Source organism: Carettochelys insculpta, chromosome 5 (assembly GCF_033958435.1).
Source record: "Carettochelys insculpta isolate YL-2023 chromosome 5, ASM3395843v1, whole genome shotgun sequence".
In the NCBI taxonomy this organism is placed as follows: domain Eukaryota; kingdom Metazoa; phylum Chordata; order Testudines; family Carettochelyidae; genus Carettochelys; species Carettochelys insculpta.
The window spans coordinates 129,028,333-129,162,068 of record NC_134141.1 but is presented as its reverse complement, the minus strand read 5'-3'; the positions used below and the strand labels follow the sequence as shown (position 1 = coordinate 129,162,068).

General features: G+C 57.4%; 3 protein-coding genes across 5 annotated transcripts; 1 reads left to right on the top strand and 2 right to left on the bottom strand.

Annotated features, from left to right (window-relative positions):
• Positions 1-13,943: 13,943 nt before the first annotated feature.
• On the bottom strand, positions 13,944-88,247 carry GBA2 (glucosylceramidase beta 2). Of its 2 annotated transcripts, XM_074995920.1 has the most exons (18): positions 87,907-88,247; positions 58,244-58,335; positions 52,513-52,628; positions 50,959-51,177; positions 47,470-47,709; positions 46,708-46,810; positions 30,652-30,805; positions 29,809-29,919; positions 28,394-28,519; positions 25,115-25,299; positions 24,677-24,781; positions 24,064-24,171; positions 21,455-21,606; positions 19,666-19,772; positions 17,173-17,315; positions 16,480-16,595; positions 15,344-15,535; positions 13,944-15,265 (listed from the first exon to the last, which is right to left on the bottom strand). In XM_074995920.1, exons 1-18 carry the CDS (start codon positions 88,080-88,082, stop codon positions 14,963-14,965), a joined length of 2,748 nt encoding a protein of 915 aa, XP_074852021.1. In that variant the 5' UTR covers positions 88,083-88,247; the 3' UTR covers positions 13,944-14,962. The 2 variants fall into 2 exon arrangements, with proteins under 2 accessions (XP_074852021.1, XP_074852022.1); XM_074995921.1 differs by lacking the exon at positions 29,809-29,919 and having other exon boundaries at positions 87,907-88,244.
• Positions 88,248-89,333: 1,086 nt separating this feature from the next.
• On the top strand, positions 89,334-123,110 carry RGP1 (RGP1 homolog, RAB6A GEF complex partner 1). Of its 2 annotated transcripts, none has more exons than XM_074994454.1 (10): positions 89,334-89,391; positions 90,468-90,608; positions 111,566-111,702; positions 112,162-112,245; positions 112,627-112,776; positions 112,859-113,005; positions 113,385-113,512; positions 113,770-113,947; positions 114,434-114,674; positions 122,665-123,110. In XM_074994454.1, exons 2-9 carry the CDS (start codon positions 90,493-90,495, stop codon positions 114,655-114,657), a joined length of 1,164 nt encoding a protein of 387 aa, XP_074850555.1. In that variant the 5' UTR covers positions 89,334-89,391; positions 90,468-90,492; the 3' UTR covers positions 114,658-114,674; positions 122,665-123,110. The 2 variants fall into 2 exon arrangements, with proteins under 2 accessions (XP_074850555.1, XP_074850556.1); XM_074994455.1 differs by lacking the exon at positions 89,334-89,391 and adding an exon at positions 110,255-110,751 and having other exon boundaries at positions 90,520-90,608.
• Positions 118,158-120,723, bottom strand: MSMP (microseminoprotein, prostate associated). The gene is made up of 3 exons (XM_074994453.1): positions 120,612-120,723; positions 118,867-118,975; positions 118,158-118,347 (listed from the first exon to the last, which is right to left on the bottom strand). Exons 1-3 carry the CDS (start codon positions 120,721-120,723, stop codon positions 118,158-118,160), a joined length of 411 nt encoding a protein of 136 aa, XP_074850554.1.
• Positions 123,111-133,736: the final 10,626 nt, after the last annotated feature.

Sequence of the window (133,736 nt, the reverse complement as noted above, 5' to 3'; positions counted from 1 at the left end):
CTGGGGTGTTGCACAATCTCTGACAGCCTCCACTTTAGCTGGCTCTGGCTTTAACCTACCTAGGTTTCCTCTGGCCTCTTCCGCGCCTCCTGGAACTTCTTCCCGTACGTCTCAGGAGTCAGCCCAAACTTTGCAGCAGGGCCTGTTTGACCCATTCATAGTCCCCAGGTTGCAGCCCCTCCAGCTGGCTGAGCACCACTGAGGCCTTCTGGTCCAGCAAGGGGGTGAGCTGTCAGAGCCATTTGGCTGGGGGAACCTCGTACAACTCACAGGCTCACTCAGAGGAGGTAAGGAACTCGTCCATGTCCCCTGGGTCCTGACACTGGGCCAGCACACGCGTCTCCAAGTGACTGGCCACCCCGAGCCGCCTGGCCCTCTCCCTGCTTACCGCAGCTGGGGCCTTTCCGTGTCTCGTCTCTGCTATGGTCTGCTCGTTTTCCCACTCTCGCTCTTTCTCCTCCCACTCTCTCTCTCTCTCCCCCCGCTGTCTGTCCTGTTCCTGGCGCTCGTGCTCTCTCCCCCATTCCTGGTGCTCCCGTTCTCGGCACTCGTGCTCGCGCTCCCTCTCCTGTTCCTGGCCCTCGTGCTCTCTCTCCCGTTCCTGGCGCTCGTGCTCACGCTTTCTCTCCCGTTTCTGGCGCTCGTGCTCACGCTCTCTCTCCCGTTTCTGGCGCTCACGCTCTGTCTTCCGTTCCTGGTGCTCACGCTCACGTTCTCTCTCTCGTTCCTGGCGCTCGTGCTCACGTTCTCTCTCCCATTCCTGGCGCTCGTGCTCACGCTCTCTCTCCCGTTCCTGGCGCTCGTGCTCACGCTCTCTCCCGTTCCTGGCGCTCACGCTCTCTCTCCTGTTCCTGGCGTTCGTGCTCACGCTCTCTCTCCTGTTCCTGGCGCTCGTGCTCACGCTCTCTCTCCCGTTCCCGGCGCTCACGCTCTCTCTCCCGTTCCTGGCGCTCGTGCTCACGCTCTCTCTCCTGTTCCTGGCCCTCGTGCTCTCTCTCCCGTTCCTGGCGCTCACGCTCTCTCTCCCGTTCCTGGCGCTCGTGCTCACGCTCTCTCTCCTGTTCCTGGCCCTCGTGCTCTCTCTCCCGTTCCTGGCGCTCACGCTCTCTCTCCCGTTCCTGGTGCTCATGCTCTCTCTCCCGTTCCTGGCCCTCACGCTCACGCTCTCTCTCCTGTTCCTGGCCCTCGTGCTCTCTCTCCCATTCCTGGCGCTCCCGTTCTCTCTCCCATTCCTGGCGCTTGTGCTCACGCTCTCTCTCCCGTTTCTGGGCTTCTAGTTCCTTTAGTCGCACCTCGAGCTCCAGCCATCGCAGCTCTACCGTGGGGGACTCCACCTGCGATGGACCACTGCTAGTTGAGCGTGACCAGGTGGACACCGTGTCTGTTTGATGGTGTCCAGCCCCCACTCCTGTCTGAGAATCCAAATCACTCCCAGGGGGTGACCAGCCACTTCCTGCCAGTACAAGCTCTGGCCCCCTGGATCGATCATTCTCTTCCAGCTTGGCAATCAGCTGGGCCTTGGTCGCCTTCCCCACGGTCAGGCCCCTCTGTCTGCACAGGACCTGCAAGGTCTGCGTTCAGCAGTCAGGTATAATCCATCTCCCTGACATCTCCGGGGGTATCCACTCACCTGCAGCAGCTGCAGGAATCGCTCTGTTCCACCTCCGGCCCCTCCGGCTCTTGTGAGGCTCCTTCCTTCTCCTGCGCTCAGTCAGCCACTGCTGGGAGCTCATCCGCAGGTGCAGTGCATCCCACTTCTGACACCAGTGTGATGGGGTTCAGGGGTCCCCAAACTCTGCCCCCCATCCACAGGCAGGGGTGACTCACCACAGCAGGTAGAACAGGAAGTTTATTGAGCAACAGAGGCCCAGCTCAGCACAGAGGTGTCAGTGCAGCAGTCAGAGAGAGTCATTCCGACACATCCTGGGGAGAGGAGCCCGAGGGGGGCCCCTCTGGGGTGCGGCTTCTCCCCTCACCAGGCTGGCTGCCTTCCAGCTCCCTCTCCCTCCTGCTTCTAACTGCTGCCCCGATTCAAACCCCACTCGGCTCCTCTCTGCTCTTTGTTCAGGGCAGAGGTGTTACCTGACAGCCTAGGTTATAGCCCCAGGGTCATCCTTAGCTGCCGGGAGCTGCTGTGCCTGTCACACACACACATCTAGCCTGACTCTCTCACACGCACGCCCCCACTCCATCACAGACTCGCATGGGGAGTGCAACAGGGGCTGACTCTAGGGGCAGGCCAAGGGCACATCCCAACAACATGCCCTTGGAGGTCTCTGCAAGGCTGTGCTTGGCATGCTGCATCTGGTGGGGGGCTGGCGCACAGATGGGCTGATACAGCAAGTGCAGCAGATCCAGGCTGGGAGGCTGTGCAGAGACCAAAGCATTCCAGCAGCAATCTGCCCCATGGGCCTGTCCTTTCCCAAGTATCTGGGGTGTGGGTGAGCTGCCTGCTCAGGCCTCCCACACGACTTTCACTGAAAGGATATCACTGCTCAGGTGAGCCCACGGCTGTGCCAGGTATCAGAGGGGGAGCTATGTTAGTCTGGATCTGCAAAAGCAACGAGGGGTCCTGTGGTACCTTATAGACTAAAAGAAATGTATGAGCATAAGTTTTCATGGGCAAAGACCCACTTCGTCAGATGCAGGAAGTGGAAATTTGCAGAGGCAGGTATAAATAGGCAGGCCAGAGCAAGGCTGGAGATGACGAGGTTAACTCAGCCATGGAGGGTGAGGCCTACTATTGGCAGTTGATCTGGAGGTGTGAACACCAAGAGAGGAGAAACTGCCTTTGTATTTAGCCAGCCATTCACAGTCTTTGTTTAATCCCGGGCTGAGATATCAGTTTAATCCCAAATTTGCAGATGAAATGCAGCTCAGCAGTTTCTCTTTGGAGTCTGGTCCTGAAATTTCTTTGCTGCAGGATAGCTACTTTTAAATCTGCTACTGTGCGGCCTGGGAGATTGAAGTGCTCTCCTACGGGTTTTTGTATATTGCCATTTCTGATATCTGATTTGTGTGCGTTTATTCTTTTACGTAGAGACTGTCCGGTTTGTCCGATGTATACAGCAGAGGGGCATTGCTGGCACATGCTGGCATAAATTATATTGGTAGATGTGCAGCTGAGTGAACCCATGATGGTGTGGCTGATCTGGTTAGGTCCTGTAATGGTGTTGCTGGTGTAGGTACGTGGGCAGAGCTGGCAACGAGGTTTGTTGCATGGATGGGTCCCTGAGTTAGAGTGACTGTGGTGCAGTGTACAGTTGCTGGTTAGGATGTGCTTCAGGTTGGCAGGTGGGCTGTGGGCAGGGACTGGTCTGCCTCCCAAGGCCTGTGAAAGTGGGGGATCATTGTCCGGGATGGGCTGTAAATCCCTGATGATGCGCTGGAGGGGTTTTAACTGAGGACTGTAGGCGATAGCACGCAGTGTGTCACCTTCCCAGCTCCACCAGCCCAGGGAGCAAAGAGCCCAGATGCAGCTCTCTGTGTATCCCAGACCTGCTTGGTGAGACCCCTCTGTTCGGCACTGGTGAGGCCACGTTGGAGTACTGCGTCCAGTTCTGGGCCCTCCAGCATAAAAAAGATGTGGATGTGCTGGAGCAGGTTCAGCGGAGGGCAATGAAAATGATTATGGGGCTGGAGCACAAGACCTACGAGGAGATACAGAGGGATTCGGGCTTGTTTCGTTTGCAGAAGAGAAGACTTAGAGGTGATTTAATAGCAGCCTTCAGCTTCCTGAAGGGCAGCTCTAAAGAGGAGGGTGAGAAACTGTTCTCAGTGGTGTCAGATGGCAGAACAAGAAGCAATGGTCTGAAATTGAAGAGGGAGAGGAGTAGGTTGGATATTAGGAAAAACTATTTCACCAGGCGGGTGGTGAAGCACTGGAATGCGTTACCTAGAGAGGTGGTGGATTCTCCATCCCTTGAGGTTTTTAAGTCCCGGCTTGACAAGGTCCTGGCTGGGATGATTTAGTTGGGGTTGCTCCTGCTTGTGGGAGGGGACTGGATTAGACGACCTCCTGAGGTCCTTTCCAGCCCGAGGATTCTATGATTCTATGATGGCCAGTGGTGTTCTGTTGGTTTCTTTCTTGGGCTTGTCTTGTAGTAGGAGTCTTCTGGGTACACGTCTGGCTCTGTTAATCTGTTTCCTTTCTTCCTCGGGTGGGTATTGTAGTTTCAAGAATGCTTGGTAAAGATCCTGTAGGTGTTTGTCCCTGTCAGAGGGGTTGGAGCAAATGCGGTTGTATCTTACTGCTTGGCTGTAGACGATGGATTGTGTGGCGTGTTTGGGATGGAAGCTGGAGGCATGAAGGTAGGCGTAGACTCTGGAGGAATTCCACTAGGATTTTAACAACTTCCACCCCACCATCAACCTCAGCCTGGACCAGTCTACACAGGAGATCCACTTCCTGGACACCATGGTGCAAATATGCAACAGCCACATAAACACCACCCTATACCGTAAACCCACTGACCGCTACGCCTACCTTCATGCCTCTGCAAATTTCCACTACCTGCACCTGATGAAGTGGGTCTTTGCCCACAAAAAGAAAGGTTACTCACCGTAGTAACGGTGGTTCTTCGAGATGTGTCCCCGTGGGTGCTCCACATTAGGTGTCGGGCTCGCCCGGCGCCGCAGATCGGATCTTCCAAGCAGTTTCTGCCGGACCGCGCATGCGCCGGTGCGCGCCGCTCCCCCGCGCGCTCCCGGCCATGTGCGCGATCCGGTCCCCGCCAGTTCCTTGACCAACCGCCTCGGATGCTCCTGCAAAACACTAAACAGAGATCCGGAGCGGGGAGGATGGGCGGGTAGTGGAGCACCCACGGGGACACATCTCGAAGAACCACCGTTACTACGGTGAGTAACCTTTCTTTCTTCTTCGAGTGTCCCCGTGGGTGCTCCACATTAGGTGACTACCCAGCAGTAACCCAAGATAGGAGGTGGGTAATCGGATTATGTGCAGCTTGTCCCCGAGAGGACCGCTGCCAAGAGACGGGTATCCTCTTGGAATACCCTGTGAGGGGCGTAATGTTTGGCGAAGGTGTCACAGGATGACCAGGTCGCCACTCTGCAAATGTCTTTTAGCGCAACGCCCTTGAAAAAAGACTGTTGATGCTGCCACCGCCCTAGTGGAATGAGCCCTGGGCGTGGCCAGTAAAGGAGTCTTTTTGAGTTTGTAGCACATTTTTATGCAAGATACGATGTGCTTAGAGATTCTCTGCGAAGAGAGACATTCTCCTTTTGATTTGGGAGCGATAGAGACTAGGAGCCTATCCGTTCTCCGGAAGGACTTGGTCCTGTCCATATAGAAAGCTAGCGCCTGCTCACGTCCAGGAGGTGTAGGCGCACCTCTTTGTTAGAGTTATGAGGCTTTGGATAAACAAGGGTAAACAATAGGTTCGTTAGTATGAAACTCAGAAAGAAACTTTAGGAACAAAGGCTGGATGCAGCCGTATGGTTACCGCCTCCTTGGAAAAACAGCGCAGGGCGGCGTTGCCATAACTGCCTCAAGCTCGCTCACCCTGCGAGCTGACGTGATTGCGAGAAGAAAGGTCGTCTTCATCATAAGGAGGCGGAGGGAAACCGTGGCCAAAGGCTCAAACGGTGGTCCCCTTTTCGCATTAAGCACCAGGTCCGAGTTCCACAGAGGTGGAAGCGGTTTCTGAGGGGGGTATAGGCTTACCAGCCCTTTGAAGAACCTGGTAACCATGGGATGGGCGAACACCGTGTGCCCTTCCTCTTCGTGTCTGAACACCAAAATGGCGGCCAGGTGGACCTGAAACGAGGATAGCGAGAGTCCTCCTCTCTTGAGGTCCAGTAAATACTCTAATATCACAGCCATAGGCACCGAAAGGGGGCTAGCTGTTTGGTAGAACACCATGCCGTAAAGCGAGTCCATTTCTGCTTGAAGGTCTTCCTGGTGGAAGTCCTCCTGCTACTTTCTAGGACTTGCTGCACTTCCTCCGTACATGTGCTCTCTAGGGAGCTGAGCCATGGATTAACCACGTTTGTAGTCGCAGGCTTTGGGGGTGCGGATGCACTATGGACCCCTGGGCTTGCGTGAGCAGATCCCGCGCCACCGGAGGGGACCTCAGTGGCCGGTCCGACATGCGCAGGAGTAGGGGGAACCATTGCTGTCGATCCCACGTTGGGACTATCGGGATCATTCAGGTTCCTTCCCTCCTGGCTTTCTGCAACACTTTGTGGATGAGCGCTGTGGGAGGGAAAGCGTAAAGCAGGGGGCCCCTCCATGAGATCGCGAAGGCATCCCTCAGGGACCCCCGTCCCAGTCCTGCCCTGGAGCAGAATTGTGGGCACTTCTTGTTGTGCTGAGTAGCAAACAGGGTCTATCTGGGGAAAAACCCCATGCGTGGAAAAATCGGTTGCAGCAGATCGGGACGGATCTGCCACTCGTGCGTGAGTGCGAAACGCCTGCTCAGCTGGTCTGCCTTCACATTGCGAGCGCCTGGTAAGTACGAGGCTTTCAAGGTTACATTGTTGGCGATGCAGCAGTTCCACAACCGGACTGCTTCTACACATAAGGCACGGGACCGAGCTCCTCCTTGCCGATTTATATAAAACATGGTGGAGGTATCGTCTGTACTGATCCCGACTACCTTGCCTTTCAGTTGGTCTCGAAAGTGTCTGCAGGCGTTGAACACTGCTTTGAGCTCCAGTATATTTGTGTGCAGTGACTGCTCCATAGAGGACCACAGCCCTTGCGTCACCTCTTCGCCCATGTGCGCTCCCCACCCTATGAGGGGGGCATCTGTAGTAAGAAAAACCAATACGTGTGGTTGGTGGAAGGGTACCCGTTAGCAGGTTCTCTGGGTTTACCCACCATTGCAGGGATTTGCGCACCTCCGTTGTGGGCGACGCCATCCTGTGAACAGTGTGTGCTGCCGGTTTGTATACGCTCGCCAGCCAATGCTGCATGCTGCGCATGTGTAACCTGGCGTTCTGTTGTACGAAACGTCGCTGCTGCCATGTGGCCCAGCGGCTGTAAGCACGTCAGAACCGGCACCATAGGGCTGAAGGTGAAGCCTTGCGCGAGGGAGCCGATGGCCCGAAAGCGAGTCTCTGGTAGATACGCCCTCGCTGTAATAGAATTTATGCGTGCCCCTACGAACTCTATGTCCTGTGTGGGGTCTGTCTTTGATTTTGTCAGATTGATAAGCAGGCCGAGCGAAGAGAACGTGCCTGCTGTGACACATATTATGCGTAGTACCTCCTCCTTTGAGGCCCCTTTGAGTAGGCAGTCATTCAGATACTGGAATATAAATACCCCCTGTCTGTGCAGGTAGGCTGACACCACTGCCAAGGTCTTGGTGAAGACTCTGGGGGCTGAGGAGAGCCCAAACGGTAGGACCTTGTAAGTCGAGGGCTGCGAACCAATCTCCATCGTCTAGTGCCGTAAGGATGGAGGCGTTTGTGATCATCCGAAAACGTTGCTTGCGCAGGTACCGGTGAGGCCTCGAAAATCTAAGATGGACCTCCCCGTGAGGAAGTACCTCGAGTAGAACCCTCTCCCTTGCAGTTGCTCCGGCACTCTTTCCACTGCCCCTACGAGCATGAGATGGTCTACCTCCTGCTTGAGCCTCGCTACATGGGAGGTCTCCTGGAGGTGGGGCCCCGGGTGGAGGTCATGGCGGTGGGAGCAACTGGGAGGGGATGGCGTACCCCGTGGCTATGATCTCCAGCACCCATGTGTCTGTGGTGATCCTTTGCCACTGGTTATAAAATGGTCGGATGATGGCCTTGAGCACTGGTTTCGTGCCCTCTGGAAGCGAGTCCATGAGGGAGGTCAACCTAATGTGGTTGTTGAAATTATGGTTCGCTAGATGCGCTGCGTAATTTGCCATTGGCAACAGTAGCGTGGAGGAGGAGTAGACCTTTCTGCCCAACAGCTCTAGCTTTTTGGCATGTTTGTTTATTCCCCCACGTTGCGACGACTCCGCCACCAAAGAATTTGGTTGTGGGTGGCTGAACAGGAACTCCATGCCCTTCGTGGGCACGAAGTATTTTTTTTTTTTTTTTTTTTTTTTTTTTTTTTCCGCTCTTTTGTGGACAGGCGGAATAGTCGCAGGAGTCTGCCATATCATAGTGGCAGGCTCCAAGATTGCGTCATCAGCGGTATTGCTATTTTGGAGGAGGCCGGAGGTCTCAGATTTTTGAGGAGCTTATGGTGTTGCTCTTGCACCTTTGCTGTCTGGAAGCCTTGCGTGAAGGCCACCCTCGTAAAACAGCTCTTGGAACTGTTTGAGATCGTCCGGAGGATGGACGCCCCCCGGGGCCGTAGCCTCATCCGGGGAGGAAAGCGAGGAACCGCTGGGGTACGTCTTTCTGGACCCTTCCGGTTCCTGCTGATGATGGTACACCCTCTCACTAGAGGTGTGCGAGGAAAAATCTCGGGGTTCCATAACCAGTCCCCCCTGAGATGCTTAAGTCTCTGTCCCCGGTCACAATTGCCCTTGGGGGTACGAGATCGTTCGTAGGGATCTTTCCCTAGTAGATTGCCGATGGTGTCTATGCCCTGCGTGGTAGGGGCGACCACGGCAGTATAAGCACTGGTCTTGGGAAGGTGACCTAGACCACTCCCTTGGTGCATACCCTTTGCGTCTGGGGGAGGGAGACCGTCGAGACCCTGGAGAGAGCGACTTTGCCTAATAGTCCAGCGGTTCAAATCCCAGGAAGGGTGGAGGTGGTCCCAGCCAGGGTGAGGCTGGTTGCAGAAATGGAGAAGGGGGCTCTGGGTAGGCCAAGGAGGGGGGGGACCCCTGCCTTCTAGTTGGAGTCTGCAACATAGCGGAGGGCTGTGAGAAAGCAACTACACAGCCCTGTGCGGAGAGGGGCTGCAATGCCTCCTCTTGTGTGCAGTCTTCCCCCTCCCTTGAGGAGGTAACTCCGCCCCTGACATACAGGGGATCCCGGCCACGTCCGCACCGAGCTCGGCACACTCGAAGTCGGTGCCGTATGTGCGGTGTCCTTCGGTGCCGGCAGGCTGTGTGCCTGCGCGCTCTGCACCGCCGGTTTTCCAGGGGTCGGTGGTACCGGCGCTTGTTTAGCCGCCGCCCTGCCTGCGGTGCGGGGCGGCTGGCTGATTATCGAAGGGTGAGCCGCTTGCACGTGGCTCTCCGTGCCGCCGCCGATCAGCTGTTGCTGCGGCTGGGGGCTGCTCGCTCCTCCCGTCCCGCTCGTTGTTGCTGCCGGCAGGGATCGGGCTGGGGGGCATACAGGGCATTCCGGCGTCCGCACCGAGCTCGGCACGCTCAAGGGCGGTGCCGCACGTGCGGTGTCCTCCAGTGCCGGCAGGCTACGTGCCTGCGCGCTCTGCACCGCCGGTTCCCCAGGGGTCGGTGCCGCTGCCTGCGGTGCCGCTGGTACCAGCGCTTGTTTAGCCGCCGCCCTGCCTGCGGTGCAGGGCGGCTGGCTGATTATCGGAGGCTGAGCTGCTTCCACGTGGCTCTCCGTGCCGCCGCCGATCAGCTGTTGCTGCGGCTGGGGGCTGCTCGCTCCTCCCGTCCCGCTCGTTGTTGCTGCCGGCAGGGATCGGGCTGGGGGGCATACAGGGCATTCCGGCGTCCGCACCGAGCTCGGCACGCTCAAGGGCGGTGCCGCACGTGCGGTGTCCTCCAGTGCCGGCAGGCTACGTGCCTGCGCGCTCTGCACCGCCGGTTCCCCAGGGGTCGGTGCCGCTGCCTGCGGTGCCGCTGGTACCAGCGCTTGTTTAGCCGCCGCCCTGCCTGCGGTGCAGGGCGGCTGGCTGATTATCGGAGGCTGAGCTGCTTCCACGTGGCTCTCCGTGCCGCCGCTGATCAGCTGTTGCTGCGGCTGGGGGCTGCTCGCTCCTCCCGTCCCGCTCGCTGTTGCTGCCGGCAGGGATCGGGCTGGGGAGCATACAGGGGATTCCGGCCCCGTCTGCACCGAGCTCGGCACGCTCGAGGGCGATGCCGCATGTGCGGTGTCCTCCGGTGCCGGCAGGCTGCGTGCCTGCGCGCTCTGCACCGCCGGTTCCCCGGGGGTCGGTGCCGCTGCCTGCGGTGCCGCCAGTACCGGCGTTTGCTTAGCCGCCGCCCTGCCTGCGGTGCGGGGCGGCTGGCTGAGTATTGGAGGCTGAGCCGCTTCCACGTGGCTCTCCGTGCCGCCGCCGATCAGCTGTTGCTGCGGCTGGGGGCTGCTTGCTCCTCCCGTCCCGCTCGCTGTTGCTGCCGGCAGGGATCGGGCTGGAGATACTTTCCTCCGTTTCTGCGCTGATGGGGTGAGGGAGGCAGCTTTCCTTTTAAGGGCCCCGGAGGGTCCCTCCTGCTGCGGCCGCTCCGGCGCTTCTGGCTGGAGGGCCTTGTCAAGAAGCAGCATTTTTTTTTTTTTTTTTTTTTTAAAAGCCTGAAGAGGACATTGTTGATGAGTCTTTGAGTTTTTAAGTGGGTACTTAGCACCTTCTTTGTGCCGTTTTCCCCGTCCGATGGTCTGCCTTAGCCGGAGGGCTGATAGCCCTAGCTCCTGGCCTCCGGCGCTTGTTACTGGGACTGGCTGAGCTGTCCCTCTCCTAGCTTGTTCGTTGTTGTTTTTTTTTTTTTTTTTTTTTTTTACAAAATAACAACCGGCTAGCTTATAGTAGCCTAAGTGCCTGAAAAAACTTTAAGAAAAAACAGATAAAGTCGTTGAATACACTACTTGGCCTTAGCCTAGTTGGATTCCGTCTGCAGCCGACGGCGGTTAAGAGGAACTGGCGGGGACCGGATCGCGCACATGGCCGGGAGCGCGCGGGGGAGCGGCGCGCACCGGCGCATGCGCGGTCCGGCAGAAACTGCTTGGAAGATCCGATCTGCGGCGCCGGGCGAGCCCGACACCTAATGTGGAGCACCCACGGGGACACTCGAAGAAGAAGCTCATGCTCATACATTCCTGTTAGTCTATAAGGTGCCACAGGACCCCTGGCTGTTCCAGGGCCTCACTGATGCTCATCTCTCTGTGACAGCTGGTGCCAGGGGGTGGGGGTGTGTGTGGATGGGGATGGGGGTCTGAGGGAGCCTGGCTTGGTGGAGGGCAGGGGAGGGAGATGGGGTAAGAGTGGGGGGGCCGGTGGTGCCTGGCTTTGGGTGGGGAGGGGCTTGGGTGGGTGGCTTGGGCGGCTGGCCCAGGCTTGGGCTGGTGGGCGGGCAGCTGGCTGGTCCCAGCAGAGTGGGGTGCAGGCGGCTGACCTGCTGTTTGGGTGGGCAACTCAGGCAACTGGCAGGTGGGTTGCTGGCCCCAGCAGCTGGTGGGCAAGCAGGCAACTGGCCCCAGTGGGTTGTGGGTGGGCAGGTAGGAGGGTCTGGCAGCACAGGGATCAGGTGGGTGGGTGGTGGTGTGGGCAGCTCTGGCGGCTGGCACAGGGCTCAGGCAGCTGGACAGCTGGGGCTGCACCAGGCATCTGCAAGGTGGGGGCTGTGCTGTTAGCTGGCCGGTCAAAAGTTGGCCTCTGGGCTGGGATGGGGCTGGAACAGTGGCCGGCACCCCGGGCAGGGCTGCAGCTGGTCTCTGCAGGGCACTGTCTGCACCTGCAGCTCTGGGGCCATGCCAGCAGCCCAGTGAGGCCGGAGCTGGTGCCCATGGGGCACAGGCCATGTCCAGCATGGGGCTGAAACCAGCTGTCACAGCCTGTGGCTGGGCTGATGGTCAAGGTCCAGCAGGGGGTAAGGGGACCCTGGGGCTAGGAGGGCACTAAAGCTGCGGCATTTGGTGCGCAGCTCAGGGCAGGTCAGCACAGTTCCATTGAGCCTACTGGCTCCTATTTTCCAGACAACTTTTCTGGCAACCCCATTCGTAAATCAGAAAGCAATCTGCTCCGTGCTGGGGCTGCTGCACTGCCAGAAGTATTGCAAGGACAAGCACTTGAGATACAATCACTGAAGTGCCAAAGAATTTCACATACTCAAGCTTACAGGAATTTTGGATAAAATATTTCCCCATGTATGTGAAAGTTGGGTAAGAAGTGTTACGCATTATTCTTCCATTCGGTCAACGCACCCCTGTGAAGAAAGCTTGTCAAGTTTACTCACATTAAAAATGAAACAAAGAAATCAACTGGATGTCAAAACCAATTTGTGTTGCACTTTCATCTTTCAAACTTAGGATTGCCCAACTTGTCCATAATATGCAGTGTCATCCTTCACATGAAATTAGTTTCTGCTCTTTCCAATGTTAAATTACATTTTTATTGAATTTTTGGGCCAAGAACATTTATTCCTGCCTATGTTTAATTTTAAACAACATTTTTATATCAAGTTTTTGTGTTTATTTTAAATTGTGAATTGAAGTTTTGGTTAGAAGGGGGGTTGGATGATGGCAAGGAAGAGATCGGGGGATGTGAAGGTCTCTCAAAAATCAAAAGGGGGTGTGATGCTGAAAAGTTTGGGAACCACTGCAGTAGAAGAGCCACCTGTAAGATAACCTGCACCTATTAAAAATCCTGCACCAGGCTGAGGCCTGTGAGACTTCAGCTCGGCTACTTTAGACCCGAGAAACAAGAACTGACCCAAGTGGCCGAGAAATGACCCGATGCCCTACACTGATGGGAAAGGAGAAGAGGAACTGACTGGTAACATTGTGCAAAATTGCCCAGAAGATTAGAAAGGCCCAAGGCACGTCAGCCTGTAAGGTGCTGCAAGAGCAGGGCAGGGAGTGCACCTCGCTGAGAGCAAAGGGCACGAAGCCAGGCCCTTAAGCACCCAGGGCCCATAAAAGACAGGCGACCTGGACTCCCGCAGGAACCCCCACCCCGGACTGATGACCCAGCCTGGGGAGACCCCTCAGCCCCGACATTGGTGCTGAGGTCTGGTGGTCCATGGCATGCACCTGGCGCAGGGCTCAGCGTACAAGCTGACCTCTAACTGTGCAGCAGACTGAGACCCGGTACGCGGGAGGGTCTGTGCGGTATCTAGCTCGCTCTGTCCACGGCCCTGGAGACTCAGACTACGCAGCAAGAGGCAGAGGTGACTCGCATGCAGTTGGGCTCCGCAGAGCCCCAGCGTCGAAATCAGGCTGGCGGACCACCACCTTGCAAAGCCCCTGTAAATGTCTACACGCAGCTGAGCCCGTCGCCAAGCACAGAGCCTTCCCGTGTCCCGCAGGGGCCACAGGCTGCACAAGGGCTGATGGCAAATTTTCCCCAGCACAGCACCCCTGCACCCCCAGGGAGTCAGCCCCGAGGCCAGGCTGCAGGCAGCCCGGGGGGAGGCGTGGACCAGGCCAGACCTCTGCTCAGCGTGGGGCTGCAGGCTGCAGAGCACACACCCAGTCAGGCTTTGCTGGACAGCCCGTGCTCTGGTGTAATGCTCTGCCTGCCCAGGCTCCCCGCTGTCGTGCCCACAGCTGCCGGGGAGCTCACCCAGGGTCACGCCAATTCCGTGGTGCAGAGCCTGGCACTGCTGAGGCCCAGGCCCTGCGCCCGGCCTGGCCGACCTGCAGGGCAGGGAGGGGAACAGCTGTAGATGGGGACTCTGAGACTGGGGGCATGTGGCAGCCACACTGGGCGTTGCAGGGTAGACACAGATGGGCTCAGCCTTCCAAGCTGCACAGGAACGTGTCTGTCTGTCTGTCGGCTGAAGTCCGACAAGCCTGCAGGCCCTCGTGGCTGCCTTTCAGAGGAGCTCCTGGGAGCATGGGTAGAATGCGGCACGGCTGGGCAGGAGCTAGGCTCAGTATTACACCACCCGATCCGGCTGGGGCTGCCTCCCAGGCACAGCAACAGGCTCCCGTGCAGGGCTGGAGGGGACCACAGCCCCAGGCACAGGGCCCAGCCCCCAGTGCAGCCCCAGGCAGAGGGCCCGGCGCCCAGTGCAGCCCCAGGCAGAGGGCCCGTCCCCCAATGCAGCCCCAGGCAGAGTGCCTGGCCTCCAATGCAGCCCCAGGCAGAGGGCCTGGTGCCCCACAGGGCCAAAAGAGGGGGCCACAGCCACAGGCAGAGGGCCCGGCTCACAGCAAAAGATTTTATTGTGATGATTTTAAATTACAATTACTCAGAATTTAAAAACAGCCCCTGGAGCCCCTGGCCCAGCGCCAGCTGGGATCGTGCGCAGTGGCCACGCGGGGTGGGGGATTGCAGTCCCAGGGACAGACCCCACCTGTCCAGATGTGCTTGTTTGAGATGAGGATTGTCGGAGGCCAGGCTGCTGGCCCCAGCATGGGATGGGTCATGTGGGGCCACTGTCCTTGCTCCGGGTACCACAGCAGCCTCTGCCCCAACAAGGCACCCTGAGGGGACCCAGCCCAGCTGGACAGCCCATCAGCTGGTGCGGAGGGACAATGACACCCTTATTCACAGCAGTGCCGAAATCTTCAGCCCCTGCCTCGCCTCGCCCGTGGGCTGTGCTGCTGCCAGGGGGAGCAGCTGGGGGTGGGCTCGACTGCTGCCCAAGCGCTGCCCGGAAGTTCTCCCTCCAGCGAGGGATCGGAACAGACAGGGTCCTGCCTGCAGGCTGTGCCGTGCTGCCGGCCAGGCAGACGGCAGAGTGAGAGCGGGGCCCCGGGGAGCCCGACTCTGGATTGCAGCAATCACAGGTGGCGATGCATGCATCGTGCAGCGAGCAGCAAAGGCAGGCGAGTGCTACGCCCTGAGCCTGGGCACATCCCTTCCGCCGCAGCACCCCTCCTCTCTGCACGCCCTCTGCCCTGCCCTGCCGGAGATGGGGGGACGCCCCACCGCCCAAGGGACTGGCCTGTGCACTGCAGAGCCCCAGAGCCACGGAGGACGGAAAGGCCCTCGGCACAGCCTGGCCCCCAGGCTTTCTGGGCTGCTCTCCCGCTCAGACAGTGGGCCTAGGGAGCTCCCTCTGCTGGGGCTGAGAGGGCCCACGGCCAAGGCGAGATGCCCGGGGACCTGCCAGGCTGGCGTGTGGAGACTGGGACGTGTTGCTGCCCAGGGGCAGAGGACTGGTCTTTGTGCATGCGGGGGAGGGGGCATAGCAATTCAAATGAGGTCTTAAAAGGGGCGAGCAGCCCCCACACAGTCCCTGCTCCAGCGGCCTGGCAGCTCCCTCTGGCTCTCGCTCGCGCCCCCATCTCTCACGGCTGGAGAGAGCTCTCCGGCGCTGGCAGGTGCCTGACAGGCTCTGCTCTCCAGGGCCAGCTGCATGCTCCAGATGCTCAGGGGGCGCATGTAGGCCAGCGAGCGGAAGAGCTTCCTTTGGCAATAGGCCTCTGGCGTCTGGAAGGCCAAGCCCAGCCGCTCCCAGACAGTGCGGTAGCAGCCCTCGGCTGCGTGGAAGCCCTCCTCCACCAGGCCCTGCAGCGAGGGAGAGCAGAGTTAGGCACACGGCCTGGCACCGCCTGCTTGTGCTGGGGCGCCAGCTACCACACCCACCTCCTGGATCATGGTGGCCGCCAGCGCGTACACAACCCCGACCCAGACCTCGCTGGACTGCACGCTGGAGCTGTCGGGGGTCCCGTCGGGCCGCATGCCGTTCACGGCTCCCATCGTCCCATTGGCAAAGCCCATGACGTTCAGCTCAAAGATGGTCTTCAGCGCGCTGAGAACATGGCTCTGGGGGAACACCTGCCAAGGGAGCCGCCATCAGCCCTCGCGCCCAGGACCCAGGGCTGGCCCTGCCCTGCCCCACACACCGGCCCACGGAGACAGCAGCTGGGTCAAGAGCCTAGACAGCGCTGTACTGCGCAGGGGAGACGGGGCCCAGGCCCGACTCACAGGCCTGGACGGAGCCCACCATGCACCTGCCAGAAAGGCACCAGGCTGCGTCTGAAGACGCAGCAATGCTGAGTGCACCCTGCCATTGCCAGTCACAGCTCCCCAGTCCAAGGCTTGGGCTACAGATGGGGAAACTGAGGCACAGGTTGCTTTGCATCAGCAACAATTTTCTTGTCCCTGCCTGGCAGCGGGCCCATTCCAGTGCCAGGATTTCTTTGTTCCTGTGCCCTGGGGCTCTTGCCTACTCCCCTCGCCTGCCAGACAAGGGTCTTCCCTGGTACTTCTCTTCAGACCTTCGCCCATCCACGCTGGGCATAAGGCATGTCCCTTTCCTGGCTCATTAGCCAGGCGCATTAACTTCCAGCTGGGGCTTGCCTGGCCCCTCTGCACCAGGTGGGGCTTTTCCCTGGGCCTCCCTTGGCATGCTGGGAAATCGTGGCTTTGGGCCACCAAACTCACTCTTCTTCAGCACCTTCCCACACTCAGACGTCCAACCAGCCACGTGTCCCTCCCAAGCCCTGAGACTCGCGTCCCTCCACGAGCACCGACCGGCGCCGGGCTGCGAGCGGCTCCCTGCACACAGCCTGCGAGACTCTGCTCGGGTCACAGGGGTTCTGTAACCCGGCGCTCCGGGAGCCTTTCACCCTCCTGAGGCCCTGAGCCTGGGTGCGGCCGCTGCCCTGGAGGGAGCAGGGCTCGAGAGAGAGCTGGGCAAAGGAACACGAGCTCCCGGGCCCACTCCCCAGCAGCAGCTGCAACCCCCCTCCACAGCCGGCTGCGCCAACCCTTCGCACCTCAAAGCCGCCCTGGCCCAGGCCGCTGGCCCGGAGGAACCACTGCCCGGCGCACTGGTCAGACATGACGGTGCTGGAGAAGGGGCCCCCGCTGCTGTCGTAGCTGTAGTATCTCCCTGCGGTGAGGATGAGAGTCACCCAGTCAGACACCCGTCAGCCCTGCCCAGCCGCCACCAGGAGGGAGTCCCCCGCTGCCCCGGGCCGGTCCTGCAGCTCCCGGGGGGGTCCGGCTGGCGCCAGGAGGGAGTCCCCCGCTGCCCCGGGGACCTGGGCGAGGGCCGGTCCTGCAGCTCCCGGGGGGGTCCAGCTGGCGCCAGGAGGGAGTCCCCCGCTGCCCCGGGGACCTGGGCGAGGGCCGGTCCTGCAGCTCCCGGGGGGGTCTGGCCAGTGCCAGGAGGGAGTCCCCCGCTGCCCCAGGGACCTGGGCGAGGGCGGGTCACTGCAGCTCCTGGGGGCACCAGCTGGCGCCAGGAGGGTGTCCCCCACTGCCCCAGGGCCCCGGGCAGGTCCTGCAGCTCCCGGCGGCGGGGGCCGGCTGGCACCAGGAGGGAGTCCCTCACTGTCCTGGGGCCCTGGGTGGGTCCTGCAGCTCCTGGGGGGCCGGCTGGTGCCAGGAGGGAGCCCCCCACTGCCCTGGGGCCCCAGGGAGGTCCTGCAGTTCCTGGGGGGGGGCCGGCCAGCACCGTTACGCACCGTTCCAGAGCAGCCGCTCAAAGGCCTCGCTGCCCTTCCGCAGGATGGCGCTGTACTTCCGCAGCACCTCGCCGTCGCCCACGAGCCTGGCCACCCTGCACATCACGCACACAGCAGCCAGCCACAGCCCCCCGCAGTAGGCGCTGCAGAGCCAAGGGCACAGGTCAGGGCACCGGCCTCGGCCTCGGCCCCGGCACCAGCGCCACGGGCAGGACGAGAGCTCCATGGGGCTGCACCTCCTGCCCCCCCCAGCCTGCAGCCTCACAGCGCCCCCCCGCCCCACACTGCACCCCAACCCCAGACCTCACAGCGCCCCCCCGACCCACGCTGCACCCCAACCCCAGACCTCACAGCGCCCCCCCGACCCACGCTGCACCCCAACCCCAGACCTCACAGAGCCCCCCCGACCCACGCTGCACCCCAACCCCAGACCTCACAGCGCCCCCCCGCCCCACGCTGCACCCCAACCCCAGACCTCACAGCGCCCCCCTGACCCACGCTGCACCCCAACCCCAGACCTCACAGCGCCCCCCCGCCCCACGCTGCACCCCAACCCCAGACCTCACAGAGCCCCCCCGACCCACGCTGCACCCCAACCCCAGACCTCACAGCGCCCCCCCGCCCCACGCTGCACCCCAACCCCAGACCTCACAGCGCCCCCCTCCCCACGCTGCACCCCAACCCCAGACCTCACAGCGCCCCCCTCCCCACGCTGCACCCCAACCCCAGACCTCACAGCGCCCCCTCCCCACGCTGCACCCCAACCCCAGACCTCACAGAGCCCCCCCGACCCACGCTGCACCCCAACCCCAGACCTCACAGCGCCCCCCCGCCCCACGCTGCACCCCAACCCCAGACCTCACAGCGCCCCCCCGCCCCACGCTGCACCCCAACCCCAGACCTCACAGCGGCCCCGCCCCACGCTGCACCCCAACCCCAGACCTCACAGCGCCCCCCTCCCCACGCTGCACCCCAACCCCAGACCTCACAGCGCCCCCTCCCCATGCTGCACCCCAACCCCAGACCTCACAGCGCCCCCCTCCCCACGCTGCACCCCAACCCCAGACCTCACAGCGCCCCCCCGCCCCACGCTGCACCCCAACCCCAGACCTCACAGAGCCCCCCTCCCCACGCTGCACCCCAACCCCAGACCTCACAGCGCCCCCCCGCCCCACGCTGCACCCCAACCCCAGACCTCACAGCGCCCCCTCCCCACGCTGCACCCCAACCCCAGACCTCACAGCGCCCCCCTGACCCATGCTGCACCCCAACCCCAGACCTCACAGCGCCCCCCTGACCCATGCTGCACCCCAACCCCAGACCTCACAGCGCCCCCCCGCCCCACGCTGCACCCCAACCCCAGACCTCACAGCGCCCCCCCGACCCACGCTGCACCCCAACCCCAGACCTCACAGAGCCCCCCTCCCCACGCTGCACCCCAACCCCAGACCTCACAGCGCCCCCCCGCCCCACGCTGCACCCCTACCCCAGACCTCACAGCGCCCCCCTCCCCACGCTGCACCCCAACCCCAGACCTCACAGCGCCCCCCCGCCCCACGCTGCACCCCAACCCCAGACCTCACAGCGGCCCCCGCCCCACGCTGCACCCCAACCCCAGACCTCACAGCGCCCCCCCGCCCCACGCTGCACCCCAACCCCAGACCTCACAGCGCCCCCCTGCCCCACGCTGCACCCCAACCCCAGACCTCACAGCGCCCCCCCGCCCCACGCTGCACCCCAACCCCAGACCTCACAGCGGCCCCCGCCCCACGCTGCACCCCAACCCCAGACCTCACAGCGCCCCCCTGCCTCACGCTGCACCCCCCAGCCCCAGACCTCACAGCGCCCCCCTGCCCCACGCTGCACCCCAACCCCAGACCTCACAGCGCCCCCCCGCCCCACGCTGCACCCCAACCCCAGACCTCACAGCGCCCCCCTGCCTCACGCTGCACCCCCCAGCCCCAGACCTAACAGCGCCCCCCTGCCCCCAGGCTGCACCCCTCGAATCCCTGATCTCACCCCTGCCCCCAGGCTGCACCTCCCACAGCCCCTCAGTTCTCATTCCCCTTCCTCCAAGGGTGCACCCCAGCCCTGGAGCTCCCCAGCCCACACTCTGCACTCCCAGGCTGCAGGACTCGCACAGGGAGCAGTTGGGAGCCTGACAGGACGGTCCTGGCCCTCGGTGCCAACTCCGCCTTTGATGGGCCGCGTCACCAAGTGCCACTCACGCAGACAGCCCGCGCCGACTCGCTGCTCCGGGTGCCCCAGAAACGAGGGCCCGGACACCCCGGCTGAGTGACGCCACGTGCCCTCGCCCATCAGGCTGGCCTGGGCGGTGGCTCTGCAGGCGCTGCCCTGTGACCCAGGCGGAGCCAGAGGCAACGGGGCTGCACACCCACTGCGCCAGTGCTGACAATTCCCTAAGGCCGCCAACGCCCGGCTGCCTCATGGCCCCCTCCCAGCCCTGTGCCCCCGCCTGCCCCAGCCCCTCACCTGGCCCCGGTCGCCACCCAGTCGTCATACGTCTGGTCAGCAAAGCCCGAGTTCTCAATCAGCCCGTCACCATCTGTGTCAAACTTCAGCTCTGAGTCCATCACGGCCTGGGGGAGAGCCCGAGACCTGCACCTGGCTGCACTCCCTGTGGGGCACCCACCGCTCCCCCTGCCCCCGTCAGCCTGGGGTCCCCCCCGGGGAGAGCCCGAGACCTGCACCCGGCTGCACGCCCTGTGGGGCACCCACCGCTCCCCCTGCCCCCGTCAGCCTGGGGTCCCCCCCGGGGAGAGCCCGAGACCTGCACCCGGCCGCACACACTGTGGGGCACCCACCGCTCCCCCTGCCCCCGTCAGCCTGGGGTCCCCCCCGGGGAGAGCCCGAGACCTGCACCCGGCTGCACGCCCTGTGGGGCACCCACCGCTCCCCCTGCCCCCGTCAGCCTGGGGTCCCCCCCGGGGAGAGCCCGAGACCTGCACCCGGCCGCACACACTGTGGGGCACCCACCGCTCCCCCTGCCCCCGTCAGCCTGGGGTCCCCCCCGGGGAGAGCCCGAGACCTGCACCTGGCTGCACTCCCTGTGGGGCACCCACCGCTCCCCCTGCCCCCGTCAGCCTGGGGTCCCCCCCGGGGAGAGCCCGAGACCTGCACCCGGCCGCACACACTGTGGGGCACCCACCGCTCCCCCTGCCCCCGTCAGCCTGGGGTCCCCCCCGGGGAGAGCCCGAGACCTGCACCTGGCTGCACTCCCTGTGGGGCACCCACCGCTCCCCCTGCCCCCGTCAGCCTGGGGTCCCCCCCGGGGAGAGCCCGAGACCTGCACCCGGCCGCACGCCCTGTGGGGCACCCACCGCTCCCCCTGCCTCTGTCAGCCTGGGGTCCCCCCGGGGAGAGCCCGAGACCTGCACCCGGCCGCACGCACTGTGGGGCACCCACCGCTCCCCCTGCCCCCGTCAGCTTGGGGTCCCCCCGGGGAGAGCCCGAGACCTGCACCCGGCCGCATGCCCTGTGGGGCACCCACCGCTCCCCCTGCCCCCGTCAGCCTGGGGTCCCCCCCGGGGAGAGCCCGAGACCTGCACCCGGCCGCACGCACTGTGGGGCACCCACCGCTCCCCCTGCCCCCATCAGCCTGGGGTCCCCCCCGGGGAGAGCCCGAGACCTGCACCCGGCCGCACGCACTGTGGGGCACCCACCGCTCCCCCTGCCCCCGTCAGCCTGGGGTCCCCCCCGGGGAGAGCCCAAGACCTGCACCCGGCCGCATGCCCTGTGGGGCACCCACCGCTCCCCCTGCCCCCGTCAGCCTGGGGTCCCCCCAGGGAGAGCCCGAGACCTGCACCCGGCCGCATGCCCTGTGGGGCACCCACCGCTCCCCCTGCCCCTGTCAGCCTGGGGTCCCCCCCGGGGAGAGCCCAAGACCTGCACCCGGCCGCACGCACTGTGGGGCACCCACCGCTCCCCCTGCCCCCGTCAGCCTGGGGTCCCCCCGGGGAGAGCCCGAGACCTGCACCCGGCTGCACACACTGTGGGGTACCCACCGCTCCCCCTGCCCCCGTCAGCCTGGGGTCCCCCCCGGGGAGAGCCCGAGACCTGCACCCGGCCGCACGCACTGTGGGGTACCCACCGCTCCCCCTGCCCCCGTCAGCCTGGGGCCCCCTGGGGAGAGCCTGAGACCTGCACCCGGCCGCACTCCCCGCACAGACATACACCGGTCAGGCCGGGGTCCCCCGGGGTCTGCTCCCCCCAGACAACCTGTGGGCTGAGCTCAGTGCCCAGCAGGGGGCTCTCACTGTACCTGGCAGACAGGCCACATGTCCTGCAGGTAGGCGGTGTCCTGGGTCAGGTAATAGTCACGGTACACCTGCAGCACAAACTTCAGGTTCAGGTCCTTCCAGCCGGCCGTGTCATGGATCAGGTAAGCATTGACGCGCTGCCACGGCTCGTCCTCTGAGCAGGAAGACAGCCTGTCACTGCCCGTGCTGGTCCCCCCCATGGCAACTGCACTGCGCCCCCACCCAGCGAGCCCTCCTGTCCCTGCACTGCGCCCCCACCTGTCCCTGCACTGAGCCCCCACCCAGCGAGCCCTCCTGTCCCTGCACTGAGCCCCCACCTGTCCCTGCACTGAGCCCCCACCCAGCGAGCCCTCCTGTCCCTGCACTGAGCCCCCACCCAGCGAGCCCTCCTGTCCCTGCACTGCGCCCCCACCCAGCGAGCCCTCCTGTCCCTGCACTGCGCCCCCACCTGTCCCTGCACTGAGCCCCCACCCAGCGAGCCCTCCTGTCCCTGCACTGCGCCCCCACCTGTCCCTGCACTGAGCCCCCACCCAGCGAGCCCTCCTGTCCCTGCACTGAGCCCCCACCCAGCGAGCCCTCCTGTCCCTGCACTGCGCCCCCACCTGTCCCTGCACTGAGCCCCCACCCAGCGAGCCCTCCTGTCCCTGCACTGCGCCCCCACCTGTCCCTGCACTGAGCCCCCACCCAGCGAGCCCTCCTGTCCCTGCACTGAGCCCCCACCCAGCGAGCCCTCCTGTCCCTGCACTGCGCCCCCATGTAGCGAGCTCTTCTGTCCCCGCACTGTGCCCCCACACAGTGAGCCCTCCTGTCCGTGCACTGCACCTCCACGCAGGGAACCTTCCTGTCCCCGTACTGCGCCCCCACTCAGCGAGCTACCCGTCACTACGCTGCGCCCCCACCCAGCGAACCCTCCTGTCCCCGTACTGCGCCCCGACCCAGTGAGCCCTCCTGTCCCTGCACTGCACCCCCACGAAGCAAGCCCTCCGTCACCGCACTGCGTCCCCATCCAGTGAGCCCTCCTGTCCCTGCACTGCGCCCCCACCCAGCGAGTCCCCCATCACTGCACTGCACCCCCACCCAGCGAGCCCTCCTGTCCCTGCACTGCGTCCCCACCCAGCGAGCCCTCCTGTCCCTGCACTGCGCCCTACCCAGCAAGCCCGCTTGTCCGTGCACTGCGCCCCCACCCAGCGAGCCCTCCTGTCCCTGCACTGCATCCCCACCCATAGAGCCCTCCTGTCCATGCACTGCACCCCCACCCAGCGAGCCCTCCTGTCCCTGCACTGCGTCCCCACCCAGCGAGCTCCCCGTCACTACACTGCGCCCCCACCCAGTGAGCCCTCCTGTCCCCGCACTGCATCCCCACTCAGCAAGCCCCCCGTCATTGCACTGTGCCCCCACCCATAGAGCCCTCCTGTCCATGCACTGCACCCCCACCCAGCGAGCCCTCCTGTCACTGCACCCCCATGTAGCGAGTCCTCCTGTCCCTCCACTGTGTCCCCACCCAGCGAGCCCTCCTCTCCCTGCATTGCACTCCCACGTAGCGAGCTCTCCTGTCCCTGCACTGAGCCCCCACCCAGTGAGCCCTCCTGTCACTGCAGTGTGCCCCCCATGTAGCAAGCCCTCCTGTCACTACACTGTGCCCCCATGCACAGAGCCCTCCTGTCACTGCCCTGGTCCCATGCAGCGAACCCTGTCACTACACTGCACCCCCAAGCACAGAGCCCTCCTTTCACTGGACTGTGCCCACATACAAGTCCTCCTGTCACTGCACCCCCATGCAGCGATCCCTCCTATCACTGCATTGCACCCCCACACAGCGAGCCCTCCTGTCATTGCACTGCGCTCACACTGCGAGCCCTCCTGTCACTGCACTGCTCCCATACAGCGAGCCCTCCTGTCACTGCCCTGTGCCCACATACAACAAGTCCTCCTGTCACTGCACTGTGCCCCCATGCACAGAGCTCTCCTGTCATTGCACCCCCATGCAGCAAGTCCTCGTGTCACTGCACTGCACTCCCACGCAGCGAGCCCTCCTGTCGCTGCACTGCACCCCCACGCAGCAATCCCTCCTGTCGCTGCACTGCACCCCCACGCAGCGAGCCCTCCTGTCGCTGCACTGCACCCCCACGCAGCAATCCCTCCTGTAGCTGCACTGCACCCCCACGCAGCGAGCCCTCCTGTCACTGCACTGTGCCACACCCACATGCAGCAAGCCCTCCTGTCAGTGCACCCCCATGCAACCTCTATTGTCACTGCACCACTGTCCCATGCAGCGAGACCTGCTGCAAACACACTATTCCACTCCCTGCAGTGAGCCCTCCTGTCACTGAAGTGTCCCCCATGCAATGAGCCCATCTGGGACATGTCATCCTAGCCCCATAACTGCACAGCACACTCACCTCCTCAGCCTCCCATTCCCTAACCTAGTGGCAGCGGTGGGGTCCTCTTAGCAGAGCCCTCCCTGCCGCAGCACACGCAGGGCCGGAGGGTCAGTTCGTCTGCCTCTGAGGCACATTCCCAACCAGGGCATTTAGAACGGAGCTGGGGAAGCGGGTGGCAGGCACAGCCCAGCCCAGCCACAGCCCCAGCCACACGACAGGGCAGACCTTACCTGGCTCCCCAATGTCGTGGGGCACCACGTTCCTCAGCTTCACCTGGGCTGTCTGCCCGTCCATGAGGTACAGCCGGGGCTGCGTGTCCTCGTTCAGCACCGCCGCAGCTGGGGGACACAGACCCTCAGCACGGCAGCGGGCCCCAGCCCTGCCACGGACACCTCTCACCCCGCCACCCCCACCTCTGCCTGGTGCCAGGCGAGAAGCGCCAGTGGCAGGGCCGCCCCTCAGCTGTTCCCCGTCATGGTCAGAGGGGTGAAGGCACCTGACCTTAGCAGCAGCAATGAGCTCTGGCCTCCGCTGCAGAGGGTCCCAGAACCCAACAACCCCTGTCCTCCTCCCAGGGCCCTGCTCGGGTGCAGGAACCACCCCAGATGGTATCTCCTAGCCCATGCAGCCTGGAGGTGGCTCTGCAGGTTTGCTGGTGTGCCCCCAAAGGCCTGGCCTAGCCTGGGTGGGGGCTATGCAGGGCCTGACGAGGGGTCTGGTACACCCACCAGGGGGTCACAGAGCCCACTTGAGGGATCCAGGCTGGGCAGGGGGGAGCCACGAGCCCACTGAGGGGTCCAGGCAGGTGGGGCCAGGGGCTGGGCAGGGCCCACAGGGGCTCACCAATGTCGTACTGCAGGCTGATCTCCAGCTTGGGCCACAGCATGGCGAGGGCGAAGGAGGCATAGAAGTGCACGTCGTAGGTATTGTACATCCGGTACTCCTGGCCTGCAGGCCCAGCACACAGTGAGGGGCACAGATCCTGCTGAGAGCTGCAGGGTCTCCAGAGTTTCTCACCCTCCCCCACAGCCTGGGGGGCAGGAGAGCAGGGGGGTGGGCCCTGTCCCCATGCCCAGCAAGTAACCTGCCCTTCCGAGGGCTGTGAGCAGCAAGCAGGGCCCCCGGCCTGGGCAAGGGGGCACAGCCCCATAGACTGAGGGGCAGGCTGCTCTCTCCCCCACCCGAGGGCAGGGGGTCAGCAAAGCTGCCAGAGGGGCTCCTGGGGTTGTCGGGAGGGGGAAGCCGGCACCCAGCCCAGCAGCTCTCGGCCCTGCACTTTACCTTCCAAGTAAGCAAACCTTCCGTACTCCCGCAGGACAGGGAACAGCTGGGCCAGCCCGGCCCCCGCAGTGCCCAGCAGGTCCTCAGCACAGGCCTCTGGGGGCAGCTCCAGCCAGACGGTCCCGCCGTCCGCCAGGAAGTAGAGCTCATTGAAGAGAGCTGACTTGTACCAGGGCGGCAGGTGGCTGGGGGGAGAGGGATGCTCAGCCGGGGTGGCCAGGGGTCCCCTTCTCAGAGCCGTGGGCCGGGGCACTACACGCCCCACCCCACCTCCGAGCTGGCAGGGCCCCCACCTGCCCTCCTGCCCACAGTGCAGAGGGACCGATGGCCCTGGGGGGATGCAGGCTCCAGGCTGCTCCAGAAGCTGCCCTCTGGAAGCTGCTGCAGCCCAGGAGTGACTGTCCCTCAGCACAGCCAGCGGCTCCAGCTCAACGCCAGCCTAGGCCGGCTCAGCCAGCTCCGCACTCCAGAACGCACCTGCCAGCTCCTGGTGCCCGGAGCAGGGCCATCCTCCACCTCCCCCCGCCCGCCCCCGTGCACAGCCATCCTCCACCTCCCCCCGCCCCCGTGCACAGCCATCCTCCCCACCCCCCGCCCCCGTGCACAGTCATCCTCCCCACCCCCCGCCCCCGTGCACAGCCATCCTCCACCTCCCCCCGCCCCCGTGCACAGCCATCCTCCCCACCCCCCGCCCCCGTGCACAGCCATCCTCCCCACCCCCCGCCCCTGTGCACAGTCATCCTCCCCACCCCCCGCCCCCGTGCACAGCCATCCTCCACCTCCCCCAACCACTGTGCACAGCCATCCTCCCCACCCCCCGCCCGCCCCTGTGCACAGCCATCTTCCACCTCCCTCTACCCCGTGCACAGCCATCTTCCACCTCCCCCCGCCCGCCCCTGTGCACAGCCATTCTCCCCTCCCCCCGCCCGCCCCTGTGCACAGCCATCTTCCACCTCCCTCTGCCCCCGTGCACAGCCATCCTCCACCTCCCCCCGCCCCCGTGCACAGCCATCCTCCACCTCCCCCCACCCCCGTGCACAGCCATCTTCCCCTCCCCCCACCCCCGTGCACAGCCATCCTCCTCCTCCCTCTACCCGTGCACAGCCATCCTCCTCCTCCCTCTACCCCCGTGCACAGCCATCCTCCTCCTCCCTCTACCCCCGTGCACAGCCATCCTCCACCTCCCCCCGCCCCCGTGCACAGCCATCCTCCTCCTCCCCCCACCCCTGTGCACAGCCATCCTCCTCCTCCCTCTACCCCCGTGCACAGCCATCCTCCTCCTCCCTCTACCCCCGTGCACAGCCATCCTCCACCACCCCCCACCACCATACACAGCCATCCTCCCCACCCCCCGCCCGCCCCTGTGCACAGCCATCCTCCACCTCCCTCTACCCCCGTGCACAGCCATCTTCCACCTCCCTCTGCCCCTGTGCACAGCCATCTTCCACCTCCCTCTGCCCCTGTGCACAGCCATCCTCCTCCTCCCTCTACCCCCGTGCAGAGCCATCTTCCACCTCCCTCTGCCCCCGTGCACAGCCATCCTCCACCTCCCCCCGCCCGCCCCTGTGCACAGCCATCCTCCGCCTACCCCCGCCTGCCCCCGTGCACAGCCATCCTCCGCCTCCCTCTGCCCCCATGCACATCCATCCTCCACCTCCCTCCGTCCCGTCCCCGTGCACAGCCATCCTCCACCTCTCTCTGCCCCCAGGCACAGCCATCCTCCACCTCTCTCTGCCCCCATGCACATCCATCCTCCACCTCCCTCCAGCCCGTCCCCGTGCACAGCCATCCTCCACCTCCCTCCAGCCCGTCCCCGTGCACAGCCATCCTCCACCTCCCCCTGCCCCCGTGCACATCCATCCTCCACCTCCCCCTGCCCCCGTGCACATCCATCCTCCACCTCCCTCCGGCCCGTCCCCGTGCACAGCCACCCTCTACCTCCCCCAGTGCACAGCCGCCCTCTACCCCCCGCCCCTGATGCACAGCAGCCCTCTACCTCCCCTGGTGCACAGCCTCCCTCTACCTCCCCCGGTGCACAGCAGCCCTCTACTTCCCCTCGTGCACAGCCGCCCTCTACCTCCCCCGGTGCACAGCAGCCCTCTACTTCCCCTGGTGCACAGCCCCCCTCTACCTCCCCCGGTGCACAGCAGCCCTCTACTTCCCCTCGTGCACAGCCGCCCTCTACCTCCCCCGGTGCACAGCAGCCCTCTACTTCCCCTGGTGCACAGCCACCCTCTACCTCCCCTGGTGCACAGCCGCCCTCTACCTCCCTGATGCACAGCCCCCCTCTACCTCCCCCAGTGCACAGCCGCCCTCTACCCCCCGCCCCTGATGCACAGCAGCCCTCTACCTCCCCTGATGCACAGCCCCCCTCTACCTCCCCCGGTGCACAGCAGCCCTCTACTTCCCCTGGTGCACAGACACCCTCTACCTCCCCCGGTGCACAGCAGCCCTCTACTTCCCCTGGTGCACAGACACCCTCTACCTCCCCTGGTGCACAGCAGCCCTCTACCTCCCCTGGTGCACAGCCTCCCTCTACCTCCCCCGGTGCACAGCAGCCCTCTACTTCCCCTCGTGCACAGCCGCCCTCTACCTCCCCCGGTGCACAGCAGCCCTCTACTTCCCCTGGTGCACAGCCACCCTCTACCTCCCCTGGTGCACAGCCGCCCTCTACCTCCCTGATGCACAGCCCCCCTCTACCTCCCCCGGTGCACAGCAGCCCTCTACTTCCCCTGGTGCACAGCCACCCTCTACTTCCCCTGGTGCACAGCCACCCTCTACTTCCCCTGGTGCACAGCCGCCCTCTACCTCCCTGATGCACAGCCCCCCTCTACCTCCCTGATGCACAGCCCCCCTCTACCTCCCCCGGTGCACAGCAGCCCTCTACTTCCCCTGGTGCACAGACACCCTCTACCTCCCCTGGTGCACAGCCTCCCTGTACCCCAGTGGAGAGACAGCGAGGCAAAGAGTGAAGGAGACACCCTGCATGGAGCTCTGCACCAGCCCCGGTGCCCAGTACTGGCCTTGTCCTGAGCCCCAGGCTCTGAATGGAGCCTGTGCCAGCCTCCCTGCACAAGACAGCACCCTGAATGCTGCCCGTCCTGCGCACACAGGAGTGGCACGCTCCCCATCCCGGGCTCCAGGAGCAGCAGGACATCGGGGGAGATGCAGCAGTTCTCTGCTAACCACCCGCCCCAGGCCAACCCCACTGATCCCAAGAATCAGCAGGGGCTCCCCTGGGTCCCAGTAACCCAGAGCCCAGCCAGGCGCCCACTCTACCTGTTCTCTAGTACGGGCCTCTGCCAGCTCTCGATCTTCTCCTCCCACTCCCTGTAGTGTGTAAGTGCGTAGTGCGAGAGGGCAGGACACGCGTCCCCTCCGCTGCCAAAATAGCGCGTGTACCGCCTGCAGAGAGAGACGCTGTGGTAGGAAAGGCTGCTAGGCACTGGCCGGCCGGCTGTCTGCCCAGGGAACCCCTGGCCCAACCAGCCTGCCTGGAGCTGGTCACGCTACTGGATTTTTAAATTGAATACAGAAGCCATTTGTGATGGAGTGGGGGATACCTGTGTGTGTGTGAGTGGCTCACAGAGGGTGTGGGGCTCCTGCTGAGGGTAACCCTGACAACCAGGTAACACCTTTGTACTGCAGACAAAGGAGGAGGTGGAGCCTGAGGGGTTTGAATTGGAACTGGGAGCTGGGAAGCATGGAGTCTGGGCTGGGAGAGAGAGACAAAGGAGGGGGCTAGCCCCCGCTCTGGGGGCCCCTCGGGGCCTCCTCTCCCCAACATGGATTGGACTGGCTGTCTCTGCCTGCTGTACTGACTCCTCTGTACGATGCTGTGTCCTGTCGGCTAATAAACCTGCTGTTTTCCTGCTGAGTGAGAGACTCTCCTGCCTGCGGACAGGGTGCAGAGCTTGGGGGACCCCAGAACCCCATCACACCATTTCTGTTGCCCTTGTACATAGCGACACCAAATCTTGGGCCAGGTGGGCCAAGGGAGGTGTCTGCTGAAAGCTGGTGATACCCTGAACCTGTCTGTGTTACTTGTGTGTCTGGGCTGTGTTCCTAGGTAAAGTTATAGATATTGGTTCTGTAGCTGTATTAGAAATGTTCACAGCCAGGAGTATGCAATGGGAGGCGGGGTGGCCTCTCCAGCCAGGAGGCTGGGATAAGACACAGGGACAGATGCCCAGATGACCAATACACATCTCTGAAAGGTGGGACTTTCCTTCTGGGCTGCAGCGAATGGCCGTGTGCCACAGGGACCCACCTGGTCAGGTGGTGGGCCAAGACCTATGGGAGAAAAACAAATTTTCCCACTGAATAGAAAAAACTGTCAGATGGGCCCTGGCAGGGACTCTCTGTGTTTTCAGTCCTCATGAGTGAAGCCTGCCCGGACTGGGGGGACCCTCGGAAGGATGCTTACAAAGACTTTCACGAATCAGCACAGGACATTGCTGGCTGCATCAATAGCTGCAGATGATGTTTGTCAAGTGTCACTTTAACAGCTTCTCTCACACCCTGTTCTTTCTCTCTCTGTTAAGAAACCTGCAGATTTCAGATTCTAAAGGATTGGCCCAGCGTGTGGTTTTGGGTAAGATCCCAGGGTATGTTCACCTGGGACTGTGGCTAGATGTCTGGGGACTGGAGGAATCTGTGCGGAGTTGGTGCAATAGGTTTTAAGAACCTCTCACCTGAGTAGGTCTGGGCTTTTGTAGCAGCTGGGCAGTCTGTGGGTTTGCTTGTGTGGCTTGTGCCTGGCCAGTGGGGCTGGCAGAGGTGCTATGGTGGCTGGTTGGATTCGCCTTAGGGAGAAGGAAGTCACAGCCCAGGGCTGTAAGTGACCCAGTTTTAAGCAGACATACCCTGAGCTGATTCCCTTAGCTGTGCCCAGAAATCCCATCATATAACAGTGTTTCAGGCCAGGAGCCGCTGGGGCCCATTGTCAGCACTGCCCAGGCACTGCCCAGGCACTGCCGGATGGGCTCTCCCGATGCAGGCCACCCAGTGGGCAGTGGGCCACCAAAAGCAGCCGGGAGGCCAGAAGGGACTTGCGTCCCCATCCAGCCTGAGCTTCTGCAGCAGCCCAGTGCGGGGCTCGACCAGAGCAGAGCCAGCCCTTTGTCCTGGCGCAGCAGGACTCTGGGCAGTTAACAACAGGCCACACAGGCCCAGGTGCCCTGAAGGACAGCAGTCTGCTGGGCCAGCTCTCCCAAGGCACACGTACCACCCAGGAGTCTGCTCTGGCATGGGGGCCCACGCAGACCACACGCACGGGTCTCCCGGATGCGACCAGCAGGACCGGTGTGAGCCTTGTCCCCAGGTCCCAGGGCGGGCTGGGCAGGGGCCATGCTGGGGTGAGGAAAGCTGGGCAGCATTCGGGGACCGGTGCCCGTGGAGGACGCACACGCCGCAGGAGGTGATGGGGCCATGCTGTGTGATGCAGAGGGACGGCTGGGCAGGGCAGGCAGCACACCCAGCTCCGTCTGGTGGGTGGGAGCTGTGCCTGGAAGCACGCGGGGGATCTGGGCACCTACCTGAGATGCAGCCTCTCCTTTGCACCGAAGTGGATGTGCGGCATGTCCCAGGCCAGGCCCAGCTCCAGTGTCCTGTGTCCCCAGGCCGGCACGGTGCAGCTGGCACACACAGCTGCTGCTGTCACTTGCCCCTTCTCCGTGGGGCTGCTCTCTCCTGCCAGGTAGGAAAACCAGAGGGTGAGCACGCTGGGACTCCGAGCGCCCCAGGACAGGCTGCCGGCCCCACGCCGTCGGCAGGCTTGTGCTGACTCAGCACCCACTCCCGACAGCCGGGGCACAGGCACCAAGCGCTGAGAAACAACTTCCAAACACTCTCAGCCACTGCTTCTTGGACAGCCAGCTCTAGTGCCTACGAGGTGGCGCTGGCAGCAACCCGCCAGCGAGCCTCACCTCAGCGCGACCCACGTAGGTGAAACTACAGCAAAGGAGATGGGTCAGACAGAGGTGAACACAGTGTGTTGGGGAAGAGCGAGCGCAGCTTTCGCAAAGAGGAATGGCGCCTCACTGAGTTATTACAACTCCCTGAGGGGGCCAACAAGCACATGGGCTGGGGGATCGAGGGGATACCGTGTAGCTGGATGCTCAGAAAGCCTTTAGCAAAGTCCCTCACCAAAGTGAGCTGTCATGGGATAAGGGGAAGTGCTCTCAGAACAGGAAGGGGCCTCAAGAAGTCAGCAAGTCCAGTCCCCTGCTCTCACAGGACGACCACGCACATCTAGACCATCCCTGACAGGTGTGTGTCTAACCTGCTCTTAAATATCTCCGAAGGTGGAGATTCCACAGCCTCTCCAGGCAATTTATTCCAGTGCTTGACCACCCTGACAGTTAGGAACTTTTTCCTAATGTCCAACCTAAACCTCCCTTGCTGCAGTTTAAATCCATCACTTCTTGTCCTAACCTCAGAGGTCAAGGAGCACAAGTTTTCTCCCTCCTCCTTGTAACCCTCTTTTAGGTACTTGAAAGCCACTAGCATGTCCCCTCTCAGTCTTCTCTTTTCTAAACTAAACAAGCCCCGTTCTTTCACTCTTCCCTCCGTTTGATTTTGAGCAGTCTGGGGACTTGGAAGTTGCCCAGCACTGCGAAGTACCAGCGGGTGAGCTGCAGCTACACGTGAGCCAGCACTTTGAAGATTAAAACTTCAAAGTTGTCGCGGGGGAGAATTAGTTTAATGAAGTGCTGCCCATGCAGCGCAGCAATACATTAATAATCTCCCAACCCGTTACTTCCCACGCTCCTTTCCAAGTAGGGAGCTAGTGTAGACAAGCCCGAAGTGATCTCTAACTTGTTCTTTCTCTATTTTAACTTCTAACCCTACCCCATTTCCACTGGCCTTCTCTGTGTTAGGCAAGCAGTCAGAACTAACCTTCTTGGTGAAAACTGAAGCAGAGATGTCATTAAGCACCTCTTCCATCTCCATGTTTTCTGTTATTGCTTCTTGCTCTTCACTGAGCAATGGGACGACTCTGGTCTTCCTTTTGCTTCTACTGTATTTCTAAAATGTTTTCCTGTTTCCCTTTACGTCACTGGCTCAACTGAGCTCGTTTTGAGCTTTTGCCTTTCTAATCTTGCCCCTACACATTTGTGTTATTTGACTAAATTCACCTTTTGCACTTTGACCTAGTTTCCACTTTTTGTACGATTCCTTTTTGATTTTTAAATAATTTAAGATTTCCTAATTACACCAAGGTAGTCTCTGGCCACACTTCCTATCTTTCCTATGCAGTGGAATAGTTTGACCTTGGACCCTTATTAATGTCCCTTTGGAAAATGGCCAATTCTCTTCAATTGTTTTTCCTCTTAATCTTGTTTCCCGTAGGACTTTACCTACCAGCTCTCTGAGTTTACTACATTCTGCCTTCCTGAAGTCCATTGTCTTCATTTTGCTTTATTAAGCTTTTACCCTTCCTTAGAATCAGGAACTCTGTCATTCCATGGTCACTGTCTCCCAGGCTGATTTCCACTTTCAAATTCTCAACCAGTTCCTCCAGATTTGTTAAATCAAATTTAGAACAGCTTCCCCCACCCTCCACAGGAGCTTTCTCAACCTTCTGAAAAAACTTGTTGGATAATCTGTGCCCTGCCGGGTTATTTTCTCAACAGACGTTAGGACAGTTGAAGTTCCCCATCACTACCAAGTTCTGAGCTTTGGAAGATTTTGTTAGTTGTTTAAAACAAGGCTGCGTCCACCTCTCCTGTCTGGGTAGGTGGCCTGTAGCAGACCCCGAACATGACATCACCCTTATTTTTTTATCCCTTTTAACCTAACCCAGAGACTCTCAACAATTCTGGATCTTACACCCATCTGAACCTCAGTCCAGGAATGCACATTTTTAATATAAAGCCTGTTGACCCTGCCTGTCCTTCCTGAGTAAATTGTACCCTTCTATACCAATATTCCAGACATGAGTATTACCCCACCATCTCTGTGATACCAACTATGTCATACTTATGTTTATTTACTAGCATTTCAAGTTCTTCATGCTTGTGCCCCATACTTCTCCCAGTTGGATGCACACACCTCAGATACTGATTTGATTTTTCACCTCCCCCCAGTTCTGCCTTGTCCCTTCTTTGTCTCTGCTATTATAGACCATGGTCCCCCCCCGCATTTCTGAGCCACCTTCCAGGTCTCGCGGGTCAGTAACTAGGTAAAAGATGGGAAACAAAGGGAAGGGAAAACAGTCAAGTTTTCAGAATAGAGAGAGACAAGAAACCCTGCCAAACTCACAACTCTGCCCCTAGCGTGGGAGTTATGGGGGCAGTGCCTGAGCTCCAAGCGGAGTTCGCCTACCAGCCCCAGGTAACACCTCACTGTTGTGCTGTCTGTAATGGCACTGATTGCCTTGTCTCACGGACAGCTGGGGGCAAGGGCCTTAAGGACGAACAGACTGCTCAGCATTGCAGCAGACGTAGAGATGAGGCTCCCCTCTGTCCCTCCCCCAACTCCCTTTGGAGCCCCCCACCCTGCCATGGGTGCACTGGCTGTAAACGTCACCACTGGCTTGGGGCACCCAGAGCTGCCCCTCGGCCTGAGCCCCCTGTAGCACAGAGCTCAGCACCCCCATTGAATACAAGTTCTCTGAACAAGCAATGGAACCAGCAACTTCAGCTGAAAAACCCGCTTGCGGATGGGGTTCTGGCCCTGTCCTGCTACTGCAGTCAGAACGTTTGAAGGTGGCTGTGGGGAAGGGCAGCTCTGCTCTCTGGATCCCACCCACGAGCGGAAAGCTCTACGGGGGCAGCACAGACTTGCTGCCCCGTGACTGGATCTTCGTATTGGGTCTGGAAGCCACTTTGTGCGCCCCGTGTCTCTACTGGCCCCCATATTGTGCCGGGGGACGCGAGGTGTCTACTGAAAGCTGGCGATGCCCTGAACTTGTGTGTGTGACTGGTGTGTCTGTGCCGTGTGTGTGGGTGAAGTTACAGGTGTTCGCTCGGTCGCTGTGTAAGGAATATTCAGAGTCAGAAGTACACAATGGGAGGTGTGACACTCGGCCAGCCCAGCCGGGGGACTTGTCTGAGACAAAGGACAACACACATCTAAAAATTTGAGACTGTTCCCTGGGATTCATCCAATGGCCGTTTGCCACAATGGTCCACCTGGGTCAGGTGGGGCAGACCTGCAAGAGCCTATGGGAAGAAGAAAGGGTTTTGTGCCTGTACAGGAGGGAACCATGAGGTGAACCTAGCAGCATCCATCCTGGGGAGAGAAGCTGTTTTCACGTTCCAGGGATCCATGCACCAGTGTGCTGACCCCAGCTGGCCAGGTCTACATTTCTCCAGTTACTAAAATGATGTAACCTGAAATGGACTTTCAGAGACTTTCAAGAATCAGCAGATAACATTGCTGGCTGCACCAGTAGCTGTCAATGATGTGTGTAAAGTGTTGTGATGGAGTGGGGGGAGTGCATGTGAGAGTCAGGCTGGATGTCTGAGGCAAGCAGCAGCTCCCAGTGGCTAAGGATGACCCTGGGGCTACAACTGGCAGGTAACACCTCTGCCCTGAACACAGAGGAGGAAGGAGCTGAGCTGAGTTTTGAATCGGGGGCGGCAGTTAGGAAGCTGGGGAAAGAGGAGCTGGAGGGCAGCCATCCAGAGGAGGGGGAAAGCTACACCCCAGAGGGGCACCCCTCGGGGTCTTCTCCCCAGGACGGGTTGGAAGGACTGTCTCTGGCTGCTGTGCTGTCGCTTCTGTGAGAAACTGGGCATCTGCTGCCTAATAAACCTTCTGTTGTACCTGCTGAGTGAGAGTCAATCCTGCCAGCAAACGGGGTGCAGTGCAGGGGAACCACTAAACCTCATCACATTGGTGTCAGGAGTGGGATGCACTGCACCCACGGATGAGCTCCCAGCAGTGGCTGTCTGAGCACAAGAGAAAGAAGGAGCCTCACAAGAGCCAGAGGGGGAACAAAGCAATTCCTGCAGCTGCTGCTGGTGAGTGGATACCCCGGGAGGCAGCGGGGAGATGGATTATACCCGACTCCTGAAGGCAGAGCTAGCGGGGCTGTGCAGAGAGAGGGGCCTGACCGTGGGGAAGGCGACCAAGGCCCAGCTGATTGCCCAGCTGGAAGAGAATGACCGATCTGGGGGGGCAGAGCCTGTCCCGGCAAAAAGTGGCTGGTCACCCTCGGGAAGCGTTTCGGATTCTCCGACAGGAGCAGGGGCTCGACGCCGTCAGACAGACGCGGTGCCCGCCAGGTCGCGCTCAGCTAGCGGTGGTCCATCGCGGTCACAGTCCCCCGCCGCAGAGCTGCGATGGCTGGAACTCGAGGTGAAATTAAAGGAACTGGAGCACCAGGAACGGGAAAGAGAGCGTGAGCGCCAAGAACGAGAAAGATAGCGTGAGCACGAGTGCCAGCTACAAGAGAGACAGCGGGAGAAAAGAGAGCGAGAGCGGGAGCATGAGCGGGCCATGGCAGAGGCGAGACGCCAAGAGGCCCCAGCTGCGGTAAGCGGGGAGAGGGCCAGACGGCTTGGGGTGGCCAGTCACTTGGAGACGCGTGTACTGGCCCAGTGTCAGGACCCAGGGGACATGGACAAGTTCCTTACCGCCTTCGAGTGAGCCTGTGAGTTGCACGAGGTTCCCCCAGCCGAGTGGCTCTGGCACCTCACCCCCTTGCTGGGCCAGAAGGCCGCAGCGGTGCTCAGCCAGCTGGAGGGGTTGCAGCCTGGGGACTATGAACGGTTCAAACAGGCCCTGCTGCATAAGTTCGGGCTAACTCCGGAGATGTACAAAAAGAAGTTCCAGGAGGCGCAGAAGAGGCCAGAGGAAACCCACGTAGATACAACCGCCCGCCTGAAGCAATACTACCAGAAGTGGGCGTTCGGGATGGCAGTCCAGTCCGTAGAGGACCTGGTCAAGCTGGCGGTCGTGGAGCGATTCTACGAGATGTGCTCACCTGACCTGAGGGTGTGGCTCGTGGACCGGAAGCCTGGGGATTCACACAATGCAGGGAAACTGGCAGATGACTTCACAACCAGCCGGGCCAGGTTTGAAAGTGAGCCCCATAACGAAAGTGAGCCCCGGGGAGAGAGGGAGTCCCGGAGAGACCGAGAATCTCAGAGAGACCGGTCCCTGACCGTACGACAGAGGGGACCACCTCTTGGGCGAGCCCAGGAAAGAGGGGCCAGCCACCTACCCCCCAGAGAGCCAAACAGAACCCGGACAGAGCAGCCGGCCCGAGGGACACAACAAGACCCAGGCTGTTATCGCTGTGGGCGAAAGGGGCATAGAGCAGCCCAGTGCCCCAGGCTCCCAGACAGGTTGAGCAGGCCGGGGGGTCGTGGACTCAACTGGGTGGGGTCCCAGAAGCCAAAGAGGCTGGCGGCCAAGGCGGGTGGTGCTGACAATGGGCACTCGGATTGGGCCAAGTCCGCCCCACAGACCAGCTCCTCAGGGGGACCAAATGCTCAGAGGTCAGTTTACAGAGTGGGGGCGGCACTACCTCTGTGGAGCAAGTGTCTCAAACACCTCGAGGTAGACGGGAAAAAGGTCACGGGGTTCTGGGACACAGGCGCCGACGTGACGCTGGCCCGACCCGGGGTGGTGGCACCGGGCTGCATGATACCCAGTTCCCACCTGACGATAACAGGAATTCATGGAACCCCTTTCAAGGAGCCCATGGCGAGGGTGCACCTAAAATGGGGAAAAAAGGAAGGCCCCAAGGAGGTGGGCGTGCACAGCCATTTGCCGGCGGATGTACTGATGGGGGCTGACCTGGAGAACTGGCAAGGTGAACGCCCTCGTGCCCTGGTCCTGACCTGTAGCCAAAGAAAACGAGGGGTGCGCTCCCCAGATTCAGGGGTACAAGCCCAGCCAAAGTCACAGGAGACACAGGGGCCAACCCTGAGAAAAAGGGGGCCCCCAAAAACCAGATCTCACAGGCCAGGGGTGCTGGAGCCAGGCAGGGATGGGGAGGTAGCATCCGCCCCTGCCCCAGCTGAAAAATTTCAGGCAGAGCAGCAGAGAGACCCCTCCTTGCAGAAGCTGAGGGAACTGGCCAGTCTCAGCCCAGCTCCACAGCTGGGGGAGGGCTGCAGGGAGAGATTCCTGTGGGAAAAGGGATTCCTGTACCGGGAATGGGCTCCCAAACGCAAAGCGGAGCCATGGAAGGTCCAAAGGCAACTGGTGGTTCCCCAAAAGTACCGGCGCAGGTTGCTGTACCTAGCCCATGATATCCCGCTCGCAGAACACCAGGGGATCCACCGCACCAGAAGAAGGTTGTTACAAAACTTTTTTTGGCCTGGGATCTTTGCAGCTGTCCGTCTGTATTGCCTGTCCTGTGATCCCTGCCAGAGGGTGGGAAAGACCCAGGACAAAGGAAAAGCTCCCCTGAGGTCACTGCCCATCATAGAGGAGCCTTTCCAGAAAGTGGCTATAGACATAGTGGGACCCTTCAGCAAGGCAACGCGTTTGGGGAAGAAATATATTTTGGTGGTGGTAGATTTTGCCACGCGATACCCAGAAGCTGTGGCCTTGACCTCTATCGACGCTGACACCGTGGCGGATGCACTGCTGTCCATTTTCAGCAGAGTGAGGTTTCTCAAAGAGGTCCTCACAGATCAGGGGTCCAACTTCATGTCGGCCCTGCTGCAAAGCTTGTGGGACAAGTGTGGGGTCCGGCACACCTGGGCCACAGCCTACCACCCGCAAACCAATGGACTGGTGGAGAGGTTCAATGGGACTCTGAAGCAGATGCTGAGAACCTTCATGAATCAATACCCCCATGACTGGGACAAGTACTTACCCCACCTGCTATTTGCATACAGGGAGGTGCCCCAGGAATCCACGGGGTTCTCCCCGTTCGAGCTGCTGTATGGAAGGAGGGTACGGGGACCCCTGGACTTGCTCAGAGAAGAGTAGCGGGGGACGGCCTCTCCTGAAAGGGAGTCAGTGGTACAGTATGTACTGACCTTCCGGGAAAAACTCACCGAGCTCATGGGCCTGGCCAGGGAGAACCTCTCCATGGCCCAAAGGAAGCAAAAGGTCTGGTATGACCGTAACGCCAGGGCCCGAGCCTATGCCACCGGGGATCAAGTGATGGTCCTTGTACCTGTGTGGCGGAACAAGCTGCAAGTGGCCTGGGATGGGCCCTTCAAGGTCGTCAAACAGCTAAATGATGTAAATTATGTGGTGAAACTGTCAAACCGGGCCCACAGCCACCGGGTCTATCATGTGAACATGATGAAACCTTACTGGGACAGAGAGAACTTGGTGCTGGCCGTGTGCAGACACTGGGAGGGGCAGGGGGATGATCCCTTGGTGGATTTACTCACAAGGGCTGGAGCCGGCTCCTTGCTGGAGTCTATTCCCCTCTCAGACCAGCTGACCCCTGCCCAGCAGACGGAGATCAAGGAGGTGCTGCATTTGCATCAACAGCTGTTCTCGGACAGACCCGGACGCACTGACCTGGCTGTCCACCGAATAGAGACAGGCACCCACGCCCCTATCAAGTGTGTGCCATTCAGAGCCACAGGGAGGACAGCTCAGGACTTAGAGCGGGAGGTTGAAGACATGCTGGCTCTGGGAGTGATCCAACCCTCGTCCAGCCCCTGGGCCTCTCCCGTGGTGTTAGTCCCTAAAAAAGATGGGTCTGTTCGGTTTTGTGTGGACTATCGCAAGCTTAACGCCATCACTGTATCGGACGCCTACCCCATGCCCAGGCCTGATGACCTTTTAGACAAGCTGGGGGGAGCCCGTTACCTCACCACCATAGACCTCACCAAGGGGTACTGGCAAGTGCCATTAGACGATGATGCCCAGCTCAAGTCGGCTTTCATCACCCCTGTGGGTCTCTACGAGTTCCTGGTCCTGCCCTTTGGCCTCAAGGGGGCACCCGCTACCTTCCAGCGTCTGGTGGACCAGCTACTGAAAGGGATGGAGAGCTTTGCCCTGGCTTACATGGACGACATTTGCATCTTCAGCCAGACGTGGGAGGACCATGTGTCCCAGGTCAAGCGGGTGCCGGACCGACTCCAGAAGGCCGGTCTGACTATCAAGGCAGGGACGTGCAAGGTGGGAATGGCTGAGGTGACCTACCTGGGCCACAAGGTGGGCAGCGGCTGCTTAAAGCCAGAGCCAGCTAAAGTGGAGGCTGTCAGAGATTGGCCCACACCCCAAACTAAAAAACAGGTCCAGGCCTTCATTGGGATGGCGGGGTACTACCGGAGGTTTGTGCCCCACTTTAGCTCCATCGCAGCCCCCCTCACGAAGCTATGTAAAAAGGGAAAGCCTGACAAGGTGGTCTGGACCGAGCAGTGCCAAGAGGCCCTCTGCGCGCTGAAGGAGGCTCTGGTCAGGCCCCAGTGCTGGCAAATCCAGACTTCAACAAGCCCTTCCTGGTGTTCACTGATGCCTCAAACGTGGGGCTGGGGGCGGTGCTAATGCAAGTGAATGACAAAGGGGAGAAACACCCCATCATGTACCTGAGTAAGAAGCTGCTGCCCCGGGAGCAAAACTACGCAGCCATAGAGAAGGAATGTCTGGCCATGGTGTGGGCGCTGGGGAAGCTGCAGCCATACCTGTTTGGACGGCGTTTCACCGTGTACACCGATCACTCACCCCTAACCTGGTTACATCACATAAAAGGGGCCAACGCCAAGCTCCTGCGGTGGAGTCTGCTCCTGCAGCACTACAACATGGAGGTGGTCCATGTAAAGGGGAACAACAACACCACAGCCGATGCCCTGTCACGCAGGGAGGGCCCCGAACTTCCCCAGGTCACTGGCTAAGTGACCCCGCTCAGTTCGGTCTGGAAGTGGGGAGAGATGTGATGGAGTGGGGGGAGTGCGTGTGTGAGTCAGGCTGGATGTCTGAGGCAAGCAGCAGCTCCCAGTGGCTAAGGATGACCCTGGGGCTACAACTGGCAGGTAACACCTCTGCCCTAAACAAAGAGGAGGGAGGAGCCGAGCTGGTTTTGAATCGGGGGTGGCAGTTAGAGGCTGGGGAAAGAGGAGCTGAAAGGCAGCCAGCCAAAGGAGGGGCAAAGCTACACCCCAGAGGGGCACCCCTCGGGGTCTTCTCCCCAGGACGGGTTGGAAGGACTGTCTCTGGCTGCTGTGCTGTCGCTTCTGTAAGAAACTGGGCATCAGTTGCCTAATAAACCTTCTGTTGTACCTGCTAAGTAAGAGTCAATCCTGCCAGCAAATGGGGTGCAGTGCAGGGGAACCACTAAACCCCATCACAAGTGTCACTTTGACAATTCTTCTCTCTAGCCCTGGTCTTTCTTTCTGTTAATAAATCTTTAGATCTGAAGGCTTGGAGAGCGTGGTGACTGGGTGAAATCCAAGTATATATTGACTGGGGACTGTGGCTGGACCCTTTGAGGTCCGGAAGAATCCATGTGGAGTTGGTGAAATAGGTTTAATAACATCTGACCTGAATTTGGGGGTTGTTGGTCTGGGCAGGTGCAGCAGCTGGGAGGTCTATGGTTTTGCTTGTGTAACTTCTGGCTGGCCAGTGGGGCCAGCAGAGGTACCCTTGCAGCTGGTTGGATTTGCCTTATTGAGAAGGAAATCCCAGCCTGGGGCTGTAAGTGGCTCGGATTTTAGGTAAAGATACCCGAGGTTGAGTTCTCTAGGTGTGCCCAGAAACCACGTCCTATTACACTTGCTCAGTTATTAACAGACTTACACTGTGAAACAAGCCTAATGCAGACATTTCTTATCTTACCTTGGCCACTGTTTTCACCCAAAAGCCAATAAACTAAAACTCTTGGATGTCTTGGGAAAACTGCTATGATGGAGGCATTTGGTTGAGACTCTGGGCACCACTGAAAGCCCACGGGGTAGATGCTTGTTCTGGAAGTGACCCTAGACAGTAGCATGCTGCAGATGTTTGTAACACTTTGGGCTCCTCACCCTACCAAAATGCACCTCCTTTAAGCAAGGGTTGCAACCTAACCGTGACCCCACGGTGAGGGGATTAGAGACAACAGGATGACCATATGAAAGGGACTTGGTGATGTAAGCATGGCCCTTTCTCAGGTCCCACATCTGACAGCAGCTCCCTCCCTTCTTTCTAATGAAGCATCCTGAATAAACCCCAGATTCTCGTGCTCCTGGCAAACCTCCTGCATGACGCCAACTTTAAGAAGGGACTTGTTCTCACGGGAGGAGTCCCTGAAGAGACACAGGTGGGGAGACAGAGGGTCATGAACTGACTAGCCAAACCTTTTTCTGGAATTTCTAGAGTTCACTGGAGGATGGGAGAGAGTGACGCTCACAAAGAGCATGCACGGTATTGCATCAGTGAATGGTTTACACATCTCTTCTCTCACTTCTGAGATATGCTAAAGAGGAAATTGCAGAATGACAATGTCATAAATTGTTTAAAGACTTCCTCTGCCGCTGCTGAGAAGTGTCAGGTGGTGGCTGTTGATGGCATGCTTGTCACCTTGGGAGTAAGCCAGCCAGCACAGCCTGGGAGGTGGGTAAACTGGTTATGATGTGTCTAGATGTTCGTTCAGACATCTTTTTGCTCGAGGACTAAAAAAGCCCAAATGACCTCACTCGTATCTTGCACCCTTTACCTTCCCTGACACGCTGCTCGTTTTGCTGCGAACAAGTCCCTCTCCATCACGGGAGGCTTTTCTCTCCCAGGTTCCCCCTCTGGCAGACGGGCAAGACTATCCCTGCTCTGCATGTCTGCAAAAGACAAACTGCAGATGCAGCGCCTCTTGCCACTGGGTCACAGAGCTCCAGTGAAGCTCTTCGTCCACGCTGTGCTACATGCTCCCTCTGGTATTAACCCACCCACCTGTCTTTGTCCATCCTCAGGCAAAGCCCTGGCCAAGACTGGCTTTCCCTTAAAAGGAAATGGTAATGAAACGTAACCAGTGGTCTCTGTAAGCTGAGCACTGGGGTGGCCACCCAGCAGAGTTTGAAATGCCACCCGGCTGATTAGCAGAGCACCCACAGCTGGCAGCGTGTGTTTCTACTGGTGGAGCTCAGCCACGTGCCCCAGGGCACGTAAGAAAACGTATCCCACACAGGGACGGAACAAGCTAAAGGGAACACTGGCCATGACTGCTTGGTAATTTGCCCCTCTCACACTCAATGAGGCTGAAAAACTTCCTTCCCAATGCACCCGTTCTCCTCCTGCCCGTGCACGAATGACTCTTGTTCCATGTATTGCTGATGCTGTTTCCATCAACTTAGGAGGAGCATGAGTGGGAAACCCTAACCAATCCTCACAGGGAAACCAACATCAGGCACCAGCTTTCTTGGAGAGTAGAGAAAGGGGTCTGGGCCCACACACACAGCTTTCATCCAGAATGGGAAGATTTTTTTTACCCTTGAACTTGAACCCAGAATGTCAAAGGCTGATGGGAAGTTTCACTGAGAGAAACAGATGGAAGCTGTAAATTGGCAGCATCCTATCTACGTGGGCTTGAAATGGCAATGCCTCCTCCGATGAAGAAGCAGCTGCCGCGTATCATAGAACACTAGGACTGGAAAGGACCTTGAGAGGCCATCGAGTCCAGCCCCCTACCCCAGTGGCAGGACCAAGTACTGTCTAAACCATCCCTGATAGACATCTATCTAACCTGTTCTTAAATATCTCCAGCGATGGAGATTCCACAACCTCCCTTGGAATTTATTCCACTGTTTGACCACCCTGACAGTTAGGAACTTTTTCCTAATGTCCAACCTAAACCTCCCTTGCTGCAGTTTAATCCCACTGCCTCTTGTTCTATCCTCAGGGGCCAACAAGAACAGGTTTTCTCCCTCCTCCTTATGACACCCTTTTAGGTACCTGAAAACAACTATCATGTCCCCCCTCAATCTTCTCTTTTCCAAACTAAACAAGCCAAATTCTTTCAGCCTTTCTTCATAGGTCACATTCTTTAGACCTTTAATCATTCTTGTTGCTCTTTTCTGGACCCTCTCTAATTTCTCCACATCTTTCTTGAACTGCGGTGCCCAGAACTGGACACAATACTCCAGCTGAGGCCTAACCAGAGCAGAGTAGAGTGGGAGAATGACTCCTCGTGTCTTGTTCACAACACACCTGTTAATGCATCCCAGAATCATGTTTGCTTTTTTTGCAACAGCATCACACTGTTGACTCATATTTAGCTTGTGGTCCACTATAACCCCTAGATCCCTTTCTGCTGTAGTCATTCCTAGACGCTCTCTCCCCATTCTGCATGTGTGAAACTGATTGTTCCTTCCCAAGTGGCGCACTTTGCATTTGTTCTTATTAAATTTCATCCTGTTTACCTCAGACCATTTCTCTAATTTATCCAAATCATTTTGAATTATGACCCTATCCTCCAAAGCAGTCGCAACCCCTCCCAGCTTGGTATCATCTGCAAACTCAGTAAGTGTACTTTCTATGCCAATATCTAAATCGTTGATGAAGATATTGAACAGAACCAGTCCTAACACAGACCCCACTTGTAATGCTTTTCCAGAAGGATTAAGAACCATTAAGAACTACTCTCTGAGTATGGTTATCAGCCAGTTATGCACCCACCTTATAGTAGCCTCATCTAAATTGTGTTTGCTTAGATTTTATAAGAATATCATGTGAGACCGTATCAAATGCTTTACTAAAGCCTAGGTATACCACATCTACCGCTTCTCCCCTATCCACAAGGCTCATTATCCTATCAAAGAAAGCTAATACATTGGTTTGACATGATTTGTTCTTTACAAATCCATGCTGGCTGTTCCCTATCACCTAGGCAGTGCCAGAAGCAGTGTGCAGTCTAGACGTACCCTATACACAACTAGTGTCTCTTGCTTTGCTCCAAGCCCTAAATGATACGAAATGCTGATATGCAGCTGAAAACAGCAGAAGGACTGTACCAAAGCAGCGTGGCTGCCCTCAGAGGTTGACAATGAGGGACGGCCGCGCATACTGGAAGACAAGGGACTTTGTTGGTTGTCATTGTAAAGAACTGTGGCATTCCAGATGAAATAGGAATTGTATGACAAAGATAAAGGAATACTGACAGATATAAGGCAGGCTGTAATTGTGAAAGGAGGGCATTGCAGCTAACTATGTGGGTCAATGTTAAAAGGTAATCCTTGAAATGAACCAGACATACAAAGTACTGATAAGAAAAGCCATGACGAGATGCGCTATTCACCCACGCCATCTTCTGGCTACAAACTGCACCTGCGGAGCAGCAGCTGAAATCGAATGGCAAGTGCCCATAAGAAACGCAAGGTGCCTCGGTAACAGACCCCAGAATCCGGTTACAGCGAGGGGACCCCGACAGCTCAGGGAGCCCCAGGGACAGCCTTTTGCCTCATCCAGGGTCACAGAACCAAGAGGTGAGCAAACTCGCGAACAGCCACAGATTGGACTCCCAGCCCAGCCAGGCAGAGTTGTTCCAGGGTTTGCTCCAACGTTCCCCGCAGGCTGAGTGCAGGGGCGGCCGCCCTGGAGAGATTCAGGTGCTGCCCGGCTGATCAGCCAAGCGCCCACAGCCGGCAGCCTGTGTTTCTACTGGTGGTGCACATCCGCAACTGCCTTGGTGCACAGAACAAAACTTATTCTGTCTACGGATGGAAGAAATGACAGGGGCCCCAGCCAGTGGTGTGACAGCCTTTAGCCCAGGGGAGTGCTCTGCATGCCCATATTCGTCCCCTGCCGAGAGCTGACACCGCACACACAGCATGGCGTGCCAGGGCATCCTCGGAGAGGTGATGGGTGAGCTACTCAAACTCACCGTCCACCTCTCGGTGACCCACGCTCTGTAGCGAGACCTCGTGTGGCCTTAGTTAGGTGCTGACGAGTGCTGAGGCTCCTTCCTACGCCAGTCCGAGGAAGCAGAGCTCTGAACTGTATCCTTAGGCGATTACTTTTGGAACTGTACGCTGGCTCCCCCGGCAGCAAACCGTGCCAACGGCAAGGACCACGCTCTTAGACGCCCCTTCATGACAATGGCATCTCTACTCCACGGAGTAAGGCTGGATGAGGGAAGGTGCATTTGGTGCCACAGGCCTGACCGTGGATGATCACAAGTAAACACCAAAGCAGCATCAATGACTTCCACTGCTCTTTGCTGCAGGAACTGAACTCAACCCAAGTCTGTGACAATTTTTTGCAAGGCTGGATTGGTGCAGTCACAGAGCCAGAAGGGTCCACTTGATCTCTGATTTGACTTCCAGTATCTCCCAGGTCACAACCCACCCAGCAACGCCCACTAAACACAACAATGGAAATGAGAGCAGAGTCCTGCAGCCACAGGAGACCAGGCTGTGCCATGTCACAGGCAGAGACCTGGATGCACCGAGAGGCACCAAGCCCCAGGCCCCCGCAGAGCAGGAGCTGATGAAGAGAGAGCTTCCCAGGTGATGCTGGCCAGTGACCCGACCCGCACCCACGCACTGCAGAGAAAAGAGACACCCCCTCTCCAGGGTCCCTGCCAGGCTGACCTGCGGGAAATGCCTCCACACCTCCGAGTTTGGGAGCAGGAACCAGCCAGCCGAGCCCCCGAGAGAGACGGCTTGATGCCAGTTCTGAGCCCTGCCCCCCTGTCCAGGGTCCTGCCTCCAGCCACGACCATCTGTGAGGCTTCAGAGGAAGAGCAGGGAAAATGCACAAACCCCAAACCCCTCCACCTGACTACACAGCACATGACACACAGCAGCCCAGAAGCACGAACACTGGAACATAAAGCAAACTAGAAACGACTCCCAGGGACGTAAAGCTCTGCCCGTCATCCCAACATCGCTTTCGCTCATGGCTCAGTTCAGACAATAGGGAGCATGGAGACGAAGGCTGATGGGACTGCGTGTACAACGTGCTCTGACTGGGATGCCAGGTAACTTCCATCCCCAAAGACTGAAAGAGGTGGTTTATGAGACTGCTCATTCACTGAACCGGTCTAGCTGGCATTAGTGCTGCACGACTGAAGACGAGCTAACGCTGTGTCTATATTTAAGGAAAAAATGTGACTTTGGAAACCACAGATCTGTGAGTCTGACCTCAGTGCTAGACAGGAGCCTGGAACAAATTGTGCAGGAAAGAATAATGATATTCAGTTCCTGGAGGTAAGCAGAAGAGGGATGTCATGTACCAGGGTTTACTAAAGGTAGCTCATGCCGGACTAATCTGATTTACCTCTTGCAGGAAATTCAGTAGATACCCAGAATGTTGCTTATGTCTTCCCTTGACTGGCAAACTGCTGATCACATTCTGATGTGATCCTGGCTGAACTGTTGCCTGGTTGAGAATAACCAAGTGTCCTGATTTAACACTAGTTGTGCCAAAAGTTGACCTGAAAAGAACCGGCCAACAAAGGAAATGAACGTTCACACAATGCCCGACTACCCTGGGAACTCTCTGCTGCAGGAAGTCATTGAGGTGAAGAACTTTGCAGGAGACAAAGAGAGAAGTCGGACATTTCCCTGGCTGACAAGACAACTCCACGCAGTCCTATCATGGATATTGAATCTCCTGCCACTCTCTGCCACCCGACAGCAGGTGTGGCCCTCATGGAAGGCCATGGGTCTGCCCCCACCTGGCAGCGCCATGCCTCACTGCCAGCACAGCTGTGCATGCCCTGTGCTCAGTCACTCAGCCATGCATCGCTTCACCTGCAGGGGAGCCCAGCCTGCCATCCTGAAGGAGATCTCGCCACACCTCCTGGCCTGTGCCGACCGGGTTGAACGCTGTGAAGTGAGTCACTCCGGTGCCAGCCTAGCAGAGGAAGAGGAGGACACAGTAAGTCTGAGGGAGCCGTTTGTTTCTAGTGGCAGGATAGTGCCTGCTGTCTGACTGGGCCCAGGCTCCCAGCAGGGCTCACCACCAGATCTTAGGGAAAACCATCCCTGTCCCCACCCCACATCTGTACCTACCAGCTCCGCTGCACCCCAGAGACCTGCAGGCCCAGGTCTTACCTGTGCCCAGCCTGCAGAGGAGACACCTGGGAGCAAGAGCCCTTAGAGCATCTGACCTGCCTTCCTGCACCTCCCATCAACTGGAGCCAACACTAGGACCCTAAGCCCAGGGCTTCCCAATGGCCACAGCCCCAGCAGGTGCAAAGGTCCCATCCATGCTTCACTGGCTCCCCCATGGCTGCAGAGCAGAGTTTAGCGCCTGGTTCCTAAGCTCTGGGGGGAAAAACGGGCCATGGGGCCTGCAGCAGCTGCCCCTCCACCATGCCACAGACATCACTCCAGCTGGACAGAGAGCCAGATGCTGGGGTCTGTAACCAGGGCTCAGGCAGGGGCAGACTGAAGGCCACAAGAGGCTCCCCAGAACCCAAATCCTGCACGTCCGGAGCCCCTGCCACAGGTACAGAAGCAGGAGTCCACCCGCCGTCCCTCCCAGTAGCGAGGCCTCAGCCTGCCCCGTACCTGCTCCCTGGCAGAGATTGCCAGGGTGTAGGGGTTGACGGGGCTGCAGTGATGCAGCAGGACTCCCGAGACCCGCACACCCTCCTTCTCCACACTGAAGGGATCATTCCAATGGCCCCCTCTCTTGTCCTCCTTGGTGCCCAGGCCATTCCGCAAGGAGAACATGATGGAGACATCCACGGCCTCGCCACTGCGGTTCTCCAGCTCCCAGATGAACACTCCCACGGGCAGGCTGGTGTCCTGGCGAAAGAGGCACCACACACAGGCAGCTCAGAGCCTGCCAGGCCCAAGGCACCGCCAGGGGCATCCTGGGATCTCCTTTGCCCTGTGAGCGAGGGCAGGCTCTGGACTAGGCTCAGGGCTCCGGTGCAGGAGGATGGCTCTGCACCCCGCAGCACTGTGGAAGCTCACCCACAGTGCTGGCACAAAGGGGACTGATGTGCCGGGAGACGCTGAAGCACAGCGCTCTCTGGAGCAGCGCAGGATGGGCACAGCAGCAGGACTTCCTCACGCCCACGCACGGAGCTGATCTGGAGAGAACAGGCGGCCCTCAGCGGCATTACACCCGAGCCTGAGCATGGCTTGTCAGGGAGCTGGGATTGCATTCTTGCAGCAGCAGCCCCTGCCTGGGGAGCAGCTGGCCCGGTGCCGTTTGAGCTAATAACCAGCGCGGCTGCGGAAGCCTCCTGGGGAACAGTTAGCTGGGCTGAGGCCCAGCAGATAGACTGGCCCTGGGGAGGGGAGGTCAGGGCAGCCAAAAGCCTGGGAGCAACCCGGGAACAGAGGACAGCCAAACACCTCCATGGGCTCCAACAACAGTGGCACCTGGCGGGGCAGCCCTAGAGACAATTCCCTGGAGTCTCCTGCCACTCTGGGCATCTCAGCTCCGGATGCGGGCAGCTGGGCAGCAAGGCTGGGCCTCAGCCCACTGGGCAGGGCTGTACCCAGGGCAGGGTCAAACCCCAGGAACAGGTACCAAAGGGGGAGCTGGAAGGGACAGATACGGGATGTGTGGGAGAGAACTGCCAGAAAGGAAACCATGGGGTGAGCCCTCACAGGGCCTGCCGGTCCACCCCAGGCTGCCTTGGGCGGGAGGGGCAGGCCAGAGGGGAGTAGAACAGGAGACAGAAATGAGGAAGAAAGCTCCCCCCGCCCCCCAGCTATGAGTGAGGCAGCCCTCGCCCCAGTCTGTCCATCCTGCCCTGCTGGGGTAGCCCCAGGACTGGCTGTGGCAGGTCACCAGCTGACCACTCTGCTGAGCTGCTTCTCCCCGTCTTTGTCAACAGGCCAGAAAGACTGAATTCCTTGGGGCAGGGACTGCGCCCAGCTCCGCAGGCCTGTAACACCCCTGCCTGGGGGGAGTGCGCTGGGCTGGGCTGGGCTGGGCAAGGCACGCAGGAACACAGGAGCGGCCAGAAGGGGCCCAGCCTGTATGACCTTGGCCCAAGAGTGGATGGATGGTCCTATGCCATGCAGCGGCCCTGGAGGGCACAGGAGTCACTACTGCCTGAGCTCGGAGAACCAGTCCCAACAGCCCCAGGCTGCTGCAGACTCACCCCCCACCCCCGGGGCAGCATGGTTGGGTCAGGCTCTGAGGATCTGCTGGGGGAAGCCACCCCTAGGGGCCAGGCTCTGTCCTGGAACAGGGGCATGTAGAGAACTGGAGCGCCCCATCCCTCTGTGGCTCTGCCACGCTCCTGGCCCCAGTGCTAGCTGGAGGCAGAGTCCCAGGGGATAACTACACAAGGAGTGTGAGAGCGCTGCCGTGGCTCTTTTACCAAGGCGCCCTCATTTCCGTGCTGAGACGCCACCCAGCCCTCCTCCTTCCCCTGCCATTGCCTCGCACCCACCCTCAGCCAAGGCGAGGGCCCTGGCCCCTCAGTCACTGTGCTGGAGACCATCCCTTGGTCACCCAGGACCATGCTTGGTGCTCACCTTCACCTCTCCCCATTCTGGCTATAGAGCAACAAGAGCCCTGTACCTGCCACAGACTGCCCATCACCCCAGCCTTGGGAGGCCAACACCCAGCCAGCCGGAGCCCGCTGGCACAGCTCGCCCCAGGCAGGTTTCCAGGCGACAGCTCTCACCCAGCATCCGGAGGGACCCCCCAACCCTCTCGGCCATATCGGCTAGCTGGGAGTACCAGGCCAAAGACCCAGCAGGCTCTTCTCTGCCTCTGTGGCCTGACTGGCAGCCCTGGGGTGAGGCAATGAAGGAAAAGCCGCTGGTGACAGGACGGGAGGGATCTGGCCATGGCAGAGTAAAGGTATCTCCTGTGCTTGACTTCTAGGTGCCAGGCCGGCTGCCCAGGCTGTCTAAGGGGCGGAGACCATCCCCCAGGTGCCAGGCCGGCTGCCCAGGCTGTCTAAGGGGCGGAGACCATCCCCCAGGTGCCAGGCCGGCTGCCCAGGCTGTCTAAGGGGTGGAGACCATCCCCCAGGTGCCAGGCTGGCTGCCCAGGCTGTCTAAGGGGCGGAGACCATCCCCCAGGTGCCAGGCTGGCTGCCCAGGCTGTCTGCGCTGTCTAAGGGGTGGAGACCATCCCCCAGGTGCCAGGCCGGCTGCCCAGGCTGTCTAAGGGGCGGAGACCATCCCCCAGGTGCCAGGCCGGCTGCCCAGGCTGTCTAAGGGGCGGAGACCATCCCCCAGGTGCCAGGCCGGCTGCCCAGGCTGTCTAAGGGGCGGAGACCATCCCCCAGGTGCCAGGCCGGCTGCCCAGGCTGTCTAAGGGGCGGAGACCATCCCCCAGGTGCCAGGCCGGCTGCCCAGGCTGTCTAAGGGGTGGAGACCATCCCCCAGGTGCCAGGCTGGCTGCCCAGGCTGTCTGCGCTGTCTAAGGGGTGGAGACCATCCCCCAGGTGCCAGGCCGGCTGCCCAGGCTGTCTAAGGGGTGGAGACCATCCCCCAGGTGCCAGGCCGGCTGCCCAGGCTGTCTAAGGGGTGGAGACCATCCCCCAGGTGCCAGGCCGGCTGCCCAGGCTATCTGCGCTGTCTAAGGGGTGGAGACCATCCCCCAGGTGCCAACCTGGTCAGAGGCAATTGGTCAGGAGGAGCTCAGGGGGCCACCAGCCATGTGAAACCCCCATCCCAGGAAAGGGCAGGGCAGGGACACCCCCGTTTGCAAGACCCCATTTCTCCCGGTCCCATCGCCTCCCCTCCCCTCCCCTCCCCTCCCCTGTGACATCTTGCCTCTTCTTCCGCCGCTGCCAATCAGTGTGGCGGGCTGGGCCCTGGCTACAGGCACCAGACCCCGTTCCTGCTAGCGCCCCTGCCAGCTGCTGGCCAGCCCCTCCTGCCTGCAGCATCGGGGGTGTTTGACCCCATGGGCCAGGTGCTGTGAACCCAGGCGCCATTTGTCGTGTCGCTCACATAGAGCCCTGCAGCTCTTGTGTGGGAGGAGTGGGGCTGGGACGCCAGCGTGGGGCAGCGAAGGGTTCGAGCAGCGCCTGGCGGGGGCCACACGAAGGCTGCAGAAGGGGGGAGCCTCACCTGGTAGTCGTGTGGGATGATGGGGCTGACCTGCCGGCAGGTGAGCACCACGTCCTGCCCAGGGAGCTGGTAGACTGTCCAGGCCCGAGGGTACAGGGCATGGTAGAAGGCATAGTGGCCGCAGTACCCCCAGTTCCAGCCCTGCAGCTTGCTGGGCCGCTCCACAGAGAGGACCTGCTGGTAAATGGTCTGTCCCCTCTGGCGCAAGCAGACAGTGAACTGGGAGAGAGGAGAGTGCAGAGATGGGAATGCCAGCCTGAGCAACAGCCCCCCAGCACCAGCTGCCCAAGCAGCTCTCCGAGCAGGACCTGCGCTATGGGCACTAAATGGCCCCAGTCCTGGCTGCCCAACAGACCAAGTATCTCCCAGGGCTGCGCCTGGGCGCTCAGGGCGCTAGGCAGGCACTCCCAGTCAGGGGAGCTGGGCTCAGGGGGTGGCTGGTCATGTTGGCACTCACTTTTTGTCCCAGCTGAGGGACAGGGATGAAGGGACCAGGCACGCTCACTGGGAGGCTGCCCCGGAGATCTGGGCAGAACAGCCAAGCAGGCCTCAAACGGATTCCTGCGCCACGGGGCAAAGTCATGCTGGAGGGAGCAGTTCACAGACAATGGGAGCGCTGGGAACCTGCATCCAGCTGCTCTGCAGCTGCTCAGCCTGCTGGGGCCTGGGCTGCCTAGAACACAGCCCTGCAGAGAGCCCCCTGCCCTGCCCTGCCCCGTCCTGCCCTCGCGCCCTCCAGGCAGTGGCTGCACAGGTGAGGCTCAGTGCCAAGCTGGTGCTTCAGGCCTGCGTGCAGGTGGCTGCTCGTGGCTTTGATCGGCTGCGTCAGCTGTGCTGAGCAGCCGTAAGGCTGAGCTCCTGCCAAGGCATGCTCCACCCACAGCCCTGGGCACCCTTCCCTAGTACCAGGGCCCCAACCCCAGGTTCCAGGTGCAGTCCAGTCGCGGCTGAGTCCCCCCACCCCTCCAGCCAACCCAGCAGTCTCAAGGCACCGGGCAGAGATGCCCAGCACTGACCTGGATCCTGCTGGGACTCCCCTGCCAGCCCCAAGGGAGAGTAGGGCAGGACGGAAAGGAACCGACAGTTCCAGGTTGGGCTGCAACACGCCCCTGTGCTGGCTCCATGCTCACATGCAGCCCAGACCACCCAGAATCCCAGGGCCTCCTGGCCCCTGCCACTGCTGTGCTGCTCTGTCGCTTGCTTGCTGCCCGCATCACCCCAGCGGAACAGCCGTGTGAGGAGCAAAGCATGGCTGGGCTCATGCATCTGACCCAGGGGTTATGTCGCCTTGCTGGTATGGCTGCTGGCAGCCGCTCTGCAGCCCACACTGCCAGGGCCTCGCCTCTAACTGCTGTTTAACAGCTGCTGCCTTCTGCCTGAGAGATGGCTGCAAGGGGTGGGGTGGAACTATGCCCCTGGGTCCCTTCCTCAGCCCTGGGATTGGGCCCTCGGGCAGCAGGTCCTATAGCTGGGAATGGGCCCAGCTCACGGAGGAACGTGCTGCTGGTCCCCAGCAGCAGTTTGTCATTGGCTGCAACACAAACATACACCCACCTGGTCAGCTATGACTGTCTTATAGTGGTACACGCCAGGATTCAACTGCCAGCGACAGAATTCTCCCCGCCAGCCTCGAGTGATGGTACCGCCCCCAAGCCCACCGAGTGGGCACCCTGCCAGAGAGAGAACACAGCAGTCACGCCGCCGGCCAGAGAGGGGCCAACAGGGCACAGAGTGTGTGCGTGGGGCGGGCACGGGGTGTGGGGTGGGCACGGGGCACAGGGCGTGGGCACATGGCATGGGCCTGGGGCACGGGGTGTGGGCACATGGCATGGGCCTGGGGCACGGGGTGTGGGCATGGGCCTGGGGCACGGGGTGTGGGCACACGGCATGGGCCTGGGGTGTGGGCACACGGCATGGGCCTGGGGCACGGGGTGGGGGCACATGGCATGGGCCTGGGGCACAGGGTGTGGGCATGGGCCTGGGGCACGGGGTGTGGGCACACGGCATGGGCCTGGGGCATATGGCATGGGCCTGGGGCACGGGGTGTGGGCACATAGGATGGGCCTGGGGCATACGGCATGGGCCTGGGGCACGGGGTATGGGCCTGGGGCACGGACAGGCTGAGCACCACTCAGTTAGCAGAGCACAGCTCAGCACCCACGTGCCCTGGGGATGAGCCCCTGAAGCACCCTCCCCCTCAGATAACAGACCCCCCCAGTTCCTGCGGTAATGCCCTACAGAACCCGCTCCCTTACATAACAGCCCCTGCTCCTGGGGTAACCCCTTACAGCACCCACCCCTCAGATAATACCCCCCCCGGATCACGGGGTAACCCCTTACAGCACCCAGCCCCACAAATAGCACCCCCAACTACCAGGTTTACCCCCCACAGCACCTGCGCCCTCAGATACAACCATAGATTCCTAAGGCTGGAAGGGATCTCAGGTCATCTAGTCCAGCCCCCTGCCTAAAGAAGGACCAACCCCAACTAAGTCATCCCAGCCAGGGCTTTGTCAAGCCAGGACTTAAAAACCTCTAGGGATGGAGATTCCACCACCTCTCTAGGCAACGCATTCCAGTGCTTCACCGCCCGCCTGGTGCAGTAGGTTTTCCTAATATCTAACCTACTCCTCTCCCTTGTTTCTGCTGTCTGACACCAGTGAGAACAGTTTCTCTCCATCCTCTTTAGAGCTCCCCTTCAAATCACCCCTCAGTCTCTTCTGCAAACTAAAGCAGCCCAAATCCCTCAGCCTCTCCTCATAGGTCCTGTGCTCCAGACCCTTAATCATTTTCACTGCCCTCTATTGAACCTGCTCCAGAAAATCCACATCCTTTTTATACTGGGGGGCGCAAAACTGGACACAATATTCCAGATGTGGCCTCACCAGTGCTGAATAGCAGGGAACAACCACTTCTCTAGATCTGCTCGAAATGCTCCTCCTAATGCACCCCAGTATGCCGTTAGCTTTCTTGGCTACAAGCGCACGCTGTTTACTCATATCCAGCCTTTCATCCACCATAACCCCTAGGTCCCTTTCCATCGTACTGCTGCTGAGCCAGTCGGTCCCCAGCCTGTAACAATGTTTGGGATTCTTTCGCCCCAGGTGCAGGACTCTGCACTTCTCCCTATTGAACCGCATCAGATTTCTTTTGGCCCAGGCCTCCAATTTATCCAGGTCCCTCTGGATTCTCTCTCTACCCTCCAACATATCTACCTCTCCCCCTAGTTGTGTGTTATCCGCAAAGTCGCTGAGGGTGCAACCCAGTCCCTCATCCAGGTCATTAATAAAGATGTTGAAGAGAATCAGCCCTCAAACTGAGCTTTGGGGCGCTCAAGGATAACGCCCCTCTCCCTCTCCTGGGGTAACCCCCTACACCACCTGCCCCATCAGATAACACCCTACTGCATATCCCCTCCCCACAACCAGCGTTCCCTGCATGCTGAGCACATGGGCAGCTGCCCAGAAGAGATTCAGGTGCCTCCCACTGATCAGCAGAGTTCTCACAGCCGGCAGCTTGTTCCTGTGGGAGGTGCTCATCCGCACATACTTCAGTGCACACAACTAAATTTATTCTGACTCCGGATGGAAAAAATTAGAGGGAACCCTGGTCATGCCCCCGACCCACGGGTGAACCCCCGCGGCACCTGCTTCCCCACGGCGCCTGCCCACGGGTGAACCTCCGCGGCGCCTGCCTTCCCCACAGCCCCCGACCCACGGGTGAACCCCCGCGGCACCTGCTTCCCCACGGCGCCTGCCCACGGGTGAACCCCCGCGGCACCTGCTTCCCCACGGCGCCTGCCCACGGGTGAACCCCCGCGGCGCCTGCCTTCCCCACAGCACCCGCCCACGGGTGAACCCTAGCAGCGCCTGCCTTCCCCACAGCGCCCGCCCACGGGTGAACCCCCGCGGCGCCTGCCTTCCCCACAGCGCCCGCCCACGGGTGAACCCCCGCGGCGCCTGCCTTCCCCACAGCGCCCGCCCACAGGTGAACCCTCGCGGCGCCTGCCTTCCCCACAGCGCCCGCCCACAGGTGAACCCTCGCGGCGCCTGCCTTCCCCACAGCGCCCGCCCACAGGTGAACCCTCGCGGCGCCTGCCTTCCCCACGGCGCCCGCCCACGGGTGAACCCCCGCGGCACCTGCTTCCCCACGGCGCCCGCCCACGGGTGAACCCCCGCGGCACCTGCTTCCCCACGGCACCCGCCCACGGGTGAACCCCCACGGCACCTGCTTCCCCACGGCGCCTGCCCACGGGTGAACCCCCGCGGCGCCTGCCTTCCCCACAGCACCCGCCCATGGGTGAACCCTAGCAGCGCCTGCCTTCCCCACAGCACCCGCCCATGGGTGAACCCTAGCAGCGCCTGCCTTCCCCACAGCGCCCGCCCACAGGTGAACCCTCGCGGCGCCTGCCTTCCCCACAGCGCCCGCCCACGGGTGAACCCCCGCGGCGCCTGCCTTCCCCACAGCGCCCGCCCACGGGTGAACCCCCGCAGCGCCTGCCTTCCCCACAGCGCCCGCCCACAGGTGAACCCTCGCGGCGCCTGCCTTCCCCACAGCGCCCGCCCACGGGTGAACCCCCGCGGCGCCTGCCTTCCCCACAGCGCCCGCCCACGGGTGAACCCCCGCGGCGCCTGCCTTCCCCACAGCGCCCGCCCACGGGTGAACCCTCGCGGCGCCTGCCTTCCCCACAGCGCCCGCCCGCCCACGGGTGAACCCCCGCGGCGCCTGCCTTCCCCACAGCACCCGCCCACGGGTGAACCCCCGCGGCGCCTGCCTTCCCCACAGCGCCCGCCCACGGGTGAACCCCCGCGGCACCTGCTTCCCCACGGCGCCCGCCCACGGGTGAACCCCCGCGGCGCCTGCCTTCCCCACGGCGCCTGCCCACGGGTGAACCCCCGCGGCACCTGCTTCCCCACGGCGCCTGCCCACGGGTGAACCCTCGCGGCGCCTACCTTCCCCACAGCGCCCGCCCACGGGTGAACCCCCGCGGCACCTGCTTCCCCACAGCGCCTGCCCACGGGTGAACCCCCGCGGCGCCTGCCTTCCCCACGGCGCCTGCCCACGGGTGAACCCCCGCGGCACCTGCTTCCCCACGGCGCCTGCCCACGGGTGAACCCCCGCGGCACCTGCTTCCCCACGGCGCCTGCCCACGGGTGAACCCTCGCGGCGCCTACCTTCCCCACGGCGCCCGCCCACGGGTGAACCCTCGCGGCGCCTACCTTCCCCACGGCGCCCGCCCACGGGTGAACCCCCGCGGCGCCTGCCTTCCCCGCGGCGCCCGCCCACGGGTGAACCCTCACGGCGCCCGCCTTCCCCACAGCGCCCGCCCACGGGTGAACCCTCGCGGCGCCTGCCTTCCCCACAGCGCCCGCCCACGGGTGAACCCCCGCGGCGCCTGCCTTCCCCGCGGCGCCCGCCCACGGGTGAACCCCCGCGGCACCCGCCTTCCCCACAGCGCCCGCCCACGGGTGAACCCCCGCGGCGCCTGCCTTCCCCACAGCACCCGCCCACGGGTGAACCCTCGCGGCGCCTGCCTTCCCCACAGCGCCCGCCCACGGGTGAACCCCCGCGGCGCCTGCCTTCCCCACGGCGCCCGCCCACGGGTGAACCCCCGCGGCGCCTGCCTTCCCCACGGCGCCCGCCCACGGGTGAACCCTCGCGGCGCCTGCCTTCCCCACGGCGCCCGCCCACGGGTGAACCCTCGCGGCGCCTACCTTCCCCACGGCGCCCGCCCACGGGTGAACCCTCGCGGCGCCTACCTTCCCCACGGCGCCCGCCCACGGGTGAACCCTCGCGGCGCCTACCTTCCCCACGGCGCCCGCCCACGGGTGAACCCTCGCGGCGCCTACCTTCCCCACGGCGCCCGCCCACGGGTGAACCCCCGCGGCGCCCGCCTTCCCCGCGGCGCCCGCCCACGGGTGAACCCTCACGGCGCCCGCCTTCCCCACAGCGCCCGCCCACGGGTGAACCCTCGCGGCGCCTGCCTTCCCCACGGCGCCCGCCCACGGGTGAACCCCCGCGGCGCCTGCCTTCCCCGCGGCGCCCGCCCACGGGTGAACCCCCGCGGCACCCGCCTTCCCCACAGCGCCTGCCCACGGGTGAACCCCCGCGGCGCCTGCCTTCCCCACAGCACCCGCCCACGGGTGAACCCTCGCGGCGCCTGCCTTCCCCACAGCGCCCGCCCACGGGTGAACCCTCGCGGCGCCTGCCTTCCCCACAGCGCCCGCCCATGGGTGAACCCCTGCGGCGCCTGCCTTCCCCACAGTGCCCGCCCACGGGTGAACCCTCGCGGCGCCTGCCTTCCCCACAGCGCCCGCCCACGGGTGAACCCTCACCGCGCCTGCCTTCCCCACAGCGCCCGCCCACGGGTGAACCCTCGCGGCGCCTGCCTTCCCCACAGCGCCCGCCCACGGGTGAACCCTCACAGCGCCTGCCTTCCCCATGGCGCCTGCCCACAGGTGAACCCCTACGGCACCCGCCTTCCCCGCGGCACCCGCCCAAAGGTGAACCCCCGTGGCACCTGCCTTCCCCATGGCACCTGCGCACAGGTGGGCGCCCGCCCACGGGTGAAGCACCGTGGCACCTGCCTTCCCTGCGGCGCCCACCCACGGGTGAACCCCCACGGCACCCGCCTTCCCCGCGGCGCCCGCCCACAGGTGAACCCCATGGCGCCCGCCTTCCCCGTGGCACCTGCCCACAGGCGAACCCCCAGGGTACCCGCCTTCCCCATGGCGCCCGCCCACTGGTGAATCCCCATGGCACCTGCCTTCTCCGTGGTGCCCACTGGCGAAATCCAAGAGCACCCCCCTGCTCCCCTGGGGATAACTGTCTGTCACCATCTGCCCCCAGGGGAACCCGATACAGCACTATTCCTGCTCACGGCACCCACCTCTCAGTGCCCCGTCACAGCACCTGCCCCTGGAGTAACCTCCCCAGCATCTGTCCTCCTCCAGGGTAAACCCCACAGCAACTCCCCTGGAGTAAGCCTCACACCATCGTCATCCTGGGTACTGGCAGCACCCGCCACCCCACACTCCTGCCCCCGATGGAAAACCCCCTGCAGCACTCACCTGTACCCAGGGTTACCTACAGAACTCACCTGCCCTGCCATTGCCCCACCACTGCAGCAGCCTGGGGGTGTCTCCTGCCCTGCCCTACACCAACGTTCTCTCCTCCGCAACCTCCTGCCCTCAGCCCTTGGGTAACGAACCTTGGGCCAGGGGACCCCACCCAGCTGCAGTGCCCAAAGCGCCTCTGTTCCCTGCAGGGCAGGCAGGAAGCTCACCATAGATCTGGCGCAGGGGGAGCGGGTTGAACAGGTCGATGACGGGACATTTCTTCTCCACGTGTGTCTTCCTGTACCACCACCGCAAATAGCTGCCAGGGGAAGGGAGAGTGAGAGGGCCACAGTGGGCAACTCCCTCCCTACCTGCAGGGGCCAGGAGTGCAAGGGGCCCTGGAGCAAACCCACCAGGCCCACGCCACCATGCACCATGGGGCCGAGTTGCCTGGGTCCCCTGGAGGCCTGAGGCAGCAAGTGGCAGAGTGACAGTCTCACTCTGAAGGTGCAGTCTGCCTGGGCGAGCACACCCAGCCGCAGAGAGCAAAGCACCCCTGGTGCCACCACCAGAATGGGGCTGGGAGGGGGCAGAGCCAGGGGCCAGACGGAAGGCAAAGGAAAGCAGGGAGGGCGCCGGCGAGCAGGGGGCCTGGGCACGGAGCCCAGGTACGAGCCCAGTGAGCGCCAAGTCAGCTATCGCCCTTCTCCTCCTGGCCCAGAGAGCACCTTGAGTCCTGCTGTCCCCCCCCACAGGCTCTTTGCGCCCAGCGCTGGGGGGAGGCCACCTGAGGCAGCCAGGACTTGCTCAGATGGAGATGCCAGGTCTGTGCACCAAGGCACAGTTTGTGGCAGGGCACGTCAGTAGCACACGGGGCCTGGCCAGCTCTGGAGAGACGAGGAGCCAAATTCCACGTGGCAGCTGGACCCGCGGCACGACGGGTTTCTCCCACAGTCAGTGCTGCAGCAGGCCGTGACCACGGAGGCCAGCGGGAGGCGGGATGGAATTCTCTCCCTGGAACTCCTTTTAGAAGGGGCACAAGGTCTGAGCTCGTCAGAACACACTTCAATCACTCTCCACAGCACTTACTCCAGCGGGAGCCGTGGGGACAGCACCTGCAGGCAACAGGGCCGCAGCTCCCCGTGGCCGGACAGAGAACCGTGGCCATGAGGAGCTGCAGGGGCTGTGCCTGCGAATGGCCAACGTCAGCAAACCGCTTCCTGGCCCACAATCAGACCCCAGCAGGCGGCAGTTGTGCAGAGGCAGACGAGAGCCAGAGCCCTCCAGAGGAGGCTTTGCCAACGGACACACCGAGGAGGGTCAGAAAGAAAGGGGAACCGAGAGAAACAGGGTGCAAAGCCAGAGGAGGGCACAGGAAGAGGACCGTGGTGGATGGTGTCAAAGAGGAGGGCGGGAGGGAGACTGGACAGCAGCTGGTGCTTTCACAGTCACATCAACAGAGATTCTGAGGCCAACAGAGACGACTGTGATCACCTGGCTGAGACCCTGCTTAGCCTGGGCGCCAGCACAGAGCCAGGCAGCCCACAGCCCACGTCCAGCCTCTCAGCTGTTTTGATCCCACTCTGGGGCTACGTCTACACGTGAAGGCTACATCGAAGTAGCCTATTTCGATGTTGCGACATCGAAATAGGCTATTTCGATGAATAACGTCTACACGTCCTCCAGGGCTGGCAACGTCGATGTTCAACTTCGACGTTGCTCAGCCCAACATCGAAATAGGCGCAGCGAGGGAACGTCTACACGCCAAAGTAGCACACATCGAAATAGGCGCAGCGAGGGAACGTCTACACGCCAAAGTAGCACACATCGAAATAAGGGAGCCAGGCACAGCTGCAGACAGGGTCACGGGGCGGACTCAACAGCAAGTCGCTCCCTTAAAGGGCCCCTCCCAGACACACTTTCATTAAACAGTGCAAGATACACAGAGCCAACAACGAGTTGCAGACCCTGTATATGCAGCACGGACCCCCAGCTGCAGCAGCAGCAGCCAGAAGCCCTGGGCTAAGGGCTGCTGCCCACGGTGACCACAGAGCCCCGCAAGGGCTGGAGAGAGAGTATCTCTCAACCCCCCAGCTGATGGCCGCCATGGAGGACCCCGCTATTTCGATGTTGCGGGACGCGGATCGTCTACACGTCCCTACTTCGATGTTGAACGTCGAAGTAGGGCGCTATTCCCATCCCCTCATGGGGTTAGCGACTTCGACGTCTCGCCGCCTAACGTCGATTTCAACTTCGAAATAGCGCCCGACGCGTGTAGCCGTGACGGGCGCTATTTCGAAGTTACTGCCGCTACTTCGAAGCAGGGTGCACGTGTAGACGCAGCCTGGAGCTCCTGCTGTGGAGCAGGCCCCTGGCTTGCCCTGCTCCATGCATGCCATGGCTCTGCTCTCCTCAGCTCCTGGAAGCAGCAGCAGCATCTCCTCAGAACCTCCATGCAGCTCTGGGGGGCAGTGTAATAGGATTCAGGGGTCCCCCAGCTCTGCACCCCATCTGCAGCCAGAAGTGACTCCCACTCAGCAGGTGGAGGAGAAGGTTTATTCGGTGACAGAGATGGTACAGACAGGGTGGTACAGACTTGTCAGCACAGCAACCAGAGGCGTTCTGTCTGATCCATGTTGTGGGGGAGGAGATTCCCCCCAAGGGAACCCCAGGCCTGGAGCCCCAGGCTCAGGTGCTGGCCTGCCTTTGTTACTCCCCAGCCTTCAGCCCCCTCCCCGCCCCCACTGCCCGCCTCTAATTCAAACCCAGCCGGGTTCCTCCCCGCTCTTGGTTCAGGACAGAGAGCTCAGGTTACAGCCAGCAAGGGGTCCTTTGCAGCCTGTGTGAGCTGCTCAGCCTGTCGCCCACACATGCAGCCCCCACTACATCCCAGCCTGCCACTGCTGCTGTTCCTGAGCTGGTGACAAGCATCAGAGGGGTAGCTGAGTTAGTCTGTGTCTTCATAAACAACAAGAAGTCCTGTGGCACCTTATAGATTAACGGCTATTTTGGAGCATGAGCTTTTGTGGGCAAAGGCCGCTTTGTCAGATGCAGCTGATGAAGCGGGTCTTTGCCCACAAAACCTGATGCTCCAAAATATCTGTTAGTCTATTAGGTGCCACAGGACTGCTTGTTGTTCCTGAGCTGTGCCCATTCCCTCACATGTCAAACCTCGGTCCCAGCCCCCAGCCCCCTCCCACCCTCCGAACCCCTCAGCCCTTCCTGTACCCCAAATCCCTCATCCTTGGCCCACACTTCCAGCTGGAACCCTCACATTCCCCCCACACTGCAACCCCTTGCACCAGCCCAGAACCCTCTCCTGGCCTTTAAACCCATCGCTCCCAGCCCAGAATCCTCTACCACACTGAACTCCTCATTTCTGGTCTCACCTAGAGACCTGAGCCCCTAGCTGGGGCCCTCTCCCCCCTCCCGCACCCAACCCCAGTTTCATGATCATTCATGACCCTCCATTCAAATTCCGTAGCCTCATGTGGCCCTCAAAGCAAAGAGTTTGCTCACCCTTGCCCTAGGACTGCTCTGACCCCTGTACAGCACAGGCCCTAGGACTGCTCCGACCTCCTGATACAGGATGGGGGCTAATTTAGCTACAACTAATCAGGAAAGAGATCTTGGGGATAGTTCTCTGAAAACATCCACACAGTGCGCAGCGGCAGTCAAAAAAACAAGCAGGATGTTAGGAATTATTTTAAAAGGGATAGAGAATAAGACACAGAATATTTTACTGCCCCTTTATAAAACGATGGTACGGCCACATCTTGAGTACTGTGTGCAGATGTGGTCTCCTCACCTCACACAAGATATTTTGGCATTAGAAAAGGTTTCGAAAAGGGCAACTAAAACGATTCGGGGTTTGGAACGGGTCCCATGTCAGGAGAGGTTAAAGAGGCTGGGACTTTTCAGTTTAGAAAAGAGGAGACGGAGGGGATAGGATGGAGGTGAATGAAATCCTGAGCCGTGTGGAGAGGGTGGGCAAAGAGAAGTTATTTACTTGTTCCCATAACTGGAGGACGCCCAGTGCAATTAATGGGCAGCAGGATTAAAACTAATAACAGAAAGTTCTTTCTCACGCAGCGCACAGTCAGCCTGTGGAACTGCTCGCCAGAGGAGGCTGTTGAAGGCCAGGACTGTAAGGCTACGTCTACACGTGAAGCCAACATCGAAATAGCTTATTTCGATGTAGCAACAACGTCTACACGTCCTCCAGGGCTGGCAACGTCGACGTTCAACTTCGACGTTGCGCGGCACCACATCGAAATAGGTGCTGCGAGGGTACGTCTACACGCCAAAGTAGCACACATCGAAATAAGGGTGCCAGGCACAGCTGCAGACAGGGTCACAGGGCGGACTCAACAGCCAGCCGCTCCCTTAAAGGGCCCCTCCCAGACACAGTTGCACTAAACAACACAAGATACACAGAGCCGACAACTGGTTGCAGACCCTGTGCCTGCAGCATGGATCCCCAGCTGCCGCAGCAGCAGCCAGAAGCCCTGGGCTAAGGGCTGCTGCCCACGGTGACCATAGAGCCCCGCAGGGGCTGGAGAGAGAGCATCTCTCAACCCCCCAGCTGATGGCCGCCATGGAGGACCCAGCAATTTCGACGTTGCGGGACGCGGATCGTCTACACGGTCCCTACTTCGACGTTGAACGTCGAAGTAGGGCGCTATTCCGATCCCCTCATGAGGTTAGCGACTTCGACGTCTCGCCGCCTAACATCGAAGTTAACTTCGAAATAGCGCCCGACGCGTGTAGCCGCGACGGGCGCTATTTCGAAGTTAGTGCCGCTACTTCGAAGTAGCGTGCACGTGTAGACACAGCTTAAGAGAGTTGAAAGAAGAGCTGGATACATTCATGGAGGTTCGGTCCATCAGAGACTACTAGCCAGGAGTTAGGAACAGTGTCCCTGACCTCTGTTTGATCATTGTCTTCAGTCCACCCACTCTGGGGTACCTGCACTGGCCACTGTCAGCAGATGGGATGCTGGGCTAGATGGACCTTATAAGAAGGCAGACACAGCGAACGCTGTGAGCAGCTAACAGGGACTTTGCCTAGGAGTTAGCCTTAGGGGGCAGCCCATATCAGTTTTCCCTTTCTTATAGGTTTGTTTCTCTTGTGGCCTTCAAGGTGGCACTGGAAACATCTGAGGGAACTCTCTGAAAAAGGAGAAAATGGACAATGACACGGCTACTGAGAAATCTGCTGTTGTGACCTGCATGGCACATGCCATTTTTGCCTTCCTCCTGGACGATAAAAAGAATTTTATATGTACCAAGTGCAAGCTGGTAGCCATTTTGGAAGAGAAAGTTAGAGGACTTGAGGCCCAAATATCAACCCTCAGGTCCATCAGAGAAGGTGAAGAATTTCTGGATAGAAGGCAGCAGATAATACCGCAGGAACAGCAGGCTGCCCAGAACAAGGAGAACTGGAAGCGTCTGTTACCTCCAGGAGGAGAAAACTCTCCAATTCCAGCGGAGTTAAACGCTTTCAGTCTCTCTGCACAGGTGATACAGTGAAGAGAGCTGGAAGAAGAGAGGAAAGAGCATCTTTGTGGGCAGCCTTGCAAACCTAGTGAGAAGGGCTTTAAACTAGGCTTGTCGGGGAAGGTGACACAAGCCCTGAGGTAAGTGGGGAAGGAGGAGGGAACAATCAAGTGGGTTTCCTGGGTGAAGAGGAGTAAGTGGGCCAATCAGCCCCTTCTCCAAGATGCTTGTACACAAATGCCAGAATCCTGGGGAACAAACAGGAAGAATTAGAGGCCCTGGCACAGTCAGATGTAGGAGGTGGTTGGAATAACGGAGACTTGGTGGGACGATTCGCATAACTCGACCACGGTCATGGAAGGTTATAAACTGTTTCAGAAGGACAGACGGGAGAAAAGGAGGAGTTGCACTGTGTCAGGGAGCGGTATGATTGCTCAGAGCTCCAGTATGAGGAAGGAGAAAATCCAGTTGAGTGTCTTTGAGTTAAACTTAAGAGGCGGAAGTAACAGAGGTGATGTTGTAGTTGGTGTTTGCTATAGACCGCAAGATCTGGGAGAGGAGGTGGATGGGGATTTCTTCAGATAGCTAAGAGAAGCTTCCAAATCACAGGCCCTGGCTCTCATGGGAGACTTTAATCATCCGAACGTTAGTTGGGAGACCAGTACAGCAGCACACAGACAATCCAGGAAGTTTTTGGAGAATGTTGGGGATAACTTCTTGGCACAAGTGCTGAAGGAACCGAACAGGGGCCATGCTCAACTTGACCTGCTGCTCACAAACAGGGAAGAAATAGTAGGAGAAATAGAAATGGGTGGCAACCTGGGCTACAGCGACCACAAGATCACAGATTTCAAGATCCAGACAAAAGGAAGAAAGGTGAGCAGTAACATACAGACCTTTAAAAACAAAAAGCAGTCAAGTAGCACTTTAAAGACTAGCAAAATAGTTTATAAATAATAGTTATAGTATAAATATAGTATAATATATATAAATATATATAAATATAAGTATAGTATAAATAGTTTATAAAATAAACTATTTTGCTAGTCTTTAAAGTGCTACTTGACTGCTTTTTGTTTTGATAGTGTATAGACTAGCACGGCTTCCTCTCTGTTACTATATAGACCTTTGATTTCAAAAGAGCAGACTTCACCTCCCTGAGAGAATGGATGGGCAGGATCCCTTGGGAAACAAAGATGAAGGGGAAAATAGTTCAGGAGAACTGGCAGTATTTTAAAGAAGTCTTATTGAAGGTACAGGAGCAAACCATCCCACTGCACAGTAAGAAATGCAAATATGGTAGGCAACCAGCTTGGCTTAACAGGGAAAACTTACCTTAATGTGGGTAAGTGTAAGGTAATGCATGTTGGAAAAAATAACCCAAATTACACGTACTACATGATGGGGTCAAATTTAGCTACGACAGATCAGGAAAGGGATCTTGGAGTTATAGTGGATAGTTCTCTGAAGACATCCACGCAGTGTGCAGCGGCAGTTAGTAAGGCAAATAGGATGTTAGGAATTATTAAAAAAGGGATCGATAATAAGACAAAAGATATCATACTTCCCCTATATAAAACTATGGTACGCCCACATCTCGAGTACTGCATGCAGATGTGGTCTCCTCACCTCAATAAAGATATATTGGCATTAGAAAAGGTTCAGAAAAGGGCAACTAAGATGATTAGGGGCTTGGAATGGGTCCCATATGGGGAGAGGCTAGAGAGACTGGGACTTTTCAGTTTGGAAAAGAGGCGATTGAGGGGCGATATGATAGAGGTATATAAAATCATGAATGTGTGGAGAAAGTGAATATAGAAAAATTATTTACCTTTTCCCATAATACAAGAACTAGGGGACACCAAATGAAATTGATGGGTAGTAGGTTCAAAACTAATAAAAGGAAATTTTTCTTCACACAGCGCACAGTCAACCTGTGGAACTCCTTGCCCGAGGAGGCTGTGAAGGCCAGCACTCTATTAGGGTTTAAAAAAGAGCTTGATAAATTTTTGCAGGTTAGGTCCATAAATGGCTATTAGCCAGGGGTAAAGTATGGTGCCCTAGCCTTCTGAACAAGGGCAGGAGATGGATGGCAGGAGATAAATCACTTGATCATTGTCTTCTGTTCTCCTTCTCTGGGGCACCTGGCATTGGCCACCGTCGGCAGATGGGATGCTGGGCTGGATGAACCTTTGGTCTGACCCAGTATGGCCGTTCTTATGTTCTTAACCTTGATCAGCTTAAACTCAAAAAGGATGCATATAAGAAATGGAAGCATGGGCAGTTGACTAAGCAGTAGTATAAATATATATTTGGAGAATGCCATGCAGGAATCAGGAAAGTGAAACCACAATTGGAACTGCAGCTGGCAAGGGATGTGAAGAGTAACAAGAAGGGTTTCTACAGGCATGTGAACAATAAGCGGGTTGTCAGAGAAGGTGTCAGGCTGTTACTGGATGAGGGAGGTAACTTAGTGGCAGATGATGTAAGAAAAGCTGAAACACTCAATGCTGCTTTTTTTTTTTTTTTTGCCTCAGTCTTCACAGACAAGGACAGCTCCTACTTTATGGTAGCAGACAGTGCAGTATGGGAAGGTGGAGGGCAGCCCTCGGTGGGGAAGGAACAAGTTAAGAACTACCTAGAAAAACTAGATGTACACAAATCCATGGGTCTAGATTTAATGCACCCAAGGGTACTGAGGGAATTGGCACATATTGCTGAGCCTTTGGCCATTGTCTTTAAAGACTCTTAGAGATCAGGAGAGGTCCTGGATGACTGGAAAAAGGCAAACGTAGTGCCCATTTTTGAAAAAGGAAAAGAGGACAATCCAGAGAACTGCAGACCAGTCAGCCTTACCTCAATCCATGGGAAAATAATGGAGGGAATCCTCAAGGAATTCGTTCTGGAGCACTCGGAAGAGGGGAAAGTGATCAAAAGTAGTCAACATGGATTCACCAACGGGCAAGTCCCACCTGACCAATCTGATTGGCTTCTGTGAAGAGGTAACCAGCTCTGTGGACATAGTGAAATCAGTGGATGTGATATACCTCGACTTCAGCAAAGCTTTTGATACAGTCTCCCACAACATTCTTGCCCATAAATTAAGGAAGTGTGGATTGGGTCATCATCATCATCATCAACTGTGGGCTCAGCGCCCATTGGTGTCTGATGCCTCTCTCACTATTTCCTTCCATCCTTCCCTGTCCAGCGCGGAGCGGCTTAGTTTCTGTAGACTAGGTCTGCACCAATCTACCGCATCATCTATCCATTCTCTGTGGGGTCTGCCTCTTCGATTTGAGCCATCCATTATGCTGAATACCAGGGTCTTGATTTTTCATTCATCGTTCATTCTGCAAATATGTCCAAATAGGTGTAGCTTCCATTTTATAACCTTCTGCAGCAGGTTCTCTTTCGGCTGTATCTTCCTATATAATTCCTCATTGGTGACCTTCTGCATCCATCTTATTCTCAGAATCCGTCTGTTACAACTCCTTTTGAACGCCAATATTCTTCTTTTCGAATCTTTTGTTATCATCCATCTCACATCCGTACAACATGATGCTGAATGACGCTCAGCTTCATTCTTAAGCTAATTGCTTTGCTTTTCCAGATCTTATCCATTGCCTTCAAACTCACTCTTGCTTTCGCTATTCTAGTAGCTATTTCCTTCTTACAGTCTAGATCATACATTATGTATCTCCCCAGATATGTGAGCTTCTCTACATTTTCTAGTTCAATACCATCAATGCTGATCTTCCTTCCTATTTGCATTGTTTTTGTTTTATCGATGTTCATAATCAGCCCATACCGCTTCCCTTCTTCGTTTAACACCTGCACCGTTTTTGCTAGCTTCTCCTCCTCTTCTTCAATAACTATATCATCCGCGAACCTCAAGTTGTTAATTCTTTTCCTGTGCACAGATATCCCGTCTACCTCTTCCTTACCTTGTCCATCACTCTCTCCAGATGCGCGATGAAGATACTTGGCGATATTGGATCTCCTTCTCTCATACCTCTACTTGTTTTAAACCAACTTCCGAACTCCCCGCATGTTCTCACCGCTGCCTCCGCATTATCACTGATATCTTTCAACAACCATATCAGTCTGCTATCCACTCCATATGACTCCAACACTGGCCAAGTCACTTTCTGATCTATACTGTCAAATGCCTTTTGAAAATTGACGAAGCAAGTGTATGCGTTCTTGTTCTGTCGTCAAGCTTTCTCCGCTATCGGTCTTAGTGCCAATATCTGCTGCATGGTACTTCTATCTTTTCTGAACTCCGCTTGCTCGTCTGCTATATGTTCTTCTATCTGCGATCTTAATCTCTCAGTCAATATCATCATCAGCACCTTCCCTAGATGACTCGTTAGGGCAATCGTTCTGTAGTTCTTGCACTCCAATGTACTTCCTTTCTTGGGTATTGTCACTAGCACAGATCTTCTCCATTCCTTAGGTGCCTTCCCTTCTTTCCATGCTATATTACACAGACGGTGTATTTCCTGAATCCTGCTTTCTCCACCGTATTTGACCATCTCTCCCATGAGCTTATCATTTCCAGGGCTCTTGTTGTTCTTTAGTTGTTTCACTGCTTTTTCTACTTCCTCCTTCGAAATATCGGTCTCGCTCTCGATGCTCGGGGGAGATCTCTCTTTCAGTTCTTCAGTCAGTCTCTCTGAGACACTTGGGTCCAACTGTACTTTGGATAGATCGGTCCAATATCTCCTCCATCGCTGCACAGTCTTCTCCCTGTTCATGAGCATTTCTTCGTTTTCATCTTTGATCACCATCTGCTTCGGTTGCCATTTCCTATTAATATTCCTAATTGTCTTATACACCTCCCTGGTCCTACATTCGCCATAATACCTCTTGATATCTTCACATTGCTCCTCTAACCATTTCTCTTTATCCTTTCTGGCTGCTTTCCTTACCTCATTGCATTTCACCCTACACTGCTGTTCTGCCACCTCAGAAACAGCTCTTCTGATCTTCAACGCTCTTTTCTTTTGAACCAACTTCAGTGTCTTCTGGGTAATCCGCTTCTTATTGATCTTTTCCTCTTCTGGAACAGTCTGCTCAATTGCCTCTTCTGTAGCGGTGGCTATCCCTGCGACTCTCTTATCTAGGTCTTTCTCTGTGGCGATATTCTTAATCTTCTCTTCGAGCACTGCTCTGTACGCATTCCCTGTTTCTTCCTCACGTAGCCCCGCCACGTCTCTTCTTTTCTTAAACTGTGTCTTACACTTTCTTTTGAGTTTTACCCTGATGTTTGTGATCACTAGACTGTGGTCTGAGTCTATATCTGCTCTTTGGAAAGTTCGGCACTGCTGTTATCCATCTTCTTATCGAAATCATATATATCATGTTCTTGGACTTCCCATCATTCGATCGCCATGTCCACTTCCTATAGTCCTTTTGTTGGAATCTCCTGTTGCAAATCACCATCTCATGCTCTGTAGCAAACTCTAGCAGTTTCTCACCTCATTTGTTTCATTCTCTATATCCAAACCTTCCCATGACTCTCTCCCAACCTTCATTATCTGTTCCAACCGTCGCATTCCAATCTCCTCCGATGAGCCACACATTTTTCTTGGGTATCTCCTTCACCATCTTTGTCGAGTCTTTGCAGAATAGCTCAATCTTTTCCTCCGTACTGTCCGATGTGGGTGCACACACCTGAATGACTGAGATGTTGAACAGTTTTGCTTCGAGTCGCGCGACCATTATTCTCGCACTCACCGATTTGTATCCTAATAACGCTCTTCTACCTGTTTTGCTGAGAAGGAATCCAACTCCTGCTTCATGCTTAGTTTCGTTTCCTGACCAAATGACTTTGCAACCGCATATCTCTTCTGATGCCGTCCAACGCATCCCTGCCAGTCCAAGTATATCACATCAGTATCTCTCCATCTCCTTCTGAAGTAGCTCTAATTTTCCAATTGCCCACAGTGTTCGGATGTTCCATGTTCCAATGGATAGCACGTGTTAGGTGTAATTTTCTTTTGGTAGCCAACTTATCAACCCAACCCTGATCGCTCGATTGGTATTGTGGACCTTGTTTATCCAGGCAACGTCTGAGCTGGCATCTTTTAACATTTAGTTGTACTGGCATCAGATTTCATTCATATTGTTGTTTGACGGTCAGCGCATCAACACGCATCTGACCAACCCTCCTCCTTCATCCAAGCTTGGGACTGGCATGGAGCTCTCAGTGGCTTGATGGCGGAGTTATGGATTGGGTGCATGGACTATTAGATGGATAGAAAGCTGGCTTGATGGTCAGGCCCAACAGGTAGTGGTCAAAGGCTCATTATCTGGATGGCGGTCGGTTTCAAGCAGAGTGCACCAAGGCTCAGTTGTGGGGGTGATGTTGTTCAACATCTTTATTCATGACCTGAATGAGGGACTGGATTGCACCCTCAGTAAGTCTGCAGACAATGCTAAGCTAGGCAGAGAGGTAGATACATTGGAGGGTAGGGACAGGGTCCAGAGGGACCTGGATAAATTGGAGGACTGGGCCAAAAGAAATCTGATGCGGTTCAACAAGGAGAAGTGCAGAGTCCTGCACCTGCGGCGGAAGAATCCCGACCATTGTTACAGGCTGGGGACTGACTGGCTCAGCAGCAGTACGATGGAAAGGGACCTAGGGGTTATGGTGGATGAAAGGCTGGATATGAGCAAACAGTGTGTCCTTGTAGCTAAGAAGGCTAACGGCATACTGGGGTGCATTAAGAGGAGAATTTCGAGCAGATCTAGAGAAGTAGTTATTCCTCTTTATTCGGCACTGGTGAGGCCACATCTGGAATACTGTGTCCAGATTTGGACCCCCAGTATAAAAAGGATGTGGATTTGCTGGAGCAGGTTCAGCGAAGGGCAACAAAAATGATTAAGGGTCTGGAGCACAAGACCTATGAGGAGAGGCTGAGGGATTTGGGTTTATTTAGTTTACAGAAGAAAAAAGACTGAGGGGTAATTTAATAGCAGCCTTCACCTTCCTGAAGGGGAGCTCTAAAGAGGATGGAGAGAAACTGTTCTCAGCAGTGACATATGGCAGAACAAGGAGTAATGGTCTGAAGTTACAGAAGGAGAGGAGTAGGTTGGATATGTGGAAACCACCTTGTATGAGAAGCCATTTCACATCCTTTACTTCTTCACGCACACAAGAGCCTGCGCTTTCCTTGACCTGTTTGGGAATGGCAGGGAGGATGAGCTCTATGGAATGCGTTAATGGACTGTTCGGAGTTGAGGCTCCGGCTCCCTGGTACCTGTTTCTCTTTGAGAAGTGATTTACGATTCTCTAACTAATTGCCTCTGACACTGGGCTTTGTTTGTGTAAGGGTATAAAATACCAGAGTTAGCTGCATCAAGCAGCCTTGCTGGACCTGGTTCTACTAGTGTCCGGATTGGCTCATTTGTTGCCTTATTGAATTCAATAAAGCTGAATGTTAGCCGCCTAAACACAGAGAAGTCTTGTGCAAATGTGCTTCAACAGATATTAGGAAAAACTGCTTCACCAGGAGGGTGGTGAAGAACTGGAATGCGCTGCCTAGAGAGGTGGTGGAATCTCCATCTTTAGAGGTTTTTAAGTCGTGGTTTGACTAGGTCCTGGCTGGGATGACTTAGTGGGGGTTGATCCTGCCTGAAGCAGGGGGCTGGACTAGATGACCTCCTGAGCTCCCTTGCAGCCCTATGATTCTGTGACCTTTGATTTGGCCCAGTAATGGCCGTTCATATGTTATGACAGAGACCTGCACCAAATAATTCCCAGAGCTGATGGCCTAGAAAAACAACCCACTTTGATTTAGCGATTGACAGTGATAAAGAATCCACCCATGATCCCTGGCAAATGGTTCCAAAGTTAATTCCCCTCACTGTTAAAAATGTTACTTCTATCCCCGGGAGGTGCGCTATAATCCACATATTGTATATCATGCAGTGGTTATTCCAGTGCTACTGTATGCATGTGAAACCTGGACAACATGCAAGCATTATTTGAAGGCACTTTAATAATATTATGCACACTGCCTCAGGAGAATCCTAAATCTCTCTTGTGAGGACAGGTGCATGAACACTAGTATTTTGGAAGAGACACTGAGGAACATGGAAGCCATTATCATTCCCCAGTAACTTCGCTGGACTGATCATGTGGTTTGGCTGTCTGATCGGCACCTCCCAAAACAGATTCTGTTTTCTGAGTTAGAGGAAGGACAGAGGCATGTTGGGCGACAGAGGGAAAGATACAGGGCCTTGCTGAAGGCACACCTGAAAAACTGCACCAGTGGTATCAATGCTTGAGAGAGCCTTGCCCGGGACCATCCCCAGTGGAGAAGGTAATCCATGTGGGGGGAGGGGTGCAAATTGAGCAGTCCTGCTGCAGTGCAGACGAGGAGAGGTGAAGAAGAAGAGACGAGTGTCCAAAACTGCCCCACCTCCTTCCAACAGCTACCAGCACCAGCCCCTCCTGGGATAAGGCCTGTGGCTCCAGAATTGGGCTGGTCAGCCATCAACGGACTCTGAAACAGGAGCCTGACATGGAGATGTTCTTGTTATCGAGTGACCACCGAGAGAGATCGTTAACATCAATTCCCTACACAAATACCTATAGATGCTGATCGAGTCCTGCCTTAAGCGTCTCTCTGCTAAGGGAAGTAGAATGTGCTCCTTGAGTCTGCCACTGGAAGGCAGGTTTCTCATTTATCAACATCCTCCTGGACTTATGGACACCAGAACCGAGCCCAGTACTCCAGCAGCTGCTGCACTAATGCTCAGCGCAGTGGTGAAACTGCCTCCCTGCTCCTACACACCACCCTGCTTGTGGCTCAGCCTGCCCCCAACCTCCAAGGATGGCATTAGCCTCTTGGCCACAGTTCCCTCTAAGCTGCCCAGTAATCCCCATATGGTAGCTCAGGGCAGCACACACGGAGCTGCTGAAGCCGTGAGAGAGGTGAACTTCTCCGGGCCCCAGCAGCAGTTCCAGATTGAGAAAGGGGCATCAAGGGATTGCAGCCAGTAAAGCTCCTGTGTTCTGGCCCAGTCCCTTCTGGCAGGGGCCTCTGTGCACTGCCGCCCTTCACCCCAGCTGGAGCCACATCACTGCAAGCGCCCAGAAGTGCTGTCCTCACAGCTCCGACTGGCTAAGGGCCCCGAGTCGGAGCAAACCATAACCTGCATGAGGCCAGCACAGTCTTGGCCCTCTGCAGTGGCTACACCAAGTATGGAGAACATGAGAACAGCCCCACTGGGTCAGCCCAAAGGCTGATCTAGCCCAGCGTCCTGTCTGCCGACAGTGGCCAGCAGAGGTGCCCCGGAGGGTGCGAACAACCAGGCAATGATCCAGTGATCCAGCTTGTCACCCATTCCGAGCTTCTGACAAACCGGGACTAGGGACATGATCCCTGTCCATCCTGGCTAACAGCTACTGGTGGATCTATGCCCCATGAGTTTATCCAGCTCCTTTTTGCACCTCGCTATCATCCTGGCCCCCACCCTGCCCTGTGGTGAGGTCGTCTATGGCTGACTGTGCATTGTGTGAGAGAAACTTCCTTTGGTTTAGAAACCCCTCAGCCTGACTCTTCAGTCCAGAAGCCCAGCACTGCCAGTGACCCCAGCTGGCGTGGCAAGCGTGGGACAGAGCACCGCAGGCTGCGAGCGCTTCTGGCCAGGAACACTGCAGAGGGGCCAGAAATTCCAGCCCTCGGCCATGACTGGGCCACTGAGTGGGGAGCTGCAGGCTGAACAGGAGAGCCAGGAGCTAACAGGTAAGTCGGCTCCTCACCTCTCGTGGAGCGGGAGCCAAGTTAGGGGGATTACAATGGCACACAGGCTGCACGCAATACCTTGTATCATTCTAAACCCTCTGTCGGTGTATCCAGGTAAGGTCAAGGCTCCTGGGCCTTTAGTAACATTGTGTCTACAAGGGGTGAGGAAGGTCAGAGCTATCTTGTGGGGTGACTGAGGAAGGAGCCTACAGCTAGGACACAAGTCTGGGACTCGCTGAATTTAAGGGCAGAACAGGCTGTGACGAGCACCTCCCCGCCTGCACAGTACAGGCCCGAAGACGTCAGGTTGTCACTCCAGCACGTGGCCAGCTCTTGTGGCTCAGCCCCCAGCCATAGCCACTGTACCCCATGCTCAGGCCAGGCTGAAGCTGCAGCCGTGCAGCAGTATAAGCACGTCACACTGCAGTTCTAATGCGCTAGCGAGCTGGGACTCACACACACAGGGGCTGCTCTCACTGGGGCAGCGACAGCTTCGCTGAAGCTCTACACCACTGCATGTGCAGGCAAGCCCCAAGCTGCCCCATGGTCAGTTACCCTCTGCTACCCACTTGCTTTAATACTCACCTGAATTCCTCTACCTTCAGCTTCCAGTCAGGGTCTCGGTGCACTGTCACCTGTCGAAGAGCTCTCTGCTAGCCAGATCTATGCCACACGTGAGCACTCATGCACCAGACCAGGGGTGAGCAAGCGTTTTGCATCCACCCCACTTTTCCTCCCTGCAATTAGCAGCCCGCCCACCACCTGTCTAAGGTGACCCAAACCACCGGGAATATCGGTTATGTTCATATGAAAAAACACCTTCGGACATGTGTGAGAAAATAAGCACACAGAATGTCAAAACTTTATTAAGTGGCATAGAAATGCGAACACACAGACATACAGTCACACGTTTAAACATTTTTAAAGAGATGGATGAGTCTGAGACCCAGCAGCTCATCATGGTGCACCCTCATTATGATATTTCCTGGCCCCCCAAGGGGGCCCGCCCCACACTTTGCTCACCCCTGGACTAGACCATGTCACCTCAATGTTCTCTCTGTTTAACTAAACAGATGGTGCTTTCTTGGTGTCTCAGAATCAGCCAGGTTCCTCAGACCTCAAGCTGTTCATGTAGTTCTTGTCCAAATCTCTTCCATTTCTTCAACCTTCTCTTTGAAGTGTGGAAACCAGAATGGAACAGGGTGACCAGCAATGCTCTCACCCTGCTCTATACTATTATGATAGCATCTCGCTACTCCCCCGCGCCTGTTCCTGCAGCCAGGGGCCTTGTTTGCTCCCAGCCATCCCCCCACCCTCCTGGCTCACACTCAGTTGGTTCTCCACCAGGGACCCAGATGTCAGAGGGGCAGCCATCTTAGTCTGCATCCACCAAAATGATGAGGAGTCCTATGGCACCTTAAAGACTAACACTTTCATGTGGTGTAAGTTTTCGTGTGCAGGAGCCACTGAGACATCTGACAAAGTGGTCTCCAGCCCACAAAAGCTTACGCACAAATAAAGGTGTTAGTCTTTAAGGCATCACAGGATTCCTCACTGGTCTTCCAGGAACCCAGAGTAACTGCTTTCCAAATCTGCCCCCCATCCTGTGGGTATGACCCACAACCTTGGTGCTACATGTAAGGCCTTGCACGTCATTTGTACTAAAAACACGCCATGTTCACATGAACTCAGCTAACCATGCAATCCTGGTGAGTCTGTACGCTAGCACTCTGTGGGGCACCTGCCAACTTTACTATGACAGACAGACAATCCCCTGCGATGTCCTGAAACCCTTTTCCTAAACTTTATTAAATTAGAGCTGACAGAATTAGGGTTACTCCCTCGGGGAGGGGGCTGCACCAAGCCAGACCTGAGGCTGTGCTCCTGCAGCACTGTACCTGTCATGCTAATGACCCTTCTCAGTGATCAGCTGCTAAAGCCACAGCCTCTCCTTTCCTTTCCCCGGGACATGCACACAGTAGATCGAACTGGCTTCTCCAGAGACCAATTGACGAAGACAGACTTTTGAACACGCTTTTTAAACTGGCTCAGGGCCTTCTTCCTAATGCAGCAGCCAGAACCCTGGGGCACGGACGGCCCAAGTGTTAAGGTAAGACTGAAGGGCTGGGCCTACTATAGGCCCATGAGACTGGCTCCTTGTTCTAAGCTGAAGCGGTGACTATCCTGGAGACAGAGGATGTGGGCACAAAGGACTGCTCATGCCAGAACCCAAGAACTCTGACCAGCGCATAGGGTGGCATGCAGGCAGGCTTTTGTATGGCTTTTATAGGTACGCTCGGTAATGCTTTTCACCTTAACAGCAAATCAGGCTGGCACACCCAAGTACTGTCTGGTGATTTAAATCTGCAACACCACACAAACAGATTCTCTTTGCTTGGAGATACACAGTGAAGGTGGGGACCAGAAAAGCCAGGGACCACCCAGGCCAGAACAGAGAGAGACGCAGTGGTGTGGAATACTTTCAATAACTAGGATCCTGAAAGCCAACCCTATTGTCCCTGACAGAGCCCCTTGCTTTCCAGTGGGGTCCAGGAGCAAGGCCCTGTCTCCAGGCATGGAGGATAAGGTGATCAAGACAGGAGCCACAGCTGGGGGCAGGCACAAGGCCAAGAATGAGCCCCAGCCTCGGGGCCCCGTGGGCAGGGCCTACACTCCAGGAGCAGAGTCCCAGGTGTGGGGCCAGTGGCCAGGACCCAAAGTCCCTGGCCATGGCTCCCATGAAGCACTGGGGTGCTGCGGTGTGCATTTGCTGCCCCCATGGAGATGTGGGTCTCCACCCAGAAAGGTAGCAGCTGGGGAGTTGGAATCCGAGGCGGGTGCCCTTGCTGACCCCAGGAGGGAGACACAGGAGCAGTGCCCTGACCTGCGACATTCCCCAGTAAGGCAAGAGCCACGCTGGGCCCTCAGAGTGCCGCAGTCCCCAAGCAGTAGAAGGGTGACAACAGACCGACCCCACCTCAGACAGCCCAGGTGTGGAAGCAGTAAAGATTATTAGGCTCCCACTGAACAATAATGACAACGACTACTTCACCCCTGTACTCAGCGTGGAGCACAGGTCGTCTGCACCTCTCCCCCACTTCACTCTGGCTTGGGACAGAACTTCCAGGTGATCCCAGGAGCGCCCCAGCTGTTGTCCTTCAATCTCAGTAGATCTTCTGCACGTTGCTCGAAGTCTTCCTCCTTTGCTTTTTCCTTGTGGGTTCCAAGCGAGAGCTTGAGGGACTACGCTGGATGATGGTGTGATAGGACGGAGGTTCTGGGCACGGCTGGAGAAATCAATCCAGGGCATCTTTGCTTAAAATCCAGGCCACTTACAGCCGCAGGCTGGGATTTCCTTCTCACTAAGGCAAATCCAACCAGCCACCAGCGATAACGATACGGCCAAGAACGACCTTGAGTGGGTTACTGCGGATTATGTGGCGCTGGGAAGAAAGGTAAAAGAATTTGGAGTGCAAGTGGTCTCATCCTTCCTTCCTGTTGAAGTGAAAGGGCTCGGTAGGGACCATCGAACTGAGGAAGTAAATGCATGGTTACGCAGGTGGTGTCGGAGAGAGGGCTTTGGATTCTTCGATCATGGGATGCTGTTCCAGGCACAAGGATTATTGGGAAGAGATGGGGTCCACCTAACCAAGACAGGAAGGAGCATTTTCGCAAGTAGGCTTGCAAACTTAGTGAGGAGAGCTTTAAACTAGGTTCACTGGGGGAAGGTGACCAAAACCCTGTGCGTAGAAAGGAACTTGGAGGCCAGGAAGATACGCAAAGAGGAATGTGTGATGGAGTGGGGGGGGTGCATGTGTGAGTCAGGCTGGATGTCCGAGGCAAGCAGCAGCTCCCAGTGGCTAAGGATGACCCTGGGGCTACAACTGGCAGATAACACCTCTGCCTGAACAAAGAGCAGGGAGGAGCTGAGCTGGGTTTTGAATCGGGGGCGGCAGTTAGAGGCGAGGAAAAGGGAGAGCTGGAAGGCAGCCAGCCTGAGGAGGGGGAAAGCTACACCCCAGAGGGACACCCCTCGGGGTCTTCCCCCCAGGACAGGTTGGAAGGACTGTCTCTGGCGGCTATGCTGTTGCTTCTGTGAGGAACTGGACATCTGTTGCCTACTAAACCTGCTGTTGTACCTGCTGAGTGAGAGTCTCTCCTGCCAGTGGGCGGGGTGCAGTGCAGGGGGACCCCTGAACCCCATCACACTGGTGTCAGAAGTGGGATGCACTGCACCCACGGATGAGCTCCCAGCAGTGGCTGACTGAGCACCAGAGAAGGAAGGAGTCTCACAAGAGTCAGAGGGGGAACAGGGCCATTCCTGCAGCTGCTGCTGGTGAGTGGATACCCCGGGAAATAGCGGGGAGATGGATTATACCCGACTCCTGAAGGCAGAGCTAGCGGGGCTGTGCAGAGAGAGGGGCCTGACTGTGGGGAAGGCGACCAAGGCCCAGCTGATTGCACAGCTGGAAGAGAATGACCGATCCGGGGGGGCAGAGCCTGTCCCGGCAGAAAGTGGCTGGTCAGCCTCGGGAAGCATTTCGGATTCTCCGACAGGAGCAGGGGCTCGACGCCGTCAGACAGACGCGGTGCCCACCAGGTCGCGCTCAGCTAGCGGTGGTCCATCGCGGGCAGAATCCCCCGCCGCAGAGCTGCGACGGCTGGAACTCGAGGTGAAATTAAAGGAACTGGAGCACCAGGAACGGGAAAGAGAGCGTGAGCACGAGCGCCAGGAACGGGAAAGAGAGCGTGAGCACGAGCGCCAGGAACGGGAAAGAGAGCGTGAGCACGAGCGCCAGGAACGAGAAAGAGAGCGTGAGCACGAGCGCCAGCTACAAGAGACACAGCGGGAGGAGAAAGAACGAGAACGGAAGGAGAGAGAGCGAGAGCGGGAGCATGAGCGAACCATGGCAGAGGTGAGACGCCAAGAGGCCCCAGCTGCGGTAAGCGGGGAGAGGGCCAGATGGCTCGGGGTGGCCAGTCACTTGGAGACGCGTGTGCTGGCCCAGTGTCAGGACCCAGGGGACATGGACGAGTTCCTTACCGCCTTCGAGCGAGCCTGTGAGTTGCATGAGGTTCCCCCAGATGAGTGGCTCCGGCACCTCACCCCCTTGCTGGGCCAGAAGGGCGCAGCGGTGCTCAGCCAGCTGGTGGGGCTGCAGCCTGGGGACTATGAACGGTTCAAACAGGCCCTGCTGCATAAGTTCGGGCTGACTCCGGAGATGTACAAGAAGAAGTTCCAGGAGGCGCAGAAGAGGCCAGAGGAAACCCACGTAGATACAACCGCCCGCCTGAAGCAATACTACCAGAAGTGGGCATTCGGAATGGGAGTCCAGTCCGTAGAGGACCTGATCGAGCTGGCGGTCGTGGAGCGATTCTATGAGATGTGCGCACCTGACCTGAGGGTGTGGCTCGTGGACCGGAAGCCAGGGGACTCACATGATGCAGGGAAACTGGCAGATGACTTCACAAACAGCCGGGCCAGGTTTGAAAGTGAGCCCCACAAAGAGAGGGAGTCTCGGAGAGAGAGGGAGTCCCGGAGGGAGAGGGAGTCCTGGAGAAACCGAGAATCTCAGAGAGACCGGTCCCTGACTGTACGACAGAGGGGACCACCTCTTGGGCAAGCCCAGGAAAGAGGGGCCAGCCACCCACCCCCCAGAGAGCCAAACAGAGCCCGGACAGAGCAGCCGGCCCGAGGGACACAACCAGACCCAGGCTGTTACCGCTGTGGGCGAAAGGGGCATAGAGCAGCCCAGTGCCCCAGGCTCCCAGACAGGTTGAGCAGGCCGGGGGGTCATGGAGTCAACTGGGTGGGGTCCCAGAAGTCAGAGGGGCTGGCGGCCAAGGCGGGTGGTGCTGACAATGGGCACTCGGATTGGGCCGAATCCGCCCCACAGACCAGCTCCTCAGGGGGACCAAATGCTCAGAGGCCAGTTTACAGAGTGGGGGCAGCGCTACCTCTGTGGAGCAAGTGTCTCAAACACCTCGAGGTAGACGGGAAAAAGGTCACGGGGTTCTGGGACACAGGCGCTGACATGACGCTGGCCCGACCCGGGGTGGTGGCACCGGGCTGCATGATACCCGATTCCCACCTGACGATAACAGGAATTGATGGGACCCCTTTCAAGGTGCCCATGGTGAGGGTGCACCTGAAATGGGGGAAGAAGGAAGGCCCCAAGGAAGTGGGCGTGCACAGCCATTTGCCGGCAGATGTACTGATGGGGGCTGACCTGGAGAACTGGCAAGGTGAACGCCCTCGTGCCCTGGTCCTGACCCGTAGCCAAAGAAAACGAGGGGTGCGCTCCCCAGATTCAGGGGTACAGGCCCAGCCAAAGCCACAGGGGCCAACCCTGAGAGAAAGAGGGCCCCCAAAAACCAGATCTCACAGGCCAGGGATGCTGGAGCCAGGCAGGGATGGGGAAGTAGCATCCGCTCCTGCCCGAGCGGAAGAATTCCAGGCAGAGCAGCAGAGAGACCCCTCCTTGCAGAAGCTGAGGGAACTGGCCAGTCTCAGCCCAGCTCCACAGCTGGGGGAGGGCTGCAGGGAGAGATTCCTGTGGGAAAAGGGATTCCTGTACCGGGAATGGGCTCCCAGACGCAAAGCGGAGCCATGGAAGGTCCAGAGGCAACTGGTGGTTCCCCAAAAGTACCGGCGCAGGCTGCTGTACCTAGCCCATGATGTCCCGCTCGCAGGACACCAGGGGATCCACCGCACCAGGAGAAGGTTGTTACAGAACTTTTTCTGGCCAGGGATCTTTGCAGCTGTCCGTCTGTATTGCCTGTCCTGCGATCCCTGCCAGAGGGTGGGGAAGAGCCGGGACAAGGGGAAAGCTGCCTTGAGGCCACTGCCCATCATAGAGGAGCCTTTCCAGAAAGTGGCTATAGACATAGTGGGCCCCTTCAGCAAGGCAACGCGTTCGGGGAAGAAATATATTTTGGTAGTGGTAGATTTTGCCACGCGATACCCAGAAGCAGTGGCCTTGACCTCTATCGACGCTGACACCGTGGCAGATGCACTGCTGTCCATTTTCAGCAGAGTGGGGTTCCCCAAGGAGGTCCTCACAGATCAGGGGTCCAACTTCATGTCGGCCCTACTGCAAAGCTTGTGGGACAAGTGTGGGGTCCGGCACACCTGGGCCACAGCCTACCACCCGCAGACCAATGGGCTGGTGGAGAGGTTCAATGGGACTCTGAAGCAGATGCTGAGAACCTTCATGAATCAATACCCCCATGACTGGGACAAGTACTTACCCCACCTGCTGTTTGCATACAGGGAGGTGCCCCAGGAATCCACGGGGTTCTCCCCGTTTGAGCTGCTGTATGGAAGGAGGGTACGGGGACCCTTGGACTTGCTCAGAGAAGAGTGGGAGGGGACGGCCTCTCCTGAAGGGGAGTCAGTGGTACAGTATGTACTGACCTTCCAGGAAAAACTCACCGAGCTCATGGGCCTGGCCAGGGAGAACCTCTCCATGGCCCAAAGGAAGCAAAAGGTCTGGTATGACCGTAACGCCAGGGCCCGAGCCTATGCCACCGGGGATCAAGTGATGGTCCTTATACCTGTGCGGCGGAACAAGCTGCAAGCGGCCTGGGATGGGCCCTTCAAGGTCGTCAAACAGCTAAATGAGGTGAATTATGTGGTGGAACTGTCGAACCGGGCCCACAGCCACCGGGTCTATCATGTGAACATGATGAAACCTTACTGGGACAGGCAGAACTTGGTGCTGGCCGTGTGCAGACACTGGGAGGGGCAGGGGGACGATCCCTTGGTGGATTTACTCACAAGGACTGGAGCCGGCTCCTTGCTGGAGTCTATTCCCCTCTCAGACCAGCTGACCCCTGCCCAGCAGACGGAGATCAAGGAGGTGCTGCATTTGCATCAACAGCTGTTCTCGGACAGACCCGGACGCACTGACCTGGCTGTCCACCGAATAGAGACAGGCACCCACGCCCCTATCAAGTGTGTGCCATTCAGAGCCACAGGGAAGACGGCTCAGGACATAGAGCGGGAGGTTGAAGACATGCTGGCTCTGGGGGTGATCCAACCCTCGTCCAGCCCCTGGGCCTCTCCCGTGGTGTTAGTCCCTAAAAAAGATGGGTCTGTTCGGTTTTGTGTGGACTATCGCAAGCTTAACGCCATCACTGTCTCGGACGCCTACCCCATGCCCAGGCCTGATGACCTTTTAGACAAGCTGGGGGGAGCCCGTTACCTCACCACCATAGACCTCACCAAGGGGTACTGGCAAGTGCCATTAGACCAAGATGCCCGGCTGAAGTCGGCTTTCATCACTCCTGTGGGGCTCTACGAGTTCTTGGTCCTGCCCTTTGGCCTCAAGGGGGCACCTGCTACCTTCCAGCGTCTGGTGGACCAGCTACTGAAAGGGATGGAGAGCTTTGCCCTGGCTTACATGGACGACATTTGCATCTTCAGCCAGACGTGGGAGGACCATGTGTCCCAACTCAAGCAGGTGTTGGACCGACTCCAGAAGGCCGGGCTGACTATCAAGGCAGGGAAGTGCAAGGTGGGGATGGCTGAGGTGACCTACCTGGGCCACAAGGTGGGCAGCGGCTGCTTAAAGCCAGAGCCAGCTAAAGTGGAGGCTGTCAGAGATTGGCCAACACCCCAGACTAAGAAGCAGGTCCAGGCCTTCATTGGGATGGCGGGGTACTACCGGAGGTTTGTGCCCCACTTTAGCTCCATCGCAGCCCCCCTCACAGAGCTGTGTAAAAAGGGAAAGCCTGACAAGGTGGTCTGGACCGAGCAGTGCCAAGAGGCCCTCTGCGCGCTGAAGGAGGCTCTGGTCAGGGCCCCAGTGCTGGCAAATCCAGACTTCAACAAGCCCTTCCTGGTGTTCACCGATGCCTCGGACGTGGGGCTGGGGGCGGTGCTAATGCAGGTGACTGACAAAGGGGAGAAACACCCCATCGTGTACCTGAGTAAGAAGCTGCTGCCCCGGGAGCAGAGCTACGCGGCCATAGAGAAGGAATGTCTGGCCATGGTGTGGGCGCTGGGGAAGCTGCAGCCGTACCTGTTTGGACGGCGTTTCACCGTGTACACCGATCACTCACCCCTGACCTGGCTGCATCACATGAAAGGGGCCAACGCCAAGCTCCTGCGGTGGAGTCTGCTCCTGCAGGACTACGACATGGAGGTGGTCCACGTCAAGGGGAACAACAACACCATAGCCGATGCCCTGTCACGCAGGGAGGGCCCCGAACTTCCCCAGGTCACTGGCTAAGTGACCCCGCTCAGTGCGGTCTGGAAGGGGGGAGAGATGTGATGGAGTGGGGGGGGTGCATGTGTGAGTCAGGCTGGATGTCCGAGGCAAGCAGCAGCTCCCAGTGGCTAAGGATGACCCTGGGGCTACAACTGGCAGATAACACCTCTGCCTGAACAAAGAGCAGGGAGGAGCTGAGCTGGGTTTTGAATCGGGGGGCGGCAGTTAGAGGCGAGGAAAAGGGAGAGCTGGAAGGCAGCCAGCCTGAGGAGGGGGAAAGCTACACCCCAGAGGGACACCCCTCGGGGTCTTCCCCCCAGGACAGGTTGGAAGGACTGTCTCTGGCTGCTATGCTGTTGCTTCTGTGAGAAACTGGACATCTGTTGCCTACTAAACCTGCTGTTGTACCTGCTGAGTGAGAGTCTCTCCTGCCAGCGGGCGGGGTGCAGTGCAGGGGGACCCCTGAACCCCATCACAGAATGTACAACAAAAGTGGACCCCTGGTTCGAGTAGAGAGGCTGGGGAGATTGACTGGTTATCTAAGGTGTTTGTACACCAATGCCAGAAGCCTGGGTAACAAGCAGGAGGAATTAGAAGCCCTGGCCCAGTCCAAGAACTATGACTTGGTTGGGATAACAGAGACTTGGTGGGATGACTCACATGACTGGAGCGCTGTCACAAAAGGGTCTAAACTCTTCAGGAAGAAAAGGAGGAAGGGTTGCACTGTATGTAAGAGAGCACTATGATTGCTTGGAACTCCAGTACATAGAGGGAGAAAAGCCTGTTGAGAATCTATGGGTCAAGCTTAGTGGTGTAGGCAGCACTGGAGATGTGGTGGTTGGTGTCTGCTACAGGCCGCCAAATCAGGATGATGAGGTAGATGAGGCTTTTTTTGGAGAACTGAGAGAAGTTTCCAGATTGCAGGCTCTCATTATCGTGGGGGACTTCAATCACCCTGACATCTGTTGGGAGACCAATACGGTGGCACACAAGCAATCCAGGAAGTTTCTGGAGAATATTGGGGATCACTTCTTGGTACAAGTGCTGAAGGACCAGACCAGAGGTCGTGCGCGGCTCAACCTGCTGCTTACAAACAGGGAGGAACTAATAGGGAAGGTAGAGGTGGGGGACAACCTGGGAAGCAGCGATCATGAGATGGTAGACTTCAGGATCCTGACAAAAGGAAGAAAAAAGAGCAGTAAATTACACACCTTGGAGTACAGAAAAGCAGACTTTGACTCCTTCAGGAACCTGATGGGCAGAATCCCCTGGGATGCTACCATGAAGGGAAAAGGAGTCCAGGAAAACTGGCAGCTCACTGATGTCTTGCTACCTGCCTTGATTGCTTCTGCAGGGATGTTGTCTGGACTAGGTGCTTTTCTGCTTTTCAGATGGGCAATGTCTCACTACCTGCTTTTCGGATTGCTTCTTTGGTAAGTCTGCTGCTGCTAATTGCAGAGGTACATTTGCAGGTGCTAACTCCGGAGGTTCCATGTGGGCAGGGCGGTTCAGTAGCTCTTCAAAGTGTTCCTTCCATCTACTGAGCTGCTCACTTGGGTTTGTTAGCACACGCCCCTCCTTATCCTGCACTGGCTGATGCACTGTATGCTGTGACCCTGCTAGCTGCCATGTGATGTTACACAGCTCTTTCACATTGCTCTGTGCCAAAGCTTGTTCAGCTTGTTGTGCAGGTTTTCCACAAAGTTCTTCTTGTCCCGTTTTACAGCCTTTTTAACTCCTCTCTTGGCTTCTGAATAGAGTCTCTGAGCTCCCACCTTGGCTGCTCTTGTTTTGCTGTTGATTTCTGCTCTTCTGTCCTTTCATTCCTTCGCTTTTCTCAGAGCTTCTGCTGTGACCCACTCTTTGTGACACCTTGTCCCCTTTCCCAGTGTTTTATCACAGGTCTCTTTCCAGGCTGTTTTGTGTGTTACCAAATTTGTTCCACAGTCGCATCTTTTGGGGTAAGGTCTGGCAGAAGTGCATATCTGTTGGACAGCTCCACTTGGAAACCGGCTCTTATCTCTAAATCCAGCTCCATGTTGAATCTCAATCCCAACTTGATCAATTTTGCGATGTACCTCTTGAGCTTGAACTTGAGTTTTACCACGACCAGATGATGGCCTGAACCTGCATCTTCTCCTCTTTTAGCGCCGCCGTCCTGCAGCCATCTTGTGAAAGAACTGGTGATTCAGACGTGATCACTCTGGCTTTCTGACTGGTGGTCCGGTGAAACCCAAGTGACGTAATGGATCCTTCTGTGTGGAAAACACCACCACCTGTCACCAGTCTGTTGAAGGAACAAAAGTCACCGAAGCCCTCTCCATTGTCATTCTTGTTGCCTAGGCCGTCTTTTCCCATGGCCCGTTCTCTGCCTGTATTTATGCTTCCAACTTTTGCATTGAAGTCGTCCATCAAAATCATCACATCCTCCTTTGCTTTCTGGTTCACCACACTTTGCCATTTCTTATAAAAGTCTGTTTTACATTCCTCAGCTGCTTCCTTGATTGGTGCATAACACTGCACAATCAGCACCACTCACACTTTGGTGTAGAATCTGGCTGTGATGATACTGCTGTCCACTCCTTTGAAGCATCAGATGTCTCTCTTGGTAACATAACACCCACACCTTCTGTGTGTGGTGCACCCTCTTCTTCCTGTCCGGATAGATGAGGGTTTCACCTGTTGCCAGGCGTAGCTGCCCAGATCGTGTCCATCTTGTCTCACACAAGCCCAAAACTACACGCTTGTACTGTTTCCTCTCCGCTGCAGTCTGTGCCGTCTTCCCCACTGGTCCATGGCCCAAACGTTCCATGTAGCAAACCGGGTAACAGAAAGGTCATCTGTGGGGCACCTGCCATGCCGCACACACAATGCAAGCGGATTGCCAACTCCTCCCAAGACTTGTGCAGTTGTAGGTTTCTTCGTAGATATTTCCGTAACTTTTGCTCTCTATGGGCAGAGTTGTTAACTTGAGCCAACCCCTTTCACCTCAGAGAGAGGTGACCCCAATTTGTCTGGTCTCTACCCTTTGACCTGTTCAGTTTGGTGACCCTTCCAGCAGCTGTAGCGCCAGCTGACACAGCTCTCTGGGTCACTGAGACACACAAGCCACCTCACCACGACAAGGAATGGACCATGAGGTAGGGACAGTAATGAGCCACGCACAAAACCAAGGGAGACATGTATGTCATCAGTAGCAGGGCAGCCCTCGATCAGTAACAAAGTATCTCTGTCAACAGCCCGTCAGTCACCAGTAACCCTGCAGCAAGTATTTACACAAACACACGTTGCTACTTTTCACCCACATTGTTCAATCTGCTCAGAGCAAAGAATCACACACTGGCTGTTCTGGTCATTAAGAGAGCACCAGCCCCTGGACAAATTTTAATCACTGGGACTGTTTAAAGAACAGTCATAACTAACCCTACCTTAGACTTTGTTGCCACCAACTGCCAAAGAAAAAACAGACCATTCAGGAAGTACTCTCAGCACCTGACACTGATCCTCTAGGAGCTTTTCAGAGGCCTTTTTTCACCCTAGTAAAATGGACTCTCTGGTGAAGCCTTTGTCACTCCTCTACAACATCAGCTTCCAGGTGTGCCTTCCTCCTCCTCCTCCTCGCTAATGATCAAGACTAGGCAGAACCAAGCCGAAGAAGAGCTTCCCACAGCTAAGGAAAGGAGAAGACCAGCAGACAGTCGAGCCCAGAGGGCTCCTGCTGTGCCAGTCTCAGGGTGGATGAAAATCAACTATTTAAAACAAAATTTAAAAATCCAGTATTTTTAAATTAGATTTTTAAAAAATTAAAGCAATTCAGTACTAACATTCCCCTTTAAAATACGTTACATTTCATCACAAAAATTCTACTCATACATTTACAGTCTCATAAAAACGACTTAACCGCTCCAGTCTGCCCAGCCTACCTCCTAGCTCTTGCTTCTGAAAGCTCTGGGCTTTCAAATTCTGTTTCTCAGCTTACTAAAAAGTGACATGTGTAAAGACAGACAAGAGGTAGCTAGGACTGTTTTTGTACTGTGCTTATGGGGTGGTGACAGACCTCGGCCAAGCAAAACAGAGAAACTAGTTAAGATGTTGTCTTAAAGACAGAGACAACATATAGAAGAGGATGGAGATGGCATAGAAGGAACAGTGGATTGGACTGAAGGAGAAAGGAAGGACATTACTCAGCACACACACAGCTTCCTATATCCCCCTCATCTTAGCAAGAGAAAAATTGCACTGGCTTCTGGGCGTACAAGAATACTGGGAATACTTTGAAGAAACTCCTTCACGGGGTACAAAAGGAAAACATGTCAAGTGTCAGCAGTGCAAGAGGAAGATGCAGGGCCTAGATGCAAGAATGAAACATCACAAGAAAAACTGTTTAATGGGAGAAAATGATGCAGACGAAGATGTGGCTATGGCTGAGTGGATCTACTGGCGAGCAACTTTAATCCATTTATCAATGTGTCATTTTTCAAGACTCTCTGCCTTTTAGAATAAGTGTGATTTGACAAGTAAATTCCCAAGCTGTTTCCTGTACTGGGTGACGCTAGAAAAAAGTTTAGCTTGGCTAATGGCTATGTCTTGTTTAATTAGAATATATGGAGATGTACCTATCTCATAGAAGGGGAAGGGACCTTTGAAAGTCACAGATTCCAGTCCCCTGAACTCACCACAGGGCCTATCACCATCCCTAACAGATATTTTTTTAAATCTCTTGGCCCCAAGACCGCTAAATGGCCTCCTCAAGGACTGAGCTCACAGCCCTGGGTTTAGCAGGCTAGTGCTCAAACCACCCAGCTATCCCTCCCCACTAATTAACCAGGCTTAGAATTCATCACACAAGTGTACAGTACAAAAGCTGCAGTAAGCAAACTCTAGAGTTGCCAGTTGCCACTGAGTGACATTTTCTTATTTTATATGACATAATACTTGCCCCTTCTTTGGGGGCATCACGGCCACACACCACAATGGCAATGCCATAAGCCTATCCTCTACTTTACTTCAGCAGAACTTGGGGTTCCTAAGGGAATCCCATTCTGCACTAGTTTTCTCAAGAGACAGAAGTGACAGTAAGTAGCTGGGCTGGGCTGGGCCCACATCACGTGCAGTCTAAGCACAGTCAGACTTTGCTTTTATGATAAGTTGACTTAAATCAATTAAAAATGAATAAGTCCTGATTTAAATCACTCCACCCAGAGGAGAGGACACCAGAGTGGTGGGGGGTGCAGGCAGGGGAAAGGTGGGCTGGGGAGGCCCGCCTGCCTCTCGGACAAAGAAGGCAAAGCAAAGGGCCCAGGTGCTGAGCCTGTGGGTGGCTCGATCCGTTCCCCAGTGGAACACAGGGCCAGCGAGGGGACGGTGCTGGGAAGCAGCACCCAACGCACAATGGCCCGGGACGGGCAGAGCCACCTACCGCAAGCCCAGGCCCAGGTGTTTCACCACGTCCGAGAGGGAGACGTCCGAGGCATGGTAGGGCTTCCTCTTCTCCGCGAACTCGTGGGCCAGACAGATCCGCCAGCCGAAGGGGGGCACGCGGTGCCCCTGGGCAGCGCCCTCAAACCGCTCCATCAGCTGGGCACTGCCCTCCATTGCTCCGTGCACTGGCAGCTTCCTCCTCCCAGCACGGGTCAAGGTACAGCCCAGCCCAGCCCAGCCCCCGCCCCCTCGCTGCTGCGCCCCCCAGAGCGCCGGGAAGAGCCGGGACGCTCAACACCGGCCTCCCGCCGGAGCCACCTGGCTCCGCAGCTGGGGCTGGGAGACCCCCGGCTGCCTCTCCGTCTGTCCGTCACCCCCGCGGCTGCCTGTCCCTCTGTCCGTCACCCCCCAGCCCCCCCCCGCTTGCCTGTCCGTCACCCCCCCGGCCCCCGCCGCCTGCCTGTCCGTCCGTCCGTCACCCCCCCGGCTGCCTGTCCGTCTGTCCTTAAACCGCCCCCCCCCCCCCGGCTGGCCGTCCGTCTGTCCTTAGCCCCCCCCGGCTGCCTGTCCGTCACTCCCCCCGGCTGCCTGTCCGTCTGTCCTTAAACCGCCCCCCGCCCCCGGCTGGCCGTCCGTCTGTCCTTAGCCCCCCCCCGGCTGCCTGTCCGTCTGTCCTTAGCCCCCCCCGGCTGGCCGTCCGTCTGTCCTTAGCCCCCCCCGGCTGCCTGTCCGTCACTCCCCCCGGCTGCCTGTCCGTCTGTCCTTAAACCGCCCCCCCCCCGGCTGCCTGTCCGTCTTCCTCCCAGCTGTCTGTCTGCAGCTCTCCCCTCGCCCAGCTGCAGCCTCCCTCCGGCCTCCTGCCCGTCCGACCCCCCCGCCCCCGTCTGTCCGTGTGTCTGTCCGTGTCTCCGTCTGCAGCGCGCACACCCAACGGCCGCCCCCCCGCGCACACCCGCAGCGAGCCCCGGCCGGACACTGCCCCCGCCCCCCGGGCGCTACCTGCCAGCCCAGCCCGGCCCGGCCCGGCCCGCGCGAGCTCTGCGGGCACCGGAAGGCGGGACTGGGGAACCCGGCCCGCAGCCCAACCGGCCCCCGGGGGGAGGGGAGCTGGGAACCCGAACACTCCCGAGTGGGGCCGAACGGCGGGGCCCGAAGATTCCCGAGAGTGACCGAGCCCCGCCGAGCGGAGGGGCCCGAACCCGGCCGAGCGGAGCCCGAAGATTGCCGAGAGTGACCGAACCCGGCCGAGCGGAGCCCGAAGATTGCCGAGAGTGACCGAGCCCCGCCGAGCGGAGGGGCCCGAACCCGGCCGAGCGGGGCCCGAAGATTCCCGAGAGTGACCGAGCCCCGCCGAGCGGAGGGGCCCGAACCCGGCCGAGCGGAGCCCGAAGATTCCCGAGAGTGACCGAACCCGGCCGAGCGGAGCCCGAAGATTGCCGAGAGTGACCGAGCCCCGCCGAGCGGAGGGGCCCGTGTCAGGCTGGTGAGTGAGCCGGGCCGGGCCGGGCCGGGCTGGGGGCAGGGAGCCCCGGCAGGCGGCTCGGCCTATGGCCCGCCCGGCTGTTCGCGGGGGGCGGGTGTCCGGGGGGGGACTGGGCTCTCTGGTGCCCCCCGGGCAGGGCTCGGGCTCCCGCTCGCAGGGTCCCCTGCACAGGGGTGGGGGCCGTGTGTCCGTCCGCCCTCCCCCCCCCCCGCGGCGGGGCCGTGTGTCCGTCCGCCCCCCCCCCCCCCCCCGCGGCGGGGCCGTGTGTCCGTCCGCCCCCCCCTCCCCCCCCCCGCGGCAGGGCCGTGTGTCCGTCCGCCCCCCCCCCCTCCCCCCGCGGCGGGGCCGTGTGTCCGTCCGCCCCTCCCCTCCCCCACGCGGCGGGGCCGTGTGTCCGTCCGCCCCCCCTCCCCCCGCGGCGGGGCCGTGTGTCCGTCCGCCCCTCCCCTCCCCTCCCCTCCCCCCCCCCGCGGCGGGGCCGTGTGTCCGTCCGCCCCTCCCCTCCCCTCCCCTCCCCCCGCGGCGGGGCCGTGTGTCCGTCCGCCCCCCCCCTCCCCTCCCCCCCCCGCGGCGGGGCCGTGTGTCTGTCCTCTACTGTCCCGCCTGCCCCCCCCCAGCGGTGGTGCGTTGTGTATCTGCCCTGCAACCCCACCCTCCCCAGCGGTGGTGCGTTGTGTATCTGCCCTGCAAACCCCCCCCCCCCACCGGTGGTGCGTTGTGTATCTGCCCTGCAACACCCCCCTCCCAGCGGTGGTGCGTTGTGTATCTGCCCTACAACACCCCCCCCCAGCGGTGGTGCGTTGTGTATCTGCCCTGCAACACCCCCCCCTCCCAGCGGTGGTGCGTTGTGTATCTGCCCTGCAACCCCACCGCCCCCCAGCGGTGGTGCGTTGTGTATCTGCCCTGCAACCCCCCCCCCAGCGGTGGTGCGTTGTGTATCTGCCCCCCTCACCCCTCCAGCGGTGGTGCGTTGTGTATCTCCCCCCCTCACCCCTCCAGCTTTGGTGCATTGTGTATCTGCCCTGCCCCCTCCCAGCAGACTTGTCAGTTCAGCCTGGGTCTCCGGCACTTTGCAGATGCAGCGCAGAGCCAGCCAGAGCCATGATTGAGGTTCTGGCCCAGCTGAGCCGTGGGCCTGTCTTCCTGGCAGGAGAGATGCTGGAGTGTGTGATCATCTTCACCAACCCACTTTCCGCTGCCTCCACCTCTGCCAGCAGGTACCAACTGCCTCACAGCCCCTCTCCGAGCAACCCCAGCACAGGGATCACTGGGGCCACGGCCCCCAGCCCCCGAGTAGAGGCAGGAACAAGGAAATGGTCCCCCAGAGGGGGTCCTGGCAGGAGAAGGGTTTGTGCAGGGTGCACAATGGCCTTGATACTGTGCAGCTTTCCCCACCCTATGTGCTCAGGCAGTACTGAATTGGGAGGCTGGGTTTGTTCCCCAGTTAGATTCAGTAACCAGGGCTGTAGAGTCACATCAGTGTGGCCAAGGGGAAGAAACTAGTCAAATGCAGCTGTCGGTGGGTGGAGTGGGGCCTGGCCCACACTCCCCTGCCAGTCTGGACTGCTCTAAATGCTGGGGAAGTTACAGGAGAAGAATGAAGCTAAACTGGCTGCTACATCTGAAGGGCTGGTTCTACTAGGGCAGCCGGGTTGCTGAGAGGGTCCGTGTTAGGTTGTTGCTGAGTAATTACTTAGGCTTCACTTGGCATCAGGGCCACTTTGTGCCAAGCGCTGTGCAGACCTATAGTTGGGGTTCTGCCCCAGAGGCTAGGATGGGAATCCGCGGATGAAAGGCCAGGGGAGGAGAGGAACCATTTGCATGTATGTAATTGTCCTACGATCTTGGAGGAGAGTTAAGTTTTCTGAAAGGCATGCCAAATGTGTCACAGTTCAGTGCTCTGTGCAGAGCTCCGCCTGGAGACGTGGCTGGAGGCGTGGAGAGAAAAGCTTTTGGCAGTTGAAAAAATGGTCAGAAGCACCTGTTCGGAAATGCTCTGAGATTAGCAGCGGCTGAGGTCTGGAGTGATGCAGGCTTGCGGTTTTGGGGCTCACCTGCTAGATGAGTTCCTCAGGGCTTGTGCCTCCAAAGCAATAGTGAAAGCACAACTGAGCAGAGCTAGGCTCACACTGAGAAAGAAGCACGGGCAGTTGTGCCCTGTTTAATACACCAACGCACAGAAACTGGTCAGGCTGGAAGCAGGCTGTACGTTGTTGGAAGCCACAGTACAAAAGACATCTTGTCAAGCACCACTTCGCATTCAGAAGAGAATCAGGAAGTTACAAAAGTGTCAGCCAGATGGGAGATATGTTTGAGAATCTCCTTGCAGCAAAACATGCTTTCAAGAGGGCCTGTGTATAACAGAAGAGTTGCGAAAAGAAAAATGGGAAGTAAATATGACTCAAGGATGATAAGGCCATTACAGAGAAACTAAATGATTTCTTTGCATCAGTCTTCACAGCTGAGGATGTGAGGGACATTCCCAAACCTGAACAGTTCTTTTCAGGTAACAAATCTGATGAACTGTCTCAAACCTAGGTGTCATTAGAAGAGGTACTGGAACAAATTGATAAACTAAACAGTAATAAGTCACCAGGGCCAGATGGTATTCACCCAAGAGTTCTGAAGGAACTCAAAAGGAAAATTGCAGAACTACTAACTGTAGTTTGTAACCTGTCATTTAAATCAGCGTCTGTTCCGGATGAGTGGAGGATAGCTAACGTTATGCCAATCTTTAAAAAATGCTCCAGAAGTGATCCTTGCAACTACAGGCCAGTCAGTCTGACTTCAGTACTGGGCAAACTGGTTGAAACTAGTAAAGAACAGAATTGTCAGACACATTGATGAACATCAATTGTTGGGGAAGAATCAACACGGCTTTTGTAAAGGGAAGTCGTGCCTCACCAATCTACCAATCTATCTCAGCAAACTGAGTGATTGGGCAGCAAAATGGCAAATGAAATTTAATGTGGGTAAGTGTAAGGTAATGCATGTTGGAAAAAATAACCCAAATTACACGTACTACATGATGGGGTCAAATTTAGCTACGACAGATCAGGAAAGGGATCTTGGAGTTATAGTGGATAGTTCTCTGAAGACATCCACGCAGTGTGCAGCGGCAGTTAGTAAGGCAAATAGGATGTTAGGAATTATTAAAAAAGGGATCGATAATAAGACAAAAGATATCATACTTCCCCTATATAAAACTATGGTACGCCCACATCTCGAGTACTGCGTGCAGATGTGGTCTCCTCACCTCAAAAAAGATATATTGGCATTAGAAAAGGTTCAGAAAAGGGCGACTAAGATGATTAGGGGCTTGGAAAGGGTCCCATATGGGGAGAGGCTAGAGAGACTGGGACTTTTCAGTTTGGAAAAAAGGCGATTGAGGGGCGATATGATAGAGGTATATAAAATCATGAACGGTGTGGAGAAAGTGAATATAGAAAAATTATTTACCTTTTCCCATAATACAAGAACTAGGGGACACCAAATGAAATTGATGGGTAGTAGGTTCAAAACTAATAAAAGGAAATTTTTCTTCACACAGCGCACAGTCAACCTGTGGAACTCCTTGCCCGAGGAGGCTGTGAAGGCCAGGACTCTATTAGGGTTTAAAAAAGAGCTTGATAAATTTTTGCAGGTCAGGTCCATAAATGGCTATTAGCCAGGGATAAAGTATGGTGCCCTAGCCTTCATAACAAGGGCAGGAGATGGATGGCAGGAGATAAATCACTTGTCTTCTGTTCTCCTTTTCTGGGGCACCTGGCATTGGCCACCGTCGGCAGATGGGATGCTGGGCTTGATGGACCTTTGGTCTGACCCAGTATGGCCATTCTTATGTTCTTATGTTCTTATCAGAATTTTTTCAAAGGGTCAAGAAGCATGTGGACGGGGGGATCCTGCGGATGTGGTGTACTTAGATTTTCAGAAACCCAGTGACAAGGTCCCTCACTAAAGGCTCTTAAGCAAAGTTAACTGTCATAGGATAAGGGGGAAGGTCCTCTCTTGGACTGGTAACTGGTTAAAAGATCGGAAACAAAGGGTAGGAATAAATGGTCAGTTTTCAGAATGGAGAGAGGTAAATAGTGGTGTCCCCCAGGGGTGTGTGCTGGGACCAGTCCTATTCAACACATTTATAAATGATCTGGAAAAAGGGATAACAGTGAGGTGGCAAAATTTGCAGATGACACAAAACTGCTCCAAATAGTTAAGTCCCAAGCAGACTGTGAAGAGCTACAAAAGGATCTTAATAAATTGGGTGATTGGGCAACAAAGTGGCAGGTGAAATTCAATGTTGATAAATGCCAAGTAATGCACTTGGGAAAACAGAATCCCAACTATACATATAAAATGATGGGGTCTGACTTAGCTGTTACCACTCAAGAAAGAGGTCTTGGAGTCATTGTGGATAGTTCTCTGAAGACGTCCGCTCAGTGTACAGTGGCAGTCAAAAAAGCTAACAAAATGCTGGGAATCATTAAGAAAGGAATAGATAAGACAGAAAATGTCATATTACCTTCATGTAAGTCCATGCTACATCCACATCTGGAATACTGTGTGCAGATGTGGTCGCCCCATCTCAAATAACATACACTGGAATTGGAAATGGTTTGGGAAAGGGCAACAAAAATGATTAGAGGTCTGGAGCGTCTGCCATATGAGGAGAGAGTGATGAGCCTGGGAGTTTTTAGCTTGGAAAAAAGGCAATTAAGGCAGGATATGGTATAAAATCATGTTTGGTGTGGAGAAAATAGATAAGGAATTATTTACTCCTTCTCACAACACAAGAACTAGGGGTCACCAAATGAAATTAATAGGCAGCAGGTTTAAAACAAACAAGAGGAAATATTTTTTCACACAACACACGGTTAACCGGTGGAACTCCTTGCTGGAGAATGTTGTGAAGACCAAGACTGTAGTAGAGTTTAAAAAAGAGCTAGATAAATTCCTGGGGCACAGGTCCATCAATGGCTGTTAGCCAGGACAGGCATGGAGGGTGTCCCTAGCCTTCCTTTGCCAGCGGGTGGAAATGGGCAACAGGGAATTGATCACTTGATGATTATCTGTTCTGTTCATTCCCTCTGGGGCACGTGGCATTGGCCACTGTCAGAAGACAGGATACTGGGCCTGATGGGCCTATGGTCTGATCCAGTGTGACTGTTCTTATGTTCTTAGGTGCAACCCATTCCCATAATGAAAGTTGAAGTGAGAATCCTAAAATGACCACCCAGACAAGAACTTGATGGTTATTCGTGTTCAGGGGTGGGCAAAGTTTTTGGCCTGAGGAGCACATGGGGTACAGAAATTGTATGGAGGGCCTGGTAGGGAAGGCGGGAGGAGGCTGTGCCTCCCCAAATATTCAGGTATAGCCCTGCCCCTTCCCTCTACCCAGTTCCGCCACTCACTCGCCCTGCCTCTAGTCCCCCTACTCATTCCTGGTGATAGCTGAGGCTGGGGAAGCAGGGGGCAGAAATGATGGAGCCATCCCTGTGTCATGCAGCCTCTGCTTGCTCCCTCTGTTTTCTGCACTGCCTGTGAATTGCATTGGCTCCTCCTGGCAAGGCTGTCCTGACCCTGCTTTCTGATGGGAGCTCAGAGTTTAGATCTGGCCCATGGGCCGTAGTTTGTTCCCCTCTGTTATAGATGGCTGCCTGGCAGAAAGGCCTTGGCACCCGAAAAATAAAAACATTCTAAGATGAAATTGCTGCAAATGAAGGATTCTGTGCAAAGAACATTGTACATAGTCCACTCGACGTGTTGAGGAAGTGCCAAGTATAATCCATGGTACCCCTTGGGGAATTGAGATACGTGAGAACAGAATCTAGTCATCCTGTCCTAGCAACGCATAACTGCTGCCCCAAAGATAAAAGATTCAAGTCTGGCAATCTGCCATGAATATGGGAACAGAATGCTAAAGAGCCCTTAAAATAGAATCTGATTCCTGCCTGCCCTTGCTCCAAGGTTGGCACTACTCTGAGTGGAGCAGGGAAGAGATTCTCTTTCAGTGGTGAATGGCCACTCCAATTTTCTCTGATGGGGCTGGGCCTGAATCATAGAGTTCTACGGCCAGAAGGAACCTCAGAAGATCATTGAGTCCAGCCCCCTGCTTCAAGCAGGATCAACCCAAACTAAATCGTCCCAGCCAGGACTTTGTCAAACTGGGACTTAAAAACTTCTAGGGATGGAGGTTCCACCACCTCTCTAGGTAACACATTCCAGTGCTGCACCACCCTCCTGGTGAAGCTGGTTTTCCTAATATTCAGCTTACACCTCTCCCTCTGTAACCTGAGGCCCTTGCTCCTTGTTCTGCCATCTGTCACTACTGAGAACAGTTTCTATCCATCCCTTTCAGAGCATCCCCTTTCAGGAAGTTGAAGGCTACTATTAAATCACCCCTTAGTCTTCTCTTCTGCAAACTAAATAAGCCCAAATCCCTCATCTTCTCCTCATAGGTCTTGTGCTCCAGCCCCTTAATCATTTTCGTTGCCCTCTGCTGAACCTGCTGCAGCACAAACACGTGCTTTCTGTACTGGGGGGGCCCAGAACTGGACACACTACTCTAGATGTGGCCTCACCAGTGCCGAATACAGGGAAATAATACCTTCTCTAGATTGCTCAAAATGCTTCTCCTATATGGCACCCCAATATGCCATTAGCCTTCTTGGCTACCAGGGCACGCTGTTGACTCATACCCAGACTCTCATCCACTGTAATCCCCAGGTCCTTTTCTGCTGCGCTGCCACTTAGCTAGTCGGTCCCCAGCCTATAACAGTGCTTGGAATTCTTCAATGCCAAGTGCAGGACTCTGCCCTTCTCCTTGTTGAACCACATCAGATTTCTTTTGGCCCAATCCTCCAATTTGTCTAGGTCACTCCGGACCCTATCCCTATCCTCCAATGTATCTACCTGACCCACTAGCTTAGTGTCATCTGTAAATTTGCTGAGAGTGCAGTCCATCCCCTCATCCAGGTCACTAATAAAGATGTGGAACAATACCAGTCCTAGCACCCATCCTACGGTCACTGTACTTGAAACCGACTGCCAATCAGACTTCGAGCCATTGATTGCTATCTGTTGGGCCCCATGGTCTAGCCAGGTTTCTATCCACCTTACAATCCATTTATCCAATCCATACTTCCTTAACTTATGGGCAAGAATATAGAACCAAAGAAACCTAGGGCTTGAAGGGACCTTAGGAGGTCAACGAGTCCAGCCCCCTGCCTAAAGTAGGATCAGCCCCTTCTAAATCATCCCAGCCAGGACTATGTCAAGCTGGGACTTAAAAACCTCGAGGGATGAAGAATCTACCACCTCTCTAGGTGACACATTCCAGTGCTTCACCACCCGCCTGGGGAAGTAGTTTTTCCTAAAATCCAACCTACTCCTCTCCTTCTGTAACTTCAGACCATTGCTCCTTGTTCTGCCATCTGACACCACTGAGACCAGTTTCTCACCATCCTGTTTAGAGCTCCCCTTCATGAATTTGAAAGCTGCTATTAAATCACCCCTCAGTCTTCTCTTCTGCAAACTAAACAAGCCCAAATCCCTCAGTATCTCCTCATAGGTCTTGTGCTCCAGCCCCTTAATCATTTTTGTTGCCCTCCGCTGAACCTGCTCCAATGCGCCCGGATCCTTTCTATGCTGGGGCAAGGGAAGGGAGGGCAGAAGTGGATGCAATACTCCAGATGTGGCCTCACTAGTGCTGAGTATTGTGGGAGTCTGTATCAAAAGCTTTGATAATGTCAAGGTGTGTCACATCCACTGACTTCCCCATGACTGCAGAGCTGGTTACCTCATCATAGAAGCTAATCAGATTGGTCAGGCAGGACTTGCCCTTGGTGAATCCAGGTTGACTACTCTTTATCACTTTCCACTCTTCTAAGTGCTTCAACATGGATTCCTAGAGGATCCCTTCCATTATTTTCCAGGGACTGAGGTAGGGCTGAACAGTCTATAGTTCCCTGGATTGTCCTTCTTTCCTTTCGTAAAGATGTTCACTAAATTTCCCTTTTCCTGGTTATCCAGGACCTCTCCCGATCTCCACCACTTTTCAAAGATAATGGCCAAAGGCTCTGCAATGACATTTGGCAGTTCCCTCAGTGCCCTTTTATGCGTTAAATCCAGACCTGTGGATCTGTGTACGTCTAGCTTTTCTAAATAGCCCTTAACCTGTTCTTTCCCCACCGAGGGTTGCCCACCTCCTTCCCATACTGCATTGCCTAGTGCCAATGTTTGGGAGCCGACCTTGTCCATGAAGACAAAGATGGAGGGGGGAAGCATTGAGTACTTCAGGTTTTCCAATATCATCTGTCACCAGGTTGCCTTCCTCATCCAGTAACAGCCCCAGACCTGCCTTGATTATCCTCTTATTGTTAACATGCGTGTAGAAGCCCTACTTATTACCCTTCACATTCACTGCTACCTGCATAAGCTGTGCTGCAGGGTAGATCATAGTTTGCTCACTAGGGGACACCAGGTGAATTAATGAGAGAATGGATAAGATCAGTGCTACAACGCCAGCTCTCGAACGGTTTCTAGAAGTGCTCCCTCACTGTGTGAGGCCCCGGGCATCTCACTCTTCCTCCGGCATAAGCTGCACAGCTTTACCACCTCCTCAGACTGCACCTCTGGGCCTGCAGCCCGTACTCCTCCCTGTGAGCTCCGCTCAGTGAGTTCTACTGAGACAGACCCTGCTGGAGGCTTGCCCATTCTGCAGGGATCAGCGCAGCTCACCCATCATCTGCAGGGACCCTCACAGGCAGTTTCTCAGTCACATGGAACGTAGCAAAGGAAGCCCTCAGGTTGGCACAGAGGGCTGGCGATTAGAGCATCACCCAGTCTGCCCAGCCAGGCTGTAGGGCCAAGCTCTGTCCATCCCTCCGTTCTCCATCCCAGACTCCTTGTCTCCCAGCCTGTTCTGAGAGCAAATGGCCCTGATCACCCACATGGTTACAGTGCAGCACACATGGGAAGCAGAGGCAGAAAGAGGACTCGTGGAAATATTACAGAATATTCCCACTTGGTCACAGCTCACGGTTCACAAAAGCACATTGTGGCTGTTCTGCTTGATAGATAACAAGCAGTCCTGGAGCACCTGAAAGACTATCAAATTTATTCATTAGCTAACGAGCTTTTGTGGGTAAGACCCACGTCTCCCGATTTTCAGATTCTGGGACTGGGCAGAGGGATCCAGTTGGCTAGAAGTGGCCCATAATTTGTCCCCCTCTGAGTTAGAGGCTTGTGGAGAGTAGGATAGAAACCTTAATTCCCTTGTCTCCTTAGTTTCGTGAGCCAACACTGCCAAGCTCCCACGCTGTAGACCCTCTGCATTCCAACCCACAGGAATGGGGGTTGCTAACTCCAAGGGGTAGCTGTGTTAGTCTGTAGCTTCCCGAAAAACAAGCTGTGCTGTAGCACCTGAAAGACTAACAAATTTATGGGTCTTACCCCTGAAAAATTAATTCTTAATAAATAAATATGTTAGTTTTTCAGGTGCTACAAAACTGCTTGTTTTTTGTAACTCTGAGTTGTTTGTCACTCTGCACCGGGTGTTATGGTGGTTCGTCAGAAGCTGTCAACTGAACAGTGACGTAATACAGCTTTAAAACTTTACTGTGCAGAAGAAATATGCTGCTGTTTGATCATCTTAATTCAAAGGAAACAAACGAGAACAATTTCCTTACCTTGCCAAATCTTTTTCTAAACATCTCCCTTTATTGGTTGTTATTCAACACAGCACTGTGCTGGATTCGCTTTACTTATTTATCCCTTTTGGTCTCTCCTGCTCTCTGATTGTACCCTTCCAGTTCCAAATGGGGGGTGTGGGTCACCGGCCAGTTCACAATGCTGGTGTCTCCACCTCAGAGGTTCCGCTGTACTTACAAAGAGCTACAGATAAAGCAACTAAAGCAGAAGAAATACTATGATAAAAATGTCAAAACAAAGCAGTTACTCTCACTGCAAGTGGGAGAGAATCATGGAATACTGGGACTGGAAGGGACCTCGAGAGGGCATCGAGTCCAGCCCCCTGCCCTCATGGCAGGACCAAGTACTGTCTAGACCACCCAGATAGACATCTATCTAACCTGTTCTTAAATATCTCCAGCGATGGAGATTCCACAACCTCCCTTGGCAATTTATTCCACAGTTTGACCACCCTGACATGTAGGAACTTCTTCCTAATGTCCAGCCTAAACCCCCGTTGCTGCAGTTTAAGCCCATTGCTCCTTGTTCTATCCTCAGAGGCCAAAAAGAACAAGTTTTCTCCCTCCTCCTTATGACACCCTTTTAGATACCTTTTAAATACCTTTTAGAATGTTAGACTTTCAAGAGATACTGGCTAGCAGCCTGCTGAGCATCCATGCCAAAGCTCTGTGTCCACACTCAGACTTTCCCCCGGGTCTGTGTTGCAAGAGAAATGGATGGTATCTAGCCAAAAGCAAAGACAGCTCTAGGGCTTTGTCTCTCAAGGAGATCGGGGTTGTTTTAGTCGTGTTGGTCTGTTTCAGCAAAAACAGCGAGGGGCCGGGTGGCACCTTAAGACTACACATTTATTAGTGTTTAAGCTTTTGTGAGATACAGCTCGCTTCCTGAGATGCTTGAGGGAAAAGAAAAGCAGGAATGGGGGTGTAACCTCAGTGCTAATTAAGTTGGAGTGGATATGGCTCACCTTCAACAGTGATGAGAAGGTGAGTGTACCTGCAGGGGAACTGACTTTCGGTAAGGAGAGAGCCATTCCATGTCTATTTAAACCTCTCCTGACTGTGTCAAATTTGCATATGAATTCCAGCTCGGTAGTTTCACATTGCAGTCTGTTTTTGAAAGGTTTTTTGCTTAAGAATGGCAACTTGCAAGACAGTAACTGTGTATCCGGAGAGGCTGAAGTGCTCCCCCACTGGTTTTTGTACGATACCGTTCTTGATACCTGGTTTGTGTCCATTTATTCTTTTGTGCAGAGGCAGTCCGGTTTGTCCACTGTACATGGGAGAGGGGCACTGCTGGTACATGATGGCTTGTGGTGGTCTGTTGCAGTTTTGTTGGTTCTAGCTATTACCTACAGCCCCCAGCTAAAACCTCTTCTACACATCATCAGGGGGATCTACAGCCTATAGTAGATGACAATCCTTTGTGCTCTCAGACAAGGGAGACAGGCCAGCCCTCGCTTACAGACACCCCAACCTGAGACGAATTCTCGTCGCCACCAACTTCACACCCCACAACAGAAACGCTAACCCAGGAAACAATCCTTGCTGCCAACTCTGTCTGCACATCTAGCCTTTGTCAGAAGCTGGGAATGGGCCACAGGGGCTGGATCAAGTGATGGTCACCTGTTCTGTTCATTGCCTCTGGGGCACTGTCGACACACAGGATGCTGGGCTAGATGGACCTTTGGTCTGACCCAGTCCGGCTGTTCTTGTGTAGGTCTTCTCAGCACTGAGGGGAGCTGGGGGCATTAATGCCAAGCCGGCCCCTCTCAAAGAAGAGCACGAGGAGCCGCAGACAGGCCCAGCTGGCATGTCCGGCTCAGCCGCCTGCCAGGTCACTGCAGAAGGGAGCGCTCTGAGGACAAGGCAGGACTGTGTGTCTCTAACCTTCTTACACTGGCAGGTGGCTGTTACCTTGTCCATCCTCCCACACGTCCGCACTTGGGGGCTGTATTACTTGGCTGAGCTAGTTTGTGGCTGTCACTTTTTGTTGATGTTAGGTTAGGTTTGTATTGGATTTAAAGAGAAAAAAGATGTAACAACATCTCTTGGGTGAACAGCTGCTCGCTGTCATGTGACCCTGGTGCCCCCTTTTGTAACCACATTCTTGTCACGTGAGTAGGGCCAAGCACTAAAGGTCCCTCTTTTCCCACACTGCGTTCCCCACAATTTCATGCCGGCATGGAGCCCCAGCGTTCTACTGATGAGTGTCCCTGCGCTGAGACCCTGCCCAGTAGTGCTACTGTAGATGTGCTGTGCTGGGAGGGGCTTGGGAGCTCCAGTGACCAACACTGGGGCCGGAGGCCTCAGCCCACAGCATCACCAGAGAAAGGCCCTGTTTTCCCCAACAGTCCTGAGTGCAGAGGAAGAGGCTTACTGAGCCAAAAAGGTGGCTGCAGCTTTCAGAGGTATCCCTGGGGGACTTGCACACCTGTCTCCTGAATCCAGCATCTTGGGGTTTCCTGGTGGTAGTCTAGGTAGGAAACGGACTGGAGGAATTCACCTCCAGGCTCACTGTAATGGGGTTCAGGGGTCCCCAGGCTCTGCACCCGTCCGCAGGCAGGAGTGACTCTCACTCAGCGTGGGAACAGCGGGCTTATTAGCCGACAGGACACAGCATCGTACAGAGGAGTCAGTCCAGCTGGCAGAGACAGCCAGTCCAATCCATGCTGGGGAGAGGAGGCCCCAAGGTGCCCCCAGAGCCAGGGCCTTGCCCCCTCCTTGGTCTCGCTCTCTCCCAGCCCAGACTAACTGCTTCCCAACTCCCGGTTCCAATTCAGACCCCTCAGGCTCCACCTCCTCCTTTGTCTGCAGTATAAAGCTGTCACCTGGTTGCCAGGTTACCCTCAGCAGGAGCCCCACACCCTGTGTGAGACACATTCGTACACACATGTATCCCCACTACATCACACTCACACAGCCTCCTGGCTTTGATGGGCATGCGACAGAGGTGTTGGGGCTGCCTCCTCACTCTGAGTGCGGAATGTGGGGTCCTGCAAAACCTTACCAATACCTTGCCTGTAAGGCTCTGCGTAAAAACTCTGCGAAAGGCAAAGTCAATGGTCTATCACAGAGAAGGAACGCTGGGCTATTGTTTATGCTCTAGAGAAGCTCTGACCATAGGTGTGGGGACAACTCTTTCGTCTGCAGCCTGACCATTGTCTACTGAGGTGGCCTCACGCAGTCAAAGAGTCTAACAAGAAACTCCTTTGATGGAGTTTGGTTCTCCAAGACTTCAGCTTTGACACTGAAGACATCTCAGGAGCGTCTGATGAAGTGGCTGATGCACTCTCTCATGAGGGGTTTCCAGACTCAGCTTCTTATGGTATACCAGGCACTGTAATACACAAATGTGGAAGTGTTTTGTTGGTTCTTCATGTAAGTTGTAGTAATGTTAGTGTGCATGTATCTTATTAACTATGTTTTTCCTAGACCTGAAGGGAATTTCAGCCAGTGTGGATTTCCAGTTTGGGGGGCATGTCATGAACGAATGTCTGGAAAGGATTAACAGGGCTCTCTGCAGGGGGCGGTCAGGCAGGCCAATGGGGGAGAGAGAAACGCTTTTGAACTGAGAACAGTTACGGTCTGAGGGGTCTTTGTCTGTGTAGCTGATGCACAGGGGAAAGAGAAGTGATTGCTGCTAAGCAGCTGGAGCAAACCCAGTAAATATCCTGTCTGTCCCATCTGTGACCTAGGGGAGTTTTTTAAGCAGAGCCTTACAGGCAAGGTACTCTAAAGGTTTTCAGTTGGGAGGCAGCCCTGACATAGTGACAGTGCTGGGATGGATCAGTTCAAACCAGAAGCACAGACTGAAGGATTCTAAAAGGACAGGGTTTTTTCTTTTGATTTTTGGGAGTTATGGAAATTTCCCCACCCCCCTTTTTTCCCCTGTTCTTGCGTGAGGGGGAACAGGCACACACAGAGGTTTCAACTACAAAGTCATAGAGTTCATACCAAACACTTTTTCTAACTTTTGGGCAACTGGATAGCTCGGGTAGAGTAGGGCACCATGAACTCTTCAGGACAGGGGCTGCCTCACCTTGCCTGTGGGCTGCACCCAGCTCACTGGGGATCTGAGCCTGTCTGGGGCCGCAGGCATTACTGAACACTGGTAACAGAGAGCGCAGCCCTCTGTGCTGAGAGCTGGGGAGTGTAGTAACAGCCTGCTGTGACCAAGGCAGGGAGCAAGTCCCCAAGTCATAGTCCCTTCCCTGAGATTCTTGGATTCCAAGGTCAGAAAGGACAACCGGGACCGTGTGGTCTGACCTGTCCTCCGGTCTAGCACAGGCCACAGGGCTAGTCCCACCCCTGCATCACACAGGCCAGGGAACTTTGCCAAAAGAATTCCCAGAACAGCTGCATTTAAGCATTGTTGGGGATGGAAAATCTACCACGACCTGGAGTAAATTCAGACTGTTGTGCCTGTGAAGTCTGGCGCTCACCGTAAAGCATTGGAAGGGGCTCACAGAGCTGGGTAACTTGGTAACAAAACAGCCCATGAAGTTCAGCACGTTCCTTCACTCTCAGCCCTTGGGAGGCAGGGCCTGTCCTCGCCTACAGACAGCCTGCCAACCTGAGACAACTTCTCACCAGCCACTGTAGACCACACCAGAGTAACTCTAAACTTGGTAACAAAACAGCCCATGAAGTTCAGCACGTTCCTTCACTCTCAGCCCTTGGGAGGCAAGGCCTGTCCTCACCTACAGACAGCCTGCCAACCTGAGACAACTTCTCACCAGCCACTATAGACCACACCAGAGTCACTCTAAACCTGGAACCAGCCCCTGCAACAGTCCTCGCTGCCAGCTCTGCTCACATATCAACACCAGTGACATCATCACAGGACCTAACATCAACCACACCATCAGGGGCTCCTTTACCTGCACATCTACTAATATAACATACACCATCATGTGCCAGCAATGCCCCACTGCACTTTACTTTGGCCAAACTGGACAGTCTCTACGTAAAAGAATAAATGGACATAAATCAGATGTCAGGAACGGTAATGTACACAAACCTGTAGGAGAGCACGTCAGCCTCCCTGGGCACTCAGTAACAGGTTTAAAAGTAGCAGTCCTACAATAACAAAAATTTCAAAAATAAAATGCAAAGAGAAGTTTCTGAGCTGCAATTAATTTGCAAATTTGCCTCCCATCAACCAAGGATAAAACAGAGACTGGGAGTGGTTGGCCCATTACAAAAGCAGTTTCTCTGCTCTTGATGTTCACACCTCCACATTAGCATCTGACAACGGGCCACATCCCCCAAATGAACCGACCTGATTTCTCCTCTCTTGATGTTCACAACTTCACATTAACTGCCGATAATGGGCCATTTCCACCCTGACTGAATAGACCTTGTCAGCTCTGGCCTTCCCCTTTACTGAGACCCCCTCTTTAAATTCTCCTCTGAACCCGCTCACACATACACACACATTCATGCATCTAACGAAGCAGGTCTTTGCCCATGAAAGCTTATGCTCCAAAATATCTGCTAGTCTATAAGATGCCACAGGACTTCTTGTTGTTTCTGAAGATACAGACTAACACGGCTACCTCTCTGATGATTGTGCAATGTTATGCACCAACCAGTGAAGCAGCTGAGAATGTAAAACAGACTTCTGTGGGAAACTACAAAGTGTGCTGAACCAGAAACCAAAGAAGGATATCTTGATTTTGATGGGCAACTTCAATGCAAAAATTGGAAGCATAAATACAGACAGAGAACAGACCATGGGAAAAGAAGACTTAGGTGACATGAATGACAATGGAGAGGGCTTCAGTGGCTTTTTTTCCCTTCAACAGATTGGTGTTAGGTGGTGGTGTTTTCTATACAAAAAGATGCATAAGGTCACTTAGGTTTCACCAAGCCATCAGTCAAAAAACCAGATTGATCACATCTGTATCAGGAGTACTTTCAAAAGATCCATGCCAGAGGGCCACACTAGAAGAGGAGCAGATGTAGGTTCAGACCACCATTTGGTCATGGTAAAGTTCAAGTTCAAGCTGAAGAGGTACATCACAAAATTGATCAAGCCCGGACTGAGGTACAATATGGAACAGTGAAGGATATAGAGACATGGAAAACAAACAGGAAGAATTAGAGGCCCTAGCACAGTTAAAGAAGTATGAGGTGGCTGGAATAACGGAGATTTGGTGGGATGACTCGCATAACTGGAGCATGGTCACGGAAGGATATAAACTCCTTAGGAAGGACCGGCAGGGGAGAAAAGGAGGACGAGTTGCCCTCTATGTGAGGGAGCATTTTGATTGCTCAGAGCTCCAGTATGAGGAGGGAGAAAAGCCAGTTGAGTGTCTTTAGATTAAGCTTAAAGGCAGAAGCAACAGAGGTGATGTTGTAATTGGTGTCTGCTATAGACTGCCAGATCAGGGAAATGAGGTAGATGAGGATTTCCTCAGACAGCTAAGAGAAGCTTCCAAATCACAGGCCCTGGTACTCATGGGAGACTTTAATTATCGAGACATTTGTTGGGAGACCAATACAGCAGCACACAGACAACCCAGGAAGTTTTTGGAGAACGTTGGGGATAATTTCCTGGTACAAGTGCTGATGGAACTGACCGGGGGCCATGCACAACTTGACCTGCTGCTCACAAACAGGGAAGAACTAGGAGGAGAAATAGAATTGGGAGGAAACCTGGGCTGCAGCAACCATAAGATGGTAGATTTCAGGATCTGGACAAAAGGCAGAAAGGTGAGCAGTAACATACAGACCCTTGATTTCAGGAGAGCAGACTTTGACTCTCTGAGGGTACTGATGGTCAGGATCCCTTGGGAAATGAAGATGAAAGGGAAAGGAGTTCAGCAGAACTGGTAATATTTTAAAGAAGTCTTGCTGAAGGCACAGGAACAAACAATCCTGCTGCCTAGTAAGAGACGAAAATATGGTGGGCAACCAGCTTGGCTCAACAGGGAAATCCTTGGTCAGCTTAAGCTCAAAAAGAATGTGTATAAGGAACAGAAATGTGGACAGTTGACTAAGGAGGAGTATAATTATATGGCTGGAGAATGCCGAGCAGTAATCAGGACATCAAAGGCACAGTTGGAACTGCAGCTGGCAAGGGACGTGAAGGTAACAAGAAGGGTTTCTACAGATATGTTAACAGTAAGCGGGTTATCAGGGAAGGTGTGGAGCCGTTACTGGATGAGAGAGGTAACCTAGGGGCAGATGATGTAAGAAAAGCTGAAGTACTCAATGCTTTTTTCCCCCTGTCTGTCTTCATGGACTAGGTCGGCTCCCAGACTACAGCACTAGGCAATGCAGTATGGGAAGGAGGTGGGCAGCCCTTGGTGGGGAAGAACAGGTTAAGGGCTACTTAGAAAAGCCAAAGCAACGAGGGGTCCTGTGGCACCTTATAGACTAACAGAAATGTATGAACATAAGCTTTCGTGGGCAAAGACCCACTTTGTCAGAGGCAGGACAAATCATGCATCTGATGAAGTGGGTCTTTGCCCACGAAAGCTTATGCTCATACGTTTCTGTTAGTCTACAAAGTGCCACAGGACCCCTTGTTGCTGTTGCAGATCCAGACTAACATGGCTACCCGTCTGATACTTAGAAAATCCAGATGTACACAGATCCATGGGTCTGGATTTAATGCACCCCAGGGTACTGAAGGGAATTGACAGACATAATTGCTGAGCCTTTGGCCATTGTCTTTGAAGACTTTTGGAGATCAGGAGAGATCCCGGATGACTGGAGAAAGGCAAACGTAGTGCCCATCTTTAAAAAAGGAAAGAAGGACAATCCAGGGAGCTACAGACCCGTCAGCCTTACCTCAATTCCTGGGAAAACAATGGAAGGGATCCTCAAGGAATGCATTTTGGAGCACTTGGAAGAGAGGAAAATGATCAAAAGTAGCTAACATGGATTCACCAGGGGCACGTTGTGTCTGACCAATCTGACTGGCTTCTATGACGAGGTAACAAGTTCTGTGGACGTGGGGAAGTCAGTGGATGTGATATACCTTGACTTCAGTAAAGGTTTTGATACGGTCTCCCACAACATTCTGGCTCATAAGTTAAGGAAATATGGATTGGATCCTTGGACTATAAAATGGATAGAAAGCTGACTTGTTGGTGGGCCCAATGGGTAGTGGTCAATGGCTCAATATCTGGATGGCGGTTGGTTTCAACGGAGTGCCACAAGGCTTGGTTCTGACGCCTGTGTTGTTCAACATCTTTATTAATGACTTGGATGAGGGACTGGGTTGCACCCTCAGCAAGTTTGTGGATGACACAAAGCTAGGGGAGAGGTAGATTAGTTGGAGGGTAGAGATAAGATCCAGAGTGACCTGGATAAATTGGAGGATTGAACCAAAAGAAATCTGTTGCGGTTCAACAAGGAGAAGTGTAGAGTCCTGCACCTGGGGCGGAAGAATCCCAAGCATTGTTATAGGCTGGGAACCGACTGGCTAAGCAGCAGTACAATGGAAAGGGACCTAGGGGTTAGGGTGGATGAAAGGCTGGATATGAGTAAACAGTGTGCCCTTGTAGCCAAGAAGGCCAATGGTATATTGGGGTGCATTAGGAGGAGCATTCTGACCAGATCTGGAGAGGTTGTTGTTCCCTTCTATTCGGCACTGGTGAGGCCACATCTGGAATATTGTGTCCAGTTTTGGGCCCCACAGCATAAAAATTATGTGGATTTGCTGGAGCAGGTTCAGCAGAGGGCAATGAAAATGATTAAGGGTCTGGAGCACAAGACCTATGAGCAGAGGCTGAGGGATTTGGGTTTATTTAGTTTGCAGAAGAGAAGACTGAGGGGTGATTTAATAGCAGCCTTCAACTTCCTGAAGGGGAGCTCTGAAAAGGATGGAGAGAAACTGTTCTCAGTGGTGTCAGATGGCAGAACAAGGAGCAATGGTCTGAAGTTGAAGAGGGAGAGGTGTAGGTTGGATTTTAGGAAAAACTACTTCACCAGGTTTGTGGTGAAGCACTGGAATGTGTTGCCTAGAGAGGTGGTGGAATCTCTATCCCTCGAGGTTTTTAAGTCCTGGCTTGACATAGTCATGTCTGGAATGACTTAGTTGGGGTTGATCCTGCTTGGTGTGGGTGGCTGGACTCGATGACCTGTTGAGGTCCCTTCCAGCTCTGTGATTCTGTGATTCTAAGAGCCAGTTTCCAAGTGGAGCTGTTCAAAGATGTGCACTCCTGACAACCTCATTGTGGAAGATGCTACCGTGGAAAAAATTTGGGAACACACTAAAACAGCCTGGAAAGAAACTTGCAATACAACACTGGGAAAGAGGACAAGGCATAACAAAGAATGGATCAGAGAAGAAACTCTGAGAAAAGTGAAGGAAAGAAAGGACAGAAAGGCAGCAGTCAACACCAGCAAAAGAAGAGCAGCCAAGACAGAAGCTCAGAGACTATTCAGAGTCCAAAAGAGAAGTTAAAAAAGCTGTAAAACGGGACAAGAAGAACTATGTGGGAAACTTTGCACAACAAGTGGAACAATATGCAGGATGGAGAAACTTGAAAGAGCTGTGTAACATCACATGGAAGCCAGCTGGGTCATGGCGTATCATGGACCAGTCAGTACAGGGTAAGGAGGGTCGTGTGCTAACAAACCCAAGTGAGCAGCTCAGTAGATGAGAGGAACACTTTGAAGAGCTACTGAACCACCCTGCCCACATGGAACCTCTGTAGTTACCACCTGCAAATGTACTGCTGCAGATTAACAGCAGCAGACTTACTAAAGAAGAAATCGGAAAAGCCATTGCCCATCTGTGATGGGGTTCAGGGGTCCCCCTGCACTGCACCCCGTCCGCTGGCAGGAGAGACTCTCACTCAGCAGGTACAACAGCAGGTTTATTAGGCAACAGATGTCCAGTTTCTCACAGAAGCGACAGCACAGCAGCCAGAGACAGTCCTTCCAACCTGTCCTGGGGAGAAGACCCCGAGGGGTGCCCCTCTGGGGTGTAGCTTCCCCCTCCTCAGGCTGGCTGCCTTCCAGCTCTCCCTTTTCCTCGCCTCTAACTGCCACCCCCGATTCAAAAAACCCTCTCAGCTCCTCCCTGCTCTTTGTTCAGGCAGAGGTGTTACCTGGCAGTTGTAGCCCCAGGGTCATCCTTAGCCACTGGGAGCTGCTGCTTGCCTCAGACATCCAGCCTGACTCACACATGCACCTCCCCCACTCCATCACACCATCTGAAGAATGCAAAAATACCTGGTCCAGCCAACATCCCCATTGAAACAATCAAGGCACGTGGTGAGACATCAGTCAACGTGATTTGGAAGAATTGGGACACTGAAGAGATCCCACAAGATTGGAAACATGGTTACTTTATTAAGCTTTCAAAGAAAGGTAACCTGAAGGAACGCAAGAACTGGAGGGGCGTCGCGTTACTGTCTATTCCGGGAAAAGTGTTCAACAGGATTCTTGTGAAGAGAACGAAGACAGAAATTGATAGGCAGCTCAGAGAAGAACAGGCCAGCTTCCAAAGCCTTCGGCCTACTGTCAGGAGTGCAACAAAGGTGCCCACTGTCACCTTTCCTTTTTGATCTCAGTAGACGATTCTGAGCAGGACAACTGGCGGCCATCAACAGGACTTCCAGTGCACATTTTTCAAGCAGCTAGAGGACATTCATTTTACTAACAATGCCACCCTCCTTTCACGCCTGCAAGAGAGCAGGGAGGAAAAGGTCACACCACTAGACAAAACTGCTGCAATGACTGGACTGAGCATTAACAAGGGAAAGACCAAAACAATGAGGATCAAACAGTCCAACAACACCACCATCACACTGGGAAGGGATGACCTGGAAGATGTGGAGCAGTTCACTGACTTGGGGAGTATTATGGGCAGAGACGGAAGAACAGGTAAGGATATCAATGCCAGGACAGGGAATGCAACAGCTGCACTCAAAGCTCTTCATCCCATATGGAAATCGTAGAATCCCAAGGCTGGAAGGGACCTCAGGAGGTTATCTAGTCCAGCCCTCTGCTTCAAGCAGGATCAACCCCCACTAACTCATCCCAGCCAGGGCCTTGTCAAACCACGACTTAAAAACCTCTAAAGATGGAGATTCCACCACCTCTCTAGGCAGCGCATTCCAGTGCTTCACCACCTGCCTGGTGAAGTAGTTTTTCCTCATATCCAACTTACTCCTCTCCTTCTGTAACTTCAGATCATCACAAATAATCAATCAGATCACAAATAATATCTGCAAAGGTGAAACTATGGATCTTCAACACAAAGTGAAGAGTGTACTCCTGGGTGGAGATGAGACTTGGCATACTAAAAAGTCGTCAAATCAGAAGCTGCAGATGTTCATAAACAGATGCCTGAGGAACATCCTTCACATCAAAGGGCAAGACTTCACAAATTAGAAGCTTTGAAACTGAGCAGTACAAGAACTGCCTGATGTCCGAATCAAGAGAAGAAAGCGGAGCTGGCTTTCTCAGAACCCAATCGTCCAGCAGAGTCTGTCAAGTTCTCACATGGAGGGAAGGAAAGAAAAAGCAAAAGAGGAAGGCCTCAGACAACACAGAGAAGATCTACTGAGAGTGAAGGACAACAGCTGGGGTGTTTCTGGAGTCAGCTAGTTTTGTTGCAAGACAGAGCTAAGTGGAGGAGACTTGTCGATGACCTGTGCTCCACACAGAGTACAAGGGTTAAAGTCAAGTAAGTCAATTTTTATGTCACCTGCAAATTTGGAATGATTCTGTATTTTCTGCCAGGTCATTGATAAAGGTGTTAAATAAATCAGGGCGGAGAATCTTTCCCTGCAGAAAAACAAGGGAAGATTTCCTGCTATCAGTTAGCCAGTTTGTAATCCATTCAGTGTGTGCCACGTTCATTTTATATCATTCTAGGGTTTTAGTCAACATGTCCCGAGATACCTTACAGAATCAACACCTTACAGAACATCAATACCATTATCGTCTCGTAAGAAAAAGATACCAGGCTGACAGAACGTGCTATCTGTAAGCCAATGTCTTACAGATAGATGTAGATATTACCTTCCTTTCATTCTTCATTAATCAAGTCCCATATCAGCAACTGCACTGTCTTGCCTTGACTTCTAACCAGCACTCCTTGCATTCTTTCGCAATATTTATGTTAAATCTGAGTTCAGATAATAGCCGTGAGGTCTGTTTGTGCCTTAACATCACACAGGTGCAAGCAGGCGCACGCCTGCTGAACTCTCACAACGTTGCCCTAACGCAGATAGAACTAGAACAGAATTTTATACTATTCAGGTAGCGGTGCCTGGACTAAGGGCACAGGCAGAAGCAGCTCCCAAACCGTGAGGTGCTCCCTGGGACGGGCTCAGCCCTGCAGCTGGAGAAGTGCAGCGCGTGAGTCCTGGGCGTGTGACGGCCCAGGGAGCAGAGTGATCTCCCTTGCGTCCTCCCGTGGGGGTGTGGTGCCTGATGTGGGCCCTGGTGGGCTCTGGCCCGCATGTCTCACTGCTTGTCTGTCTCCTCTGCACCAGTGAGATGCTGGCCTGGGCCAGCGCCCAGATTCATTGCCAGTTTCATGCCAGCGAGAACCGAGTGGCGTTGCCTCCCTCGGATGACAGCAAACATGATGTGCAGGCTGAGAACGAGACCGTGTTCGTCCCCAATCGAGGTGAGTGCTGTGCCAGCCTTGGGCGCTGGGTGGAGGGGAGGGAATGCCCTGTGAGAGGGGCAAGCGACTGAGGAGAGAGGAAATGACGTACAGAGGGAGCCCGGGGGCTACTCTGCAGCGTGCCAAGATCCAGAGCAGGCGATGAACGCAGAGACTCACTATTTCACACCTTGTATCACCACCTGCTGAGCTGCAGCTGGAGCCGGGGCCCCATAAGCATAAGTAAACCCTTACCAGAGTAAAACCAACACTGACCCCAGCCAGGATCGGAGCTGTCAGGCTGCCCACGGCTCCAGGGCATGTCCGAGACTCTCTCTTGGACAAGGTGTCGTTGGGCAAGGCTGCCTCCCTTGCAAGCCCCTGCCCAAAGTGCTGCCTGGAGGGACGGGCCCTGGGGTAGAGGCAGGTTGTGCCTGTTTCTCCTGCCCTGTGCAGCTGTGGTTGGTCTTTGCCTTCCAGGAGAGCGGGGGCAGTGCATCCTCTCCACGCCCCCGAAGATTCTCTTTTGTGACTTGCGCCTGGATCCCGGGGAGTCGAAAACCTGTAAGGGCCGTGTTCGTGCGCACGCGCGCGTATCTCCCGCGCCGGCGGCGACTCGTTGCTTCTGCAGCCTGCCTCCCTCTGCGTGCGTGCGGCTCGCCAGCGCTCCTCCTTAGCGATGTGTCCGTGCGCCGCTCTCTGGGGGGCTCCTTTCGTATTCCAGTCCTTAAAGAGCTGTCCCCAGTGCGTCCCAAGAGCTTCCTGGGGATGTTGTGTTTGCCCTGGTGTCTGGGCCGGCCGCCTGCTCCCTGGTCCCAGCCCTGGGAGGCAATGTGGGGGGAGTTCCCTCGTGAGGCAGAGGGTGGCGTACGGTACCTGCAGAGCGCCAATGACACCGTGGGTCACTCAGCTCTCCCCATGCTGAGCCCTGCCCGTTTGTGTCAGACTCCTACAGTGAGATGCTGCCTGTGGACGGGCCCCCCTCCTTCCGGGGGCAGGCGGTGAAGTACGTGTACAAGCTAACCATCGGTTGCCAGAGGGTGAACTCCCCCATCAAGCTGCTGCGGGTGCCCTTCCGCGTGCTGGTACTTCATGGTAAGTCAGTTGGCACACTCCTGGCTGGGCAGTTCCCGCCTCGCCCCGTGCCAGCCTGTGACCCTGTCTCCTCTCTCCCCAGGGCTCAAAGACTATCAGTTCCCCCAGGATGAAGCAGTCGCCCCCTCAAACCCCTTCCTGGAGGAGGAGGAGGGGACGAAGAAGGACTCCCGCCTGGCAGACCTGGCCACAGAGCTGCTGATGGCAGCCACCTCTCGGCGCAGCCTGCGTAGGTCGTTCCCCACCTAGCTCGCTGTCCCTGCCTGCCCCAGGCCCTGGCAGCCTGTCTCCCGTTCCCAGCTCCCGCTTTGCTCAGCAGTGCCTCTGAAGATCTTTCTCACAGCCCGAGGGCGTGTGCGGAGCCCAGAAGCTGTGTCAGGTGCCCCACGCTGCCTCCCTGGCGGCTCACAGAGCCTCTGTCCCTGGCCAGCCAGGGCCTGCTGTAACCAGTGTGCCTAATGCGAGGGCTGGGGCGCTCACCGGCAGCCAGGCCGCCTCAGGCAGGTCGTGTCCTGCAGAGGCACGCTTGCTGTCTGGGCTTGTGGCTTTGGGCCAGGGTGGTGAGGGGGTGCAGCTGCAGCTCATCCAGCTGTCTTCTGTCCCCCCAGACCTGTACAACATCAGCAACACCCGGGGCAAGGTGGGCAGGTTCGGCATCTTCAAGACTGTCTATAAGATCGGGGAGGATGTCGTTGGGACGTTTAACTTCGCAGAAGGGGACATCCCCTGCCTGCAGGTCAGTGCTTCTCGTCTTCCCAGCCCTGCACACTCCAGGGACAGGCGGCCCCCCCCAGGCAGGCAGAAGGGGTGGGGTACCTGGGCTAGCCACAGCGGTGCAGACACTGGGCTGCACAGGGAGGGGGCTTCTGGGCAGTTCCCGGGCCTTGCCTCGGGCTGCCAGGTGGGTTTGGTCTGTGGGGGTTAGAGCTGTGCAGAGCCAGCCCCGGGGCCCTCTGCCGGGACTGACAAGTCCCTGCCTGTGCCCTGCTCCAGTATTCGGTGAGCCTGCAGACGGAGGAGGGCATCCGGGAGGAGTTCCAGCGCCGGCGTGGGCAGCCCGTCTCCTGCGGCACACACGCCCGCCACCAGGAGTCCTGCCTCCATACGGGCCGCAGCAGCTTCAGCCTGCCCATCCCGCTCAGCTGCACGCCAGGCTTCACCACGGCCGTCGGTGAGTGCCCGGAGGGAGGGGCTGCTGGCACGCAGGGCTCGGGGGGGCAGGCATTGCCCCACTGCTCTCCCCTCCTGCTTGTGTGCCGTGCCCTGCTGGCACCGTCCCCCACCACCAGAGCTGGGCACGGGGAGGAGCTGGGCGTGGGCTCAGCGGTTTGAGCGTTGGCCTGCTAAACCCAGGGTTGTGAGCTCAGTCCCTGAGGAGGCTGTTTAGGAATGGGGGCACATAGATGTCAGGGCTGGTGCTTGGTCCTGCCAGGAGGGCAGGGGACTGGACTCGATGACCTCCTGAGGTCCCTTCCAGCTCTAGGAGACGTGTCTCTCCGTATGGGTGCCAGAAGGGAAGCAGCTGGGCTGCTGCTCGGGGGGCGGCTGCCTCGCTGTGAACTGGGCCCTCCAGCACCAACACGGCTGCTGAGCAGGGGCCCTCCTGCAATCCTGCAGCCCTTGCGCTTGCTGCCTCTGACCTGCCTTTCGCCCACAGTGTCTCTGAAGTGGAGGCTGCACTTTGAATTCGTGACCTCCCGGGAGTCGGTGGAGGCTCACACGGTCCCCAAGAACCAGTCGGAAACCATCACCTGGACTGGGGTGGAGCAAATGGAAGTGGACACTTTCAGCTGGGACCTGCCCATCAAAGTCCTGCCGACCAATCCCATCCTGGCCTCCTACGTGTCCCACTTCTCCAGCACAAACTCCATCACAATCTGAGTGGGGGCAGGACCAAGGTGAGACCCGGGGGGCCTCGGTGCTTCTCCTCCTGTCTCCTGTGGCGCAGCAGGTGGGATGGCAGGAGCCGAGTCACAGGACACAGGCCCACTCTGAGGCCCTGGGCTGGCTGGGCTGCCGTACCTTTGTGAGAGAGAGAAGGCTCCGTGCCCAATGCTGGCTGTCCTGTCTCTGGGTCAGAACCAGGCTCCAGGACCCTGATCCCCTGGGTGCGTACAGGAAATCCTGGGCCCTCGCTAGGAGGGTGGCCTGGCGTGAGCAGACAGGCTGCTTTCACCTCGCTGTTGAGCCTCACACCCAGCCCAGGGACAGTCGCCCTTCCAGTGCCTATGTACGCCAGGCTCATGGGAAGGCCACGCCCATTCCCACTCAGCTCTCCCCTCCCCTGGGGGACCCCATCTCCAGTGCCCCACCGCCAGCTGCAAGGGACAGCTCTGCAGCCTGGGACTGCTCTGGGGCTTGACAATCCAGCGTGCAAATTGCAGGCATCTCTGCTAGACAGCCCCATGCAGCCTCCCATCTGGACCCCTCCAGCAGAGGGGGAGCAGGCACCCTGCACGCCCAGGCTGAGCTCCCGCCTGTGGCTGCCTTCCCCAGGGAGAGGCTGCTGTCCCCCAGAAGCAGGGGTAGTGCTGCCACCCCAGACCCATATCCCCATGGGCAAGCAGGCTGCCCTCCCTGCCTGAGCCGGGAGCAGGAATTCCTGGCCTGCCTAGGGGCAGGCTGCGCCCACACTGAGGGGTCGCAGCACCAGCACTGCGCTCTGAGTGCTGGTACGGAGCGGGCCAGGCAGCAAAGGGGAAGCGTGCTGGGTGGCCACAGCCTTGGCCAAGCCAGACCCTTCCGAGCTCTGCCTGCCACCTTCACCAGGAGCCCGAGGGTGTCCGCAGTGTGTGTGTAAATGAATAAACACCGGTGTGCCCGGCTCGCCAACAGCCCTTGGTGTACTGACAGCTGCCCAGGCACTGCCCCGTGGGGAGGGGGTGTCCCTGTGAGAGCCCAGCCCTGCTTTGTGTGTGGGGGGGTGTCCCTGTAAGAGCCCAGCCCTGCTTTGTGTGTGTGTGTGGGGGGGTGTCCCTGTAAGAGCCCAGCCCTGCTTTGTGTGTGTGGGGGGGGTGTCCCTGTAAGAGCCCAGCCCTACGTTGTGTGTGTGTGGGGGGGGTGTCCCTGTAAGAGCCCAGCCCTGCTTTGTGTGTGTGGGGGGGGTGTCCCTGTAAGAGCCCAGCCCTACGTTGTGTGGGGGAGGGGAGGGGGTGTCCCTGTAAGAGCCCAGCCCTGCTTTGTTTGCGTGTGGGGGGTGTCCCTGTAAGAGCCCAGCCCTGCTTTGTGTGTGTGGGGGGAGTATCCGTGTTAGAGCCCAGCTCTGCTTTGTGTGTGGGGGGGGAGTATCCGTGTTAGAGCCCAGCCCTGCTTTGTGGGGGGGGGAGGGAGTATCCGTGTTAGAGCCCAGCCCTGCTTTGTGTGTGTGGGGGGGAGTATCCGTTTCAGAGCCCAGCCCTGCTTTGTGTGCGTGTGGGGGGTGTCCCTGTAAGAGCCCAGTCCTGCTTTGTGTGTGGGGGGGGGTCCCTGTAAGAGCCCAGCCCTGCTTTGTGTGTGTGTGTGGGGGGTGTCCCTGTAAGAGCCCAGCCCTGCTTTGTGTGTGTGTGTGGGGGGGGCGGGTATCCCTGTAAGAGCCCAGTCCTGCTTTGTGTGTGGGGGGGGTGTCCCTGTAAGAGCCCAGTCCTGCTTTGTGGGGGGGGGGTATCCATGTTAGAGCCCAGCCCTGCTTTGTGTGTGGGGGGGGGGTATCCATGTTAGAGCCCAGCCCTGCTTTGTGTGTGGGGGGGGGGTGTCCCTGTAAAAGCCCAGTCCTGCTTTGTGGGGGGGGGGAGTATCCGTGTTAGAGCCCAGCCCTGCTTTGTGTGTGGGGGGGGGGGTGTCCCTGTAAGAGCCCAGTCCTGCTTTGTGTGTGGGGGGGGTATCCGTGTTAGAGCCCAGCCCTGCTTTGTGTGTGTGGGGGGGGGTGTCCCTGTAAGAGCCCAGCCCTGCTTTGTGTGTGTGGGGGGGTGTCCCTGTAAGAGCCCAGCCCTGCTTTGTGGGGGGGGGGTATCCATGTTAGAGCCCAGCCCTGCTTTGTGTGCGTGTGGGGGGTGTCCCTGTAAGAGCCCAGCCCTGCTTTGTGTGTGTGTGGGGGGGGGTGTCCCTGTAAGAGCCCAGTCCTGCTTTGTGTGTGTGGGGGGGGTGTCCCTGTAAGAGCCCAGCCCTGCCCTGTGCTGGGGGACAGGGACATTTCTTGCTGTGCTACAGGCCAGTCCCCTCCAGGCGTGCCCCCCACACCCCCCATCTCTGAGCAAACAGGCTGGGTGCTGCCGAGGGGTGGCCTGGCCAGGCCAGTCCTGTTGGAGGGACCGGATGTGTGATAAAGGACCCGTTTCTGCTGCTGGGGGCTGCCCCTCCCCAGCAGTCACTGGCCAGAGCCCTCCGGGGTTAAGTCATAGTTTTATTGCAAGGACAGGAGCATAAGGGAAAGCAGTGCTAGCTGGGCCAGGCTGCTGGGGCAGCTAGTGCTAGGGTGGCTTCAGCAGGGCGCCCAGGCTCCCCCCATCTGCAGGTCTTGCTCCAAGGGGGGCAGAGGCAGGGCCGTTCCCAGCAGTGGTGTGGCTCACGGTGCCCCAGCGGGGCTGCGGGGGGCTTGCGGTGCAGGGACTGGCTGCTCTCGGGGTGGTTGTTGTCCCTGCACCTCGAGGGCAGGACAGAACCTCCCCCATTTCACCGAACAGCAACGGGGCCAGCAGGGCAGGGCAGTGTCTGGGTCGGGGCTTTGCAGGCAGGGCTGGAAAGTCCAGAGGGCCCCGGTCCCCACGTCACTGGCTGGCCCTGTGTCAGGGCCCCGCAATGGGACTGCTGGTCAGTCGGGGAGGCCCAGGGGGATGCAGGGAGAGTCGGAATCTGCCACAGTGCTATGCACGTTGGATCCTGTCTTCTGGGTGGGGGCCTGGGGAGTTAGAAAAGTTCCCCACTGCCTCCATTGCTGGAGCTCTGCCGGGCTGTGCTGCAAAGAGCCTGGATGGGCTGCTCAGCCTGGCCCGGCCCAGCCCCCTGGAGGGCATCACAGACCCCTTGAGGACATTGCACTGGCTGAGCCCACGGATCTGGACCCGACGGCCTCGGATGAGACTCACCCACTCCAGTGGCTTTCTTGAGAGGTGTTTGGCTGGGGGTGGAACACAGGGAGCCGGGGGCTGCTGGGACCTCCCTTAGGTGCATGGAGCTTGCTGTGGCCTGCGGGAGGGGAGCCCTACTTTGATTCAGGAAGTGAAGGCGAAGCCAGGTCAAGGCAGCGCTCGGCTGATACTGATTTGTCCCCGGATGGGTGACTAGTGGTTTCCCTGGAAGGGGGCTGCAGCAGCGTCTCACAGGACAGGGCAGGGGGTGCGAGAAAGGTGCTGTGGGGGCAGCGGTGATCCGTGCTGGACTGATGGCAGAGCTGGCCCTGCCTGCCTCTACCGGCTCAGCCTGGTCTCCAGCACCTTGTTGATGACTGGCTCCGGGGTGCCGGCCGAGCCCCACTCGTGCTCCAGGCTGTTGACACAAGGCAGGTGGGGGTTGGCTTTCTGCACCACCGAAATCTGGCAGGTCTGCGAGTCGTAGTGCGCCATGCACCAGTCCGGGAAGTCGATGGGGTGCTGGGTGCTGGATAGGAGAGATGGGAAAGGGGCTTGTCTGCAGCTATCCCGCTGGGGGGAGCTGCTGGGAGAGCCCCAAAGGGATCGTGGCCAGGCCAGGTGGGGCCTTCACAAGTTCCACTGCCTCACCAGTAAGTAAATGGGAAACTCGTCCCCCCCACTGCGTGGCCACAGCTGCACCTGTCCCTGTGCCCCCGGCTGCCCAACGCCTCCCTGGGACCTCCTGTGCTGCTGACCCTTTCCTGGCCACCACCACACAGTGCTGCAGCCCAGCCGAGTGGTGCCCTGGCCGTCTGACCGCACCTCCTGACATGGGCGGGGCACAGATGAGGTGTGCCCCTCCCTGCTGGCACTGGCCTGGGCCCGGGCCCCAGTCCACCATGCAGCCTCCACCGCGCCACTGCCGAAGACCCGGTGCGGGTGCTGAACTCTGCAGCCTGGCCTGCCTGCTCAGGTCACGCGCAGCCAGGGGCTTGCTAGGCGTGGATGCCCCCCTGCCGGGGAGCAGCCGGCTCAGCGCACTTACATCTCACAGCAGCCCACGCCGAGGGGGTGCAGGCACGTGCAGAGCAGGCAGGTGGTGCTGAGCCATGACTCTCCCAGGGTGAACTGCTGCCCCTCGTAGGCGCAGGGAGCTGCAAGGGAATTGGCCGCTGTGAGCACAAGTGACCTGCCTGGCCAGAGAATGGCCCACGGCCTGCCTGCCTGCCACCCATGTGAGAACAGGCCAGGGACGCCCCCACCGCCTTCTCTGCTGTGCGCTGGGGGGGGGACCCAGGGCCTCCCTGCCTGCCACCCATGTGAGAATGGGCCAGGGACGCCCCCACCGCCTTCTCTGCTGTGCGCTGGGGGGGGGACCCAGGGCCTCCCTGCCTGCCACCCATGTGAGAATGGGCCAGGGACGCCCCCCCGCCTTCTCTGCTGTGCGCTGGGGGGGGACCCAGGGCCTCCCTGCCTGCCACCCATGTGAGAACAGGCCAGGGACGCCCCCCCGCCTTCTCTGCTGTGCGCTGGGGGGCGGGCCAGGTCCTCCCTGCCTGCCACCCATGTGAGAACAGGCCAGGGACCCCCCTGCCTTCTCTGCTGTGTGCTGGGGGGGGACCCAGGTCCTCCCTGCCTGCCACCCATGTGAGAACAGGCCAGGGACCCCCCTGCCTTCTCTGCTGTGTGCTGGGGGGGGACCCAGGTCCTCCCTGCCTGCCACCCATGTGAGAACAGGCCAGGGACCCCCCCACCTTCTCTGCTGTGCGCTGGGGGGGGACCCAGGTCCTCCCTGCCTGCCCCCAATGTGAGAACAGGCCAGGGACGCCCCCCCCTTCTCTGCTGTGCACTGGGGGGGGACCCAGGTCCTCCCTGCCTGCCACCCATGTGAGAACAGGCCAGGGATGCCCCCCAACATTCTCTGCTGTGCGCTGGGGGGGGACCCAGGTCCTCCCTGCCTGCCACCCATGTGAGAATGGGCCAGGGACCCCACTGCTTTCTCTGCCATGGGCTGGGGGGACCCCGGGCTTCCCTTCCTGCCCCCAGTGTGAGAACAGGCCAGGGATCCCACTGCCTTCTCTGCCATGGGCTGCAGAGGACCCAGGGCTTCCCTGCCTGCCCCCAGTGTGAGAACAGGCCAGGGACCCCACTGCCTTCTCTGCCATGGACTGGGGGGACCCAGGGCCTCCCTGCCTGCCCCCAGTGTGAGAATGGGCCAGGGACCCCACTGCCCTCTCTGCCATGGGCTGGGGGGGGGCAGGGCTCCCCAACGAACCCTGTGAGGGTGAAGATAACCAGTGACCCCTCCCAACTCAGGGCTGGGCTCCTGCAGCTGCACTGTTTCACCCATTTGTGTTCTTGGCAAGTCTCGCTCTTGTGCCAGAGATGTGGTGAGCCCTGAGCCCGGTGCAGCCGTGGGCGCATGTCCTTCCTCCCGGCTAACAGGTAGGCAGCGTTGGCCAGGACCCAGCTCCCGGGCTACTCTGGCAGGAGCTCTGACCTCCCTGTCCCTTTGCTACCTCCTCACGGTCCTAACCCCAGCTGGGCTCTGGGCAGCAGCTCCTCTTCGGCTCAGCAGGATGGTTGCAGCCAGAGCCCAGGGGAGTTCCTTGGTGGTTTATGAGCTTCTGTCCAGCCATTGCTGGCCCATAATCACACTCCCAGGCTCAGCACAAATCATTTATTGCTTTGCAACCTGGGTGCCCAGAGCTCCCATGCCCTGGCAGGGAGAAGCTGAAGGCCTTTCCCAGCACATGCACACGCCGGCTTTAATCTCCATGGCTGCCTTACCTTGTGCCTGGAAGTAACACTTCGCTTGGGATCCCTGGAGCTGGAGGAGGAAACAGACCATCAGGCAGATGCTGCCCCAGACGCAGGCGGCCTTCTGCATCTTCCTGGCCATCACTGGGGTTGTGCTTGTGCTCTTCCTAATGCTGGTAGGGTTCCACTGCCAGTTCTCTCTTGTGCCTTCTCTGTGCTTTGCTCCTTCTTCCTGCTCCTTTTCTAACCTCTCTCCATCCCACCAGGAGATATTTATAAAGTTCAGCGTTATGGCCCTGGCCACCAGCTGCGCCCCCCTGGAAAAGCTGTAAAACTCATTTCCTGGTTTAAAAGGCATGAAAACAAGAGGTGGGATCAAGGTTTTTAACAAGCTGTGAAAAGCTGATTCATGACCTCCAGTTCCCGCTCCAGTTGGAAACCCCAACGGGTGCAAGGAGTGGCAGTGAGATCACGAAGCAGGGCCCATCGCTTCGTCTCCATGTGCAGGGTCACTCAGAAACAAAGCACCAGGGCTGGCCTGGGATCCAGGGCTTTGTGGAAGCTTCACCTGGTTCCACTGGCCTGTCTCTAATCCTGGGAGATTTCAGGGGCCTTTTTTCTCTATGGTGACCAGAATATTAAGCCACTGCAAAAGGCTAAGCACAGCATTAACTAGTGGCTTGGGCTTTGTCTCTTGAGATTTACCAAACCTATCAAGCATCCATCCTATGCAAAAGAAACTCAAGCCCAGTCAAAAGGTGATTTGATATCAGCCTTCAACTTCCTGAAGGGAGCTCTAAAGAGGATGGAGATAGACTGTTCTCAGTGGTGTCAGATGGCAGAACAAGGAGTTACAAAGGGAGAGGATTAGGTTGGATATTAGGGAAAACTACTTCCCCAGGAGAGTGGTGAAGCACTGGAATGCGTTGCCTAGAGAGGTGGTAGATTCTCCGTCACTAGAGGTGTGTAAGTCCCAGCTGGACAAGGTCCTGGCTGGGATGACTTAGTTGGGATGACTTGATGCTGCCTGAAGCAGGGCGCTGGACTCAATGACCTCCTGAGGTCCCTTCCCGCCCTAGGAGTCTAGGGTGCTATAAAGTTGCATGCAAACCTGGCAACTGTTCCCTGCAGGAAGCACAGAACCACAACTACCACACAACAAAACACGCACAACCGTCACTGGACACAACACACCTCTAACCCTCACAAGACCCAGGGTGACTTTAGCTACTGGCAAAAGCCGGCGCTGTGAGCCTAGTCACAGCAGGATACTGGCCACCCATAGAGACCGTGGAACACGTTTAATGCCATGGATTTCTCCCGAGTTCCATTGGGGTGAGACCTGGTGAGTGAGGTCACAGATTACCTGAGTTGTCTCCCATCACTGGCCACAGCCACAGCCTCCCTGCCAGGGTGCTCTTGTACGCCCCGATGAGCATGTTTGTGCTCCTGGTTTTAGGGGTGCCCGGCCAGTGGCGTGTCCTACCTGCTCCACGGGGTGGGCAAGTGCCTGCCTGTTCTGTTCCAGCAGTGCACTGGGGGCCTCAGTGTTCGGTCCCCTCCTGTCAATACCCATTGCTGGTGAGGCGTAGCTGTGACCAGGCGAAAGGCCTGTCCTGCAAAGCAGCACAAACTGCCGTGCAGTTAGCGTTAGGGTCCTCTGGGGAGGAAATGGCCAGGACCCTGAACTTCAGGTGGGGAGTCTCTGTCAGACAAGGTGTAAGCAGTGCGTGCGATGCCCTGATGGCCTGGACACAAGAGCTGCTGGGTTGATGCAGAACCTGGGGGACTGGAGCCCAGCAGGGCCCTCCAGAACCTGGGTACAAAACAAAGGAAGGCCAAGGAGCAGGAGCTGGGAGCACGGCTGGGGGCACGGCTGGGGGCACAGCTGGGGTCGTGGCTGAGAGCACGCATGAAGGGGATTGGGGCAAAGACAAAGGAACACAGGAACAGGAGATTGCCATGTCAAAGGAGCTGCAGGGAGCCTGTGAGCTACCCTGGCTCAGCAGGGCAGGCAGGGAGCAATGGTGGAAAATAAGGGAGCTGCTGAGAAGCAACACGATGCCTTCTCCATGTCCTGCAGGTGGGCGAGGGACTGCAAAGACTGAGCTGTCTGAAGAGGAGGGCTGGAATGAAGCAGATAAACACCAAGGTGCCCCCAGCCCACAGGCCTGAGCACAGCAGGAGTGACCAGGAATGTGACTGACCTGCGAACAAGAGTGTGCAGCTGTTCCCGAGAGCCAGCAACTGCGCCAGAGGAGGAGGGTGTTAGGAGATGGCAGCTTCTGTTCTCTGCTGTCTCTCCTCGAGCGCACGCCTGGTGGGACTGGTCATCTCTTGGAGAGACTGGCTCTTCTGCTGGCCCACAGCTCTTTTTTCAGCCTGCACAGCTCCTTGGTGTGCCTCTCTCTCCAGCAGCAGCTGGCTTGGTAACTGGTGTCACTGCTCCCATCCGGTCTCTCCGAGATCCCGGCAGCAAGACGCACAAGTGCACAAGAAAGAGAGCTCTCAGGGGCATTCGTTGTCTTATATTCTTCTCTTGAGGACCCTGCTGTTCACTTGTCACCAAGTTACAGTCCTACTCTTTCCAGTGTCTCTTCACAAGAGAAGTGCACTTCCCTTTGGTCTGCTCTGACCGCCCTCCCACTCTGTGCGTCCTTCGGGAGATGCAGCGTTCAGACCGGGCCATACCACGGAGTCATAATTACAGTGTGTAACGGGGTCAGTCCAGCAGACCCTGGTAGGAAGTGGGAGGCAGCTCAGGACACAGCCTAGGCCAGGCAAGGAAGGGAAAGGACTCTGAGCAGATAGGTGGAAGCAACAGAGAGGGGCTGCAGCTAAGCACTGAGGGCTCCTGATGGCCCTGCCCCTGGGCTGGCAGGGCGCTGGGAGGTGAGGGAAGTAGGGAAGCAAGGGAGAAGAGAGGCAGGGCGTTGGGAGGTGGGGAAGCAGGGGAGAAGAGAGGCAGGGCCTTGGGAGGTGGGGAAGCAGGGGAGAAGAGAGGCAGGGCGTTGGGAGGTGGGGAAGTAGGGGAGAAGAGAGGCAGGGCCTTGGGAGGTGGGGAAGCAGGGAAGAAGAGAGGCAGGGCGTTGGGGGGTGGGGAAGCAGGGGAGAAGAGAGGCAGGGCGTTGGGAGGTGGGGAAGCGGGAGAAGAGAGACAGGGCGTTGGGAGGTGGAGAAGCAGGGGAGAAGAGAGGCAGGGCCTTGGGAGGTGGGGAAGCAGGGAAGAAGAGAGGCAGGGCGTTGGGGGGTGGGAAAGCAGGGGAGAAGAGAGGCAGGGCCTTGGGAGGTGGGGAAGCAGGGGAGAAGAGAGGCAGGGCGTTGGGGGGTGGGAAAGCAGGGGAGAAGAGAGGCAGGGCATTGGGAGGTGGAGAAGCAGGGGAGAAGAGAGGCAGGTCCTTGGGAGGTGGGGAAGCAGGGAAGAAGAGAGGCAGGGCCTTGGGAGGTGGGGAAGCAGGGGAGAAGAGAGGCAGGGCATTGGGAGGTGGGGAAGTAGGGGAGAAGAGAGGCAGGGCCTTGGGAGGTGGGGAAGCAGGGAAGAAGAGAGGCAGGGCGTTGGGGGGTGGGGAAGCAGGGGAGAAGAGAGGCAGGGCGTTGGGAGGTGGGGAAGCGGGAGAAGAGAGACAGGGCGTTGGGAGGTGGAGAAGCAGGGGAGAAGAGAGGCAGGGCCTTGGGAGGTGGGGAAGCAGTGGAGAAGAGAGGCAGGGCTTTGGGAGGTGGGGAAGCAGGGAAGAAGAGAGGCAGGGCGTTGGGGGGTGGGAAAGCAGGGGAGAAGAGAGGCAGGGCCTTGGGAGGTGGGGAAGCAGGGGAGAAGAGAGGCAGGTCCTTGGGAGGTGGGGAAGCAGGGAAGAAGAGAGGCAGGGCCTTGGGAGGTGGGGAAGCAGGGGAGAAGAGAGGCAGGGCCTTGGGAGGTGGGGAAGCAGGGGAGAAGAGAGGCAGGGCGTTGGGAGGTGGAGAAGCAGGGGAGAAGAGAGGCAGGGCATTGGGAGGTGGGGAAGCAGGGGAGAAGAGAGGCAGGGAAGCAGGAGAAGAGAGGCGGGGAAGCAGGGGAGAAGAGAGGCAGGGCGTGGGGAGGTGGGGAAGCAGGGGAGAAAAGAGGCGGGGTGTTGGGAAGTGGGAAAGCAGGGGAGAAGAGAGACAGGGCGTTGGGAGGTGGGGAAGCAGGGGAGAAGAGAGGCGGGGTGTTGGGAGGTGGGGAAGCAGGGGAGAAGAGAGGCAGGGCGTTGGGAGGTGGGGAAGCAGGGGAGAAGAGAGGCAGGGTGTGGGCAGGTGGGGAAGCAGGGGAGAAGAGAGGCGGGGCGTTGGGAAGTGGGAAAGCAGGGGAGAAGAGAGGCAGGGAAGCGGGAGAAGAGAGGCGGGGAAGCACGGGAGAAGAGAGGCAGGGCATTGGGAGGTGGGGGAGGTGGGGAAGCAGGGGAGAAGAGAGGCAGGGCGTTGGGAGGTGGGGAAGCAGGGGAGAAGAGAGGCAGGGCATTGGGAGGTGGAGAAGCAGGGTAGAAGAGAGGCAGGGCGTTGGGAGGTGGGGGAGGTAGAGAAGCAGGGGAGAAGAGAGGCAGGGCGTTGGGAGGTGGGGAAGCAGGAGCAGAGAGGCAGGGCATTGGGAGGTGGAGAAGCAGGGGAGAAGAGAGGCAGGGCGTTGGGAGGTGGGGAAGCAGGGGAGAAGAGAGGCAGGGCGTTGGGAGGTGGGGAAGCAGGGGAGAAGAGAGGCAGGGCGTTGGGAGGTGGGGAAGCAGGAGCAGAGAGGCAGGGCGTTGGGAAGTGGGGAAGCAGGGGAGAAGAGAGGCAGGGCGTTGGGAGGTGGGGAAGCAGGGGAGAAGAGAGGCAGGGCGTTGGGAAGTGGGGAAGCAGGGGAGAAGAGAGGCAGGGCGTTGGGAGGTGGGGAAGCAGGGGAGAAGAGAGGCAGGGCGTTGGGAGGTGGGGAAGCAGGAGAAGAGAGGCAGGGTGTGATGGGGTTCAGGGGTCCCCCTGCACTGCACCCCGTCCGCTGGCAGGAGTGACTCTCACTCAGCAGGTACAACAGCAGGTTTATTAGGCAACAGATGCCCAGTTTCTCACAGAAGCAACAGCATAGCAGCCCGAGACAGTCCTTCCAACCTGTCCTGGGGGGAAGACCCCGAGGGGTGCCCCTCTGGGGTGTAGCTTTCCCCCTCCTCAGGCTGGCTGCCTTCCAGCTCTCCCTTCCCCAGCCTCTAACTGCCTCCCCCGATTCAAGACCCAGCTCAGCTCCTCCCTGCTCTTTGTTCAGGCAGAGGTGTTATCTGCCAGTTGTAGCCCCAGGGTCATCCTTAGCCACTGGGAGCTGCTGCTTGCCTCAGACATCCAGCCTGACTCACACATGCACCCCCCCCACTCCATCACATCTCTCCCCCCTTCCAGACCGCACTGAGCGGGGTCACTTAGCCAGTGACCTGGGGAAGTTCGGGGCCCTCCCTGCGTGACAGGGCATCGGCTATGGTGTTGTTGTTCCCCTTGACGTGGACCACCTCCATGTCGTAGTCCTGCAGGAGCAGACTCCACCGCAGGAGCTTGGCGTTGGCCCCTTTCATGTGATGCAGCCAGGTCAGGGGTGAGTGATCGGTGTACACGGTGAAACGCCGTCCAAACAGGTACGGCTGCAGCTTCCCCAGCGCCCACACCATGGCCAGACATTCCTTCTCTATGGCCGCGTAGCTCTGCTCCCGGGGCAGCAGCTTCTTACTCAGGTACACGATGGGGTGTTTCTCCCCTTTGTCAGTCACCTGCATTAGCACCACCCCCAGCCCCACGTCCGAGGCATCGGTGAACACCAGGAAGGGCTTGTTGAAGTCTGGATTTGCCAGCACTGGGGCCTTGACCAGAGCCTCCTTCAGCGCGCAGAGGGCCTCTTGGCACTGCTCCGTCCAGACCACCTTGTCAGGCTTTCCCTTTTTACACAGCTCCGTGAGGGGGGCTGCGATGGAGCTAAAGTGGGGCACAAACCTCCGGTAGTACCCCGCCATCCCAATGAAGGCCTGGACCTGCTTCTTAGTCTGAGGTGTTGGCCAGTCTCTGACAGCCTCCACTTTAGCTGGCTCTGGCTTTAAGCAGCCGCTGCCCACCTTGTGGCCCAGGTAGGTCACCTCAGCCATTCCCACCTTGCACTTCCCTGCCTTGACAGTCAGCCCGGCCTTCTGGAGTCGGTCCAGCACCTGCTTGACTTGGGACACATGGTCCTCCCACGTCTGGCTGAAGATGCAAACGTCATCCATGTAAGCCAGGGCAAAGCTCTCCATCCCCTTCAGTAGCTGGTCCACCAGACGCTGGAAGGTAGCGGGTGCCCCCTTGAGGCCGAAGGGCAGGACCAGGAACTCGTAGAGCCCCACAGGGGTGATGAAAGCTGACTTGAGCCGGGCATCTTCGTCTAATGGCACTTGCCAGTACCCCTTGGTGAGGTCTATGGTGGTGAGGTAACGGGCTCCCCCCAGCTTGTCTAAGAGGTCATCAGGCCTAGGCATAGGGTAGGCGTCCGAGACAGTGATGGCGTTAAGCTTGCGATAGTCCACACAAAACCGAACAGACCCATCTTTTTTAGGGACTAACACCACGGGAGAGGCCCAGGGGCTGGACGAGGGTTGGATCACCCCCAGAGCCAGCATGTCTTCAACCTCCCGCTCTATGTCCTGAGCCGTCCTCCCTGTGGCTCTGAATGGCACACACTTGATAGGGGCGTGGGTGCCTGTCTCTATTCGGTGGACAGCCAGGTCAGTGCGTCCGGGTCTGTCCGAGAACAGCTGTTGATGCAAATGCAGCACCTCCTTGATCTCCGTCTGCTGGGCAGGGGTCAGCTGGTCTGAGAGGGGAATAGACTCCAGCAAGGAGCCGGCTCCAGTCCTTGTGAGTAAATCCACCAAGGGATCATCCCCCTGCCCCTCCCAGTGTCTGCACACGGCCAGCACCAAGTTCTGTCTGTCCCAGTAAGGTTTCATCATGTTCACATGATAGACCCGGTGGCTGTGGGCCCGGTTCGACAGTTCCACCACATAATTCACGTCATTTAGCTGTTTGACGACCTTGAAGGGCCCATCCCAGGCCGCTTGCAACTTGTTCCGCCGCACAGGTATAAGGACCATCACTTGGTCCCCTGTGGCATAGGCTCGGGCCCGGGCGTTACGGTCATACCAGACCTTTTGCTTCCTTTGGGCCATGGAGAGGTTCTCCCTGGCCAGGCCCATGAGCTCGGTGAGTTTTTCCCGGAAGGTCAGTACATACTGTACCACTGACTCCCCTTCAGGAGAGGCCGTCCCCTCCCACTCTTCTCTGAGCAAGTCCAAGGGTCCCCGTACCCTCCTTCCATACAGCAGCTCAAACGGGGAGAACCCCGTGGATTCCTGGGGCACCTCCCTGTACGCAAACAGCAGGTGGGGTAAGTACTTGTCCCAGTCATGGGGGTATTGATTCATGAAGGTTCTCAGCATCTGCTTCAGAGTCCCATTGAACCTCTGCACCAGCCCATTGGTCTGCGGGTGGTAGGCTGTGGCCCAGGTGTGCCGGACCCCACACTTGTCCCACAAGCTTTGCAGTAGGGCCGACATGAAGTTGGACCCCTGATCTGTGAGGACCTCCTTGGGGAACCCCACTCTGCTGAAAATGGACAGCAGTGCATCTGCCACGGTGTCAGCGTCGATAGAGGTCAAGGCCACTGCTTCTGGGTATCGCGTGGCAAAATCTACCACTACCAAAATATATTTCTTCCCCGAACGCGTTGCCTTGCTGAAGGGGCCCACTATGTCTATAGCCACTTTCTGGAAAGCCTCCTCTATGATGGGCAGTGGCCTCAGGGCAGCTTTCCCCTTGTCCCGGCTCTTCCCCACCCTCTGGCAGGGATCGCAGGACAGGCAATACAGACGGACAGCTGCAAAGATCCCTGGCCAGAAAAAGTTCTGTAACAACCTTCTCCTGGTGCGGTGGATCCCCTGGTGTCCTGCGAGCGGGACATCATGGGCTAGGTACAGCAGCCTGCGCCGGTACTTTTGGGGAACCACCAGTTGCCTCTGGACCTTCCATGGCTCTGCTTTGCGTCTGGGAGCCCATTCCCGGTACAGGAATCCCTTTTCCCACAGGAATCTCTCCCTGCAGCCCTCCCCCAGCTGTGGAGCTGGGCTGAGACTGGCCAGTTCCCTCAGCTTCTGCAAGGAGGGGTCTCTCTGCTGCTCTGCCTGGAATTCTTCCGCTGGGGCAGGAGCGGATGCTACTGCCCCATCCCTGCCTGGCTCCAGCATCCCTGGCCTGTGAGATCTGGTTTTTGGGGGCCCCCTTTCTCTCAGGGTTGGCCCCTGTGGCTTTGGCTGGGCCTGTACCCCTGAATCTGGGGAGCGCACCCCTCGTTTTCTTTGGCTACGGGTCAGGACCAGGGCACGAGGGCGTTCACCTTGCCAGTTCTCCAGGTCAGCCCCCATCAGTACATCTGCCGGCAAATGGCTGTGCACGCCCACTTCCTTGGGGCCTTCCTTCTTCCCCCATTTCAGGTGCACCCTCGCCATGGGCACCTTGAAAGGGGTCCCATCAATTCCTGTTATCGTCAGGTGGGAATCGGGTGTCATGCAGCCCGGTGCCACCACCCCGGGTCGGGCCAGTGTCACGTCAGCGCCTGTGTCCCAGAACCCCGTGACCTTTTTCCCGTCTACCTCGAGGTGTTTGAGACACTTGCTCCACAGAGGTAGCGCTGCCCCCACTCTGTAAACTGGCCTCTGAGCATTTGGTCCCCCTGAGGAGCTGGTCTGTGGGGCGGATTCGGCCCAATCCGAGTTCCCATTGTCAGCACCACCCGCCTTGGCCGCCAGCCCCTCTGACTTCTGGGACCCCACCCAGTTGACTCCATGACCCCCCGGCCTGCTCAACCTGTCTGGGAGCCTGGGGCACTGGGCTGCTCTATGCCCCTTTCGCCCACAGCGGTAACAGCCTGGGTCTGGTTGTGTCCCTCGGGCCGGCTGCTCTGTCCGGGCTCTGTTTGGCTCTCTGGGGGGTGGGTGGCTGGCCCCTCTTTCCTGGGCTTGCCCAAGAGGTGGTCCCCTCTGTCGTACAGTTAGGGACCGGTCTCTCTGAGATTCTCGGTTTCTCCAGGACTCCCTCTCCCTCCGGGACTCCCTCTCTCTCCGAGACTCCCTCTCTTTGTGGGGCTCACTTTCAAACCTGGCCCGGCTGTTTGTGAAGTCATCTGCCAGTTTCCCTGCATCATGTGAGTCCCCTGGCTTCCGGTCCACGAGCCACACCCTCAGGTCAGGTGCGCACATCTCGTAGAATCGCTCCACGACCGCCAGCTCGATCAGGTCCTCTACGGACTGGACTCCCATTCCGAATGCCCACTTCTGGTAGTATTGCTTCAGGCGGGCGGTTGTATCTACGTGGGTTTCCTCTGGCCTCTTCTGCGCCTCCTGGAACTTCTTTTTGTACATCTCCGGAGTCAGCCCGAACTTATGCAGCAGGGCCTGTTTGAACCGTTCATAGTCCCCAGGCTGCAGCCCCACCAGCTGGCTGAGCACCGCTGCGCCCTTCCGGCCCAGCAAGGGGGTGAGGTGCCGGAGCCACTCATCTGGGGGAACCTCATGCAACTCACAGGCTCGCTCGAAGGCGGTAAGGAACTCGTCCATGTCCCCTGTGTCCTGACACTGGGCCAGCACACGCGTCTCCAAGTGACTGGCCACCCCGAGCCGTCTGGCCCTCTCCCCGCTTACCGCAGCTGGGGCCTCTTGGCGTCTCGCCTCTGCCATGGTTCGCTCATGCTCCCGCTCTCGCTCTCTCTCCTCCCGCTGTCTCTCTTGTAGCTGGCGCTCGTGCTCACGCTCTCTTTCCCGTTCCTGGCGCTCATGCTCACGCTCTCTTTCCCGTTCCTGGTGCTCCAGTTCCTTTAATTTCACCTCGAGTTCCAGCCGTCTCAGCTCTGCGGCGGGGGACTCTGCCCGCGATGGACCACCGCTAGCTGAGCGCGACCTGGTGGGCACCGCGTCTGTCGGACGGCGTCGAGCCCCTGCTCCTGTCGGAGAATCCGAAATGCTTCCCGAGGCTGACCGGCCACTTTCTGCCGGGACAGGCTCTGCCCCCCCGGATCGGTCATTCTCTTCCAGCTGTGCAATCAGCTGGGCCTTGGTCGCCTTCCCCACGGTCAGGCCCCTCTCTCTGCACAGCCCCGCTAGCTCTGCCTTCAGGAGTCGGGTATAATCCATCTCCCCGCTGTTTCCCGGGGTATCCACTCACCATCAGCAGCTGCAGGAATGGCTCTGTTCCCCCTCTGACTCTTGTGAGACTCGTTCCTTCTCTGGTGCTCAGTCAGCCACTGCTGGGAGCTCATCCGTGGGTGCAGTGCATCCCACTTCTGACACCAGTGTGATGGGGTTCAGGGGTCCCCCTGCACTGCACCCCGTCCGCTGGCAGGAGTGACTCTCACTCAGCAGGTACAACAGCAGGTTTATTAGGCAACAGATGCCCAGTTTCTCACAGAAGCAACAGCATAGCATCCCGAGACAGTCCTTCCAACCTGTCCTGGGGGGAAGACCCCGAGGGGTGCCCCTCTGGGGTGTAGCTTTCCCCCTCCTCAGGCTGGCTGCCTTCCAGCTCTCCCTTCCCCAGCCTCTAACTGCCGCCCCCGATTCAAAACCCAGCTCAGCTCCTCCCTGCTCTTTGTTCAGGCAGAGGTGTTATCTGCCAGTTGTAGCCCCAGGGTCATCCTTAGCCACTGGGAGCTGCTGCTTGCCTCGGACATCCAGCCTGACTCACATATGCACCACCCCCCCACTCCATCACACAGGGCGTTGGGAGGTGGGGAAGCAGGGGAGAAGAGAGGCAGGGCGTTGGGAGGTGGGGAAGCAGGGGAGAAGAGAGGCAGGGCGTTGGGAAGTGGGGAAGCAGGGGAGAAGAGAGGCAGGGCCTTGGGAGGTGGGGAAGCAGGGGAGAAGAGAGGCAGGGCGTTGGGAGGTGGAGAAGCAGGGGAAAAGAGAGGCAGGGCATTGGGAGGTGGGGAAGCAGGGGAGAAGAGAGGCAGGGAAGCAGGAGAAGAGAGGCGGGGAAGCAGGGGAGAAGAGAGGCAGGGCGTTGGGAGCTGGGGGAGGTGGGGAAGCAGGGGAGAAGAGAGGCGGGGTGTTGGGAAGTGGGAAAGCAGGGGAGAAGAGAGACAGGGCGTTGGGAGGTGGGGAAGCAGGGGAGAAGAGAGGCGGGGTGTTGGGAGGTGGGGAAGCGGGAGAAGAGAGGCAGGGCGTTGGGAGGTGGGGAAGCAGGGGAGAAGAGAGGCAGGGTGTGGGCAGGTGGGGAAGCACAGGAGAAGAGAGGCGGGGCATTGGGAAGTGGGAAAGCAGGGGAGAAGAGAGGCAGGGAAGCAGGAGAAGAGAGGCGGGGAAGCAGGGGAGAAGAGAGGCAGGGCATTGGGAGGTGGGGAAGCAGGGGAGAAGAGAGGCAGGGCGTTGGGAGGTGGGGAAGCAGGGGAGAAGAGAGGCAGGGCGTTGGGAGGTGGGGAAGCAGGGGAGAAGAGAGGCAGGGCATTGGGAGGTGGGGGAGGTAGGGAAGCAGGGGAGAAGAGAGGCAGGGCGTTGGGAGGTGGGGAAGCAGGAGCAGAGAGGCAGGGCATTGGGAGGTGGAGAAGCAGGGGAGAAGAGAGGCAGGTCGTTGGGAGGTGGGGAAGCAGGGGAGAAGAGAGGCAGGTCGTTGGGAGGTGGGGAAGCAGGGGAGAAGAGAGGCAGGGCGTTGGGAGGTGGGGAAGCAGGAGCAGAGAGGCAGGGCGTTGGGAAGTGGGGAAGCAGGGGAGAAGAGAGGCAGGGCGTTGGGAGGTGGGGAAGCAGGGGAGAAGAGAGGCAGGGCGTTGGGAGGTGGGGAAGCAGGGGAGAAGAGAGGCAGGGCGTTGGGAAGTGGGGAAGCAGGGGAGAAGAGAGGCAGGGCGTTGGGAGGTGGGGAAGCAGGGGAGAAGAGAGGCAGGGTGTTGGGAAGTGGGGAAGCAGGGGAGAAGAGAGGCAGGGCGTTGGGAGGTGGGGAAGCAGGGGAGAAGAGAGGCAGGGCGTTGGGAGGTGGGGAAGCGGGAGAAGAGAGGCAGGGCGTTGGGAGGTGGGGAAGCAGGGGAGAAGAGAGGCAGGGCGTTGGGAGGTGGGGAAGCAGGGGAGAAGAGAGGCAGGGCGTTGGGAGGTGGGGAAGCGGGAGAAGAGAGGCAGGGCGTTGGGAGGTGGGGAAGCGGGAGAAGAGAGGCAGGGCGTTGGGAGGTGGGGAAGCAGGGGAGAAGAGAGGCAGGGCGTTGGGAGGTGGGGAAGCAGGGGAGAAGAGAGGCAGGGCGTTGGGAAGTGGGGAAGCAGGGGAGAAGAGAGGCAGGGCCTTGGGAGGTGGGGAAGCAGGGGAGAAGACAGGCAGGGCGTTGGGAGGTGGGGAAGCAGGGGAGAAGAGAGGCAAGGCGTTGGGAAGTGGGGAAGCAGGGGAGAAGAGAGGCAGGGCGTTGGGAAGTGGGGAAGCAGGGGAGAAGAGAGGCAGGGCCTTGGGAGGTGGGGAAGCAGGGGAGAAGACAGGCAGGGCGTTGGGAGGTGGGGAAGCAGGGGAGAAGAGAGGAGACAGACAAGGAGATGGACTATTGGCAAAAGGCAGCGGGAGGGGAGGGAGTAGCTCCAAGGAAGTGTGCCTGAGTTGCCAGCCCTGACCAGAGCTAGGGGGAAAGAGACTGACCAGCTGGCCCGGACAGATGGGGGCAGTCTATACCTCTCCAGGCAAATGGAGCGGTGTGGGGCACTGGCAGGACACAGAGGTATCTTGCCACAAAGGTAACATTGTCCTCATTATTCTCTTCTCGGTATTTTCGTTCCTTACACCTCCTCCTTTCATGTTACCTTGTGGCTGCAGCTGCAGCTGCTCACTGAGCAAAGGTACCCTTGCACTGTCTACAAAGAAACCCACTTTCTGGCCTTGGGTCGACACAGTTAATTTTGAAGCCTTATTTTGTGTCTGCTTGTGGGAACCCTTCTCAGAGGCCTTTTGAAGGCTTTCCTTTTCTCCTCAAAAAACAAGCAGTCCTGTAGCACCTGAAAGACTAACACATTTATTCATTAGATAGTGGCCCACTTCACCAGATTCCTGAATCCACCTCTCAAACCCTTCAGCCCCATTCCTCACCCTCACCCGAAGCTAGATCCCACATCACACCCCGAGCTTGTGTCCTCACTCTGAGCTGCTGGCAAA

What these genes read in the sequence shown, in the direction of transcription:
- RGP1 (XM_074994454.1), top strand. Translation starts at nt 90,493, where the DNA reads ATGATTGAGGTTCTGGCCCAGCTGAGCCGTGGGCCTGTCTTCCTGGCA. An exon ending in CACCTCTCGGCGCAGCCTGC is followed by an intron (nt 113,006 to 113,384) that starts GTAGGTCGTTCC and finishes CTGTCCCCCCAG; the next exon opens with ACCTGTACAACATCAGCAAC. An exon ending in AGGCTTCACCACGGCCGTCG is followed by an intron (nt 113,948 to 114,433) that starts GTGAGTGCCCGG and finishes TTTCGCCCACAG; the next exon opens with TGTCTCTGAAGTGGAGGCTG.
- GBA2 (XM_074995920.1), bottom strand. Translation starts at nt 88,082, where the DNA reads ATGGAGGGCAGTGCCCAGCTGATGGAGCGGTTTGAGGGCGCTGCCCAG. An exon ending in AGACAGTCATAGCTGACCAG is followed by an intron (nt 51,178 to 52,512) that starts GTGGGTGTATGT and finishes CCTCTCTCCCAG; the next exon opens with TTCACTGTCTGCTTGCGCCA. An exon ending in CCACGACATTGGGGAGCCAG is followed by an intron (nt 21,607 to 24,063) that starts GTAAGGTCTGCC and finishes CTTCCTGCTCAG; the next exon opens with AGGACGAGCCGTGGCAGCGC.
- MSMP (XM_074994453.1), bottom strand. Translation starts at nt 120,723, where the DNA reads ATGGCCAGGAAGATGCAGAAGGCCGCCTGCGTCTGGGGCAGCATCTGC. An exon ending in GTGTTACTTCCAGGCACAAG is followed by an intron (nt 118,976 to 120,611) that starts GTAAGGCAGCCA and finishes ATTCCCTTGCAG; the next exon opens with CTCCCTGCGCCTACGAGGGG. An exon ending in GGCGTGGGCTGCTGTGAGAT is followed by an intron (nt 118,348 to 118,866) that starts GTAAGTGCGCTG and finishes TCTCCTATCCAG; the next exon opens with CACCCAGCACCCCATCGACT.